General features: G+C 42.0%; 6 protein-coding genes across 18 annotated transcripts in view; 2 read left to right on the top strand and 4 right to left on the bottom strand.

Annotated features, from left to right (window-relative positions):
* Positions 1–3,655, bottom strand: part of C7H1orf54 (chromosome 7 C1orf54 homolog) — an 8,244-nt gene extending 4,589 nt beyond the window's left edge. For 2 of the 5 annotated variants that reach the window (XM_074318854.2, XM_019739933.3), the window contains exons 1-3: positions 1,950–3,655; positions 1,661–1,804; positions 1,468–1,532 (exon numbers count right to left, since the gene is read on the bottom strand). In XM_074318854.2, coding sequence (XP_074174955.1) covers positions 1,468–1,513 — 46 coding nt within the window. In that variant the 5' untranslated portion in view covers positions 1,514–1,532; positions 1,661–1,804; positions 1,950–3,655. The remainder of the gene's footprint in view (positions 1–1,467; positions 1,533–1,660; positions 1,805–1,949) is intronic. The other 3 variants (XM_019739930.3, XM_074318855.2, XM_088799582.1) reach the window with 2 other exon arrangements.
* Positions 3,656–4,021: 366 nt separating this feature from the next.
* Positions 4,022–7,403, top strand: APH1A (aph-1A gamma-secretase subunit). Its single transcript, XM_019739929.3, has 7 exons — positions 4,022–4,156; positions 4,700–4,870; positions 5,029–5,102; positions 5,346–5,468; positions 5,617–5,744; positions 6,146–6,269; positions 6,596–7,403. The coding sequence occupies exons 1-7, from the start codon at positions 4,044–4,046 to the stop codon at positions 6,658–6,660; spliced, it is 798 nt and encodes a 265-aa protein (XP_019595488.1). The 5' UTR covers positions 4,022–4,043; the 3' UTR covers positions 6,661–7,403.
* Positions 7,404–7,730: 327 nt separating this feature from the next.
* CA14 (carbonic anhydrase 14) lies at positions 7,731–13,726 on the bottom strand. The gene is made up of 11 exons (XM_019739917.3): positions 13,639–13,726; positions 11,669–11,689; positions 10,425–10,604; positions 9,901–10,043; positions 9,581–9,676; positions 9,345–9,411; positions 9,000–9,157; positions 8,783–8,903; positions 8,520–8,540; positions 8,327–8,411; positions 7,731–8,203 (listed from the first exon to the last, which is right to left on the bottom strand). The coding sequence occupies exons 1-11, from the start codon at positions 13,691–13,693 to the stop codon at positions 8,140–8,142; spliced, it is 1,011 nt and encodes a 336-aa protein (XP_019595476.2). The 5' UTR covers positions 13,694–13,726; the 3' UTR covers positions 7,731–8,139.
* On the top strand, positions 13,582–43,889 carry ANP32E (acidic nuclear phosphoprotein 32 family member E). Of its 6 annotated transcripts, none has more exons than XM_074318850.2 (9): positions 13,582–13,714; positions 15,428–15,674; positions 18,262–18,378; positions 33,431–33,580; positions 34,480–34,602; positions 35,381–35,546; positions 36,636–36,814; positions 40,818–40,875; positions 41,550–43,889. In XM_074318850.2, the coding sequence occupies exons 2-9, from the start codon at positions 15,621–15,623 to the stop codon at positions 41,615–41,617; spliced, it is 915 nt and encodes a 304-aa protein (XP_074174951.1). In that variant the 5' UTR covers positions 13,582–13,714; positions 15,428–15,620; the 3' UTR covers positions 41,618–43,889. The 6 variants fall into 6 exon arrangements, with proteins under 6 accessions (XP_074174951.1, XP_019595479.1, XP_074174952.1 ...); XM_019739920.3 differs by having other exon boundaries at positions 41,547–43,889; XM_074318851.2 differs by lacking the exons at positions 13,582–13,714; positions 15,428–15,674; positions 18,262–18,378 and adding an exon at positions 29,884–30,284.
* A 34,131-nt stretch (positions 43,890–78,020) lies between these two features.
* PLEKHO1 (pleckstrin homology domain containing O1) lies at positions 78,021–86,765 on the bottom strand. 3 transcript variants are annotated; one of them, XM_074319025.2, is made up of 7 exons: positions 86,593–86,705; positions 85,781–85,927; positions 81,975–82,093; positions 81,330–81,470; positions 80,500–80,604; positions 80,059–80,160; positions 78,188–79,012 (listed from the first exon to the last, which is right to left on the bottom strand). In XM_074319025.2, exons 3-7 carry the CDS (start codon positions 82,014–82,016, stop codon positions 78,308–78,310), a joined length of 1,095 nt encoding a protein of 364 aa, XP_074175126.1. In that variant the 5' UTR covers positions 82,017–82,093; positions 85,781–85,927; positions 86,593–86,705; the 3' UTR covers positions 78,188–78,307. The 3 variants fall into 3 exon arrangements, with proteins under 3 accessions (XP_074175125.1, XP_074175126.1, XP_074175127.1); XM_074319024.2 differs by lacking the exon at positions 81,975–82,093 and having other exon boundaries at positions 78,021–79,012; positions 86,593–86,765; XM_074319026.2 differs by lacking the exon at positions 81,975–82,093 and having other exon boundaries at positions 80,500–80,655; positions 86,593–86,714.
* A 4,208-nt stretch (positions 86,766–90,973) lies between these two features.
* Positions 90,974–141,746, bottom strand: VPS45 (vacuolar protein sorting 45 homolog). 2 transcript variants are annotated; one of them, XM_019740025.3, is made up of 15 exons: positions 141,543–141,745; positions 140,780–140,914; positions 138,458–138,518; positions 134,552–134,631; positions 133,415–133,483; positions 133,155–133,292; positions 132,616–132,726; positions 130,222–130,356; positions 129,667–129,780; positions 129,085–129,252; positions 120,994–121,152; positions 120,674–120,781; positions 119,736–119,857; positions 109,371–109,502; positions 90,974–91,622 (listed from the first exon to the last, which is right to left on the bottom strand). In XM_019740025.3, exons 1-15 carry the CDS (start codon positions 141,633–141,635, stop codon positions 91,535–91,537), a joined length of 1,713 nt encoding a protein of 570 aa, XP_019595584.3. In that variant the 5' UTR covers positions 141,636–141,745; the 3' UTR covers positions 90,974–91,534. The 2 variants fall into 2 exon arrangements, with proteins under 2 accessions (XP_019595584.3, XP_019595585.3); XM_019740026.3 differs by lacking the exon at positions 90,974–91,622 and adding an exon at positions 93,751–93,887 and having other exon boundaries at positions 141,543–141,746.
* Positions 141,747–142,039: the final 293 nt, after the last annotated feature.

Below are 142,039 nucleotides of genomic sequence, written 5' to 3'. Positions count from 1 at the left end.
CCGGTTGGCTCACTTGGTTAGAGTGCAGTGCTCATAACACCCAGGTCGCCGGTTTGATTCCCACATGGGCCAGTGAGCTGCGCCCTCCACCACTAGAGTGAAAACGACTCCACAAATAGATTGAAAATGACTTGACTTGGAGCTGATGGTTCCTGGAAAAACACACTGTTCCCCAATATTCCCCAATAAAAAAATTAAAAAAACAAAACTCCGGGGGTCGGCCCAGTGGCCCAGGTGGTTGGAGCTCCATGCTCCTAACTCCGAAGGCTGCCAGTTCGATATGTGGGCCAGTGGCCTCTCAACCACAAGGTTGCCGGTTTGAGTCCCTCAAGGGATGGTGGGCTCCGCCCCCTGCAACTTAGCAACGGCAACTGGACCTGGGAGCTGAGCTGCGCCCTCCACAACTAAGACTGAAAGGATCACAACTTGACTTGAAAAAAAGGCCTGGAAGTACACACTGTTCCCCAATGAAGTCTTGTTCCCCTTCCCCAATAAAAATCTTTAAAAACAAAACAACAACAAAAAAACACACCAAAACTTCAAATCTGCTAGCAATTCAGTATGCTCTACACCATACTGTACTTATAAGACCATATATACTTCTGAGATATCTTCCCCTATCAGTGTCTCTCGAATAACACACACACTCTTGGCTTTTGGCCTTGGTTTTCAGTTCCATTTTATCGCTAACTCGCAGAATAACTCCGATCAAGCCTTTTTACATCTGTTTTCTTAAAATGAGTCAGCTGGACTAAGTGGTCCATCTGCATTCATTTTTCTTCCTTCCCAGGACTTAAAATACATGGCTTTGATACGATTGGATCAAGGACGGTAGGCCTCCTGCTAAACATTTCCCTAAGCTCCGTGAATGCTCTCCCTTAACCACAAGCAGTGACACAAGAATCTGGAGGAAAAGGAAACAATGAGAGCACCTGGCAGACTGGCCACAAAGAGAAAAGGAGCCATGCTACTTTTTGGACCCTGTCCCTAAAGGCAGCCAGTTCTCCACTACCCTAACGGTCACCCCGACCTCTATGTCTTTACTGATACAGTGTTTTCTTCTCCAAGTCTCTGGGAAAGAAAATATCCTGGCTTCCCTCACTACTCTCAGACTGCCCCATCTTCAAAGAGTCCACCTCGCTCCTTCTCTGTCACATGAGTCCCTCTCATCTTATTCAACTCGATGGTGATGGAGAGCTGAGTTCACGCTTGTCAGGCCCTCCCCATGTTTGGGGCTCCATCCCATCAGCTGTGCCTTCTTTGACAGGACTCTGCTTTCCTCCCCCTCTCCTGGCTCTGCTTTCCAGATCTCTTTCCGCCCCCAACACTGGACTCCAGCACAGATGAGGGAATATTGTCACTCCCCACTGAATATTGTCATTCTCACCCTCTCTTCATTTACTTTTCTCCCGCCCCATTTATGGTAGAAGACCTGGCCTACAAGCTCAGGGAGAGAAGTGAACTTACCCAGGATAAGTGGCACAGCAAGGACGGCTATGAAGAGGACATCCATTCTGGATACTGCACTATTGCTGTGAAAGTAAAGAAGGAAATTACAGCAGTTTCCCACCAAACTTACCCCGCCTCTGGCCCTCCTCCAAAGCAGGGAGGGATTTGCAGCAACTCTTCTCTCAAGGGGTTGAATTCTCCTCCCACTCACTCACTGACTGGATCTTCAGTTACTACCGGTCTCGTCCTCAGCCAGACATGTCCAGATTAGGACAGGCAGAGTGGGTTTCGATGGGAAGTGGTACTTTGAGCTCCCCGCTCCCTAGATTAGATCCATTCAGGATGCCCACTGCCACTAAAGAAAACAACAACAACAACAGTACAATACCCCCCCCACCCTATGAAGGAACTTCTTTTAGTAAGTCCTCTCCCCTCCTCACCTTCCCTCTCTGCCACTCCTCACAAAAAGCTCACCCTCCCTCTCACTGTCCCCAACTTACCATCACCATCCAGAGTAGCACAATTTCTTCCATCACAGCTGAAATGTTCTGTGGAGGGATGAGCATTTTCTAGACTGAAAATAGTCCCTTTCTCTGCCTGTCTTAGACCTATGGGTGCAATATTAACATCATTGCCTGACTCTCAAAGCACCTGCTACATTGCTTCTGATAAAAATCTCTCAACCAAGGCCAGTTATTTCCTCTCTGGTAACTACTGGCCTCACCTCACCCCTTTCTCAACTTTCTGGAAATGGGAAGAATGGAGAAAGCAGATGTCTCTTTCCCTGTCCTACATGCCACACCTCTTCTCCCACTTTAGTCACTTGGTGTGTTCCATTCATGCCAGCCTACAAGGGTGGAGTTCAGCTTATCCTTTCCTCTGCTTTTATATGTCCCATTTTCATGGAATTCAATTCAGAAACATTTAGTAACATACGTGCTAGGCATGGTGTGTGCTAGGCCTAGTCTGATAGGCAATTCACGATTCAGAGGCAAGGGAATAAGAAAAGATTATAGTGTTTTTAAGGGAGTTAATAAATCTCTTTCAACATCTGCTATGAACCAGGCACTATGCAAGTCTCTGTGGAACCCCCCACGAACAAGATAAGTTTGGTGCCTGCTCTCATCCATCAGAAGATGCTATGGTAACAGCTCAAAGGAGAGATGAGTTGTCTTATCGCCATCTCTTCTTACCCTGACTCTGCCTGCTGGGCTCAGAGGCAAGACCCAGAGTCGTAAGCATTGGTCAGGATGCTCCCCACCCTCTCAACCTTATTGGAAAGGAATTGCTTGGTGACTTTCCATGTAAATGTATACTATCAATTCCTTCAGCTCCTTTCCAGAATTTCCTGGGGAAAAAATGTGAAATACTTTTGTGGATATACACACGTGCATTAAAACATAAACCACTTCCAGGAAGGAAACGAAGTGTGGTTCTCCTTGAACAATTTCTAGTTTTTTGGTACTTTGTTACTCCTCAAAAACAATATTCCAGATTCCCTCAGTTTCCCATCCTGGTATCCTCCCTAAGGACTAACTCCACCCCCACCCAAATGAGGGTACAATACCCTCCTCTCCTACTTAACTTTCTTTCACTCTAACATGTAACCACTGTCCTTCCCCCACCTCCCCAGTCTGAAAAAAAAAAAGACAATACCGATATTCATTTTCAGAAAAGAAATAGAGGAAGTATGACATAAAAGGAACTGAGTGACTTGGGGAGGGAGGAGGGGCTGGTTTTCCCTTAACCCCATCGCTGTAATTGCTTTTTACAAACAATTTTAACTCCGACTTCCCTCTAACCTCCTTCCTAATATTGCTCTCCAGGCTCCTCTTCCTTCTCTGATTCTCCTGTCATTACAGATGACGGCTTCATTAGCGATACACTGTATTGCATGTTTGCATGTTTCCTATACTGGCCTGTTCAAAGAGCTCCTACCTTTTAGTCTAACCGTCTCTTAGGCAGTAGCTCTAGCCCATTTCCTCTCATTCAAATAAGAACAATACCCGTCCCTATCTCCCTGCAGCCTCTATCCTGTGCTTTCTTCCTATTTGTCCCTTAGGTTCCAAGAGGATCTAACCTCCTCTGCAACTCTTCAAGTAGAGGTGGAATTGATACCACCCTTCTCCACAAAATAACGAAAACCGCGGCCAAGGCCCAACCGAACCCAGGAACCCGTGCCCCATTCCGGCCCAATTCCCTTTAACCGGCTCCAGCCACTCCCAGGACCAAGGCGGAGGGCTGCAGAAGCGCAGGAGGACTACAACTCCCAGCAGGTCCTGCAGCCACGCCCCCACCTCCGCAGCTCCACCCCGCCGATTCTCCATTGGCCTTCGGGGGTGGGGATTAAATGGGAGGTGGCCAAAGGGCTGCGGCCGGGGTTTGTCCCCTCCTCGGCTTCCGTAGAGGAAGTCGCGCGGACCCGTATTCGGGGTTTCGGTGCCCCCCCTTCCCCTTCCCTGGGGTCCGGGGGTGACATTGCACCGCGCCCCTTACGGGGTCGCGTCGCCACCCCACGCGGACCCCCTAGCTGGCTTGCTCCTCCCATTCGCCTCTCTTGGCCAGGCCTCCTCTCCGCCCCCAGCTGCCAAGCAATGGGGGCCGCAGTGTTTTTCGGATGCACTTTTGTCGCTTTCGGCCCGGCCTTTGCGCTTTTCTTGATCACTGTGGCCGGGGACCCTCTTCGTGTCATCATCCTGGTCGCCGGGTGAGTAGGGGTCGGGGAGACGCAGGAGGGTGCGGAAGAGAGAGATCCGGAAGGGGCTGGAGGAACTGGGGCGAGCTTGGGAGCCTGGGTTGGGGGAGACAGAGGGGAGGTAAAGATTGGAAAGGGTCGAGTCAGGGGTTGGGGTGACTTTCCCTTGCCCGCAGTTGGTTTCCGCCTTCCAGGGATCGCACAGATTCCCTCTATACTTCTTCCGGCGACGTCAGAGGAGGCACAAGGCCACGACTCGGGAGGGGGCTGTGGTGACCTCCGGCGACCCTAAGGGAGGGTCCAGGAATGGATACCTCGTTCTGCTGGGCTTGTGCACTCTGAGTCTCATCGCTCTGAAGACTCTAACCAGAGTTCGACCCCACCCCCTGCTCCCAGATGCCTGCAGACTCCCTTGGTGGAGACGCCTATCCTGTCGGCTCCCTGTCCCTCCGGAAGTCTAACTTCCACTTTTCATGCTGCAGCCTTGGTTGGTTCTCCTGGATTTCTCCAGCCGCCTGTGCCCTTCCCTGTCTGACTGTCCTTTTACTTCCTCAGGGCGTTTTTCTGGCTAGTCTCTCTGCTCTTGGCCTCTGTGGTCTGGTTCATCTTGGTTCATGTGACTGACCCATCCGATGCCCGGCTCCAGTATGGCCTCCTGATTTTTGGTGCTGCCGTCTCGGTTCTTCTACAGGAGGCGTTCCGCTTTGCCTACTACAAGCTGCTTAAGTAAGAGGATGGATGGTCGGGAGGGGAGAAGGGCAGTGGATTGCACTATGAGAAGTGGGGCGGCCCCTGGGTGGTGGTTTGGAAGAGGGGGCACTAAGGGAGGACATTAGGGGAAAGGAGCATTCCTGCCTCGTGTTTCCCACCCCACCCCACCCCAGGAAGGCAGATGAGGGGTTAGCATCGCTGAGTGAGGACGGAAGATCGCCCATCTCCATCCGCCAGATGGCCTATGGTGAGCCACGGGAGCGGGACTGGAGGAGGGTGTCAGACACCCCCCTCTCCCAGGGAAGTCTCTAAGCATCCACGTGCTTGCTCTAAGTGGCTACTTGCTTTCCTTCATACCTGACTTCCAAGGAGAGGTGGTCTGGAGGGAGAGTAGGTGTGGGGTACCTGTGGCTGGGAATGCAGAGGGATCATTGGGAATCAGGCGACAGTGACCTCTGACATTGATGAGGCCCCTCCTCCCCCCCCCCAGTTTCTGGTCTTTCCTTCGGTATCATCAGTGGTGTCTTCTCCGTTATCAATATTTTGGCCGATGCACTTGGGCCAGGTGTGGTTGGGATCCATGGAGACTCACCGTATTACTTCCTGACTTCAGGTAAGACATGCTTCCTCTCTTGTCTTCGTGCCCCACCCATCTCTGGCTCTGATTGATTTATGGTTGGTCCCTGGGAGACATCTCTGGCTTAACTTCTCAGGAGGTGGGGAGAAGGTGAGGGATGTATCTCCTCCCCCTCTCCCTGCAGCCTTTCTGACGGCAGCCATCATCCTGCTTCACACCTTTTGGGGAGTTGTGTTCTTTGATGCCTGTGAGAGGAAACGGTACTGGACTTTGGGCCTGGTGGTTGGGAGTCACCTACTGACATCAGGACTGGTGAGTTGGGGACAGGGGCCTGAGTTAGAGCGAAAAGAATTTAATGGCGAGTGGGATGGAGGGGAAATACATCCTTACTTCTTAACATTTTTGAACTCACCTTGAGAGGATGTAGAAAAGTTGAGTCTTTAGAGGTCTCTCACCTCAGCATCGGTTATATAACCTGCTTTGGGGAAGAGTTTGGATTAATAAGACTGTCATGCAGATGGCCTGAGGTGAGAGGAATTTGAGGGAACTGTAAATCAAAAGTCCCTTTAACCACAAGATGTTGGGGCGGTGAAAAGAGGACTGGAGGATTTGAGAGAAGTATCGGGGAGGTTTGGGTCAAAGGCCCAAAGAGGATACAGGGATTAGGCAGAGGGAGAATCTAACCTCTTTTCTACTCTTACCCCCATCCCCAGACATTCCTGAACCCATGGTACGAGGCCAGCCTGCTGCCCATCTATGCAGTCACTGTTTCCATGGGGCTCTGGGCCTTCATCACAGCTGGAGGGTCCCTCCGAGGTATCCAGCGCAGCCTCTCGTGTAAGGACTGACTACCTGGACTGATCACCTGACAGATCCCACCTGTCTGCCCACTGCCCATGACTGAGTCCAGCCCCCGCCCGGTCCATTGTTCACCATTCTCTGTCTCCTCGTCGGTCTTTCCCACCACCTTCAGGGTTTTGCTTTGTCCACTGGTGACCTTTAGGCTTTACCAGGAGCAGCCTGGGTTGAGCCAGTCTGTGACTGGTGGGTTTGAATCTGCACTTTTCCCCACCATCTGGGGACCCCCTTGTTATCCAGGACTTCCCATGTGTCAGTGCTCTGCTCTCCCCCTGCGCAAGACTCACCACCCTTCCCCTCTGCAGGCCGACGGCAGGAGGACAGTCAGGTGATGGTGTATTCTGCCCTGCGCATCCCACCCGAGGATTGAGGGAACCTGGGGGGGGACCCCTGTGCCTGGGGTGCTCCTCTGATCTCCTCGTCCTGTATTTCTCCATCTCCTGTTGTGGACAGTGCAGGTTGCCAAGAAAAGGGGCCTAGCTTAGGCATTGCCATGAAGACGAACTTAATGGAGCCTCAAGGGTAGACGAGCTCTGAGTTTCCCAGGACCCCCTCCCCAGACTGGACATCTTGGTCTTTTTCTCAGGTCTGAGGGGAACCATTTTTGGTGTGATGGAGACCCCAAACTGCCTTTTTTCTTTTTTTTTTTTTGGAGTGCAGGAAGGGAGGATATGTTGGACTTCTTCTCCTAACCTCCTTGGACTCTATTTTCCCTCCTCAAATCGCTCCTCATGGCTGGGCTCATATCTGTCCACCTTTCCCCATGGTCCGGGCCTTGCGGGAAAGGAAGGAAGTGCATGTTTGGGAACTGGTATTACTGGAACTAATGTTTTCACCTCCTTGACCACCAGCATCCCTCCTCTCCCCAAGGTGAAATGGAGGGTGCTGCGGTGAGCTAGCCCACTCTAGAGCTGTAGTGCCACTGGAGGAGTCAGCCTACCGTGACAGCGCAGGGAAGGAGGGCAGATTTTTTTCTAGTTTTTAATTGGGGTGTGTTGGGGGAGGGGCGGGAAGGTTTTCTATAAACTGTATCATTTTCTGCTGAGGATGGCGTGTCCCATCCTTTTAATCAAGGTGATTGTGATTTTGACTAATAAAAAGGACTTTATAATTGTGGGGGAACTTGGCTTTTAAGGAAGGGGACAACATGTTAGTTGAAATTTCGGCCCTCTCATGTCTCGTCTAGCCTCTTTCCTAGCCTGTCATCTCTGATCCCCTCCAAACCTAGCTTTGGTGCAAGGGCAGAGATCTGGGCTGGTGGTTTAACACGTCAGAAACTTTGGGTTAAGCATTTTCCAGAAATGGATCTTCCCTTCCAGGATTGGGCTAAAAGGAGTTATTCACCCATGCTTCTTTTTCCCCAATCTTTTGCCCACCTCTACCAGCTGAGGGATTAAGAAACGCTCCCACTCTCAAGAATCCCAAAGGTAAGGCCAGAGGTGAGGTCAGAAACTTTAATTCCCGAATACATTGAGCAAAAATATAACCCCCCAAACAGCAATGTTTTTTTCCTAAGAGGATAGCTTGCCCATACCTAGGGAAAGGGACATAAAGGAGAGAGGGTGGGGGACTTTGGGGCACAGTCCCAACTTCCCCTACAACTAAACAAGGATTGTCCTCTGCATTGTCAGCGTAGGGTTCTCCTGATCTATATGTTTTGAGAGACTGAAGGCTCGGCTATTCTTCCTTGAACAAGAGCTTGTCCATGCCTCTCTATAGGGGCTGTCTGGAGGAAGGAGGGTTGTCTGCCTGCTACTCCTACAGTATTTTCTGGCCAGTTCCTGCACCCCATTCTAGAAGCTCCCCGATAGGCGTGAGGGGAAGGCATCCGTGATGTCCGAGCAGGAGTCTATGCCTCCGTGGTTTGTGTTGCGGTGAAGACCACAGTCTTCCGATTTCGCAGCATCTTCTTCCTGGATGGGGGAAGTGGTTCATAGGCGTGACTAGTGTCCTAGGTGAGACGGATGAGAGGTGGAATAGGGGGATGCTTTTCAGTAGAAAAGCAAGGACTAGAGGAATGGAAAGTAGGACCTCACCGAATCTTCCTAGCGATGAAATAAACAGCCAGCAGAAGGCAGAGACAGCCAGCCAAGATTCCCACCCCTAGGCTCAGCATTTCACCTGGGAGAAAGATGGAAGGTGTCAGCCTAGGACTAACAGACACTGAGCCTTTCCCTCGCTCATGGAGAAGCCCCCACCCCCTGCCCCATACCTGAGGAGGCGTCTTACCTGTGGTATACAAGGATTCCGCTGTAGGGAAGAAAACTTGGGTCAGGGAAACTTCAGATCCCGTCCTGGGAGCTGGGAGCAGCCCACTGTGCCTCTATGCTGGGGAAGTCACCTGGCCACTCAGGGTTGGGGACTGGTTCCCAGTCCAAGCAAGTCCTGGAAACCCTTCCCCTCTTAGCCTTCTTTTCCTTCCCAGGGGCTCCCTAGTTCCTGTCGTTGAGTCCCCCAGCTTCCCATCTCCGTTCCAAGCCCTGTTCAGTCACCTTGGATGAAAGAAGCCAGGACCGGTCGCTGATTGAGAGGTTGGGGGAGTCGGTAGTTCTGTACCAGGAGCGTAGAGGGTTCCTTCTCTGTGGAGAACAGTGTCTCCTGAAGCTTTTCCAGCTGGGGGTACAGGAGTGGGATTAGGGGAGAAGTGTCGCTCAGGAGAGGGAAAGCGTTGGTACAGTTGTACTTCTGCCTCTGCTCTCCACCACTCACCTGTCCCTTTGAAATCTGGGCCCTTCGATTGAAGACAGTCCAGAGCACACTCTGGTAGCAGGGGGGTGTGGTGAGCGAGCCATTGTAACGGAAGAACTGTGCCAGCAGTGGGGGGAGCAGCGCTCGCACGTTGAAGGGAAGCACTGAGGTATTCTGACCTGCGGAGCACATACTGGGGTCACCTTCTCACTGCACCCTAGCTGACGTGGACACGCCTCCATGAGTGGAACTCCCTGACACCTAACTTCCTCACCCCAGGTCTCTGAGGCCTTTTGGGGTGGGGGAGGGGGGAGTTTCCCTGAAGTCCAATCTCACTTTGTCCTAAAACAGATTTTTAGGGCTCACCTTTATACCTAATTTTATGCAAGTGACTCAGAATGTGTTCGTAAGCTGGGTTCTCAGTCTCACCCACCTGGAAGGAGAGGAAAGGGGGAGAGTTTGGCATGAGTCCATGTAGAGAACAAAGGGTCAGAGTGGTTGTTGACTTGCCTTGGCAGCGAGACCAGCAACAGACACGGGCAGAATAGGACTGAGGGATGCGGGGGGTGGAGGGAGACCTGGGAGGGAGTGGGGCCACTGACCTCCAGGAGAACGCCCAAGACAGCCAGGCCCTGAGGCCTCGTGGCGGCCTCACTCAAGCTGTGATAGGAATCAGAGTCGTAATGTACGATGTGGAGCTGAGGGGAGAGGCATGGAATCATTGCATGTTTCCCCACTGCCCCCTCCCAAAGGCTTCCACCCTAGCTCCCCCCCCCCCCACCAGCTCCAGCATGTCCTACATCTGTCCCACGCAGCTTGGAATTATCCCCCAACTCCGGCTTTGCCCAGTTTCCAGATCCTTCCTTTTCCCTGCAGCGCCCGTGCCTGTCAGTGTCCTAGTCCAGGCTTCGCCCCCTGGTACCTCTGCAGCTGACGCTTGGCTGTTGATCTGGTGCTCTGACCCCCCTGGGGATCCTTTCTGACCCCAGTGCAGGTGGAGCTGGGCAGCTACGTACTTCTGGGGAAGTCCCTCCAGATACAGGGTAGGGGGCAGAGAGAGTTGCACTGTGAGAAAGACAGCAAGCTGGGGTTGGTGGAGGAATGTGGCACATCCTCACCCCGGGGTTGCCACCCTTCTTGGGAGACTTGGCCAGCCTCTGCTGTCTTCCTTCCCTAACAGCACCCAGCTCTTCCCATAGGCCACTGCTTTTCTAGCTCATCTTTCTCTGAAGCTCAAGCCCAGGCTGTGATACTCATCCACCCACTGAACTTGCTCATCGACATTCAGTTCCTACCTTGGGCTACAGGAGCCTCACCCCCATTCTCACATCTCCAAATTTATAGAGGAAGCCTTCTTAGAATCTGGAAGTTCGGAGAATGCTTATTTCCCCTGACTTGTAAGATTGGAACTGGAACTTTCGCCTCCTTGGAGCCTGGGCTTGTTACCTGTGTGGCCATTATTGTGCAGGTCCAAGGGCTTGGTGCCAGGCTGCTCGTATCCGTGGGGCTGCACAGCGGGCAACTCCGGGTCAAAAGTCACACTGTCTGTCTGGATGTTGATGGGGGACTGGGCGTTGCTTCCACACTCCGGGTAAGAGGCTGGCCAGTGCTGTTGGCCATGTGGGCCTGGTGGGGGTTAGCGGAACCTTTGTCCTGCCCTCCAGCCCCAGCCACCCTTCAGCAACCCCCCACCAAGCTATACATCTGTGGGGAGATAGAAATGCCCTTCCCTCCACCCCAGGTGCAGACCCCCGTTGTGCGGGGCTGAGTGAGTACTGTGTTTCCCTGAAAATAAGACCTAACCGGAAAATCAGCCCTAGTATGATTTTTCAGAATGACATCCCCTGAACATAAGCCCTAATGCGTCTTTTGGAGCACAAATGAATATAAGACCCGGTCTTATTTTCGGGGAAACAAGGTAGGAGGCCCTGTGGGAGCTGATGCTACACTTCCCTCCACCCACCCACGTGTGCAATGATTCCCCAGCTCTCCTGGTAAATGGGTGGTAGTGGCTTTTACTTGCATGTAGTTTGAAGACAAGAAAGCTGAATGAGGGAAGAGGGGATAGGTAGGATGCCTGCATATCCAGAGAGGGGCGATCAGAGTAGGAGCAGGAAAACGGGGGAAATAAAATGATCCTAGAGAGGCAGGGGCTCTGTGGGGCCCCTTATTAAGTGTCCTTGGGATTCAGAGCTACTGGCTTTCCCTCATCTGTTTTTTACTCTCCGCCAGGACCTAGCATTGACTCTGGAGTTCAGTTATTAATTAGAAGTTCAAAGGAATTGAGTTCCACCTCCACCAGGGTCACAAACTATCCTGCCAGTCTCTTCCTCACCCCTGACCTCACGCTCCGTCCCAATGCCAGATACAGGGGGTGGGGGAGGATTGATTAGGATGAAGAGCCAGACGGTGAAGTGGCAGCTGAGCTCACAGTTCTTTCCCCACCGGGTTTCTTTTCCACCCCAGCTGCCTCATCTCACAGACTGAGGACATAACTGGCTTTTCTGCTGAATCAGGAGAGGAGGGGTTGGGTGGTTAGAACCCGGTCTAGGAGTCACACGTGCAAACCCTAGGGCACAGCAAGATGGGAAGTGAGGAGGTCTAGGAAACCCCAGGACATAAATCTTCCTGTCAGGTGAAGAGGTCCCAGTGTGAAAGGGGTGCGGGTAGGCCTTAGGTTCCGCTCTCACCCTCATACGTCCAGTGGTGACCTGCAAGGCAGAAGAATTGGGGTTACAGCGGCGGCGCAGCCGGGGTCAGGGCCCTCCCTGGGGCGGGCACTGCGTCCCGCCCCACCTCCCTCTGCTCCGTCTCCTCCCTCAGCTCCAGCACTTCCCAAAGGAAACCCTGAAACTGGACACCTCGGTGGAAAGGTCGGGGGGCCTATTTAAAATCACCAGCCAGGCTGTGCTTGTGCTTGCTGAGTAAAGGGGGAGGAGAAATGAAAAGAGATAAAGCCTGGAGACTAAAATTAACCTGGACCCAAACGCGCCATCCGCCGTCCTTAGTTTCCTCCAGCCTGAGCGGAGCCAATCTAACTCTTATAGGATTGGGGTGAGGTGAGGGTGTGGGCAGAGGGACTGGAACAAGGGGAGGGGATAGGGGTTCAGAGTGGGGGGTGCCACTGAGGGGAGAAGGGCGATTATTCCTTTGCTTTGAAGCATTGCAGGCATCCAGGCACTGAGCTGGAAATGAACATTTCAATAATGTTCTCCTTCATGTCCCAGTACCTCTATAGGAGGAAAGGAACATTTCAGTTCCTCCTCCTGGTTCCTGGAAGTGGAGAGGAAACTTCCCCATTACCAGGAGCCTCTATTCCCTAGATTTCCAGATGGCTAAAGAAGGCGGGAGTCCCGGCAGGGTCCGCTCTAGGTTGATGGTGGTGGGTGGGCACAGGCAACCAGCCTGGCAGGGACAGGATGAAAGTGAAGCATTGTGTGTGGGAAAGAGAGCTGCCAGCTGGGTCACATGCCAGGCTCTGGTGCAGTCTGGTCGGGCTGAGAGGCAGGGGGTCTGCTGGTCCAGCCCTCACCCAGGACCAAACCGCTTCAAGGGGAAGGGTTGGCCTTGCAGGTTTTCTTTGCATTATTCCAATTACTAGAAGCTTTGGAGAGAAATCCTGAATTCCTTCCTCTTTCTCTCTCATTCCCTCAAATTCCTCATACTTCTAAGATATCCTTGATCTCAACCTTGGGCTCTTCTGCTGGCCCATCCCTCAGTTCAGACAACTCTGAAAAGTAGCCCAAAGGAGGGCAGGAGGCAGCTTCTCACCCGCTGAGTGGGACACCCCAACAACGGGAATTCACGGCTTCTGTGCAGGGACAGCCGTGTCCTTCCCTCCCCACTAATTCTACACCTACATCTAGTCTAACACACTAATTCTACATCTCTTCCTGGAGACTCTTTCCCTACTTTTTTCTTTTTCCTCAGATGCAATTTCTAACTCTTCATTTCGCTTCCCACCCCCATCATCCTCTCTGCATTCCCCTTCTGTCTCTAGACACCTCCCTCTCCCTGTTCTTCCAGCAAATCTTACTCCACACACCTACTGCGTGTTAAGTACAGGAAACTCAAAAATGAGGGGTCCTGGGGATGCCCCTGGAGCACCTCGGCCGGTTTCCCCGAGTCCCTCATCTCCTGGAAGCGCCTGGAAGTCCTTTGTAAACTGTAAAGGGCCCAAGAATGTTGACTGTTATTGCTACGGCTTTCAGGGAAAAACTGGGAAAGTTTCATGGACTCAAGAGGGAACCTTGGCCATGAGGTTCAGAGTCAGGGAGCAGGGTCGGGCTTAGGCAGGTGGCGGACTCTCGGTCTCCAGGCCTCTTTGGCTCCCTAATTGGAGGAGTTCGTAAATAAAGAAGGCCAGGAGGGCTGCAGCTGGGGAAGAGCCCCGGAGAGAGTCTGTAGCCGGCACAGAGATTCCCCAGTGTGTGTCCACCCCCCTCCCCCAACCCAGTTCTCCCCCATCTCCACTAGCAGCAGGGCTGGGAAGGCAAAGGGAAAAGAAGGAAAATTGTCTCCTCCCCACCCCTCTTCTCCCCCATCCCCGAGCCTATTTTCTAGCCCCTAGGCTTCCTTTTACACGCCTCCTCCCTGCATTAAGCACGTCTAAGGACATGTGGATATCAGTACAGACACACAGACACACAGATGTACCTACCCCCGACTGCAGCCAGGATCCAAATCACCTCTAGCAGGAGCGTGAAGAACCTCATGGTCCTCGGAAGGAGCAGAAGGTACTGGGAGTTTGGAAACTAAAGGACGAGGGCAGGCAGGGTGGGGGGAGAGGGAGAGAGAGAAGGGAGAGAGAGAGATTTCCTGAAGTGGAGTGTAGGTATTTCTTTTTCTCTTGCTGTCTGTGTCTCTGCGGGCTTCCAGGGGAGTTGGTTTTCAGTGGGGTGTCGTGGGTTTCTGGGTCCCCAGGAAAAATCTCTTCCTGCCCTCTCTTTTTTATCTCCCCTTGCAGCCCTCACTCTACTTGCTGGCCAGCGACTTCACAATTGCTTCCCGCTTTTAAGGTGGCTCTGGACGGGTGTACGTGGGGAGGGGGGGCTGGCTAGGTTGCTGGCTAACAGCTCCTTAAATAGCCGATTCGGCAGGCAGGATGGCCCGGCTCAGAGCCCGCCCGCCTGCCTGCGGGACTCACAGGAGCCCTGGCCCAGGCTCAGGAGCCCAGCTGGGGTGAGCTCTTCCTTCCTCTGCTTTTCACACAGACACACTCACATGGGTGTCCCCTGGAGCGGGAGGAGACAGGGAAGCAGGGCTTTGGGGTCTGATCCAGCCCCTTCAGGGGGACACTGATTTCTCAGTCTCAGGCTGGCTTCTCCTCTGTGGAGCAGCTCCCTGGGGGATAGGGAACAGCCGCTCGGAGGACCGGTTCCCAATCCCCTGCAGAATTTGGGCAGGTCTGGAATAGGAAGAGTCCAGAGTTAGGAGACAGGTCACAGGGAGCAGTTGGGAGACTCAGGGTGCAAGTGGAGGGTAGGAAGTCAAGGACTAAAACCTGGGCTGTGGAAAATAATGAGAAGCGAGGCAAAGAGAGCTTGTCCAGAGCGCCTGTCACCACCCCCTTCCCACGGTGAGGCCTGGGTCCACGTGCCTGTGTGGCCTGGGTGGGGGGGTGGTTTTGTTTGCTGTATAAAGCCCATTTGTGTGCCCAGCGGGGGGAGGGGCTGCAGCCGCACCATGGAGAGACAGCGGCTTCAACTGCCAGACCCAGCCACCTCCCTCCCCAGGGAGTCCAGATCTAGGGCGGCTTTTGTCACTGAAGAGGACACCAACCCCTGGCAGGGAGGCCAGGGCAGGAGGAGAGCTGGGGAGACCTTAGAAACATTCACTACCATCATTAAAAAAAAAAAAGGCGGACTCCAAAGAAAGGGAGGGGAGGGAGCAGAGAGAGACCATGTGACCCAGTTGGAAGAGGGGCCCAGGGTCTTCCCTCCTGCCCAACAAAGGGCTGAGTAGAGTGAGTAGAACCGAGTGAAACCAGCCACCTGGGAGCTGGGCGAGGGGTGCTTAGAGGCTGCTGTGTCAGGAATGTGGGCTGGTGCTTGCTCTCCACGGGACTGGAAATCCCGATCGGAATGTACACCCTAAATCCCTCATTAGGGAATGTGAAACCCACAGATAATTTCCACCCAGACACTGAAACCTCTTTCTCTACTCCCTACGCTTCTCCAGTCACCAGCTAGGAGGGTGCTCCCGTGTGTGAGCTCCCTCTGCCCTCCTTGCTCTTGCCAAGTAGCACTAAATAGCCAAAACAAAGGATGCAGAAGGTAAACACTGGAGCAGGATAAAAGCCAAATGAACGGAAATGAATAGGGGGTGTGCAGGCAAAGGCAGGAGCCCGCCATGCCTTTTGGTCCCCCGTGATTGATCTGCAAAGCAAAGCCTCTTTGCAGATGTCACTCCCTTTCCGCATCACCCTCCACATTATTTTTCCCTTACAGGAAAGTTTTATGTTTTGAAGTTTCCCTACAGCCCCTATCTATCTCATCTAAGAAGAATACATGGTAGAGTGTAAATTAGACTTCCTGGGAATGAGGATACTTATCACAGAGGAACAGGAAAAAAAGGGGGAAAAAAAAGAAGAAGAAAGCAGAGACATCTTTGGCATGACATGAAAGAAGAGGCCCGGACACAATGACCTCAGAGTTCCTGGGGAGCGTCTGGGGCCCCGCAATTCCACCTCCCAAGGTAGGTAGTGTGTCTTGCCAGGCGCCACCTCCTGGTTGGCTGTGAATTTTTTAAATTTTCATTTAAAACGTTTTGTGTTTGATTCCTTCTGGGAAGTGTTTCACTGCTGGTGGGCTTTGGGTTTTTTGTCTACACAATTGATCATTGTTTCCCAAAGATGGCTTAGCCCCACTCAGCACTTTCCCACCTCTGAGTGAGCAGCCCATCCAGCCCCGCGCACCCTCCACATGGACAAAGGCCCTGGTTTCTAGGAGAGCAAGAAGGGAGCCCAGCAGTATTCCCCAGGGATTTGACTTTATTTTGCTCTTTGGATTTACTGTGGATATTTTTGTTGTCACCAGGCTGATTTGGGTAGGTGTTAAAAGGACTCTTATATATTTTTTTCTTTTAAAAAAACAAGACAGACACCTCCCGCCCCCCTCCTCCACCTTAACTGCTGCTCAAACTCCAGCACCTTTGTTTTAATTCCTGCCTCTCTCCAGTCCATTCCTTACCTCCAGGGTGGCTAAAACCCCACAAAAACCAAGACATCCCGCTGCCTTCTGGCGCCATCTCCTGTCCTTTCAAAGGCAGTGAAATGCGAATGGGTCAGAATCAAAAGTGTCCAAGTGCGGTGACTTGGGGGTTTGCTTTTTCTTAAAAGGTCCTTTTGAAAAAGGATAGTTAAACTCACTGAGTATCCCGATTAGTCTAAATCACCTTACAGGAACCCACGCAGCGCTCTGAGATTGTATGGTGGTGTATATGAGAGTTCAGTGAGGAAGGGAGGCAGATGGAAAGGACAGAATGTTCAGCGCAGGAACTTCCTCAGGCAGTACAGGTGGTAACTAATTGCTGAGAAGAGAGAATCGAGGAGGAGACGGAATTAGATGGAATTTGATTTCCTAAAAGTGCAAGCAACTTTGTGCCATGAAGCCAAGTAGACCCAGAGATATTCTAACTTGATAATCACATTTATGTATTACCACACGATTGTTTTCTAACATATTGGTACTGAAATCCCTTAAGCCAATACAAAAGCTTCCAAGAATTCAAGTCAAAGTAATTTGGGGGAGGGGGTGGTCTGAACTCTGGATCATTTTCTCAGTTTTCTGGTTCACATTTCAGGACAGATGCAGCATGAGAATCTTATAAACATAGGACAGATAAGAGTTTGTGGTGTGAAATGTTGCAAATTTAATTAAAAAGGAGTGATTTTTGTGTCATGCATTGATTCCATGCCCAGAACACTGCCTGGTACATAAATATTTGCTGAATGAATGAATGAATCTAGTCATTGGGACATTTATTTACTTTCTTTCTACCTTTGGTATTTCACAGAATTTTAGACCAGAAGGGTCCTCAGGCAGCATTCCAACTCCCTTGTTTACCCTGTAAAGACTGAGTTTTGAGGGATTTAGGGATTCTCCTATGGCTGGTCATATCGCTGCCAAGCTGAAGCAGGTCAAGGACACAGGTGCCATTGAACTTTCTCCTGCCACACTGCTTCTCAAACGTCCGTGTGCATCAGACTGACCTGGAAAGCTTGTTAAAATACAGATTTCTGGGCCTCCCCCCACCGCAGCTTCTGATTCCGTAGGTCTGGACTCTATCCAGAGATTTGCATTTCTAACAGGTCACCAGGTGGTGCTGATGGTACCAGGCTGAGGGACACACGAAAATCAATGGCCTGCGCCAACTGGAGAAGCAGAGGTAGTGAGGAGTTTGCCTGTCTTTATAGGGATGCCAGCTTCTGGATCTGTTCTTTGTAGAGGATAGCAACGATACCTTTGCTAGTTTATAAACATATATTGAGTATTTCTAGGAGGTAGGCACCGTGCCAAGCCCTAGAAATAAAAAATTAATACGACAATCCCTGCTCTGAAGAATTTCATAATCTCTTAGCAGATGCAGCTACCTTAGCCAATTACTGCAACACAATGGTGAGAAGTTCTAAACTGTGGTGTAGCAAAGTGTTACGGAAACCAAGGCAGGTGGGCAATTGGCGGTGAGATTTTCTTTTTTCTTTTTTTTTTTAGATTTTCTTTACCTAATGTCAACAGTCTCCACAGGATGGGAGTATAACCAGGTTCTATAGTTATATGTAAGAACATAAAAATTGCTTCTCCAAGGCAGGCAGACCCATGCTTCACTGTCTCTGAGATCTGAGAGTGACATCAAAGGATAGGTGATGTCAAAACAGGATTTTATATATATATATATATATATATATATATATATATATATATATATATATATATATACATACACACACACACACATACATATACACACACATATATACATATATGTATTTTTTAATTTAAGGACCTTTTTTGGGGGGTGGAATATTGGGGAACTGTGTTTTTCCAGGACCCATCAGCTCCAAGTCAAGTTGTTGTTTTCAATCTAGTTGTGGAGGCTCAGCTCAATGGCTTATGTGGAAATTGAACCGGTGACTTCGGTGTTATGAGTGCTGTGCTCTAACCACTGGGCAAACCGGCCGTTCCTCCTTAGTATATTTAATAAACTGCTTCCTTTGTAAGGAGGAAAGAAAAAGGATATCATGGTGCCCTAGAATTGTAATTATTTGTTCCATCTTCTTTAGGGGCCACCTCATTCTGCCGGTGTTCTCCCCTTCTCTACTATTCATCTAACTCAAATGAAGGTTGTGGACCAACCCAAGCAAAAGACAGTAACACTTCTACCACTTCCCTCTGAGAAGGTGAGAAGATTCTGGTTTAAAGAGAACTTTTTCTTTGTTTTTGAAGGAACTTTTATGTCTGAATCGCTATAGAAATAGAAATCAGCGGATAATATACCAAAATCTTGTGACGATGGGTAGCTTATTACTAATTTAAATCATCCCATGAATGCAAAGTCTGTTCTCAGATCAGATTGTGACAAATGATTGGGATTTCTCAGAAACCTTATAGCGAAAGAGCTTGCTGTGCTTTCATTGACAGTCTGCTCTCAGAATTTCTCTACATTTTTCAAAACGATGTGAGTCTTGAAAGGTAAAGTGACTTGGCTGATGTCACAGAGAAATATTAATAGGACAAAGAACCAGGCTCTGACTGACCCCTAATTCAGAATGTGTTAAAATACTTACAAAACAAAAATAAAAGCCTTTAAGGAAAACAGAGGGCATTTCTGGATCTGGCTGCTGATGCCTCAGTTAATTTCCTGTAGTAGTGAGAAGGCATTGCTCTGAGAAGGAAAGCCAAATGCAAAATCCAACAAGCCCATTTTTTAAGATTCAAGTCATTTCTAAGGCAACATCTACAAAAGTGAAATGCAGTTATTAATGAGCTCATAGATCCTGTATTCTCCCCATCATTCTGCTATCAACGTGCTTATTCGTGTGTCACATACGTTTTAGTTAAGTAGCAGGTTGGTTATAAATCCATGCACGTTGGGAAGAGCTAACCTTTTTGCTCCTATTAAAAACAATTGAAAGGAAATAGCTACTTGGAGTTGGCTCCAGAATGCTAGAGAATACCAGATCTTGGCAATGGCTTATCGCTTTTCCTCTTAATTATTATTATTTAATTATACAAGTAATACCTGATTAGTTTGGGGAAAATAGAATATTCAGAAACATACATCACTCAAAATTCTCCCAATTAGAGATAACTACTGTTAACATTCTGATGTCATAAACTTTTTTCTATAAAGTTATGTCTAAATGCATATATTTTGTATAAATACTGTATTTTTTATAAAAATAGGACCATACAATATACATAATTGGCCTCTAACCTTTTTTTCTAACTCTATTTTGTGAACATTCTTCTCTGTCAAAAACATGTTGACAGAGAAGATGCAACACGATGCACCAATTTAAAGTGCTTCATGTTATATAGAAGTAACCTAATGTATTTAACCAATCTTCTGCCTTTTGACAGTTTGGTTTTTTGTGTTATTTTTTAATCCAGATTTTACCTATGACAAACACTAATTCAATTAGAATATTCTTGTTCATATATATTTACACACTAGTCCAATTGTTTTTCAGAAGTAGAATTGCAAGAGGGTATATATTTTGTTAAAAAACTTTTTATTGTGAAAAAGTTCAAATTCATTCCTTTTGTTAAAATCAAGTTTATGGAAGTACAGCTTACACACAGTAAAATTCACTGTTTTTAGTGTATAGTTCTATGAGTTTTGACAAATACATACAGTTGTGTAACCATCATCATGATAAAACTACGGAACAATTCATCACCTCTGGCCTCCCCCTAATTTCCTCCTGCCTCTTTGAGGTCAGCTTTTCTTCCCCAACTCGTCTTTTAGTCACTAGTGACATGTTTTCTGACCCTATAATTTTGCCTTTTCCAGAATGTCTTAGGTATTATATTATACAGCATGTAGCCTTTTGCGTCTGGCTTCTTTCACTTAGCATTCACTTATGTTGTTGCATATCAAAATGTGTTTCATTTTATTGCTGAGTTTTTCTATTATATAGATATACCGCAGTTTGTTTGTCCAACTTACCAGTTGAAGAACATGTGGGTTGTTTCTAGTTGTTGGCAACCATGAATAAACCCTCGATTACAGGTTTGTGAGTGGACATATGTTTTTGTTGTTCTTGAGTAAATACCTAATGCTGGGTTGTATGGTGAGTGTATGTGTAACTTTGTAAGAAACTGCCAAACTGTTATTCATAGTGGTTGTACTGTTTTTCATTCCCACCAGCAATGTATGAGAGCTCAGTTTCTCCACACTTAATATTGAGTTACAAAAACAAAACAAAAGAGTAGCCGTTCTAATAGGTGTGTAGTCGTATTTCCTTTTGGTTTTAATTTGGGATGTGCCCTTTTTTTAGGGTTTTTGCTATATTTCTTTCCATATTGCTCTCCATAAAGGCTATATTTTTCCAATGGCATGTACACGAGTTGTCACTCTTTCTTTGTAGAGATAAACAAAGGACCCTATAATCGGTGTTCCACAGTTAGGCAAAAATTCAGTATTTTTTTCTCCCTTGTGACCTTTTAGCTATCACACAGAAATAAAATTCACTTGTATCAAGGTTAAATTTTTGTACAGTGAATCCCATCTTCTCAATGATTTTCAGTATAAAGTGAGAGCTGTGTTCATGTGGAAGAAATTTTGGCTTAAAGATGAGTAAAGTCTACATTAGTGAGTGTAGCAAGCTCTTCAAGGACATATATTGAAAGTAAACCCATCATTTTACAAGAAATACTATTATAATAATTTATACTAATGCAAAATACTGCTTCTCAAAATAGCTCATATAACCAAGCAGGAGAAAACTTGGCTTAAAGGGACCACACTGCACCAGTCACCTGGCTTCTATCAAATTGCAGTATATTTCAGTAGGATTGCATTTAACTCTTTGATTACTAAGACTTTGCTTTTGGTATTTTGGGGAAGCCACGGATTTGATTGAACTGAAGTGAAATAGAAACACAAACACAGCCTTGGCAAAAATCTCAACTGTATTAATAAACATGGGAGCATACTTATTGGAACACATGGCAGAAGAGTATACCAAAATCCTGTCAATATCCATTGAATAAGTCCTCTATTTTATAACTGTAAGTTTGGATCTAGCACACTAAACTTCTATATAACAAAGTATACCTATCTTCTTATTTTCTACTGCAGAATAAGAAAAGCAGACATTGGCTTAAGGACAGCTAATCCACTCAGTATGTTTTGTTGTGTTTGTAGAAGGTTCGCAAGTCAATCGTTAGCTACCTCAGATTATTTTTAAATTTGACTTTTATTTTTATCAAAGTAGTTCAGGTACACAGTTTAAAAAGTCAAATAGACCAAGAAAAATCATAATGAAATACTCTATGCTCCTTTCTTTTAGGTGTTCTATAATTTTATGATAATGTACCATGGTGTAGGTCTTTTTTATTTCTTGGAAGGGTATTCAGTGGGCTCATTTGTCTACTTTCCTCTAGAAAATTCCTGCTTCCTAGAGACAATTTCTGTAACTTTTTAACTGTTTCTTCTAGTCTATAACTCCAAATTTCCAAAAACCTGTTTACTAGAAATACTACTGTTTCTTGACTTTTTTCATTTTAGATGTTATTGTCTGTTAACTTCCAACTATGAAAGATGAGGACTTATCTCTTTTATGCAACACTCCCTCCCCAACCCGTATTTCTACGCTATCCTTCTGATATAGTTTATCACAAGTTTAGTTAAATCAGTATTCAGCATTTAAATTATTAATATCATCAATATTTACTCACAGCAAAGCCAAGGAGTGTATATTTCCTTTCTTGTGCAACTTTTAATTTCCTTTGAATTAATAATGCCCCCCCCCCCCCTTTTGGCTTTAGTTTTTTAGTTGCTCATTCATCTCTAAACTTATTGTTTAAAATATAACTCCTCTCTCATTATGTTCAAACAGATCAGGTAATCTGTCCTAACTTTCTTTTTTACAGGAATATTTTTCTTGGAGCCCTCTATCCTCCAGTTCTAAGTTAGACTGGCTTCTTTTCTCTCTGGAAGCTTTTTACAATTTAGTATCTTTCCTTTCTTTTAGGTGTTCTATAATTTTATGATAATGTACCATGGCGTAGGTCTTCTTTATTTCTTGGAAGGGTATTCAGTGGGCTCATTTGTCTAAAAACTTGTGTTCTTCAGCTCTGGGATATTTTCTCATATTTTTTTTTGACAATTTTGTTTTATATGTTCTCTTTCTCTGAAACTCCTGTTAATTGTATGCTGAATCTTTTGAACCCTTCTCTAAAAGTTTTAAGTTTTTCCTTCTATTTTCCATCTCTTTGCTTTCTGTTCTATTTTTAGAAAGAGTTCCTCAACTTTATCTGTCACTCCTTCTATTGAATTATTAAGTTCTGCCTTTATATTTTTAATTTTTACAAGCTCTTCCTTCTATGAATATTGTTTTCATAGTTATTTTCTTTTATTTTCATGAATACATTATGTTATGATATTAACTTAGGCTTTTTAAAAAAAATTGTTTTCTTTGCTTCCTGCACCATCTGTTTCCTCTGAGTTCTTTTTTTTTTTCAGGGAGTTTTTGTTTTTGTTTTTGGTCTCTGCTTTTACGTGAAAACCCTTTCTAAGGTATTTGGTGGTCTTACCTATCCGTTCACATTTATGAGTAAGGCATTTAAAAGATGTGTATTATTAAGTTCTGCCTTTATATTTTTAATTTTCACAAGCTCTTCCTTCTATGAATATTGTTTTGAATATTGTAATCAGTACATGACTGAAGCCCGTTAAGGCCTCTATATAGACTTTTAAGATTCTGGTGAGTGTGTGGAGCTCTGCTCATCTTGTGGCGCCTAAGACAAGCCTCCTAAACCATCGTGATGTACGCATGTTGCATGGGAAATCTTTGGGACACACTTGGTTGGAGCATAATTGTAAGTGCGCATAGATAGAGCAACCTGCACAACACTCTGGCCAAATGCTGAAGAGCCTTTTTTATTTAAACAAACAAACATGATCAAGAAACAACTGTTTAAGCAAGCTGCTGTAGGGGCAGTGTGTACCAGGAGCAGCCGGAGTGGCCCCGCCCAGCTCCTTTCCTGGGATCCACTCTCAGCATCTCAGCATCAAGCCGCCATAGCTTTGGACTCTTGGCTGGAATGAGCAGGCAAGCTTGCAGATTTGAAGATGAAGCCTCCCCTCACCAAAGCTGCATGGTGCCTGAGCTGCCTAAAATTTCACAGAGTGAAGCTGTCATGCCGCCTATAAGCTGGTTAACAGTTCATGTAGCCCCCAGCAACCACGGTTCTACTTTCCTCTATGATTTTGAGGGCTCTCGGTACCTCACATCCAATGTGAAAAGATCTTGGAAGTTATCATTTCCATCCTTACAACAGGAAAAAGCTGGGAAAACTGAAAATCAGCAAAATTTTCTGGGCCATCAGAGAAGTAAAGCTGTAGGGTAAACTACCCCCCTGAAATCTGGAGAGACGGGTGTATTCAGAGACTTACGGAAGCATTCTCACCAGGAGCAGAAGTTCTGAAGCCATAAACTGGTGATTTTGATAAATTTCTGGAGGCTGAGTGTGGACTAGCAGAAGAGGAAGAAATTCTCAGGTGTCACAGTGTTAGGAGTATCTCCACTTTTTCTTAGGCTTTCCGTTCAGAATGCAACTAAGTTCTCATGGTAAACATTTGAGAAAGATTTTCTTAAGAAATTAAAAATCTTCTCAAATTTCTCTATTCCTCCAGTCCCATCCAGCTTTCTGGTCTCATCTAGGGGGACAAAACAATCAACAGGAGACAGGGCTTCAAGGAAATAGAATGGGAATGCTTTGGCCAGGGAAAGGAGTAGCAGGAAAGGGAAAAATAAACTATAGCACTGGAAGAGAAACAGAACCCTTGAGAAGGCCACAGCCCTGAGACACATCAGAAAACCAAAACTGAGACTTACTCAGAAGATTATAAAATACTTCCCCTCAGCCACACCCTCCTAACACACCAACAAGTCCCCACTATAATGACACAGTAAGTGACAGCTGAAAGAGCAGCAGAACACAGACTCTCTCCGAGGAGTAGTAGTACCTTGTGAATCCTCCAAGCCAAGAATGGCGGCAAAGACAAGGGTACTAGATGAACTTGAAGCCTCTAATAACTATAGCTACAACAAACATTAAACACAGCCCAACACCTAGCCAGATTAAAATAAATTATCACAGTAAAGTCCTATTTACTTTAGTTTACATTATTCAGTACAGGATATTTGTCAGAAAAAAAAAAAAAGAATATATGCAAAAAGGCCAAGAAAAAACAGTCTAAAAAGACAAAACAAGCATCAGAACCAGACTCAGATACGACACATATGTTGGATTATCAGAGTATTTAAATTAACTGTGATTAATTATGTTAAAGGTGGTAATAGAAAAAGTGGAAGACTTGCAAGAATAGATGTGTGACATAAGCAAAGATGGAAATTCTAAGAATCAAAAGGGAATATCAGGGATAAAACCAAAACACAGTAACAAATAATGCCTTTTATGGGCTCATTAGAAGACTCAAGAAAGGGACCGGCCAGGTGGCTCAAGTGGTGGGAGCGCTGTGCTCCTTATGCCGAGGTCTCCGGTTCGATTCCCACATGGGCCAGTGAGCTGCACCCTCTGGAGCTAAGCTGCCGTGAGCTGGGCTGCCGTGGGCTACCGTGTGAGAAACTGGTGGAAACAACAACAGCTTTAACAAGAGTGGGGAGTGGGAGGCGGCGGGGGGGCACAAGAAAGGGGGAAAAAGAAGACTCAAGAAAGAATCAGTGAACTTAAGATATATAGATAGGTCAATAGAAATTCTCACCTTGAGAAGGAAAATAAATAAACAAAAAAAAAACAGAACATAAAATAACTATAGTCCAGTATCGAAAGGTGTAATGTGTATGTAATTTGAATAACAAAGGATAAGAAATGTAACAAGAATATCTGAAGGATTAGTGGCTAAGAACTTTCCAAACATTAATTATATAAAGCAAACCAGGAACCTAGAAACACAGAGGACATCCAGCAAAGATAAATTCAAATCAACCAACTAACCAACCAAACAAAAACCACCTTGATACGCCATATTCAGACTATAGAAATCTGAACAACAACAAAAAAACTTGAAGGAAGCCAGAAAAATCCTAGAATTCTATATTCAATGACAATTATCCTTCAAAAGTGAGAAGAAAATGGCTTCGTTGAAAATCAAAAATTGAAGGAATTCATTGTTAGTAAACCTGCCTTAACAGAAATAAATTCTTCAGACAGCTGTAAAATGATATAGGCCAAAAACGTACAGGAGAAGGAATAAACGAAAGTTAACACATTGTTTGTGGGAAACGAGTAAACTCGTCATATCGCCTCTAGTTGGAACCGGCAAAAATTTTGCAAAGTAAATAAATAGAGACCTCTTTTTAAACTAAAACACTGAAAGTTTCATAGAAAAATATCAAATAGATAAAAAGATATGAATATTTTACGGAAAGTCTAATTTTGGCGAGAAAATGTCAAAAAAGCCCCGCATTACGACGCGATTTGGCGGGAAAATGCCCGCTTACAAATTAAGAAAAAATAAGACGTGTGTAATCATGTATGGAAGCTTGTTGACTAGTAGACTGATGGTGAGGGGATGGCACAGATATCTGGCTACTTTCTACCATTTTGTGAGTATTTCTGGACTTGTCTCTTAGGCTGGTCAGTTTCTTTAGAGAGGAAGCCTCTAACCTTTTACCTGAAGGCACACCCCACTTTAAGATGCATGGAGGAGACAATGGGGTTGGTTTGGGAGAGTTCTCACTGGTTGAAATACAGATTTTCACCTTTTCTGCCAGTTTTCATTACATCTAGCCTGGTATGTGTAGGAATGATTTCTGGTGGTTCCAAATCAGTCTGAATTCTGGAGAAAATGAATTCTGGAGACAATGTGTTGGCGTTAGTTGCACTGCCGTAGTTTTGTCTTGAGACTGCAAATTAACTAGTTTGGAAAAGGGAAAGGTTAAAAAGTTAGGAGGAAGAACAGTCTGGAGTTATCCTTCACTCTCACTCCATCACCTGTTTCCCAAAAAGGCATCAACCAACCTCTATATTTCCTAATGGAAGTATGGATATAAACTGCCAACTGAGAGTTATTTGGTACAGAATCAATTACTAAACATGAGTACCCACTGTGTGCTCAGCACTGTGCCAAGTACCAAGAGAAAACCAAGCTACTGACTTGGTTTCTCTCTAGGAAATTTCAGTGAGTTTGGGCGAACCAAAATTAAATGACATATAGAAGATGTGGCTAGGCAGACCAGGGCAAACGCTGGGTGAATAGAACATTTAATAAGTCTTACGAATTTGGAGAAGGTTAAATGGTTTTGGTTAAGGTAGAAGAACAGCATAAGTACCGCTAGAAAGAGGAGAATGCCTGTATGACTTGTATGGAACAAAATGGCACTGGTGAGACTTGGTCAGAAAAATTGTTCTAGGGACTTGTTCTAGTTACTATTGCTGCATAACAAACAACTCCAGATTTAGAGGCTCAAAACAGTAATGATCATTTTATTACCTCTCATGGTTTCTGTGAACAGGAATTTGGAAAGAGCTCAGCTGGGTGGTTCTGGCTCAGGATTTCTTATGTGGTTGCAATCAGACAGTGGCTGGAGCTGGAAAAAGTAGGGGGTGGAGAAGCTGGGGGCTGGGTGGGTACCTCTCATTCTCTTCACAGAGGCTCGAGGCTTCTCCCTGTGATCTCTCCTATACGTTAGTTTGGGCTTCCTCAGGGGGTAGATCTTTGGAGAGGGCCATTGTCTCATGTTGGGTTCCCCAGGAAGTAGACTCTGAGATGGAAATAGCATTCGGAACATTTATTGGGGGGATGATATTGGATTCAATATCTGTGGAAGAGAGGAGAAGGAAGCAGGATGAAGCAGTGGGAGAAAGTGAATGGCAATGCAGGCCCCTGGGGGTGCTCTGGAGCGCTGATGAATGACCCCTCAGAGTTAGTCTAAGTTGGGGCAAAGGGCTGGCCGGGCCTGTATAGCTCTGTGTTGAAGGAGGTCTAACCTTGGGCAAGGCACTTTTCTTCAGGTGAGGTAACCCCCTACAAGGGCTGACAGCGGAAGGTCATCCCGGCACTGAGGGGAATCAGTTCTTCATTCCTGAAGGAAAACCTGGGTCGTGCATTTCTGTGTCCACCACGGCCCTGACCAGATCGGTGGCTTTCAGTAGAGGCCATCCTGTAACAACCTGCCACTGAGAAAGTTGGGGGGTAAATACTCCAACCTCACTCCCCTCCAAACTCCCCATTTCCTGCCAGCCCTCTCCCCCACCCCCAAATCCAGGAAGTCAGTGGGGTTTTGAGTCACAGAGTGAAGAATGGATCTGGCGGGCAACAGAAGATATTCTGCAGCAGAAGATGAGTTTAGTTTTTGAACATTAAAGACACGTCGAGTTAAAGAATATCCTGGTGGACACTTCTTATTGGTGGATTAAAGGCATGTTCTGAACCACCCTCTTACTCATTCCACTCTTTGCTCTGCTTTCATAACACCTCCTGATTACTTATCCTCACTCTTGGTTCTAACATTTAAACCCTGCCTCATTACTTCCTTTTAAAACATGTTCTAGGTCATGAGTTTGGCTTTTCTCTTGACTGCATGTCATTCTTTCATCCTTCATTTAGTTCCATACGTCCGTGTACTAGACTAGTAACGGTCTTCATCCAACCTCTTCCCAGTCCTATGGGGAATCTCTCCTCCCCCAGCATCTTGTTTATCCTGTCTTCTTGATAAAGATTGGAAACAGGTAAGTTCCAAGGTCTTGAGGTAATGCAGATGAGAGATGATATAAGGGTGGGGACACCAGGTACGGGGAGAAAGGCCCACTATGGTAGATCTTTGTCTGTGCTTACTATGGTGTACTTTTGGAAGCTACTAGCCAACGGTAAAACGAATTCAGGGCCTTTCCTCACATTTAGTATTTCCAGCACCCTCTCCCATTCTGTCTAATGTATTCTGATACAGAAACCCTACCATTTAACCCCAATAATCATCTCTTGTTGAAACTCTGTCTTCCATACATTCCCCCCCCCAAATTCACCTCCTTATTTACTACCTGTTTCTTAGTTTCTTTGACTATTTTCGTAGACAATCCCTGTCTTCTCTTTTTCCCCTCAACCATGTTTTACTCTCTTTTGCCTGATCGTTTTCTTATATACAAGCTTTGTGGACGTCTGATTTTTTTCTCATGGCCTCAACTATCACTGTGGATGATTCCTTAGTCTGTACTCCTTCCCAGAACTCTCTTTGGGATTCCATTCCAGAGTTCCAGACTCTGCAGTGGCATCAGAACACAGGACTTCTTCTTCTCAAGCTGGTACTAACATGGGCTTTCAGGTTTCTTTTTAGCCCTTTTTTCCCTTCCCTTGTTTTTCAACTCTTCCTTGAAATGTTCCTTAGTCCATTTTGCTTTAGTTTTTATATCATCCTCACTTCTTTTAGCTTGATTAAAACTAACAAACTTAACTAACTCCAAATTGCCCCCTAGAGATGTTATTTCATTCCAAAAGCTTTCCCTCTCCCTGTTTTCCTCTTCACAAAATTTCCTTTCCAGGGAATTCAAAGGAAACAGCAAGGAGAAGGCAATGATTATTTTGTTTTCCTTTAAAGTAGTTAACATGCTAAATACTAAATATTTACATTTTAAACATAAGCCTATTTGAGGAGCTGTGTGTCTCTGTAGGGGGCAAGAGGGGTGGTGGTGGAGTAGTGAGGCGTCTATTGGTAAAACCTAAAGTCTCCAACCTGAGAAACTGGAAAAATAGCAAATACTGCGCTCTGAGAGGGGTTAGACTAATTCACCCACTTCCTTCCCCACATTATATGGACTGTCTTTGGGTATTTATCCTGATAATGGTGTAAGAGAATAAAAAGGACAGAATTTAATCAAGAGCTAAGAAACGTTAGGCTCTCAAGACAAAAATTTAAAAAATGATTCTTACCCTGCTCTTTTCTATCCCACATTGACAGACTTTTAAAAGCACATTTTATCTGAAGACTTTCATGGAAACCAACCAAAGGGAAATTAGAGAGGTACTGCAGTACCGTTTATATGCGAATCGATGTCTCATTTTCATTAGGCCAGTACTGTTTTTCCTCCAAGGTCTTATTGTTCATTACAGCAGCAACTACCTCAGTAACAATTTGTTTAAAGGTGCCTAACTTACATACTTCACACAACTGCTTTCAGTCCTTCGTGGTGGAAGTTAAAACACCGTCTTTATTCCGGCTTTGGTTTTGGACCAGAAGCCTGTCCCCAGCAGGGCAGTGTCACGAAGGCATGCTTTTTATGTGACGTGCACGTTGCTGTGCACCTTGGCGGTAAAAGCAGGAGCTGTGCGTGCTGAATTACCAGTATCGCAACTTGGGCACGTAAGAAGCATGCTTTCTTTCTGCCTGTAACACTAAAAACAGAAAAACAAAACCGAACCCCAAAACAAATCAAACAGGCATCAAAACCGCCCGAGTGCCTAGGGAAAGCGCGCCAACCACACAAAGAGAAGGAGGGGGGCTACTGGGATTCAAAATCATTTCTTCCGGACGAACACCCTCCTGGACCTATCGGAGTTAACTGCGCGCTTGGTCGTAGCCAATAGACACAGCGTTTCTGGTTCAGGTCCGCCCTCAAGACTGATAGACATTTGTGCAGTCCAATGGAATAGTGTGATGCTGAAGAATTAACCAATACATTCGGGAGGTGGGTGGAGTGTAGGCCAGGGGGTTGGCGGTGCCGTGTCATGGAGGCTCAGTCTCGGAGCAGCCATTGAAGGGGAAGGAACTGCGGGTGTGTGTGTGTGAGTGTGTGTGTGAGTGTGTGTGTGTGCGCGCGCGCGTGTGAGTGCGCGCGCGAGTGTGTAGACAAGGAGGTGGGGGCAGCCGAGTTACAGTCCCAACTCCTTGGACTCCATTTGCTATTCTCTTTCTCCCCCACACCTATCTGGTGGTGGTGGGCGTTTATATTTGCGTTTCTTTTCATTCATTTCCAAACCTTTTACAATTTGAGGGTTGGGGGTAGCAGGAAAGGCAGGACAGGGTAAGGGAGGAGAGTAATAGCAGAAGAGCAGGAGGAGGACATGGAGATGAAGAAGAGGATTAACCTGGAGTTAAGGAACAGAGCCCCGGAGGAGGTGAGATGACTCAGCCCCCTCCCCTTCCCCTCCAGCTCTGTATTCGGGGAATCGGGTTTCGGGGGGTCCGGGAGGGTGTGTAGGGAGGGGTAATGAATCAACCCCAACCTGGGGTTAGGGTCGAGGGAAATATTTAATTTGAAGTTTTAAATCATTAAAATCTTTTACTTAAAATGGCGAAGGGTTCAAGTTTCTAGGGGCGTTTTTGTGTGTGCATGGGGGCTTAGTCCCTTTCGCCTCTCTTGGAGTCGGGCGTCCTGGCCTCGTGGGAGCGGGAAGCTGGGTGTTGGGGGGCCCTCCGCTTCCCAAGTTCCTCCTCCTGGGGGCGGGAGGCGTGGGCGCGACCCCCCGGTCCCACTCGCCCCTGCCGCAGCCATCGTTGCCTGAGAAGTTAGTCCAACTTTTCTCCAGTGCTGCTAACAACTCTTGGTTTTTTGGGGGGGGGCGCCCCCGGCCTCAAGGCCCCTGGGCGTCGGGCGCGGGCTGGGGTCGCTCAGGGAGCCGGCGACCACCCGCTGCCGGCGGCGCCCACTCCCCCGGGAAGGGCGCGCGCCGACCGCCGCCAGGCGGAATCTGGGTCAGCGGCCGGCTGTCCGGCCGCGGGTAAGTTTTGGGACCCGTCGCAGTAATCGGAGGTGGGGAGGGGACTCGAGGCGTCATCCCCTTCGTCCCCCCGCGGGGTAACGAAATTCGGCGGGTCGTATCGTGTCGTGGTGGCCGCAACTCCGAATTTGATCCCTGGAAACGGTTTCACAGAACTCAACAAATGGGTCGTGGTAGTTGTGTGCTTTAAAGATGGGTTCGGCGAAACTAAATGATGCGCGCTCGCTGCTGTCGCTTTAGTTAAAGAGACGGGGTTGGGAGGGGCCACGTGAGGCGGGGTCGCGGTCGACTTTTCGGGGGTCGGGCGGGAGGCGTTTCCGCCTCCTTTCCGAGGGCGCCTCCCCTGCTTCACTCAGCCCTTCCCGTCCGGGGCGGAGGCGCCAGGGGAACAGCGGCTGGAGGGCGACCCCTATTTTCCTTGGGGAGTCCCCGCCCCGTGTGGGGTTTCCCGTCGGTCGGAGCGGCAGGTCGCCAGAGTGGGGCCGGTGACCAGCGAGGAACCTCACACTTCTAATCGCAGAGGCGAGCGCCTGGAGTCTTGCTAATTGCGGCCTCTGAGTTCAACCCCAGAATTGGCATATCAGGGATATAATTGTTTTCGACTGGGGTGGAGGCGGTGCCTGTGCATACCAGCAGAGAGGATGAGGAGTAGGGTCTGCCCAGGGAGCTGAGTGGGAACCCAAGATCTTTATGTACTTAAAAAAAAGTTTCCCAGAAATTGGCAGGAGCAGGCAGGAGGAAACAGTCGCTATCATACCAGAGAGAGCTTGAAGTTTTCTAGGGCCTACTCTTTAGGGGCTTCAGAAAGAACAAAACTGAAAAGGCTGTCTCTCAGAAGCACACATTTAGAATGCTTTTTTATGTCTTCGTTTGGAAAAGTGGATTCCCCCTGCCCCATTCTTTTACCCACCCCATCGTGGTATCTTCCTTGCCAGGTTTGGGGAGTGCCACGCGTTGCTTTTTTTGCAGCCTCCCCTTCCTCCCCTGTGGTGTAATAACGGTCTCTTGTATTTGCATAGCTCTTTACAGTTTACAAAGAGCACTTTCCGTGTTTGTTATTCACTTTCCTCCTTGAGACAAACGTGTAAGGTGGATTGTATTGTTCTAGAATCCAAATTAATGGAGTCTCAGGGCCTGCAGTTATTTACTCAAGTGGAAGAACTGGTTTTCTGACACCAAATCTAGTGGCCCTCTCGCCTTCACTCAGCTAGACCAGGAGTCAGAAGACTTAAGAGTGGAGGCCCAGCTCTGCCACATACTGTGTGACACCAGGCAAGTCATTCTCATCCTCTGGGCCTCGGCTTCCTCATCTCCAAACAGATCATGATGCCATCTGTGCTCACTGAAGTCATTATGTCAAAGTCATTTTCAAACTGAGAATGTGGCATTCCTTGTTGCTAATTTTTAGCCCTGAAAATACTTCGAACATATTTTTGCATTGGGAATGGAGAGTCAGGGTCTCCTGCCCCTCTCTCCCTTGATTAAGTCCATTTAAGCCCACACCAGACAGTTTTGTTTTACAACTCTGATCTAATAGAGAGGATCCAGCCCTTCCCCACCAAGAATGGGGTGAAGTCCACAAAAATGCTACCAGGATGGCAGGGAGAAATAATAACATTTTATCAAGGATGTGTTGTTCTGGGTGAACTGTGTGGCCTGATAGTAGAACAGTTAACATCTGAAAGCTGGGCTGTCTCAGAAGGAGCTTCTAACGTTTCTTCACGAAGGGTAACAAGAAAATTTTGAGTTATGGTGGCATTTATCAACCAAAGATAAGGGGGTTTAAACTAAAACAGTTTCCTTTCTTCTCCCTACTGTTTCAGGAAAGCTCCCTTGCATCCTTTCCCAGGAGCCCAGGTACTAAATAGGCCCTGATGTTGAGAATCCTTCTCATCAGGGGCAGAAACAAGTTTCACATGGGACCGTTTTCAAAGTTGTATTTTTTATGCATCAGTGATTTGAAGCTGGCATTAAACTTCTTAGTCCAAGTTTAAATTTAAAAGGTTAACTTATAACGATGACTTTAGACTATATTTCTTTTTTTTCTTTTTTTCTTTTTTATTGGGGAAGGGGAACAGGACTTTATTGGGGAACAGTATGTACTTCCAGGACTTTTTTCCCAGTCAAGTTGTCCTTTCAATCTTAGTTGTGGAGGGTTTTTGTTCAGCTTCAAGTTGTTGTCCTTCCAGTCTTAGTTGTGGAGGGTGCAGCTCAGCTCCAGGTCCAGTTGCCGTTGCTAGTTGCAGGGGGCAGAGCCCACCATCCCTTGCGGGACTCGAGGAATTGAACTGGCAACCTTGTGGTTGAGAGCCCACTGGCCCATGTGGGAATCGAACCGGCAGCCTTCGGAGTTAGGAGCACAGAGCTCTAACCGCCTGAGCCACTGGGCCGGCCCTAGACTATATTTCAATTTGGGGGGAGAACGAAAAGGATATGTGTAAGGGGATTGGCCGTTTTAATATTCACATTTCCAGAGTGTCAGGACCCAGGTCTTTTGCTGAACAGACTGCAAACTAAAGAATCATTTATGTTCTCTCTTACAGGTGACAGAGTTAGTCCTTGATAATTGCTTGTGTGTCAATGGGGAAATTGAGGGCCTGAACGATACTTTCAAAAAACTAGAGTTTCTGAGTATGGCTAATGTGGAACTCAGTTCACTGGCCCGGCTGCCCAGCTTAAATAAACTTCGAAAGGTAAGTTGACAATAGGGCAGGAATACATTATGAGTTCGATGCAAAGGCTATTTCTAGTTTTTGGCCAAATGGAATGACCGTTCTGCTTTTTAATTAGGAGGTTCTCAGATTCTAGAGTTAAGTAAAAGGGTTATGTAGGATTTTGGAATCAGCTCTACTAGTGCTTTTAGAAATTTAAATTTAATAATGAAATTGCTGTATGGCATGAATTTGGATTTAACAGCTACTAAATGTTTTTCTCTAAAACATAAAATCCAACTGTTACACAACTGGAACCAAATCTGGGTGAAGAGCCCATTATACAGACAGTCCCTGACTTACGATGGTTTTCTTTATGATTTTTTCCACTTTGCAATGGTGGGAAGCCCTATGCATTCAGTAGAAACTGTACTTTGAATTTTGATCTGTTCCCGGGCTAGCGATATGTGGTACGATACTCTCTCATGACGCTGGGCAGTGGCATTGAGCCACAGCTCCCAGTTGGCCACGAGATCACGAGGGTAAACAACGGATACTCTGCAGTACATTCATTGTGTCACATGATTTTGCCCAACTAGGCTAATGCAAGTGTTCTGAGCACATTTATGGTGGGCAAGGCTAAGCTGTGATGTTTGGTAGCTTAGTTGTATTAAATGCATTTTCAACCTATAGTATCTTCAACTTACGATGAGTTTATTGAGAGGTAACCCCGTTATAAGTCAAGGATTATTTGTATAGGGGTTCTAATATATTATTTGGCGGTAGTAGATGGAACTTGGAAATGAATAGCTTAAGACGGTCTCTTAAAGCTAGAGAGAATGACAGTTATTTTGCTTCTTCAAATTGATAATACGTACTCTAAAATCTTTGATCTGTCCTAAATCTTCACCATTTTTTGTTTTTTCATGTTGAATATATAGTTGGAACTTAGTGACAATATAATTTCTGGAGGCTTGGAAGTCCTGGCAGAGAAATGTCCAAATCTTACCTACCTCAACTTGAGTGGAAACAAAATCAAAGATCTCAGTACAGTAGAAGCTCTGGTAAGTGGGAAGGTTTGTCTCTGGACTTGCTTTTTTTGATCGACTTCTGTGAGATTTTCTGGTGATTTATCCTATCGATTTCTATTTCACTTTTTTGAAACTTCTGAATTTTTTACATGTTGTGATCTAGATGGTTATTGCTTTTCCTTTGGGGTAAAACATTCAGATAAAATTTTAAACTGGTGCGAAATTTATTTTATCTCAACTTCAGGGATCGAATAGCTGGTTTGAAAATTTCTAGTATTTTCTTAAATTCTATTCTTTTCCCTTCTTCATTTCTTTTCTTTTTCTTTCTTTCTTTTTTGTTGTTGAGTTATTTCATTATTTGCTCCTTTGTTTCCTAGCATGAGGGAAGGAAAAGGAGAGGAAGTGAAATTCTGAAAATTGTTGCTCTGATTTTTAAAAAGCTTGGGAAGAGGTTGAAATGGTTGAAAGTAAGCTTGACTGTGGGTTTAAACTGAATATGTTATTGTTCTTGCCTATTTGTGCACAGATTCCGTCAATAAAATCTATTGAGTGTCTGCTGTAAGTAAGGCACTCACCCAGGTGCTAGAGACACAGCAGTGAATGAAACGAAGTCCCTACTCTCGTTGAGTTCCCACGCCAGCACCTGGTTAGGAGAATGGCTGTGCTTGATAATAACCCTTCATTCTAAAATTCTGAAAATCCAAAAATCATCCTCTTGATTTCAAGTATATATATTCTGGTTTGTGAATTAAAAAGAAATAACGTGATATTTTAAATCTTGAGTGTAAGTTTTAACTTTTGACTTTTCCAGCAAAATCTTAAAAATTTGAAAAGTCTTGACTTGTTTAACTGTGAGATCACAAACCTGGAAGATTATAGAGAGAGTATTTTTGAACTGCTGCAGCAAATCACATACTTAGATGGATTTGATCAGGAGGATAATGAAGCACCAGACTCGGAAGAGGATGATGATGAAGGTAATCGTTCTTAATACTCCTAAATGTGTCAAAATTATAGCCTACACTCCAGCCATGCAAATTAGATTGGGAATGGATATGTAGGTGTAGGGAAAAAAAAGATGTAAGATAAGAAACATTTAAAAACCCACAGCCCTAGTCCTGTATTTCTTGTTTCAGACTTTTTATAGCTTTGGAGGAATTTAATAATTATTATATCAAGCTCCATGAAATTTTATATCTGTATAAACTTGTGTAACCACCACTTAGTAAAAGTGGCAACTTTATTTTCTGGGTTTTTTTTTTTTTGCAGCTTTTAAAATAGTACTTTAAAAGAACCTTTCATCACAGTATTATCTATAATAGCCACAAAGTAGAAACAACCCAAATGTCCATTAATTGATGAATGGATAAACAAAGTGTTATATATTCATACAATGGGATATTTAGCCATAAAAATGAATGAAGTACTGGTACATGCTATAATATGAGTGAACCTTGAAAACATACTACTATGTTGAAAGAAGCCAGTCACAAAAGGCTATATATTGTATGATTCCATTTACATGAAATGTCCAGAGTAGGCAAATTCAGAGACAGAACGTAGATTAGTGGTTTCCAGGGCTGGGGGAGAGGAGAATGGTGACTGCTGTTGGATTTGAGGTTTCTTTGGGAGGTGATGGAAATGTTCTAGAATTAGGTGGTGAATATATAATACATTTTTGGATAAATGGGTGATTAACAGATCAGATGACAAAATAACTATTATTAGTAATGGGACACTTTGTTATTATTTGATGGATAAACAATGTTATAAAGTGATGGAATGATGGACAACATTGTGTCCGCAAAGTAAAACAAACTTTAGTGCATGAATGTTTTGATGAAAATCTATATGTTGGAAAAATTTCACTATTTAGAAACCATATTTCTCAAATTGTAAATATGCATGTTACAAAAGGGACATCTTTAAAGATAAAAAAATCATGAGATACTTCCCACCCATTGACTTAAGAGTTTGAAATGACTGGGGCAAAGGTTAAAAAGATCAACATATTATTGAGAAACATTTCCCCAGCCATTAGCTCTTCTTTTAAAATATTTTTAAAGATGGAGATGAAGATGATGAAGATGAAGACGAAGATGAAGCTGGTCCACCTGAAGGATATGAGGAAGAGGAGGACGAGGACGAGGAAGATGAGGACGAGGATGAAGATGAAGCAGGCTCAGAACTGGGAGAGGGAGAAGAGGAAGTGGGCCTCTCATACTTAATGAAAGAAGAAATTCAGGTGAACAGACCCTTCTTACGTGCACTGAAAATTAATTACTAAGGCATAGGGCTAAGTATCACGAAAAGTAAGTTGAGTAGAAATCTGAGTTATTTCTAATGGGGTACATGTGTCGGTGTCTTTTCCCCCCCTCTGTCCCCCAGTTCATACTATATCCAAACACTCGTAAATATCTACTGATTTGACTTCCCCAATCTCTTTCAAATCCATTCTGCCCTCGGGCATAGAATGGTGGAAACATACTACAAATGTTTCGGAGCCTCCTTTTCTGCATTTGTAACACTGAGATTATACCAACCTCATAGAATTGTTTTAAGGATTTAACAAAATAATATATGTAAGTAGTTGCTGGCACATTGTAGGCACTCAGGAAAACGTTCCTTTCCCCTGATTCTTTCTTGCTTGTGCTTCTGTAGTAGCTTTCTAAGTGTTCTCTCTGAATACGGCCTCACCACTGAGGTGTATCCTTCCACTGAGGTGTATCCTTCCACTGAGGTGTATCCTTTGAAGGTGCAGGCGAAGTCTGAATGCAAATGTGAGCCTATCCCTGGCCTGCTTAACCCTGGAATGCTTCCCTGTTGCCACCAAGACCCTTCATTATCTAGCCTCCTCCCTTCTCTGGTTTATCTCCCTCAACACCGGATTAAATCATCCCACGAAGTTATTTCTTCTTGCCTCCTGTCTGTATATAATATGAGTATTCTGTTAATACAGAGTAAATAACATATAATACATTGTTTATCTGAAACGACTTTGTACCCATGTCCTGTGATAACTTTCTCATTTCTGAGGTAAACATAAATACAGTAAAGCATGTAAAGTGCACTGATTTTATGTACAAGTCCATGAAATTTTATATCTTTGTATACTTGTGTAACCACCACCCAAATCGTGCCTCATGAACTTTTCTGTTTAAAAAGTCAACTCTGGAGTTGCCTCATTTGAAGCTTCCTGTAATTTTCATAGACAATCACTCCTTTCTCTATTACCTTTGACCTTTGATTAGGCTTCTATTACGTGTAGCCACTTTTATAAAAACTTGGTTATTTGGCCACTTTCTACTAGATGGTGAGCTCCTTAAGGGGATGGCCGTTCATCTTTGTACCTCGGCCTCTAGCACATTGACGGGACAGACTCATGGGAAATGGCAGTGGATGTGAACACATGATTTTTAGCTCCTGGGAGTTTACATAAGTTATTTTCTCCTAATGTTCAACTATTGAGTTTTGTTTTCATAATTCGTAATTTAAAATAATTTTTATTATTAAAAATAACATCTTATTTAGACTAGAAATTATTAGTATTCTCATTTGTTTTCTTAATGCCTTTTACATTGGCTAGATAGATGATATCATTGATTTAATGATATATTTGCTCTGATACCATTTTAAATATAAAACTAGTGTGGGAAAAAGTAGAACTCAAACTTGTTTGGGGCCATAGTGAATTAGGAGCTGTACCATAAAGAAGAATAGAACTTTAAGGATTTTAAGTATTCATGGGACTTATGTTATTTTACCTTTGGCTTTTTATTTTCTCTGCCAATAGTAATTCGTCTTAAGTCTAAGTATTAAGTAATTTAAAAATGACCTTCATCTAACGGCAAATGTTTATGTTTATCACTCCATTGAATATTGGGAATTATTAACTGAAAATGGCATGGTCCAGTATGAGCAGAAACCTTTGAGATAATACATACATTAAGTCAGTGTGCAACCCCGGTGGCGGGGACCACAAGTTGTTTTCGGTCATGATGAGATAATTTGGATGTTTAAAATGAAGTCTTGTTTTTAGAAACTAAGAGCCAGCAGAAGCTTCAGAGACTATTGAGATTTAAAAAGAAATGAGAAGGAAACAGAAATGGCATTTGATTAGCTATTTTTTGTTTGAGTGTTATTTGTGTTTCAGCTGCTCTTTAGAGGTAAGGCGTTAATATGTATAAAGAAGGACTTTATGTCGGTGTAGTATATATTTCATGAAAAATAGGGAATAGAAGATTTGGGAATTATGGTGCTCTTGTACTATTCATAGTACAAATGAGAAAACATTTTAGTTCTCACTAATTAGGGAAAGACTGAAGTCTTTACAGAGCAAGTCTCTGGTGGTCTAATAGATGCTATTAAAAAACAAAAAAAACAAAAAAGGCTTAAAAACATGAGCCAATTAATCTAATCATATTTTGTTTAAAACAAATCCAGAGAAGTAATTAGCTTTTCAGACTTGAGTTTTTCTAAATTATCAAGGAATAAATGTGATTAGTATCTCAAGTGTTTTTAAAAAGATTATAAATATTTAAATATCTTCATTTATCATTCTTTGCAGATTTAAGATGTTTAAAATGACCTCTCTCTCTCTCTCTCTCTCTCTCTCTCTCTCTCTCTCTCTCTCTCTTTCTGTCTCTGTCTCCCACCCTCCCTCCCTCCGTCCCTCCCTCCCTCTCTCTTCCTTTCTGCTCTCTCCTCTACTCCTCTTTCTTCCTCTCTTTTCTTTAGATTAAGCCTGCGGGTTCTCCTGATTTTTATTGTGGTTCCTTTCTGTACCATTTATACCCCATCTATTCCTGTTCCCTGTAGCTTGGTGGTATTCTGGTAATGAAACACTTTACAGTGTTTGCTGTTAGCTAAATACTGGAAAATTAGGTTCAGTTTAGTATTTCTAGACACAAATGGGGCTGTGGATACTGTGAAAAGGGTGGGTTGTCCAAGTTTCCCCTAACTACCTAGCAGTTCTTGACATTTGCCAATTAAAGTATTTTTAAGGAGCAATAAACTCTGAGGGGTTAAAGGGGAGACCCTAGATTGGTTCCATGTTTTCCAACATATAGTAGAACTCAACTGTTTGGAGCATATCCAGGAAAAAGGCAATAAGTGTAAAAGGCCTCTGAGTAACCAAAATATAAGTAACAAAAGACATTTTCTTTGTAGGAGAGTGTTCAAGCTGTTATTCTAAACCTGTTTTCTCTTATATTCAATCCTCTGATAAGCTTGTTGATCTATTTTCTGAATCCACAGCAGATTAAAATTGAAATAGTAACTGACTGCAAAAGACAAGGCATAAAAACTAGGAAAAGATACAGCTCAAAGTAGGGTCCAGGGTCCTTTTAAAAAGGGGAAAAAAACCATTCTACATATATTAATAGGCTTTGAGGGCGCTGACAGATACTAATTAGTATGATGTTTGTGATCAAAATGGTGACTATGATAATTCAAGAAGAAGGTTTGTTAGGTTTAGTGGAAAATGGTAGAGAAGTGGACAGTGTACTTTAGCAAGAAATTTGTATCCCAATTGGCTAAAGTTAAAAAAATGGTGTTGATATGTCAAGGCAATGTTTAAACCTTAGCTGTCCAGAACAACTCATTCCACGAAAGTTGTAGATCAAGTTTATTGTGATTTTAATTGACATTTGCTATTTCGATGCGTAGATTTTTTTAGATATAGAAGGAATTTATAGATCTTTCTAGATGAATACTTTCTTTTATTGATTGGAAAACTGAGGTCCAGAGAGATTAGGTGACTTATTCAACACATAACTGTGTTGGGTCCAGGATTCAGGTAATTCCTACCATAATGTATAAAATCGAAGATGCTGTCTTTGAAATATTCAAAAGTTATTCTGTCCATTATAGTAGCCACTAGGCACTTTTGTCTGTTTAAACTAATTAAATAAAATTAAAAATTTCTTATAAAAAGTTTCTCATTTGCACTGGTCACATTTCAAGTGCTCAGTAGCCACATGTGACTAGTGGTTACTGGGTTGGACCACAACACAGATATTAAACATTTCTATTGAGGGTTTTTCAACATTGCTGGTCTAAAATATTATTTTCATAAAGATACTAGATTTAATTGGGTTTTTTAAAAGGACATATATAAGTCAGGCAGAGTTTATCAGAATACAGAATAATCATAGTTTTTTTTTCCTCTTGTTGGGCTGTATTATTGTCAAACGGAAAAATCTGTGTCTTGGCTTATTTATTCTCAAACTGAATATTTGGATTTCAAGGATGAAGAAGATGATGATGACTATGTTGAAGAAGGGGAGGAAGAAGAAGAAGAAGAGGGTGAGTTGTATTAGCCATAAAAATAAAGAGTAATATTCTCAGGGTATTCATTAATTCCATTAAGAAAAAAACATAACATTTATTTTCAAAACAGAAATGAAGAGATAATGGATCTTTGAGCTCAATTTATTATTTTTTTAGTGTCTTTCATTTTAGAGAGGGTGAAGCCTTCTCTATAAGAGAACAGTTGAACTCCAGATAAGCCCTTTTTAGATTTGCTCTCTCGTATTCTTTGCTTAGGTCTTTCAACATAAATTAAAAAATTCAGGGGTGGCCGGTTAGCTCAGTTGGTTAGAGCGCGGTGCTTGTAACACCAGGGTTGCAGGTTGGATCCCCACACAGGCCAGTGTGAGCTGCGCCCTCCACAACTAGATTGAAACAACTATTTGACTTGGAGCTGGCGTGTGCTGGAAAAACACACTTAAATAACAGTTAAAAAAAAAAAAAATTCATTAATTCCGTTAATGTCAAGCCCTTAGTTTCTGGATCTGTACTTCATGATTTGGCCACAAGGGTGCGTAGCAAGCTGTGCTGAAATTGAAAGAAATTCAGAAAGGAAACTAACAATTTCCTTATGTCATTAACTTTTCACTAAGATAGTTACAAAACTTTGTAACTTCACAAATACTCATTTAAAATTAAGTATTGTACACTTTCTTTCACTCATTCAGAAGAAGAAGGTCTTCGAGGGGAAAAGAGGAAACGAGATGCTGAAGATGATGGAGAGGAAGAAGATGACTAGATCATTCTAAGACCATATTCCCTATTTCCTGGGTGTGCAATAGAGTGATCACATCTTCTTTGTTTCTTCATGTACGATAGCTGTCCCTACAGAAGATAACGTAACTTTTTATAGGAAAAGTGTGGTTTTACTATTTTTGCCTTATCATTCCAAATAAGATTTACTAGTCTGTTAATGATCATATTGTATGTAGAGAAAAATTTTCATTGACCCCCCCCATTGTGAAATTCCCTAGCAGTTTATTTAGAATCTTAATTTTTCTAATACAAGCTCAGTGTATTAGTCATTTTAGCCCATAATTAAAACATGATTGCTTTTACACAGGCATAGTATAGTGCATTTCATTCATAAGGTTTTAAAGTTATTTATGAATTAACTGAAATCACAGTCAGCTGGAATATGAAATGAAAGTAGTCTCTTGAATAATAAGTTTGTTATGTTTTTAGCAGTCATCCAGAGATCTTTAATTTGAAGGCAATGACTTTTTTTTGGCTAAGGGTTTATGTGACAAACATGAGTAACTTGGAAAGTAGAGCAGAAAGGTAAGGGTTCTATTCAAAAACAATTCAAGGCTTTCGAGGAAGCTTCTGAAAACCTAAGCCGGGTGATTAAGATTTTATTTTTGAAGGAAAAATTGGTTATAATAAGTTTAGAGACATGCAGGTGAGCCCTTTGTTCTTCAAGCTGAAGATGTCGACATGCTAACGGTTGTTGTGTATTTTTGTGTGTGCATTTTTTGTTTTCCTCTCAGCAATCCCTTTACGATCACCTTCCTTTCCCGTTTCATTCTCCTCCCTTTATCTCAAAAAAAAGTTAGGAAACTTATGGGCACCCGGGAAAACCTTTAGTCTTATACCTCAACCACCTTTTCAGACCTGTCTCAGTTTTAAACAAGCTAAGTGAAAGAAACTGAGTATTTTCTGAGATACGAATAATGTTATCAATACAGTTTTATGCAACAGACTCTTTTTACTGTAACTCTTTCTTGGTTGACAAGATGTACAGACTGTGTTAGTAGGGTGAAGAAAGAAAAGAAGCAGAGGGTCTTTTGGAAGCAACAATAGTGTTCCTCAAAAGTTGGAACAATTGCCTGTTGATAATTAATGAGACATTCAAAGTCAAAATTTTAAGTTAGCTTCTCAAATGATTTAGATACCACTCTGTAAAATATTTCTAATTTTTCTGAATAGAGTCTTTAACTCTTCTTTCTGTAGTCTTAAAGCAGATGTAGCATTTGATTGGAATATTTATATTGGGCAGTTGGAAAAATATTTGAAACTAAATCCATATTAAAATTAAGATTTGTTTTCAAGTGGATATCCATTAAAAATAGAAAAATATTTGGGATAAGTGTGAGTGTGTGTTTCCTTATATGGCTACTAAATATAATATGAGTAGACAAGTGCATCTCACTTTTTGTTGTGGAGGCTCCATGTTCAAGGCAATTGCTTTTTTAATCTTGGCTCTAAATTTTTCCCCCCACTTTGGAATATTTGTAAATTTCTTAAATTAGTGTCAGCAAATTAATTGAAGTTACATTTCCACATTGGGGCACATTTAAATTACTGAGTGTAGTACTCCTTTTTTAGTTTGAAATGTGTGACTTGGGATTTTAAAGTAAAAATTAGAAAGTTATTTGTGTATAAACTAAAAATAATTACACAATTGACTGAAATAAAACTCTTGGGATAAGTTTGGTGGGGGGATTGGAATCTGCAAATGGCTAACATTTTATTCCTTTTTAACAATTGAAATGTCCTGTTTTAGTCCCGAAGAATTCTCATCGCATAGTATGCCAGATTATAAAATACTTATTTTTAAAATTTAATCTGTATGTTGACTTTCTTATCAATCATCTTATTGTGCAATCAAAATTAGAGTTCTTTGGTTTGAAAACAACACTTAGAGCCTCCAAATAACTTTTTAAGACTTATTTAGCTTTGTGGGTGGTATTTTCATGCAAATAAGTAAGGGTGGGTTGGGTTTTATATTTTGTAGAAGTTTTTGGTCCTATTTTAATGCTCTTTGTATGGCAGTATGTATATAGTGTGTTAAATTCCTTAAAACTCTCCTTTAAAAACTTTGAAGTTAATACTTTTGTGCAACTGTGTTTTGAATAAAGCCATGACAGTGTTAAAAACAAACAAAAAAAATGCAGTACTCCTGATTATTCTTTTATTGTTTCTGACTGTTCCCTGTTTTTTCTGTGACTGCTGTAACTTAAAGTTTTTGAAACCGAATTGCTTCAAATAAATTGAAGATTTGTTGTTAATGATTAGTTTCAGTGTTTGACATTCACTTTTGAACACTATTGGGGGCTTTGAAGGTCTTTTTAAAAACAAACAGCTTGAAGTTAACTCACTTAAACACTTGGATGTTACATGAGGCATTACAATTTAAAAGTTTAACTCATCTGTCTATTTAACTTTTTCCAACAAGCAGAAAAAGTACTGGATTCCCTTAATTTTCCTTCTGTTTATCTTCAGAATACTTAGATAATGTAAATACAAACATACATAATTCTTGCATGTTTAACACCTTGAGTAAATCAAACCTGAACTAAACAGTGGTTTTTTCCTGCTCTCTTGATTTTGCTGTGATAAGTGATTTTTAAAAATGTTTCATTTGTAGACAACTCTGGAATGTATTTTATCAAGTCAAGGCACACGTATATTAAGTAATGTTTTTGTGGTTGCTTTACAGTTTAATGAAAAGGTATTTTAATCATGGAACCGCTTCCTGAGAGATGGAAAATATTGAAATATATTTCAACTACAAGAATTGTTTATTGAAATTAGTAGGTTATTTTTTTGTTTGCCATCTTTAAAAAATTCAAAGCCTTTCCCCTCTTGGTTAAAGAAAATAGTAGAACTACACTAAAAGTTTTTGGTGGAGGTGTTAACGAAGCAATTCTGTGAAAGAGTAATTCAAAACACTTTTAAGTAAGTATTGTTTATTCCTTGTTCTATATTTTTAAGAGAGGCTTTGGAACATACGACATTTCTTCTTCCAGTTGCTGAAAATTTCCCCTGTTGTTCCTGGACTGGATGCAATGATATTCTGCAGCTGTTGCTTAATAATAGCATTCTACTACTGCATTCCTTTTTCATGTATTAAACAGCCTAAGATTTGAGATCCTGGCTTGGGTAACTTGGCCCCAGGCAGCTACTTGTGGTAGTAGTCTATTGGACAACCCTAACTTGAAGGAGAACAGGTTATACCACAAGATGGAATTACAAAATGAGTTGAAATCCAGGAGAATCTTTAAAAAGATTTTATATACTGGTGAAATACTTTTATTTCATGCAAATCTAGCCACTTTTTGGGCTGGTAAGACCCTGAAGCAGGGTTACTCCAGAATTCATTCTGATTAAGAAAGGATCAGAAGCAAGTATGACTTTTTCCGTTACATGAATATTTACAAATGATTTAAATTCTTGTTAAGGTATCATTTAGCCCTGGTTACTTACGAAATGGACACATCCATTGACTTTACTGGTCAATACTGACATAGGCCATTAAAGAGGCACACAACGCAGGTGAAACAACCTATTCTAGCCATTTAAGAAGTTCTTTTGACACTGTAAATGCTTCCCTATTTCTCTGATTCTCCTATAAATACCCAGATTGCACCGTCTTGCAGATGAAGGCCGTGATCTGTGCCCTCCACTTTAGTTGTGACTTTTCTTGGACAGACTCACTCCACAGCCCCAGAATTAGCTCACAAAGGCTACTGGGTTTCTCCATTTGGAAGCATTTTCTCCCAGAGTCCTCTTGGCACCTAGAAGCCAGCAGCAGCGTGCTCAGTGGAGCTGAATGTCACTTATATAGTCAGCTGTGACTGAGGAATACTGGGATTAGTAGAAGAATCTATAACTGTAATGGAAGGAACTGCAATTGAAGCAACTAAAGTTAACAAATGACAGCAGCACCAGAGGAAACGAATCCCCAAGGAAAGCGGCAAATGACCATCACAGCGCAACTCGGGCAGAGAAGGCAGTGCAAGTCCAGTGCTTTTAGCTATGCACACACCTGCCTCTGGTTTTCTGAGAACATTGAGTTTAACAAACTCATTTCTGAAATGTGGAGGATTTAGAGTGGTAGGAAATAATTGAGCAGGATTTCTGAATAGGATTCCAGGTGAGGGGGCTTATTTTATTTTACTTTTTTACCAAGCGATCTATATTGGGATATGTGGAGGAAATTTTCCTTTTTTTTAAAAAAATTGTTTTGACGTATTTGGCATTTTATCTTTTTGCACTATTGTTTGATTCCCCACTGCCCAGGTTCCGGGGCTGTAGGTGTCAGTACGTGAAGGATTAGAATTCTAGAATTAAGCCTCACCATTTTGCTTTTACTCCATTCCTTTCTCACTTCAGGAACTCCAGGCCTTAAGGTTGAGTTTCTCTAACGCCTTTCCCCACCCCCGTCACCGCTGCTCTGGGGCGAACCAACCACATCGGGCAGGTAATCTTATCCTAGTATCACTACTTCAGATTCTTGATAGGCTTGAAGAAACAGATCGGGAAATTTTACGTAAGTGCTTAAGTTGTGGCAAAGTGCTCTTCTGGGCCACGTATTGTGAGGTCAATAATGTGTCGCAGTCCTACATTTTTACTTTAATTTCCCGAAATCCTCAAGCCCTGAGACACAAAGCAGGTTTTCTTGCTTTAGGGTACTATTTTTACCACGCCGCGCTCCAGCCATTCTGGAGTCTCAAGTAGTAGGAATAGGATTTGAGAGTCTTAGGAGGAGAGCAACAGGCCTTCAAACGGGAGAAATGACACTTTCGCTATGCACAGCGTCACTTTAGCGTGTGCCCCTCATTTTGTAATTATCTGTGTGACCTTGGCCAAATTGTTCGGCTTCTCTAAGACTGTTTGCTCTCTCCGCCATTTAGACCGGAAGTCCCCTCGTGATTCGGGGACAGACATACGGCAAAAAGTTCTGCCAAAGCAGAGTCTTCGATTCAAGAGCGGAATCGAAACGCAAGGCGATTAAAAAGAGGTCAAGCCAGCGGACGAACGCGGGCTCCCGAAATCGCTCTGTAGGGGCGCTTGCCGCAGCGCCTCCAATTGAGCTGGAAAAGCTGCAATCCCGGTCACGTGCTCTCGCCCCACCCTCCCCGAGATAAGCAAGGGCTGGCGCGCGGCCGCAACGCTCAGTCCTCGAGCCGCGCATGCGCGGGCCGAGGAGCGCCCGCTCTGCGGGAGGTGCGCTCGGTTCCCCGGAGGCTTCTTCCCTCCTGCGGGGTTCGCCCTGCCAATGCGCACTCTAACTCGCCTGTCAGGGCCCTGGTACCTTCCTTTCCTTCATTCACTTACACATTTTACAATCCTCGCTTAACGACTTGCAGAGCTTCTGTTTCCTTTCTAATTTAATTCCAAATATTCAATTATTCTTAGCCCCACACTCACGAATACCGTCCAATTTAGCAACTAACTGTGAGCCGTGGTGTATTTTGTACCTTTTCAAGTTCTGTGGAAATGGTATTGGCCTGAGGCCACTTTGCACACCCGCCCACATTTAAAATGATAAAGAGCTTTAACGTCTGTAGGGTCTTTTTCTTCTTTCTCCTGGAAAGAAAGACTGGTTCCATAGGAGAAATCTTGTAAAGGTCAACTTGCAGGCTTAGGACTTTTTTTCTTTTTTCAGTTAGGGCAACTGAGCTGTAGTTTGTTGGAAGGGTCTCAAACTATTGAAGAAAAACTGTCATCAAATTATACATTTTATACTTTTTAGAGAATATTTGCTTCGATTTGTCTTGTACACCAGAAAGGTTTCTTTGGAGTTATTGAAGGTGGAGAAGACAATTGAATTCTTGTGTACACAATTTTTAGAACAATATTAAGGGATGGGTTCATGATGCTATAGAATTAGCAACTGTAAATATTTAACTTCAGTAAAATCAATGCCAGTAGTTCCTCAGGCATTTTCAATGGCTTTTACAAAACAGCCATGAAATTGGATAAAACAAAGGCTTTGTACTTCATCTAAAATAAGAGATGAGAACATACCTGGATTTTAAGAAGGCAAGAATTTCTGTTGGGTAACATCATTTCTCAGAAAAGGATTTTCTTTTTGACTGAGTAAATATTTAGGTTTGTTTTTTTCTCTTATATTGAGGGATTGTATGTGTCTTTATTTTGATGTTGCCACAGTATTAAAAAATAATTATTAGCAGGGGAAGTTGATAGTGAATTTGCTTTTTATCACCCATGGGACATTGAGGAACTACTTGCTGAGAAAGGGGTTATTGCCATCTGGTCTATGTTATGAGGCCAAAGCATTATACTGATCCCATGATAAACCTCCTTTTATTTTTGTGTTATCTATTTTTCCCTTCCACCACCATTCTTTATCAGCTTTGAGGTTGCTGTTGTAGTTCCGGGACAAATAAGAGGTAATATAACATAGGCCATTGCATAGTGATGAAATTATCAGTTCTGTGATCTGTTTCTATGGCTCTGTCCATAATAAAATACAGTGTGCTGTGATGGTTATGAGTTTTCACTTCATATTAGATATTTTTCATTATTTTTAGTTCACATGACTTCAAATTACTTTCTTACAGGTTTTTTGGTTCCGTCTTTGCAATTCATTTGCAATTAACAGATGAAGAAACCAATGAAGAGGTTATGTGCAAATCCTTTTCAAGGTAAGGAGGCCTATAGCCATGAACATAATAGACTTTTCAACACCTTTGTTTAAGGCACATAGGTGCTAGGAAAACAAAGCTGGATAATACTCAACCCTATTTCTTGAAGAACACAATCTAAACATGGGATTATGAACCAAGAGAGAAATAATGGAAGGTAGAGAAATGGCTGAGCTGACATCTTGTGCCCAGGAAGCTCAAAGGGTGCCAGAACCTTGATTTGTACACTTCAGTGAAGGTCTGATCTTCTGTTTAGCAGAACTTGATTTTGTCAGTGCAGGTTGATCAGTTTCTGAGGGACAGACTTGTGCCTGTCTAAACCAGCTGTATCATTTTATTGGTTTATAGGGTGATTGTATATTTACATTGGCTGCAGTATTCTTGTTCAATATTCTAGATGAGTATTCTCTGATAGAAATATAATACTATCCAGCAATGTGAACCACAGAAATAATTTAAAATTTTCTAGTAGGCAAATTGAAGAAAGTAAAAAGAAATAACTTCAGTAATATATTGTATTTAACCTAATATATCCAAAATGTTATTAATGAGATATTTTACTTTTTTCTTTTTTCATACAAAGTTTTCAAAACCTGGGGTGGATTTTGCACTTACAACACATCTCAATTCGGATTAGCCACCTTTCAACTTCTCATGTGGCTATGTGGAGGTCTAAGATATGTCCTCCCTAGAAAAAGGTAACTGGGAGTCCAAGCTACTAATCAGAAGCTTCTTTGGTGATCATGGAATCAGAACAGAGGGTTCTAGATGGTCTTGAGGGATACTTGGTTGGCCTGGCAAGCATGATGATCCTACCTTGATCCACAGTAGAGTGTATACCTTTTTAGTGGTTTTAGTATTTGGTGTGTTTGTAAAATAAATAATCTTTATTATAAATATATTTCAAGAATATAAATTATAGCCATATTACCAAAAATTTGGAAAATAGAGCAAATAAAAATTACCACAATACGTTAATTGCTTATTACAGTGCATATTTTTATTTAGTTGGAATCATGGCTATAAATTCATATTGTTTTTTTTTTTCCTTCATGTAATAGTACATAAAAAAAATTCTCCCGCATTATTTGAATTTCAAATGAAATGGGATTTCAAAACAAAAGGAATTTCAAAGGCAATAGAATTTTAATCTGTGGATATGGAATAATTTATCCAATGTTTTCGGTATATTAATTTCTCCTCTTTCTTTTTGGTATAAATACCACTGCAGTGAACAGCTTGACACTGTGAAATATACTTTCTCCTATTTTAGGATAGTTCCTTAGAACTAGATAAATTCCCAGAAGTGGAGTTTCTGGATTAAAGGATATTAATATTTTTATAATTCTTAGTTGCCAAGTGGTTTTCCAAAAGGACTTTTAACAAGTTGTCATTGATGATGAGAGTAACAGTTTTTTTTTTCCCCCCCTTCTTCTGCCTTTCCCCCACTCTGGTTGAAGCCATTGTTTCTCAATCTAGTTGTGTAGGACACAGCTCCCTGGCCCATGCTGGTGTTATGAGCCTTGCGTTCCCCCTGAATGAGGCAGTCGGTTGTTGGTTGGCTGGTCACAGCAGCTCATGGCAGCTCTAGCTGGCTGCCGGCCACTCACGCTGGCTGCTGGCCTGTACAGCACATAGCAGTCCATGGCAGCCCAGCTCCAGGGTAAGCCATTGTTCACAATCTTAGGTGTTGAAGGCACAGCTCGCTGGCCCATGTGGGAGTTGAACAGGCGGCCTCCATGTTAGGAGCCCGGGGCTCCAACCACTGGAGCCACCAGGCGGGCCTGAGAGTAACAGTTTTACTTCAACTGTCTTTGTAATGGTTCTTATCTTTCTTAAAACATTTACTTATTTAATTGACTTAGCCATTCATGTATTCATTAAATATTTATTGAGCACTTATGCTTCAGGCAGTGTTCTAAGCTGAGGAACACAGCAGTGAATAAAACAAACATTCCTGCCCTCATAGATACTCCTGGATGAAACAAGAAAAAACTAGATAAATAAATAAAATATATGTGCCAAAGGGAAAAAATAAAGCAGGAAGGGGAATATGAAGTATTTTTGGGATGAACATTTTAGAGTAGCTAGTAAAGGTCTCATTGAATAGGTGACAAAATTTTAAAAGTAATTTAAATTTAAATCACAAACCTACAGATAACTTGCAAGTATAGCAGCAAAAACTTTTTTCTCCTGAACCATTTGAGAATTAGTTACCCATGTAATATCTTACCTCCTCAAATATTTTATCATGTCTTTCCTACAAAGACATTCGTCTACATAACCAAAATGTAACCATCAAAATAAGGGTATTCACATTGATACATTAATACTGTCTTACCCTCATACCCCAATCAAATTTTGTCAATTTGTCTCAACAATACCCTTTACAGCAAAAGGATCCAGTTCTGCATCATGAGTGTTGTGTTTAGTTGTCATGTCTCTTTAATTTCCTTCAGTCTGAAATAATTTCTCAGTGTTATTTCAACTTTTATGACCTTGACACTTTGAGAATTCCAGGCCACTTATTTTGTAGAATGGCCCTTAATTTAGGTTTGTCTGCTGTTTCCTCATGACTAGACTTAGGGTTATGCATTTTTGACAGGAATATCACAGAAGTGATGCCATGTTCTTTAAATAAATTTGTTTTTCAATTACAGTTGACATTCAATATTATATTAATGATGTTGTGTTCTTATTCCATCTTATCAGGTGACACATAATTTCTATTTGCCTCATTACTGATAATGTTTACTTGGATTTCTTGATTGAAATGGTATCTTCAAAGCTTCTCCACTATAAAGTTAGTCTTCTCTTTGTAATTAAGTATTTGCTTGATCACATTCCTCATAAAACTTGCAGTTTGTTTGTTTATATCTATATGAGCTCATAGTTTCCTGTTTTAGTCAATGAGTTCGTATCCTTATTTAGGTGTTCAAAGTGTTCTCAGATTTTCCCATTGGAACCCCTTCAAGCTAAGCTCCTGTGTCCTGTTGACATGCCTCCATCATTCTTTGAGCACTTCCTTGCTTTCTGGCACACCAAGACATTCCAGGCTCATCTTGTACTTTCCTGCGCTAGCCCAGGATCAGCCATTTCTCCAAGGAGCTCTGGAGAATGGGTGCTAAGTAGCAACTGGACTATTTATTGTTCTTCCCAGACCCTCTCAGTGGACAGACAATATGTGTGTCCACACAGTTACATATACATATATACAAACAATATACACATGTTTGTTTATATCTACATATCTATATTGAAAACCATTTTTCATAATTAATCAAGTTTAGCTCTCTCCTAATTTGTTGTTTTTAACAACTGCTAAAAAGGTCACATCAAAGTAGCCTTATTAACTCTGCCATTTTTGCCTTCTGAGGTCAGATTCTATCTTCTGAATCAAATTTCAACTTGTTTAACAGCCAGTATGGTTGGGCTACTGGAGTTATTTTATTTCTTGCGATTTGATAGATAGCTATTGCCACGTACTTAAATTTAAGTCCACGTCCACTAAATTTGTCTGGCAATGCTAGAGTGGATATTCCTCATTGTAGAGTATTAGCCCCCAGGTTTTAATCTTGGAATATGTTATCTACTCCAAGTTAAATAGAAAGTACATTTTAGTGAAAACATGATAGTTATTAGCAACCAGAGAAAGAGAGCGCATGTTTTAAAAACACAAACATGATAATAATATGAGACATAATTATTCAAATACTGAAATTCTGATTTAACAGGATATTAAAAGTACTAAGAGATTAATGAAATGTTCCTATATTAGTTTCCAATTGCTGCTATCACAAATGACCACAAACTTAGTCACTTAAAACAACAGAAATTAATTTTCTTACAGTTTTGGAGGTCGGAGGTCTGAAATGGATCTGATGTGGCTGCAGTCAGGTGTCAACAGACCTGTGTTCCTTCTAGAAGCTCTTATGGAGAATCCATTCCTTGCTTCTTCCTGCTTCTAGACAATGCACACATTCCTGAACTTCAAGCCCCTTCATTTCCAAAGCCAGCCATTGCATCACCCTGACCTCTGCTTCTATCATCCCATCTCTTCTGACTTTTCCTATCTCCCTCTTTCACTTATAAGGTCTCTTGTGATTGTATCGGGTCCAGCCAGCTAATCCAGTATAACCTTCCCGGCTCAAAATCCTTAATTTAATCACATCGGCAAAATCCCTTTGCCATGTAAATATTCACATATTCACAGCTTCTGGGGATTAGGATTTCTGAGGAGGAGTAGGGCGATTATTCTGTTTACCACAGTTCATTTAAATCAAAACCTAAGGAAATATTTTCCTTCACTGAGGAATTTAAAGTGCTATGAATTTAGCAATGAATACATAAACTAATTTCTAGAATAATTTGCTTTTTTGAAAGTTTCTGGATGTTTTAAAATAATTGCGTATTACAGAATAGCCTGGACTTTTTGTATAACTGGAAAAAGTTATACAGAATAACTCAAACAATATCACTGGTTCACATATATCTCTCCTCTCTGATCAGATTGATATCTTTTCAAACTTTATGTTTCAGCTTTTGCCTTTGATTTGAGTCATGGAACTTTTCTATGGTATAGTTTTAAATATACATTTTAAATAATTCGGATGTCCCTTAAAAGATCAAAGTCTAAAACCTGTTTGTGCCTTGCTTTTTTATATGATTAGAAGGCTTTCTAATTGAATTTAATTAGAGAGGATAGGATGAAACCAATATAAATAGTTAGTAAAGTAGCAGACTCTAGGAGGAGGTCCGGGAGTGATCCCAGACTGCTCTCTGCAGCTCAAATAGATTTCCATTCCAGGCTTCTGCCAATAGAGCTTGACAGTTGTAGAGTTATAACTTTCAGTTTCACTAAGTAGAATATTAGTTCTGAATGTGTTAGTAAAAAGGGATACATTTTAAATCATGTTAGTGAATGAAAATTAGTTATTGATTCTTATTTCTTGTTTATTTCTTTAGTGAAACCAATTAAATCAGTGAGAAATTTGAAGAGTAGAGGAAGTTATATTCACTGCCGGTCCAAACTACTTTTTTATTTTTTAACTATCTACTGTGTTTCCCCGAAAATAAGACTTAGCCGGACCATCAGCAATAATGTGTCTTTTGGAGCAAAAATTAATATAAGACCCTGTGTTATTTTAATATAATATAAGACCGGGTATAATATAATATAATATAATATAATATAATATAATATAATATAATATAATACTAGGTATAATATAATACTGGGTATAATATAATACCGGATATAATATAATGCCAGGTATAATATAATATAATATAATATAATATAATATAATATAATATAATATAATATAATACTGGGTCTTATATAAGACCGGGTCTTATATTAATTTTTGCTCCAAAAGATGCATTAAAGCTGATAGGTCTTATTTTTGGGGAAACACAATAGTCCTGAGTCATTTGTAGGTTTTTGAAGTTTGTAGAATCTGGATTTATAAGCATAATGCATTTACATGAGGAATAATCATTAATAGCAGATCTGAATAAACCCTCCTAATATAACTTTCTAAAATCCAGATTTGAAATTTCTTTTGATATTTTATAAGAATTTCCACATTGTGTTTACAATCAATATAGATTCTCAGTTGCCTCTATTGTTCATGCTGACACTCTAAGTTTTGCTAGAACACAGTACAAACACTTGTATTTACCCCCACCCTTTTTCCACCATATTACCTATATTCTGCTAGTCGTGCAAGCTTTGTTATCTAAATACTTGGAAAGGAAATGAACAGATATAAGAAGTAAAGCTGGAACAGACAGTTAAAGGTGTAATGAGTTTCCCACTAGCCAGGATGCTGGGGAGGGCAGGGAGCTGAAAGTCTTAATTCTTTTTTTTATTTTTTATTTTTCATGCAGAAATGAAATTCTCCTTTATCTCGCTCAAAGGAATTAATCTAGAGAAGAAAAGGTGTTTTTATTTGTTTGTTTGTTTTTTGCTTATAATTATGGGACTAATGTGAGTGTTCTGGACAGCCTTTAGCCCAGGGGTATCCAAACTGCGGCCCGCGGGCCAACTGCGGCCCGCAATCCATTGTTAATTAGTTTACTTAAATAAACCAGGTGAAGCAATACGTATTTCACCTCGAGTGAGTGGCCCAGCTGTTTGTCTATTTTACCGCATATGGCCCTTTGTGAAAAACGTTGAAAAAAGTTTGGACACCCCTGCTTTCGCCCAATATAGTTGTTCTCACCCAGGGGCGATTTTGCTTCCCAGGAGACATTTAGCAATGACTGGAGACATTTTTGTTTGTCGCAACTGAGGTTGGGTGTGCTATTGCATCTAGTGGGTAGAGAGAAGGGATGCTACTAAATATCCAATGATGCCACAGGACACTCCCACAACAAAGATTTATTGGCCAAAATGTCGATAGTGTGAAGTTGAGAAATCTTGGGTTATTAGGATGTTATTTAATTTTTGACAGGCTTTTTGTGGCATGATGTCACATAGTGTTTAAACATTTTATTAAAAAAGGATAAGCACTAGAGGGCAGTACCTGCCCAACAGTTGAAACTGATGTGACTTCTTTGGGGGTCGTATCAGTTAAAAAGGAGCTTGTGATTTAGGTAACTTGAAGGTAAGTGACTGTAGCAGACCCATTAAGAACTATTTAAGTGATTCTGGATCAAAAGACATTTTTAATGATAACTGTTTCTGAAGTCAGTAAAAGCAGAGCAAGTAGGATTTTTTTCCTTCTTTTTATAACGATGCCTTGTGAACTTTTGCTAAAGAAAGGGGAGAATTCACGCTAGGTTTTCACACAGAGAAACACTAACGTCATTGCCACTTACACTTCTGTTTGCTCTGTGAAGCAGGTGATGGAAAGTCGCTCTTCCTAGGGCCTGGGGATCATTGTAATGGTGTGGGGGCTGTGCTGGAATGGGGGAGCTTAGAGCAGACAGGCAAAGCTGACTGAACCATTAGACAAGTCAGGGTCTGACCCAACCCTTTGATTTTCTGAAGCAGATAAACAACCAGTTTGTTGCATGAAGGTATTTACATTAGCCAACTATACAAAGATGTAGTACAATTTTCTGTTTTCTCCTAAGGCTCAGTCCAGTTTTTAAAAATGAAACAATTATTTTTTCTTCTTAGTATGAGACACCCAGGCTCAAGTATAAGTTTTTGGGAATTTTAATAATAAGTGAACCTCATTCCCCCAAACAGGATAAATCGTTTGCTAAACGCACCTTAAATCTACATATTCCTTTTTGTTTATTATTAAATATTTAAGGTATACAACATGGAGTAAAGAATGGACCTCCATGAACCTGCCATTCAGCTTAAAAAAAAAAAATCCAGTTGAAACCTCTATGCACCCTTCTCCAATTGCATCCTTCGCTCCCTGACTGCTGCCCTGCCATCATGCCCAGGTAAATGAGTTTGATGTTTAACATTCCCGAATATTTCTTCATACTTTTATTACATATGTTGAATATATACAGTAATATATAATTTTTGCATATTTTAAAACTTTACATAAATGGTTCTGTAATTTGTGTTTTCCCTTCAACATTACGTTCATAAGATTTATCCTTGTTGATATAAGTAGCTGTAGTTATACCAACCCTTATTTATCATCCTTCTCTTATAGATATTTAGGTTATTTCCAATTATTTGATAATACAAATAATGAAGTTGTATATGTTCTCATATTTAGCTGCTTTTGTGCACATGTAAGAGTTCTCAAAAAAAAAGAGTTCTCTGGGGCAGGAGTCAGCAGACTATGGCTTGGCCCATAGGCTTTCCACCTGTTTCCGTATGACCCAGGAGCTAAGAATGGTTCTTACATTATTGAATGTTTTTTTTTTCAGATTTTTTTTTTATTGGGGAAGGGGAACAGGACTTTATTGGGGAACAGTGTGTACTTCCAGGCCTTTTTTTCTAAGTCAAGTTGTCCTTTCAATCTTAGTTGTGGAGGATGCTGTTCAGCTTCAAGTTGTTGTCCTTTCAGTCTTAGTTGTGGAGGGCGCAGCTCAGCTCCAGGTCTAGTTGCCATTTTTCTAGTTGCAGGGGCATAGCCCACCATCCCTTGCGGGAGTCGAACCAGCAACCTTGTGGTTGAGAGGATGCATTCCAACCAACTGAGCCATCTGGGAGCTCTGTGTTCAATTTTAGTTGCAGGGGGCGCTGCCCACCATCCTTTGCGGGAGTCGAGGAATTGAACTGGCAACCTTGTGGTTGAGAGCCCACTGGCCCATGTGGGAATCCAACCGGCAGCCTTCGGAGTTAGGAGCATGGAGCTCTAACCTCCTGAGCCACCGGGCTGGCCCCTATTGAATGGTTTTAAAAAATCAAAAGAAGACTAGTATCTTGTGATATGAAAATTCAAATTTGAGTGTCCATAAATAAATTGAAACAGGCATGCTCATTTGTTTATATATTGTCTATGGCTGTTTTCAGGCCTGGTGAGTAGTTGCAACAGAAATTGGATGGCCTGCAAAGAGTAAAATATTTTCTACCAAAAATATTTTTTGATTCCTGCTCTAGTGTATACATGTAAGAATGGAATTGCTAGGTTGTACGTACTCATTTTTTGCTATCTTATCAAATAAATCTAAGTTTAAAAAAATGCAAAGCCCTATACTCTATTGCATCATATTGTAAGTTTTTTCAAACTTTTAAACAAATATGAAAAGAATTCTCCGAATCTTACCCTTTCATTTGGTTTACAGAATGAGCTTAAACACATCTTTGTTGTCGTTTCTTTGTCGCCACTCTGGGTGGGTCTTAATTGGTGTCATGGTGCAGAATACGGATTAGGTTTATCTGCCGTTTGAGAGGGTGCTGGAAATGGGAAAAGAGTAGGAAAATAATGGGCTGGTATAATTTTTTGCCTTCACTTTATTTATTTGTTTATTTTGACATTCAATGTTATTTTATATTAATCTTAGGTGTACAGCATAGTGGTTAGACATTTATGTAACTTAAGAAGTGATCCCCCGACTAGTCTAGTACCCAGCTGGCACTATGCAGAGTTATTACCATATTATTGACTATATTCCCTATGCTTTACTTTCCATCTCCAGGGTATAATTTGTAAACTTACTCTAAGGTCTCTCTTAAATATCCAAGAATAAGTGATCTAAGAAAACCCAAGCATTTGAGACTGACTGTGTGAGTCACTGGCTTTACTGCCCTGTACTAGAATATAAACTCCATAAGACAGCAATTTTTGTCTGTTTTTGTTTATAGTTGCAAAAATGCCTAGCACACAGACTTGTCCGAGGGATACTTAGTAGCTGAATGAATGAATATATAGAACACAATCCATCTGAATGACAGCTTGAAATTCATTGAACTATGGGACTTGGCTATTTATAATATATCATGTAATAATAAGCAACACTCTATTCGGAATTATTCAAGATGTTCCCTGTTTTCATCTAAGTATTTTACACACTAAAGACATAGTTTGTGATATTGGTCTCCATGGTGAACAATAATAATAATGAAAATAGGTTAACACTAGTGAGTAAGGGTTGGGCACAGTTCTAAGTGCATTGCGTGTATACACTCATTGAATTCCTATAATAACCCTAGGACATAGGTACTGTTATTATCATCATCTCTGTTTTGCCAATGAGAAAGCACGGAGAATTTAAGGAACTTGCTTAAGGTCATACAGCTAGTAAGTGGCAGAGCGGATTTTTGAACCTGAACACTTTGGAAGAATTTTATTGTTTAAGCCTGGAAGGAGGGATCTTTGAAGTCCTCTAGTTTCCAATCATTTTTAAGTCAAGGTGTATAATAGAATGATAACATGAGCTGCTTTTTAAAGTTTAAAAATTTCGAGTAGCTACGTTTTTAAAAATTGGTGAAATTAATTTTAATTATTTTACTAATAAATACAAACATGATTTAAAATGTAATTAATCTAAAATTATTAACAAGCTAGTTTACATTATTTTATCATACCAAGTCTTTAAAATGAGGTGTGTGCTTTTACAGCCTATCTGAATTTGCAGGCGTCACATCTCAAGTGCTCAGTAGCCACGTGTGGCCACATGTGCCACTGAAGCTATTTAGAGTAAGCTACTTAGCTCTAAGTTACGGAAGAGGGAATCTAAACCTTGAAAGTACATAAATTGCCCAAAGTCATGCAATTAGGTGATTCACGGTACAGGTAAAAATGTTATGATTTTGGAGGTAGTGGGAATGGTACCAGAGCTGATGATAAATGAGAGTTTCTAAAATTCAGATACAGTGGGACCAGGGCAGACCCTTAAAAATACAGGGGTGATATGAAGTCCCCCTAGAACTGCTAAGTAGGTCTCCAATGATTGATTTTAATGGCCAAGAAGTTATTTGTTCACATTCTGAATTGAGGTTCACTTAGTCACCAGCGTTTATTTGTCTGCCTAATATGGCAAGGGTAGAAACAGCCTGTATTGTAATTACATACAGTATACCCTTTTCACACCCCAGGGCAATGAAAGGTCCTGGTGTCAATTATGTTTGATTATTTCACTAGCCGCACTAGTTTAACTAGCTCTTTACCAATTAGAGAAACAAATAGTCGAGAAGAAGTTCTGATTATATGCAGAAGGGATAGGGAGTGGGGAGGTAGGTTTACTATAAAAAAATCATATGATCATGGCTCTCAATAAGCTTGAAATCTAGTGAGAAAATAATATTAGTATAGAGACTTTGTATAAACTTTAAACTATAATCCTAAAGTGCTGCGCTCTCAAAGTGCTAGATTCATGGTTCCAGAAAGGCAGAAGGAGGGAGAGAGAGTTCATGTTGGATCCTGAGTTAAAATGAAATAATCTAGTTCTTTCAAAAACAACTTCATATTAATCCTAGCAGTCACACTGGCATTATTTGCACACTATAAAAACAGTAGGTTTTAAATTTAAGTTTAATCTATTTTTCCTATTACTAAAAGGACCTATTGTAAATTTGGAAAATATGAAAAAAATTAATCCATAATTCAAAAGACAACTTTTTCTATGTATTTCCTTCAAAGTCTTTACATGCATTTAAAAAATATTTATGATCATGGAATATAATTGTTTATTTCGTTTTTTTTCTAAAAATTATATCGTAAGCATTTAAAAATGTTCATAAACTACATGACAACAGTGTAATGTGTCACAATTTGTTTAGTCATCCTCCATGATTAGACATTTATTTCTTTTTCCATATTTAATGCTTCAGTGACCATCTTTGTGAACAAACTCTTTTTCATATTCAGGATTGTATTCCTTAGGTACAATTCCTGGAAATGGAACTACTAAGCTGAAGCGTATAAACATTTTTTAAGGTTCCAGATGTATTTTGACAAATTGCTTACTGAAAGGGATATTCCCACTCGCATCAGTGCCCATGTCACGGCGTTTCACGGCAGTCACCAGCATGGAAGTAGTCTCATTTATTTTTTTATTTGTTAAATTGGGAGACAAAAAATGTTATTTTATTGTTTTAATATCAATTATTACTGTTATTAAGTATGTCCATTTCCTCATATATAAGGTTATTTCCTATTTATTCATGTTGTTTGCTTGTCATTGCAGTCTCTTTTAGGCACTCTTTTGAACTGCTGATGCTGGCAATGGGGTGGGCTCAGTGGTATAAATTACTTATACTAAGCAATTATTTTAATAAAAATAAGATTACAAAGATAATTTTTCTGTAAAATATAATAGGGTATACCAATGTGTAGTAAAAAATGCTTTGGGAAGTATTTACTGCTTTGGATTATCTGCTCCGATTGTTTTCCTATAGTATTGCCAATAGAGTTAATTATATTTGAAAAGATTTTTAAACATTAACTTTCTGAGGTGAAATTCACATATGAAAAGATTTTTACATTCACATTTTGGAAAGCTATAGAGTTTGATTTGGAAAGGATGGATGACCTATGCACCCTCACTTTTGTACCCCCAAACCGGAAGAGTGCCTTACTGTTGATTCCCAGTGCTCAGGACTGACTTTTAAAAAAAAAATTAGTGCTGGTTTCTATGGGCCGTAAACTTTTCTCCGGTAGCTAAATGCAAAGACTTCTGGGCCCTTTTTAATTTCTTCTTTCTTTAGCTTTAAAAGAGCCCCTTGCCTCCTCTGTTTGTCATTGTGTGTATTGAAGTGCAGAATAGAAAATGCAAAACAAGACAGCTGTACAGGAGGTTTTTCTTTTTGAAGAAGTTGATAGACAAATGGCACAGGGTTCACTGTTCTCGCCAGCTGAGAGTTTAGCTTCCAGAAAGCGCTACTTTATGAGAACAAGCGAAGTAGTGTGGAGGGTCTGAAAGGCTTCATTGACGCGACAGCCGGGAGGCTCTTGTACCACATTGTCTGGAATGCAGTGCCCTTCGGAAACCAGCTCTCAAGATTTTACCCCCAACCCCCCCCGCCCCCCCCCCCCGCATCCCCAAAAGCTTAAAAAATTACGTGTTTTTTTTTCCCGCTATTATACTTGGTTTTCTAAGTGAAATTCCTGAAAAGGTGTTTGTTTTTGTTTATCTTTTGCCTCTGGGTGTCAGTGATTCCCATAATCCCTTGGTTTACTTAGTGCGAACACTGGGAGTCTGGGCAGTAGGTCTGGGGCAGGGTCCCCGACAGATTAATGGTCCAGCGTTAGTGTTTGTTTTCTGAACTGGAATCTAAGTGCTGCAGCAAAAAGGAGTAGTGGGATGGGGGAAATGAGGCATATTTGAAGATGATGATTTAAATCATTACTGATAGTTTCTCAGTTTCTTGAAAGTTGACCTGGAGAGACTGAAGTTTATGCTGAGGAATAACTTTCCAGTGGAACAAGATATTGAAAGTTACTAGATTAATATCAGTGAAGTTGTAGACTTTGAGAGAGCTCTTCCGGGAAGACAGCATCGGTGGCATGTTGGTTTGGTAAAGGAGGCTGGGGCCCAGGCGACCTCTTCATCAGTGCTTTTCATTCAGCTATGACTAGAGCTCCCATTACGTGTCCAGCATGTGGCTTGTGCTCCTGAACGTGGAGGAGCTCAGAGTCATAGACCCAAAGATGGTGGAAGATCCTTAGAGATCCGCAGGGAGCACTGCGGCCCAGAAAGCTGACTTGCTCACGATTCCACAGAGTGTTCCTGTCAGAGTCTTGACTGGAAGCTAGAACTTCACTCCCAGTTTGGTATTTTCCCATTCGACTATTGTCGACAGTGCCTTGTAGTTGGTACAGAACAATTCAAGACAATATATAATTAAGTGTAAATTGAATAATCAGTCGCCATTGCCTGTGGGGAGAGTTCGGTGTTGACTGGCGTTACCTGGAAGTGTGACAGATTTTGAAGAATGGGTAAGGCGTGGACATTATAAAAAAACACAGAAAAATCTGGTCTCTGTTCTGTGATGTTGGGGGACATACATGAGCAAATTCATATGCTTCAGTCCAAGTGTGAAGCCTTTACACCTGTCGGAGCATGTGCCCTCAGGAAGTTCCCCTGTGAACATCAAAATGAGAGCTGGGCGGGGCGGGGATGGGTCGGGAGGTTGGAAGGGAGGAGAAGAGGAGTCCAGCGATTCAGGTTTCTGAGCAGGCTTTGAGAGGCCATCGCACATGTGCGGAGGAGTCCAGGTTGCTAGAACTGTGTCTATGGCAGGAAGGGCCCTTGTGGACGTCTCGATGTAAATAACTTGAGTCTCCCCCACCCTCCACGGCTGCTGGCAGTTAGTTCTTGGCCTTCATGTTGATCTCGTCTCACTGTCTATGCTGTATAGGCTTCCTTTCCCTTTTTAGAGGATGTTGAAAGCAAAAGTCACAATCTTAACTATCTGCCACTTAAACAAGACGAGATGTATTACTTTCAATTGACAGGATGCTTGTTCCAGCAGGAGAAGGGCGTGCAGCAGAGAGGAGAGCCTGTGGCAACCCATATAGCTTGGTCACTGCTCTGCAGTCAAGTTCAGGAGTGGGGATCCCCAAAGAGCAAACAACAGACATGAAAGGTAGGGGTCAGAAAGCACTGGGAAGAGGAAATTCAGTGCCTAGGCAGTATGGCTGGAGTTTAGAGCAGGGGGCTGGGCCCTGAGGCTTCTGTTTGGTTGGTGCAAAAGTAATTGCGGTTTAAAAGGTTAAGAAAAATAAATTGCAAAAACTGCAATTGCTTTCGCACCAACCTAATAGTTAGGGGAGCGGGGAGAGGCAGGATGAGACTGAAGAATCCAGAGGGCGCTGTACACTGTGTTAAAGGAAGCAGATGTTAACTCAAGGGTGATGGGGAGTGTGCCTATCAGATTGAAGTTTAAGATTTCTCTCGTGGCGGTGTGGGGATGGATCCTGGAAGAGGGAGGAGCAGAAACAGCAGGCAGTGAGACTCCTTAGAAGACTGTTGGAATAGTTGAAGGGAGGAGGGTTCATGGCCTGAACCCGTCGGGGCAGAACCATGATTCTCAATTTTGGCACTCAGGGCAAACAGCTCAAAATTGGCATTCAAACAACTCTGTAACTCAAGATGTGGCTTGCAAACGGGCGTGACTAATAATGTGCCTTCCGATTGTTTTCATTTTAACTAAATATTCCAGATAACCAGGTATTAATTCTTTTAAAATAATCAGGTAAAAAAACAACCTTCCCCCCTCTGGATTTTTATCTCTAGGGGCAAAGCACAGTCAGCCCCTGACAGCCTGGGGCAGAGGCAGGGGGAGGGAGGGAGGGCATCGGATTTAGGAGATATTTTAGAAGTAGGATGGATAAGGAAAGCTTTTGAGGGAAAAAGATTTTGAGTTTGTTTTTAAAGTTGTTGATTTTTAATTGAAAGAATAATGCATGCCATGGTAAAATTCAAACAGTACAAACAGTGAAAAGTATGTCTCCTTAACCAGAGTCAACTACTGTTAATAGTTCTTGTGTATTCTTCTAGAATTTTTTTTGTGCCGTTGTAAGCTTATATTTGTAATATTTTTACAAAAATAATTAATATTTGTTATTAAAATAAACATTAAAATACTTAGTTTTTCCTTTTCATAAAAATGGGAACATACTACACACCCTGCTCTTCCCTTTACTAGTTCACTTAACATTGTATTTTGGCAGTCTTTCTACATCTACTTTGTTCTTCTTAATGATTGCTTGGTAGTCCTTTGAATGACTGTGTTATCATAATTTATTTAAATTTGCCTTCAAACTGATGGACATTGGGGCAGTTTCCACTTTTGGGTATTTGAATTAGATTTTAAATAAGAGAAGAGACATGAATTAATGAAGGAAGAACTCTAGGTGGTGAAAAAAGGTTTATGCATAAACAGGAACCTCTAGCATATTTGTGACTGAGGAACTACCCTTGACTCGTCTAAGCCTTAGGGCGAACATATTTATGAGGGTGGAGGTGGAAGAGTAATGCGTGTTGATGCAGACCTTTGAGTCTATGTGTAGAATTGGGATGTGACTTAGGAACCAGGCATTTCTAACAGGGATGGATTGCAGCAGCCATGGCCACTTTTTCACCAATTAAAGACCTTTGGGGGTGGAGGTGGGGGAGGCTGCCACAGCTGTGAATACTGACACTCCCCTCCAGTAGGTATGCCTTCTTCCCCCTCCATGGCTGTCACCCTATTGCAGCCTAAATCTACCTGCTGTCTTAGTTGTTTCTCTGGGACCCTAGCCATAGCGAGAAACATGAAGTATTTGGACAAGACAGAAAATAGGTTTGATGACTTGAATAGAAAGTTGTGTCAGGGCAGAATGAGAAATGGGCCGTTTGTGTAAGGCCACCTCCCGCTAGTTCCTCCTTTTCCTTTAAGCACATTTCGTCTTCTCCCACTGATGTTGAAAGAGGTGGTTTCAAATACAGCCATTCGCCAGTTGCATAATCTTCAGAAAGTCTCAACATCTCCAAGCCAGTTCCCCCGTCAGTAAAATGGGCATAATTATTCCTGGTTGGCAAAAATGTTGGGGAGGTGTAATGAGCCAATGGATGTGACAGGGCCTGTATTTCGTTTTACTTTTTTCCAAGGCCTTGCCAGAATGGAGTTTGTAAGGCAATATATAATCCAACCTAAGACAGTGAAGCATATTCTGTTCTTTCCTGGATGTATCTGCCAGTGTAAGCCTCAGTATCCTCAGTGTGCTTTATTGAAACTCTTCCTGAAAGGTCCTCACCCTTAGGCAAATACTATCAGATTTGTTTACATTTGTGTAGAGCTTGATGGCTGATAAAGAGACCTTGGCAACAATGATCTAATTTGAGCCTCCCAGCAAACCATCTGGGGTAAGGCATATTTTATTCCCATGTAACAGATGGTGTAACTGAGGCTCAGAGAGATTGATGTAAAGAAACTGAGACTCAGAGAAGACATAAATAATACATAGCAGAGGGCAGGAGTAGGTGCCCTCTAGACTACCACAGGACTGCCTGCGCTTGGAATTCTTGAGTCTGTTTCCCCAATCGTATTTTACATTCCAGTTAAATGCATGTCACTTTAAAAGTAAGTTTTCAGTGAAAACAATAAGTACCACTAGCAAGAAATTTTGCCGTTTGCAAAATACCTTAAAATCCATGGACTCATTTGATTCTTACAATACCCCTATGAGGTAAATAGAGCAAATATGCGTAATTCCATTTTGCAGATGAGAAAATAGATTTAGGAATTGAGATTTGCTCAAGGTCAAACAACCAATAAGAGCAGAGCCAGAATGGGAACCCGGCCTTCCAGCCAGCAACTTCATATTTCCATATTGTTATTATGCTTTTATTGTGCTGTGTTTTTTTGGAAATTTAAATTAGATAACCTTGTGTAGACATTAAAAACGCTTATTGAGTACCTTTATAAACTGCTCAGCATCTAGTTGGGAGAAAAGGAAGTACACAAATGGTTATAATCAAAGACAAAACATACTTTGCAAATTTGGATACTTAATACATGCTTTTTAATGGCAGCATGATGACAACTTTTACTCAGAAGTTAGTAAATCACAATCAACTTTTGTAAAAAGTGGGAGAAAGAAGCCACACATACACATACCCATGTGTGTAACCCTCTCACACACACACATCAGTGAAAAATCATCCAAATCATCCAAAACTGACATTTGCTGAGCATGTTAATCTGTAGGGAATTGCAGGCTGCAGGGTTGTTGTATGTCATCAGAGAATGTCAAGTCGATCACAGTGTCATGTTACTGTGATGTCGCTGCCTGGCATTGTGATGGTCTCTTCTTTACTAACAGATACCTTTACTAGATCTTATTTCAAAAACATCATGTGGAAAAAGAGAATTTATAATAATTTCCTTTCCTTTGTAAAGAGCATATTTCTTGTTTGATAATAAGGACTTTGCTCACTTCTGTCCTCTTGCTGTTTGGGGGCTCCTAACTGGTTGTTGGTCTGCTCACCCTTCTCGGTTCTCCAGGGCAACATGTGACCTGAAGTAGACTCTTAAATGGACGGATGGGTCAGAGGCTTAGAGATGAAAGATTAGACAGAGCAATGTGCTTAGAGCACTAGATTTGGAATTTACAATAAAGAAGAGTAAAACTCCTCTGTATAGAGAGGAATTGACTTTTACCCAAAGAGAGATCTGGCCTTTGCCTTCAGCTGCTGGGAGGTGGTCTCTAGGCCCCGAGAATGTCCTGCCTGATAGAAGTGTCTTTGTTTGCTGGGTGTGTTTGGCCACTGGACAGTCTAACAGTGTGACTGATAATGGGAGCTTTGGAACATACCAGGGGAACTAGAGACCACAGGTCAGTGATGTGAGCAGTATGTGATTGAGTCCCAGTGAAAACCCTGGGCACCGAAGACTCGGGTAAGTGTCCCTGGTTGGCAGCACCCTTAAGTATTGTCACACATTGTAGCTGGGAGGAGGGAAAGCCATCCAGGACCCCACAAGAGGAGATGACTGGAAGCTTCACGTTTCCCCCCACCTGTCTCTTCTTTTGGCTGGCTCTGATTTGTATCCTTTTGTTATAATAAAACTTGAATTGTTAGCACAGTGCTTTCCTGAATTCTGTGAGTAGTTCTAGCAGATGATCAAACTTGAGGGGGCAGTGGGTCTGGGACTGGTGTCTGAAGTGAGGACAGCCTGGGGGAGGCCTGTGCCCTGAACCTGGGAAGTTTGGCCTAATTCTGGTAGTTGGTGTCAGACGTTGCATTTCCCAAAACCCGAGTTTAGATTTCCATCTTGGCACTTTCTACCTTGGTTACTTCCCTGAGCTTCAATTTTTTAATTCTTAATTTGGGGGTCATCCGTGCTCTATTTTCCTCACAGGATTAATTCTTAAGATTAAAAAAACAAGCAAATGTGTGTAAAAACTATTACTAGCAAACAAGATTATGCCATATAAAAACTGTAATGGGCCATCAAAATATATTAATATTATTACAGTGGAACTCTATGGCGGGGATGAATGTGGCGGAGGTGTGGGTGGGTTAGGTGAGACTTTATACCATCATTCATTACACAGAAAAAGTACTGAGTTTGTGTTGTGTGTCGAGTGCTGGGGAGACACCAGTGCACAAGTCAAGGCCCTGCCCCTGCCCCTGAAGGGCTTATCTTCTACTCAGGAAGAGAGGTACTGAAAAGGCAAATGAGACAAATAGACTGATAATTGGGAGGGAAGCAAATAGAGTGATATGATTGGGAGGAATTCCATTGCAAAGACAGAGTGGTCAGTAAAGAGCTCTCAGAGGAGCTGCCATTCGAATAAGGATTTTTAACGAAGAGAAGTAGAGTGTATTTTAGGCAGCAGACGTGGCAAGGGCAGGACCAAGGTGGGAGAGGTTGGTGTGTTTGAAGAACAGAAAGCAGGGTTGTGTGGCTGGACTGCGACAGCATCGGGTGGCGGGTGTGCATGGGTGAGATGATGAAGGCAAAGGCCTTGTTTGCCAAGGAAAGGAGTTTGGATTTTAGGTTTAAGAGGGACGTGAAGCTTGGATGGTTTTCGGCAGGCACGTGACAGGAATTGCTTTAAGAAGACATTCCAGCTGGGAAGAGGAGAAGCAGGGAGAGAGGTCAGCAGGGGACTCAGCAGACTATTCTGACGAGGGTCTGGCAGAGCAGAGACAGAAAGATGCACAGACATGCTTTTAAGGTAGAACCGAAAAGACTCGCTGACGTAATAGATGTTGGCGTTGGGGAGGGCCTGAGGAAGAAACGTGTGTCAGCTGGGCCCTCAGGGAAGCCCAAGTTGAGGAGTTAGGAACGTGAGTGATGGCAGAGGGAGATAACGCCTGTGAAAGGAAAGGGGAGAGGGAGCCTCAGGCTGAAATGCAGGTAACATTTGGGGCAATCCTTGGGGAACTCCAGAGCAAAGAGGTCTCATGAAAGGAGTTCCCATTGGGCATTAATGTCCTGTCCCTAGTGACCCCTCACTCTGCTCTCAGTCATTGGCTCAAATACTGAGGCAGACCCTGACGGTGCCAACAGCTGGAGGCTGCCAGCTAGCTGCGCTCCTGACAGCTGACAAGCAAGCTCCTTCTCGCAGACAGACCCAAGTCGGGCAGCTGCTACAGTCCCGCCTTTGTAACATGTGGGTCCACTTCTCCATACACAGGTGAGCGGAAGTTCTTCCAGGGTTCTGGTGCGCTCTCTTCCTGCAGGAACTTAGAAAAGGGAGGCCCATGGAGAACCACAGGCTGTGCTGCAGTTCGTCCTGGGGCTGCAGCTGGTCACTGACTGTTTTTCTGCTCCATTACCCACTCTATACTCCATTCTCCCTCTCTGCTGGTCTTGATGGCTTATCTGGTGGTGTAACCCAAGCCCTTATTCTGGAGTTCTGAGCCCCTGATCACCTCTCCCCTCACAGGCTGGGCTGCGCTTGCCATTCACGGCACAGTTTGGCGCCAGAGCGCCAAGAGGTGGCCAAGTGGATTTCCTGACTTCCACACATATTCCTGCCCCTGTGTGTAGTAGCAGTTCTACCACTTCTGCTCATCAGGTTCAATGTCCCTGCCTCAGGCCCCACTCAAAGCCGTAGCCTTGCATGTCACCCAGCATATGGGCTGGGGCAGTATTCCTAGGTGTGGGACATGCTGTATCTGGCACAAAGAGGTCCACCAGGCATTGTGTTTCCTTCTTTGTGGATGCAACATGCAGCAATTTGCCTTTTCTTTAGAGGGGATGTCCTAGCACAGCCCTGGCCCCCATACGTTCTACTGAAGGGCAGCTCCCTGAATCTTCACAGAGTTTATATCCCACCCTCCTGAGCACACGTGTCTTACCAAGGCTTCCAGGTGCTAGTTACCTCTTGCTCGTTCCCCTCAGTCAGTGTAATTTCATTGACGCCGTGGACCAATGTGATGTCCTATGGGATGTCCAAATGGTCGAGATCTTTTCTGAGTATATCATGGCACAGGTCGGAAGGGTGACCAGAGCCCGGGGAGGAACCAAATGAGTGCTCTTTCTGGTCCTCTTTCCTGAGTCGGATAAAGAAGAGTGCATTTGCTAAATCAATGGCCACGTCACACACTTGAAGCCATATTTATATGCTCTAGCAATGAGGTCACATCTCAGTGGGCTGACAGTGGTCTGCAGTCATCGTCCAGGATCCCTCCGTTTTCTGCAGGGGCCACACTGGTGAATTAAACAGGTATGACAGAGGCCAGTATCCCTGCATCCCTGAGATATGGCGGTGGCGCTTAAGGGTGGTGCTGATTTCTTTCGTCTCTCCAGAAATGGGATATTGTTTTTTATTTGCCATCTATTCTGGGGGATGGGGGAGTTGGGAGACAGGTACAGTTTCAGAGGCTTCCATTCGACCTTCCCCACTGTGATAGCTCCTAACGCATAAACCAATGGCCCAATGTGAGTGCTTCCCTAACTGCCAAAATAGATCAGTCCTAGGTACACATTCAGGGACTGGGGCAGTGACCACCAGGTGGGGCTATGGACCCAGCAGAACCACTTTAACACGGCCCAGTCAGGACTCCATTTTGACCTGTCCCTTTTCCCATCACTCTAACGGGGGTTCACAATGACATCTCAGGCCTCTGAATATCAGTATCATTTCGAACCCTGGGTTCTACTGGATATTCCTTTCTCCGAGTTTACAGTCACCCAAGTAACTGTCTCTTTGGGAGACAGACTGGTGGAATTATTACAGTATATATTTGCTGTAATATTGTAGGGTCCTTCCTTCTGGAGACTTGGCCACTTTTTCATTCAATAGATCTCAGATCTAAAAACATTTTCAGGTCTAGGAACTGGGCAAGGGATCATGATATATATATATATATATATATATATATATATATATATATATATATATATATATATACATTTTTGTTGGGGACTATTGGGGAACAGTGTGTTTCTCCAGGGCCCATCAGCTCCAAGTCATTGTCCTTCAATCTAGTTGTGGAGGGTGCAGCTCAGCTCCAAGTCCAGTCTCCGTTTTCTATCTTAGTTGCAGGGGGCGCAGCCCACCATCCCATGTGGGAATTGAACCAGCAACCTTGTTGTTGAGAGCTCCAGCTCTAACCAACGGAGCCATCCAGCTCCTCAGGATAATGACTTTTTTAAAAGTGTTTTTTTAAAAAATATTTTTAGCTGTGGTAAATTAACACATGACAAATTTATCATCTTAACCATTTTTAAGTGTGCAATTCAGTAGCGTTCAGCGTATTCACAGTGTTTTGCAACTCAGCTCCAGGACTTTTTCATTTTACGATACTGAAACTCTGTACTCTTTAAAAAAAACTTCCCATTTTACGCTTCCCTCCAGCCCTGACACCCACCATTTTACTTTCTGTTTCTATGAATTTGCCTACTTTAAATACCTCAGATAAGTGGAATTATACAGCATTTGTCTTTTGTGACTGGCTTACTTCACTTAGCAGGATATCCTCAAGGTTCTTTCATGTTGCAGCGTATGACAGGATTTTCATCCTATTTAAGACTGAATAATAGTCCATCGTGTGTTCATACCACATTTTGTTTATCCATTCATCCTTTAATGGTCACTTGAGTTGCTTCCACCTCTGGTCCATTTTGAATAATGCTGCTATGAACATGGGTGCGGAAATTTCTCTTCAAGATCCTGCTTTCAGTTCTTTTGGAAAGATATCAAGAGTGGGATTGCTGGGTCATATGGTAGTTCTATTTTTATTTTTTTGAGGAACCGCCATACTGTTTTCCATAGTGGCCGCAGTAGTTTACATTCCCACCAACAGTGCACAAGGGTTCCAATTTCTCCACGGGATCATGCTATTTTATTGAGGCAATAGTGCTCATCCTGCTCATCCAGTTTTGCATTCTTTTGATTATACGTGTATATTAAACAATGCCCTCCTGCACTGCCCATGTATTTTGTCTCTGGGGACATCACGTTCTATTAAGCGACTCCAATTTCTGTGGGTCAAGCCTCCTAGGCTGGCCCTTCAAGTTGCTGGTCATAAGATAATTATGACCCTTGGGCTTCCCTTATTGCCGCCTGGCCTCTATTGACGGCGCTGGGGTGGGGGGTTGACTGTCTCCATTACTCCCAGCGGTCCCAGTTCTGTGATGTCCTCTTCTCCCTTCCTCCCTGGGCTGCACAGGAGAGCCACCCCTGAAGTTAGTGATGCTGGTGCCCCTCTCACCAGCACACACCCAGGGCTGTCGTGAATGGTGTGTCTTCTAGACCTTCCGTGGAACATAACCCTATGGCGGGTCTTCAGGCCTCAAATACTAGATCCGTTCCAGCATGTCTGCTCCCTAAGCTTTTCATCCTGTCCGCTATTGTCTGATGTGGCAGTTCAGGCATTTCACATGTGCTCAGTGTGGGCCCTTGCTTTTTCCAGGCTTCTAGGAGCACTCTAATAACACATTTGAGCCATCCCTGGGGTCCTTGCTGGAGGCTAAACCCCGTATCCCAGGAGAGTGCCCCCAAGTTAATAAACTCTTGTCCGGTTTATATTCTGGTATCTTTGATCAAGCATATTCAAAATCGAATCCATGGCAACTTCTCCTACTCCTGCTGGTATGTGCTGGCCATTAGTTTCCTTCCTCCCTTATGAGATCCAGCATGTTCCTGGCTGAATTGTGCTGTACTTTAGCCGTAGTTTTCATCCTGGCAGCCAGCAGAGGAGATGGGGACAGATTCTGGCCCCTGTCACCTTTTAAGAAGGAGTCTTTGCTTTGTCTTTCCTGGGGGCAGGTAGTGCTAGCTCTTAATGGGGAAGGGTGGGCCACCTTAGTATGGAAAACCAAAAATTTCGAGGACATCCACCATCCAAAGTTGCCAGATGTCCCCATTCCATGTGTCAGGGTTCTAGTCCAGGTTTTCTCAACCAGTGTCCTGACGTTGACTTGACAGATCTACCTTGGCTGAAGTTTCTAGCTACCTGGCTCTGCAGAATGTAAGTTTCTGAAGCTCTGCATCTCTATTAATTTGTGAGTTGGGTCTTCATCCTTTACTGCTCTCCTGCTGCAGGAGATAAGCTACCAAAGAAGCTGCTGGCTTTCACACTCAGTTTCAATTGTTTGGTAACTGCTGTTCCTTCCTTATCTCTCTGTAAAATGCCAATGCAGTTTAGTAACAATTAGCCCATTCCATTGTCCTTGTATGAATTGTTCCCAGGACTTTTCAAATGCCAGAATCGTTTCACTGGCAGGGTGGTCCCTCCATCAGATCATTCTCCTGTTACCACTGGTGAAAATTTTTCTGGCTGGAGACTATTCCTGTCTCTATTATTTTTCCTTCAGATTTTGCTTTCCAACTGAATGCTTCCTTCTTTAGTTCCTTTCTCTTGCAATACCTTGTCATCTACAACTAAGAAAGGCTTATTTGGTACTTTCAGCATTCTGCCTAGAAATCTCCTTTGCTACCTCCAACAAGTTCAGTAGGTACGTTTTCTATCTTCCAAGTACCACAGTTGATAGCTTCATAAATTATTTCCCCACTGTATAACACAATGACCCTTTCTCCAGTGTCCAGTAGCAATTCCCTCCTTGCTTATCCAGCCTCTACTAATAGTCTCCTGCTGCCCTTCTAACCTCTGTCTGCTGCCTGGTCCCAATGCCAATGCCATGTGTTTTAGAGTTTAATTGTGACAGTGTCCCATTTCCATGTACCGTGTTCCGTTTCAGTATCTACTGCTGAATAACAAATCACCCTAAAGCTTAGTGGCTTAAGACTACGAGGATTTATTAACTTCTCACAATTCTGTGGGTTAACTGGATGGTTGGTCTTCAGGTTTTGCCTGTTGTACTGTATTCAGCTTGTGTTTGCCTTGAGGCTGGAATGGTAGTGAGGACAGAAAAAGGGCCACATATTAAGCCAGACAAGCTCAGGAAACTGAAAATAACCACATAAGATGGTGTGAGCATAAATTTCATAACTAAGTGGGCCATGGCGGGAAGCCACATCTTTAGCTTTCTTCATAAAGTTAATCTGTGCCTTTAAGTGGGCCTGTCCATTGTCTTTTTGCACTAAGGTGACATCCTTGGAATGTCAGTAATCCCTTCCTTACCCCCTAACCCCGCCAGAGCAGGAAAGTACAGAATCCCTCATTATTATTTTTGTCCCTTAACATCTCTATGTGAACTGTTAACTATCCTGTACCCACCTATGTAAAAGAAATTCCTGTCTCTCCAATTTACTTTTCTCCATTCCTAGAGATTCTCCCCCTCACCCCCGCTTTGCTTTCTCCCACCCCCCATAATCTATCACCAGTGGATTTCATGTAACCCTCCTCCTTTGATTCTATGTATAAAATAAGCTGCAAACCACCATTTTGCGGAGCAAAATCTCAACCCATTGAGCTTTTGCTTCCCGGCCTTTGTTGTCAGTTTGGCTCAAATAAACTCTTAGAAATTTTCTCTCAGGCTGGATGCTTTTCGTCGACTGTGGAATAGTTCCGTGTAGTTTTAGGGCCTCTAGCCCCATGTGAACTCATCCTCAGGGATGCTAGGCCAGGCTTCTAACATGCAGCTGAATTTTAAGAGGGCCAGTGAGGAGACCATAAGACCTCTTAGGGCCTGAGCTCTGGAATTTACACACTGGCATGTTCTACTGGTCAAAGCAAGTCACAGAGCAAACCCAGATTCAAATGGCAGTTGGAGAAATAGCAACGCCTTTCAAGTGGGAAGAGCAATAAACGCACATTGCAAAAGAGCATGGAGGGAGGTGGACTCACTGAGGCCCGTTATTTAAGGATCTACTGTGCTTTTGTTAAGTTTCAGATGCCTGTTAGATACACAGGTAGAGGTCACGGAGGCACTTGGCTGTAAGTGCCTTGATCCCAGAGGGGGCTTCAAGCCAGGGAAGTAAATCTGGGAGTCCTCCACATACAGACAGACATGACACTTATGTGAATCATCCTGCCCTCCAGGTTTCCGCTTCCTGGTAAGTCTGGACTGTGGGCGGGGCAAGGTGCTCGCCGAGTGCAGCCCTTTGCAGCCCGAGCTGGATGGGGGCTGGAGAAAGAGGAACATTCTATTTTTGTGGTGGCCCCAGGTCCACTTCCCCACATGGGCATAGAACATTCCACTAGCCCTCTCCTTCTCCTCCCACCTGATAGAGCCACAAGCGTTAGGGATGAGGTTAGGACAACTGGCCTGCATGCGGAGAACATAGGACAGGAAACCATTCCACTGCCTTTTTTGTCACCTAAAGAAAGGAACCCAGAAAAATGGGGACCGAGGCACCACCTTCTTTTTGTTGTGTTGCATTTGCTGCCGGCTGGGAAAGCTTGGCAGCAGCAACCAGATTCCCATTGCTGCCACTTCCGACAATTTCCTCTGATTTTTCATCTAGAAGACAGTAATTTGGGCATCACCCCAAAGTGTCTGACCCAAACCTGATCACCCTTGTTTTAAATTTTCTGTGTTTCTTGGGAGGAAGGGGCTGTTTGCTGTCCTGGTTTTAGTATCTGGAAGAGGGAAAAGCAAGAATGAGGTCGAGTCTGGTGTTTCTGAAAGAAGGTGATTTTAGAGCGATTTGAAACCAGTGGGAAAGACAGGGGAGCTGACCCCACCTTGTCCAAAGCAGGAAGCAAAGAGGAGGCGGGATTCAGAGCTGAGACTGCTGCAGATCAGGAGTGCTGGGGCCGCCTGCCCGCTCTCTGATTTACTCTCCTCACTGTCTTTAGGAAAATGCAAACTGCCCATGCCCCTTGTTTGTGTAGCTGCACCAACCTTCACGCTCCTGGTAACTTAGGAGGACTTGGGAATCAGTATTCCCCAACTGCTCCCCAACCTTAACACAGTTCTCCCCACACTTGTTAATTCTCCAAAATCCGATTTTTAAACCTGTCCTCCTAATGTTTGCGTTCTCCCCATGCCTGCCTCCGCCCAGGTTGAGTTGGGTTGGGGTGGGTGAGGGATGCAGAAGGTCTGGCTCCATCTCTCCCTGCCTGAGCGGAGCTGGGTTGCTCTAATTGACCTCGAGGGTCTCAACTGTGCTAAGTTGGGTGTTTGTTAGATCTCGGTAGGCTTGTAATTAGTACAGAGAATCTAGGTCAGAGGCAACTGGTTGGAGTGATGGTCTCAAGAGGCAAGAATACAGGCGGGGAATAGCAGACAGGTTCCTCGTTCTGTGGGTGGGGCGAGCCAGGGACAGGGAGCTGTGGGGCTGGTGTCATACACCAAACAAATAGACACAGGGTCACGTGCTGAAAGGCGCTGTAACTCGTGTGTGTGTGTGTGTGTGTGTGTGTGTGTGTGTGTGTGTGTCTCCTCCCGCATTTACTCGGGTTTCTTTCCAACCTCTCCATATATGGTGTGGCTCTAGAGCGGGCTGGGGATTGGCTGCTGTTGTTGGGAGACTGGGAGGTAGGAAGAAAGCAGAAAAAGACAGGAACCAGGCAAGGGACGGGGGTGAGAAGGGGGAGGGGGCTGTTGCTGAGCTCGGAGGGTATAAAATGGGGCTGGTCTGCCTGCCTGTGAAGTTAAGAAAGGGGAGAGATTCTTTGGGAATGGTTTTTGGGGAAAATGAGGCAGAATTTACTGTCGGCAGAGGGGTTGGGGGAGAGGGCAAGAGCTATTTCCCTAGGGTTAGCGCTCTAGGCTTAGCAGGGCATGGCTTGTGACGGCTGGAGCAGAAGTTAGAGGAACTTGTGAGGTCTCCCCCTTTTCTTTTCACTCTAAACAAGCTACAGCTATGCTGTGGAAATAGGGAAGCAGCAGGTTGACTCATCAGCTTTCCAGGTCAGCACCTCAGACATTCTTCCCAATGGAGCAAGATCAGGATTGTTCCCCAAACCTCCACTTAACGACTGAATGAGGAAGAACAGGAGAAGTTGAGGAAAATGTCAATGACATATGAAATGGCATTTCATTTTTTACCTGTCTCTACCCCTCACCCCATTTCAAGTCTGCGTCTTGGATGTCCTCCTCTCCCCATTGAAGAGCTTCCCTTTTCCAGTTCATTTGTGTAAGAAGAGACTACAGCAGAGTTGTTGGGAAAGAGAAGGGGAGGACGAATAAATACACATCCTGAAAAGTGTCTGTTGGCAACTGTGTAGCCAGCAAGTTGCCCCCATGCCCCCCACTCAACCTACCCGTTTATCCCAGAGCACAGTGGGTGGGCAGAAGAAAGGGAAATAGTGCAGGCAAAGAAATTGGAATGATGGAGTGAGGAAAGAGAGGTGCTGGGAGGAGGGTGAAAGCTAGAGTGACAGCATTATTGTCCTGCAGTCATAATGCCTGGGCTCACTCTTTGTTAACAGAAATCAGGCCAGCAGCCCACCGTCAGGGTACAATTTAAGCTATTTTTTCTAGTGGGAAGCCTGGCTTTGTGCTGAGCTCTGAAATTCTTGAAGACAGGAGATCACGCTTCCCCCGTTTCTATCTCTAGCCTTGAGCACAGCACCTGGCCCTTTCTCCTTGAAGAAGGAGCAGTTATTGGCACAGCCTGTGGGCCGGACAGCTCCCGGACTAGAGCAAAGTGAGTGATTAACCCCATGCCATAGGCCTCATTCAGGCCGTCCTCCTGCCACCTGAGCTCGCTGTTCATCGCCCACTGAGTGAAACTAATAATAGCAGCCACCGCTGCCCTTCACTGAGTGCCAACAGCCATTTATCAGCTGTCAGGCATTTTCCATAGGTTGTCTTTACCCATCCAACAGTAACTCTCCCTGTTGCAGGTGAGACAACTGACACCCAGAAAGCGTGTGCCCTGCCCAGGGCCTCATAGCGAGTCAGAATTTGAACCCAGATCTGTCTGGTTCCAAAGCTGGGCTCATTTTGCCACCTTGTGGCTGGCTCTGGTGCCCGAAGACCCTGGGAACCCAGTGCCCAGCTCTTGGCCTCCTGGGATCTGGTCTCTCTTCTGCTTCCCGACGCCTGTCATCTCCTCCCCAGTGTCTGTCTCCATCCTCTAGCTCCCCAGGAGCCACAGTTGGCATGTTGGGGTATACATGCCATTCTTGCTTATGTCGTTCTTCATCATGTGGGAGCGACAAGGAAGGAAAAGAGAGAAAAGGGAAAATGCTGGTAAAATAAAAGTAATAAAGATGGAGACTATAAAAAAGAAAGTATTGTTTTAACCTAGACTTTTCACTATTATTTCAGTAACCTAGAAAATGGGTGGGTCTGCTGACCATGCTTAGCATTTGGGAGAGTGAAGCATGCTGGGAGGACAGAAGTCTGGAGACCGATTCCCTCACGTGCTACCCCAGGACACCCTGGGGGTGGTGACAGTTAGGTGGCAGTCTTCCCTCAGGAGGATATGTGTTCCTTAGGGAAGAGGCTAGTTTGGATGACTGACAGGCTAGATCTAGAGAAATCTTCATGACCGAGGTGGGGACTAAGAGCATCAGTCTCTCTTCCCCAGAACCTTTTAGCTTGGAGAGATTCCGCCATCTTGCTTACGTGGGCTGCGAGAGTAATGTCAGAGCAGAATAGGAATTGGAGGATTTTCCTTCTCTCCCTCCTCCCTCATCTTCCTGAATGTCACGTTAGGGCTGCCTCATGGCCAGGCTCTATAGGCAGTTTGTCCGTATTTCCTCCCCTCACCCCTAAGATCTTAGCTCTTGGAGGTGAGAGGAGACCTGTGGAAGCAGATCAGGAAGCCAGCAAGGGGCAGTGTTTTAACCGCTCATTGACTTGGTTCCTGAGGCCGTCCCCCTTCCCCAATCTTCGCTCTCGCCTTCACAACTCTTCTTCGAAACTTCAGAGGAAAGAAACAAGCAAAATGAGTTGTGTAGGATCTACCACAGACAAGAATGCAGGGGAGCCTGGCAGCTCCAAAGGGGCCCCGGGGGGTGGTGGGACAAGCATACAGAAGTTTCTCTGAAATCGGGGCTTGATTAGTGTTGGAAGAGGTTTGAGGAAGGAGAGGGAGAGGCTACAGGAAACCTAGCTCGGCCGAAAGAGGAACCTGAGCACGTGTTCGGTTTTCCCCTTCATCTGACCCAGCTTGCATCACAAATCAGTTTCATTCTTAGTTTGGTTCCCCTGTGCTAAGACCCCTAGCCAAGTGACCAAGCCAATCGCATCCGTCCAACGCTATATCTTTGAATCAGTGTTGGGAAGGGTCTGGGAGATGAAGGGAAGAAACCCATCAAACATGAAAGCCGGGCAGCTGAATCTCAGTCAGAGTCTGCTATGAACGAGACGCCAGTGTCTGGCAGAGGAGACTCCAATAGCCCAAATCCTCAGGCCTGGGATAAATTTCACTTCTGTGAGCAGGGACAGGTGGCACTGACTTCCACAACCCTGGAGCTAGAGCTGGGCAGCTGAAATTCCACCCTCAGATTGAAAACCTGGATCGGGACATAAGAGAAAACACGCCACATGACCCCCCTGCTCCCCCCCAGGCCTATACATGTCCCTGGGCGCGGCAGTACCCTCCCCAGTACATCTCAGAGGGGTGGGCTGTGTGGGATGGTCACACTGTGCCTTTATTAGCCTCTCTCTCCAGCCAGGGGAAAGCTTCTTAATACTGCTGTAGGGGTCACCTCCTCCTCAAATCGGAGGCACCTTCGGTCTCAGAGTGATGGAGGGGGGTAAGGAGGGGTGCAGGAGGGTCATACATCAGCAAGAGCAATGAGTTTGATTGTGGTTTTTTCTCTTTTTTTGTGTGAGGTAAATAAAAAAGGTTTATCCTGCAACAGCTGGAGATCAGAGTCTGTGCACGCCCCCAAGTTCCAGACCCTGTCCCCTTCCTTCACATTAGGCTCTTCCGGTACTGACTGTGCTGGGTGGTCTGTCTGAGGTGGGAGTCGGGGGTCTGCAGGTCCATCTGTCTGTACAGGTCCCTCAGCTCCCTGACTTCTTGCAGCACCCTCTTCGCCTGGCTCCAGTTCGACGACGCCTCTCCCAGCAGCCGCTCTGTCTCCAGCAGCAGCTGCTCTGACTCAGAATCGGGAGGAGACCGAGGGGGGTCCTTGGCCTTTCGCTTCCCATCTCCCAGTCCCTGAACCTCTGCCAGCAGCTCCTGAGTCTTCTCCAGTTTCCTTGCTACCAGGTCCTGGATCCGGGACAGCTGCCCCGGGTGGGGTGGGATGAGGGTTTGGGGGTCCTCGGCCCGCACTGGGAGGGTGCAGGCTGGAGCAGTGTCCCGCTGAGACAGGATCTCCTCCAATGAGGCACAGCGGGCTTTCTCTGTGGGGGTCAACTTCTTGGGTGCCTGGGGGGTGTAGGTGGCCCCCTTGTCTGGCTTTTCCCAAGGTCGGGGAAGGCCGCCTGCCCGGTCCGAGGAGGGCTGGATGCGGTCTGAGTCTGCCCTCCGCCGGCTGCCCGCCAGCTGGGCCACAGACTTGTCCAGGTCCACCCGAAAGCTCTCAGCACAAGAAGTGGGTTCCTCGGGGGAAGGGTCCTCCTCCTGGATCAGGTCCAAGGTCAGCATCCCATCCGAGGTGGAGGTCGAAGCCTGGAGAGGGACACGGGCAGTGAGGGGCATAAAGTGCCATGCGCTGGCGTTTCAGGAGTGACCGCCTGAGGAGGTGAGAGCGGTGTGGCTTCCTCCTCCGCATGCCTTCCCTGATGAGAAGCCCGCCCGCCCTCCCCCAGGTGCCCTTCGACTCCAGTCGCTATTTCTTACTCCTTAGAGAATGATTGGAACTTCTTTTTCTTTTATTTTTCTGTGATTTAAAATCACTTCTCCTGTTTGTTTCCCCTATACTCCACTTTACTAAGAGCTTCCTGAAGGCTCTCATTTTCCTCTGTATTGTGGACTCTGAGCATCCCCCGGGGTTGGCATTCACAGGACGCCGCATGCGGCTCCATGACTGTCCCTTTCCGTCTGCATCCTCGGAGCCGCACACCTCAACCCAGAACCCCTGGCCTTGTAATACAACTGGTTCTCCCATTTCCAGAATTCCGTAATACAAAACAAGAGATGCAGGGGACATATGTTGTTTCAGACACCCCTCCGGCAGGCAGATCACTGCCCCACTGTACAGGGGGAGACATGCAGCTTCCAGGACCCACAGCGGCTAAGCTGCAAGGCTAGTGCCCACCCCAGTCTGTCAGATTCCAAAGCCTTGTTCCTTCTTCCATCCCTGACCGCCTCTCTCCCTACAGACTTAGAAGGAGAGGACCACTGTGGTATTAGGGGCCCACTGTGATCCTTCCTTCTCTGATCTCCTGAGGAACTAATGCTGCTACCTGTGGGACAGCTGGTCACCAGACAGTCACTTATGCTGCCTTTTCACTTTCTCTGTGGGTATATCTCATTTTCCCCAAAGGAAAAGTCATTTACTGAGGGCAGGGACTTTTGATCTCAGTACATGCTGAATAAGCACTTTTGAATTGGAGGCACCAGGCTGGTTTCCTGATTCCGGGGGGAGGGACTTCCCAGCCTTGGACCTCGGTTATCACAAAGGCCTCTGGTGGGCCCTCCGAGATCCAGCCCTGAGATGGACGGACATGGAATAGGCCCTTCAGCAACTGTCACTTTCTTATAGTCTCACATACCACGGCCATTAGGTGTCCTCGAGTAGGAGGGCGGCGGGAGTGTTGGATTTTTGCCCTGTCTCGAGTGGGGTGGGCAAGATAGCTGTCCTCTTCAACGGTGACCTGAAGAGAAGCACTGTGAGTCATGGGACTGTCCCAACCCAGCATCCCCCGGGGCGTGAACATGCCTGGACTGGGACATCAGCCCATTGCATGACCTGCTTCTGAGCAAAGCCAAGGGCAAGGGGCGTACTGGGTATCCTCAAGTTGGCCCCAGGCTGGCCCCTGTGTCGGAGTCGGGAAAGAGCTGTCAGAAGACTTAAGAGGGCAGAAAGAGGGTTTTCCAAAGGGAGCTGGTGGGGGACAAAGTAAATGGGGCCCACGCCATAACCTTCCCTCTTTAGTGGGTCACAGCTGCTCCCTCTGCCCCCACGTCCCTCTCCCCACCGTGAGCCCCCTGACCTCATCCAAGATGCGGTTCTTGGCGCGGGTGATGGCGGAGTTGAGGGCATTGATCCATGACTCCTTCTCTTCTGGACTCACTGCCAGGAAGATCAGGTTGGGCGCCTGTGGGGGAAGATTCTCGTTTCAGCCAGGGTTTTAGAGTTGGTGCCTCACCTTGACAGTGACGAAATAAGAAATTATTATCTCATTCTCTTAGACCCTGCTCCTGAAGGAGACAGAGTCCGCTTCCAGAATCACCCACACCTTAAGGAAACCAGCCTCTATACCTGCAAAAGGCCACGGCCTGCAGGTTGTTTTAGAAATGACCAGGGAAGAGCTAAGAAGGGCAGTGGAGATTAATATGGCACTGGAGATAATTAGGGGAGGTTTGGTAAAGGACGGGACTGAAATAAAGATCTTTACATGTTTGAAGAAATAGAATGTGATAGGAACAGCTTCCCTCAGACAAGAAAAATTAGATTCAGAAATTCAACCACCTATCAGGGTACCGGGAAAAGTGATTTTCTCCCAAGAGATGTGTGTGTGCATGTGTCCACACAAGGAGGGTGGGGGGAAGGGAGGGGGTGAGAGAGAGAGAGAGAGAGAGGGAGAGAGGGGGAGAATTATTGTTTAAAGGCTGGCTTGCCTGGAGAGAAGGAAGTAGCCACAGTATTCCCAGATTAAATAATAAAAGCAGGCAGGACAGCAGTAATTCAGGGCCTCTGAGTCAAGAGAGCTGAGAGAGACAGACAGACAGAAAGACAGAAGTGTGGAGGGGAGGCATTTTTCCCTGCCCCCCACTCCTGACCATCGGTGTCCCAGTGGCCCAAGTGCCAGGAGAAGCGTACCGTGTTCCCGGGCTGTTTGGAGTGGGCAAGCGTAAACTTGCTATGATTTTTCTTGCTCCTGCTCTTGGATTTCCGGAGCTCCTCACACTTCTCATAGTCACTCAGGTCAAACACCTCTTGAACATTTTTCTCATCTTTCACCTAGGGGAGGATTGGAAGTGAGGTGAGGAGGATAAAATTACTTAGTCCCTTCCCCCAAATTGTTAGTTTAGAGCCATCTTGGGAACCAGAGGAAGCCTGAGGAGAGGTGAGGGCTGACAAAACAGGAAAGGGCTGTCTTACCCAAGGGCCACAAAGGCCACAAAGGGCTGACAAACGGGACAGCACTGGGGCAGCCCCCAAGTCCTGACTCCTCAGGTGGGTTTCCATTGAAACCCTTTATCTCCTCTCCTCAGCCACCATTTCCAAAGCCCCACTATGTCTCTCTTTACCATGACCCCCACTTTGTCCTTTGAAAGATACGGCTTACACAGCTACCAGGTGAATCCTATCATCCTGAAGTAAGCAAGACCCGGTGGCCCTGATTGTCCAGAGGGGTAGATGAAGGCAGGGCCAATGGCAGGGAGTGTCTGGATGCCATGAAGGGCTGCCTTTGGCTTCCCCGTGTCATGTTTCTCTTGTCACATTGTTGCTTTCTTCCCCCACCTGGCTCTCTCCTTGAATATATGCTGGTGTAAAGACAGTCATCTCGCTACCTCCTTCATTTCAGGAGTTTCAGCACCACAGGAACAGCGGTCCTCTGCGGCTCAGTCTGTTCAGAGAAGCTGAAAAACATACCTGTGGTTCCTACCTCTCCTCCCTCCCCTGCCAAGGTACTGTGACAACCCCACTGAGCTCTCCCAGGCTTGAAGAGCCAGTTCAATCATCCACCTCTCTCTAGGCAAAGATGCACTTACACTCTCCCTGGAGGACTGAATTTCAGACTCGGAAAAAAACATTCTGCTACCTCTTTCCATGATTCCATTTTGAGAGCCTAAGTCCCCTTACTGTCAGGAAGTTCTTCCTTGTGTCTAAACTTAGCCCTTCCTGCTTGCAGTATCAGATAGATATGCACCCTGGTTCTACCCTCAGTAGATTTAGCCAGCATTTGGCTCTTAACTCCCTTGCTGAGTGTTTAACCAGAGACCACAACTCTATCTACAGCCTGCAGCTCCAGCCAGCATTCTCTGAGTGCCACAAAGCACATCCTGTTAGCTTTCTTCCAAGGTCTGTTCTCAACCTCGTGGAGCTTTTTCTCCTCTCCCCTAAGGTAGCCCCACAGCGCTGGTACTCAGAAGCTGTGGCTTACGGACTATTAAGCCTTGCAAGGAGCAGAGACTTAGTCGCTGGCCCAGATGAAGCAGCCTGTGATTAGAAATCCCTTTCACCCCTCCCTGCTTGAGTCCGGGGTTGGAAGAGCCTGGGAAGGAGCTGGTCCCATTTCCCTAGGACAAGAGATGAAAACTACCAGCACTTGTCTTGTTAAAACTAAACAGATATAAGTAGTCCCACATCTTCCTTGGAAGGCGTCTACTTTCCCTGACTGGAATTATTCCACAAAAAAGTCCCCACTTGCCAAGCTCTGAAATAGGAATTATGGATGTGGAGGTGACTTCATCTAGCTTCCTGGTTCTCGTCAGCCTTAAAGTGGGGGAGTGGTTCTCTCTTCCATCGCCCAGCCCACCGCTGGTCTTGATCTGACTTGCTGCTGCTGGATCCAGGGGGTTTAATGTAGACGAGGAGAGCCAATTACACAGCCCCACTCAGGTGAATGGCTGCTCGTAGATCCACTCCGTTTCCACAAGGCTCCTCCAGGGCTCTCCCCTGTTCAGGGCGCCCTGGTTTTGGACTGGGAAGGGACCAGGGGCCTTGAAGGATTGTGGGTGGAAGTGGACAAGATGCTGGGAAGGGGTGTCTGAGAACAATTCCCAGAAACGTGGGCAGGGATGTAGGGTGATGCATCACTCCTCCTCTCCCCGCCTTCCTCGGAGTTGAGACTATCAGCAGAGGCCAGAAATCTTGGAGAGGAAAGTGCTGGGTGTGTGTATGTAGCCAGGGGAAGAGAGTTACTTGTTCTGTTTTCCTTAGGGGAAGGGAAGGGAAAGGAAGGGGAGGGAGATATTCTGGCTTGGACACAGCTGATAAGGAGCTCTGGGGAGCAGGGGACATGGACAGAGCTTAGCCCTTGAAGGGCAGGGGTAGGAGATGGTGCAAGGCAAGCAGCAGGACGGGTATATTCCAGGTCCAGGGAAGATGGACACCTCCAAGACCCTTGGTCTTCACTGTATTGCTTTCCCCCATCTAATTCCCAAAGTCTCATTGATAATTACCCATCTTCCAAAGTCAACCCTTCCTTTCCCCTGGTTCTTTGTCCCTGGCCCACAGAAAGGGATTTTTCCCACGCTGGCCAAAAAAGATGCCCAGAATCCAATTTCTTCCACCATGAGGGCTCCCTATACATCAACTCCACGTCCATAAGGTGCCCTCTGAGGATGAGGAAAGCAATTATTAACAACAAATACAGAGGCTTTCTTTGCTGGAGACCTGCCTATGTGAGGGGAGCTAACAAAAAAGACTGGCACGTTCTAGGGGAGAGGGTTAGGAATTTTCTTGCATTAACACGTACATGACAAACATTACACTCTGTATTTCTTGTTCTAAATCTTGACTTCTTTCTCCTGGCTCTGGAGGTTTGAGGAAGTGGACAGAATAAAGCCCGGAGTTCTCTGTCAGTTTGACCTTTAGCCCAAGCCCACTGGAGCACGCATGCAAACTGGCTCCAAAGAAGAGTAAACGCAATAGGTTCTGACCCTCTTCTCCTAGGCCCTTCTCAGCAGGGGCAGTTGGCCCCGGGACCAGTCAGATGCTCCTGACTCATAGGCCACCAGGCATCCTAGGCTGAGGTCATTCCATCCTTTCGCCTTCTCGGTACTCCTTCCTCTCCAAACAAGGACCAACCAGGCTCCCCCAGGCTCTGTCTGTTCTTTGGACAGATACAAACAAGAAAAAAATGTCTTGTTCTGTCTACCTTTTACATTCTCAGGTTTCTGCTTTGATGTGTGGGAAGTTCTCCAGGATTGCTCACTAGAGTTTCCTGCCATGAAGTTCAGGGAAGACAGGAGATTACACTTTGACACTTGCTGTTTGTTTGTTTTTTAATGGAAAGCTAGTAAATTGTGGAAAAACTTTCTGTAGGATTTGGGATTGGTCAGAGGTGACCCTTAAAGATATATCTTCCTGTCAGTCTTCTCTCACCTCACGCCATCACCAAGTTCTCAGCTTAGCATAAACAGCAAGATTTAGACACCCTGAGGAGGGATCTCTTTGGCCCTGGCACGGCTTAGTGCTTCCCTAGTTGTGTCAGGAGATGTTCGGTTCAGATGAACACTGCTTGTGGGTCTGTTTCGATACCATAAAAGGCTTTATTTACCTAAATATAGTCTACTGCAGAAAGCAGAAGAGGTTAGAACTCAGGGAGGACCTGCCAGTTAGCCCTGTGAGGACTCAAGGAACTGGGGGAGGGGGGGCCACCTACCAGGGGAACACAGGCCTGTGTCCCAGGCTCTGCAGCCCCGGCACAGACGCAGGGGCCAGAGTGACTTCTAACCCATGGAAGGGCAATTTCTCAGTATTACTACGTGTTACTGAGCCCAAGCAGCAGATAAAAGGGAGAACAGTTTGGATTCAGTGGTCTGGGCTCAGGTTCTGACCCAGTGTAGACTGGTTTTCATTTTAACTGTAGAGCCAAAGACAGAGAGACACATACGGGGGTCCATAACTCCATTTTTCTCCCTTCAGATACAAGTGTGGGGGGCAGGGAGTGAAGAATGAGTTTCTTGCTTCTTTTTTTTAGTGGAGTTGGGGGTGGGGGAACAGAGCATCCCGGTTCATTGGCTTCCACAAAAATAACTGTCTGCCACTCACAGATGCTCTACCTGAGGTCATATGAGACTGACCCAAGGCTGCATGTGTGTTTTCTGTGATTCCGGGCAGCTGTGCTGCTATGACCCGTGTATGCCCCTGCTAGAGACAGGAAAGGGGGGGCTAGCTGGGCTGGGGTCGGGGGACAGGAAGAGGTGGAGAATAAGCTGCTGTTCACAGAGTGTTTCAGCAGCAACAGCAAAGAAAAAAATCTACGCTCAGCCAGAGGCCAGGATAGGGTAGGGGATAGCAGGGGACACTTAGAACCTTGGGGACATCTTGGGAGGGGGTTCTCGTAGTCAGATATTTGCAAAGAAAAGTCATTAAATAAGATGCATACTCAACTTCTAATGCCAACTCAGGTCTTCTCACTAAAGGGTGACCTTCTCTGCAGATCTGTGATGGGCTAGAGACCAACCCGACTGTTGAACTTGCTTTCCCAACAAAATGGGGGGTGAGTTACGGGGGAGACTAGAGGTAGATAACCCCCTTGTGGAGAGACAAAGTGGGGGCTAAGAAAATAGGGAGAGTTGGAGGCAAAGGGCACCTACCTCCTTCTCAGAGATGTAGAGCTGGTCCCCTTTCAGCACCACATAGCGGTTTTTCCAAATCTCCCTGAAAATCCCTTTCCCGCAGAATTTCCGGACCCAGCCGACCTTCTCCGGCGGCGCAGACTGATGATTTCCATCCTGAGGCCCCTGCCCCGGGGGCAAGAGAAGGACGGGCGCTTAAGTGATCAGTTTTTTTCCTCCTCTCCATTCCGAGACTCGCGACCCTCCTCCGTCGCCCTCTCCCCTTCTTTCCGGGGACCGCCCCGCCGAAGGCTGGAGTCCGGGAGCCCGACGTCCACTCCCCACTTCCTAAGAGGTTCTCGCTCGGAGGGGCTCTCCCTCGTCGTTCCCCTCCCCCTCCGCCCAAATAAACAACTGCAACCGCGGGAGGAAGGGGCCTGAGCCGAGGTGGCCTTCGGCTTGCCACCCGGCCCCCGCCCCCTCCCCCAGCCTCTGTCCTCGCAGCGCCGGATTAACGGCGTTTTATTTTATTTCTCATTGTCTCCTCGCCGCCGCAGAGCGCGATGCACACGGCTGCCGGTCACCCAGGGGACGGGAGGCTGGGGGTCGGGCGAAAACTACGCCAAGTGACACCCCCTACCCAAGTAAACAAACAAAAGCCCCCCCCAGTGCCTCCGCGCGGGGTCGGGCCCACGGCGGCAGGGGGCAGGGGGGACCGCGGACGGGGGGCACTCGGGATCGGCGGGAGGGTGGGGGCTCGCGCAGGGCGCCGGGCCACTGGCAGCCCCGACGGGCCGGGGTCCCCCGAGCACAAAGTCGGCCGCGGGCGCGGGGCCGGCGGGCGCACTCACCCTCTTGGTGGAATTGTTCTTCTTCATCATTCCGGGGGCCGCGGCCAGGGGCTCCTTCCCGGGGAGGGTGGCGGAGATGCCCCCGGCGCCGCCGCTCCGCCCTCCCTCCCTCTGGAGGACTCGCCTCCTTTGTAGCTCTGGTTACACTAAGGGCCGGCCTCCCCGGCGCTCGCACACACGCGCACGCTGGCTCCCCGCCCCTCGGCGCCCTCCATCCCGGCGCCCACGCGGCCCGGTCCCCCGAGCGCCCCGCCACTCCCGGGGCCCCGCGTGCTGTGAGCGGCCGGGCCCGCGCCCCGCGACTCCATCCAGCGCCGCTGACGTTGCGAGTTCAGAGTAAAGGGCGAAACGCGCAGCCCGAGCTCGTGCGCTCCCCCCACCCTCCTTTGTTTCTGACTCACTGAGGGTGAAGAAGACAGACCCAAACCCAGCCCGAGACCCAGACTCTGACTGACGGCCGAGCGAGAGGTGGGGCCAGGAAAGGCAGACCGGCGGGACCTGCCGAGGGTGCAGCGGAGACAGATGGAGCGGGTAATAGACAGAGGTTTATGAAGCCCCGGGATAACCTAGATGGAGATCGTCTCCCTCCCAACCCAAAACAACAACAAGCGCGCGAGCTGGGAGGGCGCGTCACCAGGAACTGTCGTCTGGAATTCACAGTCCCCAGGTGGGAGAGACAGTGGCCTAGGCAGGTCAGATGATGGAGAAAAGTTTTATGCTTTGGAGGGCATCTGTGCATAGGGGGACACAGTGGGAGAGCGTTAATACTAATACACACTTCTGGCAGTTTACAAAGCCTTGGGCCTTACTGGAGCCTCTTACTCAGGAGAATAACCGTAAGTGTAGGTGGATGTTATGATCTCCATGGCCCAGAGAGGAAAGTGAGGCTGAGAATGGCTGGGGGGTTTGCAGACGCATCGTAAGTGCTGGCAGTAATAGGACCCTGTCTCTAAAGTGGGGTCCGTTATACCAAGTGGCTTTAGTATCAGCTCCAGGTGAGGCTTCAACTTCCTGCTACCTGGATCTCTCTCCCCGCCGCACCACAGGGAAAAATCCCATCCTGTCTGCCTAATGGACTCAACGGGAGGGAAGGGCTCAGTGTTCACCGGCCGCCCTGACTGGGGGCTCCTCCTTCACTAGATCTGCTTAGAGCCACAGATCAACAGCTTAGTAACTTCGTTTTATTTCTCAATACATATTTAGGGGGAAGAGGGGAGTCAGGAAGCCCAGGTTTCGGGTGCTGGTTTCATCACTGCCTGGCCTTTGAAAGTCACTGAAATTCTTTAGGCCTCCGTTCCTCCACATATTAAATGGTGATGGATAGACAGCCAGTTCCATCAACAAGGAAAGTTAGGGCAATATAGGAGACGACCTGTGAAAGTCTTTTGAAACTATAAATATTGTACTCCGTGGCTAATTAAATCCCTGGTACAGAGGAGGGGGAGAAAGGAAGAACCCTCTTCCTAGGGATGTGTCAAGATAAAAGAAAGTGTTGGCCAAATTTGTGCTTTGAGGAGTGGAGTGGTCTTGGCCTTTTCTGGTATCTGTCAAATGAAGGAGGGGACTTCTCTTTTTCCAGCCCCCTCTTGCTCCCAATCCAGTAATATTCCTCTTAACCTATTTTCATTTATCATACTAATTAATTCCTCTATATAAAACTGATAGAGGAATTTATCCTTTCAAAATGCTTTTATATATCATTTCCTTAAATCTTTAGTGCCACCTTGTGAGGCATATGGAACAAATATTATTCCCCCTTGGAAAAGGGGGAAACAGGGCATGCAAATCAACCGACTTGCCCATGTTTACACAGGAAGTTACACTAAGTGGATTAGAATCCAGGTTTTCTGACTCCAGTCTACTGTTTAGGCTTCGTACACACACACACGCACGCACGCACGCACGCACGCACGCACGCACACCCCTCTTCCCTTCCCACCATCCTCTCCCTGTCTCACTATCTCTATTTCCCACCCTCTGTATTTAGAAAGTGGTTTTAAAAGAATGAGAAAATCCAGGGCATCTTCATAGGTGAGGAAGCAAAACGCCCCAACGAGCTGGTAAGAAAAGTAGCCTACATGATCTCTGGAGGGCTTGCTGGCCAGGCAGATTGCATTTATAGTGTAAATAGATTCTGGTTTATGGAAAAAAGTAATTCATGACGTGCCCCACTCCTCCTCCTCCTTCGCCCTCCTTTTAGTGCCTCCTGTCTGCGAGGTCCTGGGGTCCTTGGCTGCTGGCTGCATCAGGCAGGAGTGGGAGCGTTGTGGAACATCAGGCAGAGAGAGTGACTGCTAAAATATCAAAACCCTTCTAAGTAATTTTCAGATTCCAGAACAGATGCATGTGGGCTGGAGAACCTTCCTTGCCTATCTGCTCCTTAAGATGTTACATAAATCTGTTTTTTTTTCTCTCTCATTAACCTGCATTGCTACACTGCCTCAAACAGCCTGCCCCTACCTTCCCTCACACTGTCTCCCTTTGTCCTGTAACTCACCCCTTTCCATCCGCCACACTCTTCCCCTGGCCTGTTCTTTAAGCTGACCTGTCTCTCACCAGGTGAACCTTATGGCACTTGAATTGGGATCTAGGAATGGGGACTGTTTCCAAAGACCGTCTTAGGTGGGAAATCTGAGTAAGCACTTAAGGGCTCCCTTACACATTTTCACAGCACTCTGCTCAGGGAGCATGACACTACCACACACACACCACAACAGTCACTCAAGCCAGTTTCTCTGTGGTGGAGACAAGATACTGGGAGGATTGGGTGGTGGGGTTACCTCCCGAGCTGCATCACCCTGGATAAGACACAATGGCTACTAGCTTCAGTCTTCAACTGGCTCTTTTATAAGGAATTCCTCTTACAGGTGGGAGGGAGAAGGGCGCTCTCAGAGATAAGGACTCGTGAATTGCCTACAAGTTTACTGGGCAGAAACTATTATCCAAACAGTTGTTTAGCTAAAAACAAGTACCTTGGCTTTTGTAGAATAAATGGGACATAGAGGTTTTGACTAGGGCATTTCAGTCTACAGAAGAGAGGTCAGGAAAAGCATATGGGACCTTAATTAAAATGATGTTTTTAAAGGGAAAAAATAAAGGGCCAGTAATAATGTAATCAGCACTGTAAATCTTAAATTAAAAATATGACTCTTTGATCCTTTAATAAAGAAATGGCAACTTCTGGCATCAAACATCCAGAGGGTAGGGCTGTTTTCTTACCCTTTTTGATATTGTTAGTTGACTAGGCACAATGGAAGCAGACGAATAACGAGGAGAATGGTATAAGAAAAGTCTCTGTTTTTATTCTTCTTATTCCAAAGAGTTATCTTCCCAAGAGGAAGGGAAGCACAGGTAATCCTGCTTGGAGGAGGGAGGTTTCTGTTGATTTGGAAAGACTATGTAACTTGTAAATGATGCATTTAAAATACTGCCTCCCTAAGTGAAGTCTCTCTCACTTTTTAAAAAAATGAAGAATTAAAAAAAGAAAGTACGTAAGGGGACTGCAACAAAAAGAAAAGAATTTAGATCTTAGCTCTTAGCTCCAATGTGGATAAAAGCCTACGACTTCACATGAGCGCATGGTAAAAAAACAATGGCTGAGAGCTGAGAGGAATTTTAGCTTTTCCATTCTTGAACTGCTGATTAGGGCAGTGGGAGTGTTGACAGGAATCCTGTCATTTTGCACGGTGATTCTGTATCCCCAACTTGGAGACAGGAATCAATCTTATTTACTATTATTAGTCAGTTTTATGGAGTGTTCAGATGTTCTAGGTGCTGTATATGTATTATCTCATTTAATGCTAACCACCCTATGAGGAAGGTACTTTATTACTCTCATTTTATAGGTAAGGAAACTGAGCCCGGAAGCGACTTAAATGACATTCCCAAAGTCACATAACTGACATAGATTTGAGCTTTGGCTAATCTATGCTTGAGAATGTTTACCAACATAAAAGAAAGGCAAAAAGCATCCTACCACTTAAGGGAAGAGAGGTTTATTCTGTCATTTTGCTGGAGGAATTTTTCTTGAAAAATGTTTTGGATTTTGGGGGCTAAATAAAATGCTTAAAAAACACCCCAAAAAACGGAAAAGTGCAATAAGATAAAGGACTTAACAGGGAACCAGGGAGGGATTGCACTGTGGTGTTTTTGCTATGATTTGAGGACACCGTCATTTCCTGGCACTAATGACAGCATCACTTTCCATTGCTTTCAAGAGAGGTGGAATTGACACCAGAATTTATTATTTGCCTTAACACACTTTAAATATCCTTTGGGCAGAGGCAATGCCTTCCCCACGTTTGGTGCGAAGCAAGCTCATGCCTCATCTCATGAATTCCCATAAATAGTTATTAACCCCAAAGAAACAAAAACAAATCACTTGTATCTTTTCACAAAATGGATTTTTATTACAGTCATACATGGTTTCAGTGCCACAGAAAATTGCAATGTAGGGACAGACAATTTTTTGGATGGCTCTCTACAGAAACATGATGAGTTTTCAGAAATGAGTTGTGCAGGAATGTGGTTAATGAAAAAAGTGAAAGGGGTCAAGAGGAGAGAGAGTGTAGCATGTGCATCGAATGATTACTTTTAAAAACTCCTCTAAGCTCTGATAACCTTTTTCTCAAGTAAGGTCCCAAGCAAATTCATCAGAAACTGAAGTGATTGTGCTACTAAACACAAGGAATACATGTATTTATTTATTTGCTAAAGAAACCACGAGAAAAGTGGGTTGGGATGGGCTCAGACTTACTCCCAAACTCATGGCTGGGAGTCTTGGCGTCTGTGCCAACAGTTCAGGAACCAGCAGGCTAGCTGCAGACGGGTTGTAAGAACAAGCACAAAACCCAAGTCCCTTCTCAGTTGTCTCCGCTCAGTGGGAAACCCTCAGCGCGGCCAGAGGAGACTGTGCCATTGTCTTCACCTCTCCATCACCATTTCACCTTCTGCTTGCTGACCTCGCCATGAGCTGAGAGCTCTCCTTGCTTCGGCTGTGCGCTCCAGAAGCCAGAACTTCCTCTAGGAAACTGACCAGTAGATTTGAGGTTACTCAAAGGAAAAAAAAAAAAAGCATCTCCAAAACCAGACTATTTTGCTCATGACATCTAACTAGATGGGACGACATCGTGACTAATATGCAGGAAGCGCTGGTCTGACATTTGGGGGCAGAACAGAAGCGTCAGTTGAGCACTGAAACGTCCAGACTAGGAGGAGAGCCCTTTGTGCTCTTCCCCAGGGTTCTCACTGTTTTCCAGCGTTAAACTTGTCAGCTCTGTTAAGACTGGTATTGCAAGGTTGAAATTTCTAGTTAAGAGCCCAGAACTTTAAAAGGCAAGGCAGCTGTATTAACTCAGAGCCGTGTTACGTCAGCACCTCTCACCTACGCGTACTCTTGGAACTGCCTCAGAACTTGTTTTGTGCCTCTAGTCTCTTCTTTATCCAATCTATGCTCCAAAGTGGCACCAGAGTTAATTTTCTAAACTAGAGATTATATCCTATTGCATACTCTCCCCTCTTCTGCTTTAAAACATTTCTTTTGCTTACAGAATAATGTACAGATTGAAATTCAAGGCCCTTTATAATGTGGCCTCTTTTATTTATTTTGTTCCAAGAACTGTGTTAAGCCGTACGTGTATGTGTGTGTATATATGTGTGTGTGTGTGTGTGTATATGAAATAGATGCTATTTCCCTCATTTAAAAAATTAAGAAACTAAATTATAGAGAGGTTAAGTAACTTGCCAAGGCCCCAGCAGCTAGTCAGTAGCTTAGCTGGGTTGAACCCCAGGCTCTGGACTCCGTGCCCTCAGCACCACACAGCACCGCCTCTTCCCAATCTGGTTCCAGCTCCTACCATGCAGCGCATGCGCCGTTCATGCCCAACCTCTCACTGTTCCCTAAACACGTCGTGAGCTTTCATACCTTCATGCTTTGCTCTGATTATGTCCTATGTCTGAAATGATAGACTGCCCTTCTCCTTCGGATGAAATCCTTTTAAGACTGAGGGTTGAAAGTCACCTTTTCCGTGAAGCCTTCCCAGACTCCTCCATGCTGAACTAATGATGCCCAGCACTATTACCGCTTGGTCCTAGTGCCCGTTTAGCACTGCATTCGTATGAATTAGGAACTCTACATGTTATTGTTGCCCAAACAGACTGTGCGCTCCTTAGGGCGGGACTAAGAGTTATTCGGCTTGGCTTTCCAGGGCCTGGCACAGAGGCTAACACCTAGTAGCTACTCCACAAAGGTATACTGAATAAATGAGTTAAATGGCCCCCCATTGGCAAGAGAGCCAATTGTGCTCTTCTATGACATAGCTCTCTGGGCAGTTTTTAAAAGTACACCGGAGTCACTCTCGAGAGAGATCTATCGTAGACAGAGGGTTGGCGGAATGACCGGGTACCTTGTTATTACCAATGTTTTGTAGTTTCAGACCTGGAAGAGTCTAGGCTTTAGAGGATTTAAATTCCAAACTCCTTTGCAAAAGAGAAAAATGGTGAAGTAGAGAGAAAGGAGCAGAAACTAACTTCATTTATTCCTCTGCTGAAACGCAGGCACCAATCTGGCCTGGCGTTTGGGCCAGATGGACCAGGGACGCTCGGAGGTCAGAAAATGACTTTTAGGAAGCATGAAACAGACGCGTATGTGCTGGGAAACACTATAAGAACTTATCAGATGGTCTTTGCTTCACTTCAGACTCTGCTACTTGTGCAAAGGAAAGGAGTAACTTTCCTGAAATTACACTTAAATCATCCTCTGTGTATCAGCAAGACCCCACAAACTTGACTGCAGAGAAAATGCTATTTATATTTTCCAAGCCTAATTTTGTTTCCTAGGGCCATTGTGCCTTTTTAAAAAGTATCTATTTGGGGACTTGATGAGTCACTGCTGAATGCTTTAACAATTATGGGCAATGAACATACTGGTATCTGTACCCCAAATTTAGACCATGTTTAAAAACAACAAAAAGTGAGTTTTCTTTTCTAGATGTTTTAACTCAGTCTCACGTAAAAAGCAAACTCAAAAATCCCCTTTTCCTGTGGTACTATAATCCAATCCAGTTTAGCTCAGTTCAATTTAATAAGTGTTTTCTGAGCATCCATTATGTAGCAGGCACTGAGCGAGGTGTCTAAATGACACTTGTCACGATTCCTTCCCTTAAGGGGCTCTCAGAGACAGAGACACAGTCACAACTCCGTGTGATACACGGTATAAAGAGATGGTGCCAGGGGCTCACCTCATAGATTAATGCGATTGCTTGTCTTGCTTTGTGCTGTCATCAAGCGTGTTTTCCCTACATGATGGCAAAGAGGAAGGTGGGTAGAAAAAGATTCTGATTTTTAAAAGTCAACCTCAAAAAATCTTGCATCACACATTGAAAAACAAGTTTCTTTACTTTTATGTCTTAGGTACGGGACTAGAGACTAACACAGGACTTAAAATTTTAAAATTTTAATTTTAATTACTAAAGTGAGTGAGCAACTGTGTTCTTCAGCAAAGCTACGTGTTATAATAAAACAAAACTCTTCTTTCTCCTTTTTCTCTGTCTTCCTCTTTTTTCACTGTCCTCCACAGATAGAGATTACGTGTGAGTTTCTTATTATACCAAAGACACCAAAGGATCTAGAATCATATCTGAAGAGTGCTACAATGAAAAAAATGAGTGGAATTTCTGGGAAGCAGGAAAACAGAAAAAGACTTGCAGGAAAATAATGAGACAAAAACCCACGATATTTGCCTGAATGGAGTATAAGCTAATTCCAGTCAACCACTAAGCTGGAGACGCTGGAATATAGGAGTGGGAGAGAGGGAAGGATAGGACGAAACAAGAGCTCAAAACACTGACCACTCTCCTCTCACGGCTGCGTTTCATACCTTTTTGCTTTTGCACATACATTCCCTCTGCTGAGAAGGCTGCCCCATCCCTCTCACACTTTACGTAGTGGAACTCTGCACCTTTTAAATCCCAGCTGTATGTTACCACTCCTCTAGGAATTCTTCTGCCTACATGTTCATTTTCCACATAAGCCTATGAGTTTTTCAAGGACACAGGCATTATTACATGAATAAGTTATTTTTGTTAAACTTTAAAAATAGTACACATAAAGCTCAAGTCTTCTCGATTCTTCTTCTCCCCATTACTCTTTCCACAGATAACAGTTGGATCAACAGGTATTTATTAAGAGCCATATCTTATGTGACAAATAGTATTCTAGATGCTACGAATATAATAATAAGCAAAGTGAAAAAAAATCTGCCCTCATGGAATTTATATTCCAAGGGGGGAGGATGGAAGATAAACGGAATTAATAAGTAAAATATAATAACACAACAATAATAATGTAAACACATATCACTATATACAAGGTACTGTTCAAATGAGATAGAAACTGTCCCACTTCATGAAGAAACGGGGGCACAGAGAAGTCAAGGTCTTGCATCTTGAAAGTGACAGAGTTGGGGTACAGACCCAGATGTCTGGCTTCAGAGTTTGTTCTCTTAACCACGAGGTTACACTGCCGCTCTCTGCAGTGTGTTAGGTGAAGAAAATGCCATGGAGAAGAGTAAAGCAGGTTTGAAGGAGAGCTGGAGTGTTGGGGGTGTGAGATTTTACATCCAGTGGTGGAGGAAGGCCTTGCAGAGAAACTGACATCTGAGCCAAGTCCTGCACGAGGCAAGGGGCATATCCCTGGGGGAAGGGCAGGTGCAGGGGACCACGGTCTGGTATGTTCAGGGAACAGAAAGGAGGCCAGTGTGGCTGCCGTGAAGTGAATAAGGTGTTGGGTAGTGAGAGACGAGATCTGAGATGTTAAGGAAGGAGCGGGAGGGGAGTGTGTAGAGAATAGTCTAAGGACAGAACTCCAGCATTCCAAAAATGGGAGAAATGAGCCGAAGAGACAGAGAAGGAATGGCCAGGGAGGTGGGAGGACTGGGAGAGTGTAGTTTCTGGAAGGTAAGTGATACAAGTGTTTCCAAGTGAAGGGACTGGCCACCTGTGTCACATGCTGCTGACAGGTCAAGGAAAATGAGTGCTAAAAACTGACCCTGGGGTTAGCCATGTGTGGGTCCCTGGGGACCGCACAAGAGCAATTTTGGGGAGTGACGGGGGTGAAAGCCTGGACGGAGTGGCTTAAGAAAAGAGGTGAGGTTTAAAAGGATATGTGGGTTTAAAAGAATATGTAAGGAGAAGAATTAAAGACAGGGTATATAAACAATTCTCAAAGAATTTTGCTATAAAAGAGAACGGAGAAATAGTATAGAACCTGGAAAGAGTTAGGAGGTTAATAGAGGGTTTTTAAAGATGGGGTGGGGAGGAGAATAGCATGTTTCTATGCTTCTATTAATGATCTGATAGAGTTGGAAAAACTGATACGGAGTCTGTAGCGACATCCTGGAGTAGGTGAGCGGATGGGATGTGGCCGGATGGAAAGCAGAGAAAGGAGCAGTAGTGGGGGCTGTGGGCGTTGTAAGGGCTTCTCTTACCACTTAATATACATCGTGAGTAATATCTGCTTGATCTGTGCATCCTTAGTATAAAAAGATATTGAACTAAGCGTTTGCTGGGTGAGTACATGAGTCAGATTCCTAATTTTTAAAGAAGTAAAGACCCCAGCTTAAGTGTCACCTATTACGCTAAACTTTGCCTGACGATCTAACAATAAATACAGAAGCCTGGGGAAAGGTTAGCACTCAACATCTATGTCTGAAAACACTAGGAATCAGACACAGAGGTCACCCTGCCCCTCACTGGATGTACACGTTACCCGTAAAGAACTTCTCCTTATTTCTCAAATGTGCTGTACCTTTTTCCCTCTCCTGTCTTTAATTATGCTGTTTCCCGACTGCTCTTTCTTCCTATGGAAATCCAACTTATTCTCTAAGGCTTAGCCCAAATGCTGTCTCCTCTGTGAAGCATTTCCTGATTACTCTGCCAGAATTAATTATTTCTATTTAGGACACGTTTTATTTAACTTACATACATTAACACTTGTCAATTTTCTGTACCTAAAAACCTCTAACAACATAAGAGAGTGAATTTATTAGTCTTGAGGGTATAGTCCAAATTCGTTTACCAGCTGACCTCTTTCTGGTATTTCGTTTTAAAAATGCATAACAATTTTATGTTATTTTTCATAAAGAAGCCTTTTCAATTTTGAGATAAACATATTTTAAGGTACTTATCAGCGAAATTATTTAATTCTACCCCTGAAAAATCCCCCCAAACTATCTGAAAATGGACTCCAAAAGATGAGTCATGTTCATTTTGTGCCTTTGAGTCCCTGGGACTAATTATACCCTACTTTGAGAAATATAAATTTGTTTGACTGCCCCACTGGACGACAAGGTCACCAGGGACAGCGACATCTTACTTTCTTTGTGTTTTATCCCCTGCCGTGAACTATGCCTTGTATCATGCGGCTAGCTTCTCAGGATCTTCCCACTTGTTCCCAAACATCCTCATGACATTCTGTCAGTGCCCTTGGCTCACATTTCTTCTCGCTGCTCTTTGATAGAGGCCATAGTAACAGTAAACAAAACAACCCCAATGTCCAGGGACAGGTAACAGCTCAGAAGTAAGCTGTGGCGTGTTCACACAATGGAGTGTTACACAGCACGGAAAAGTGAATGAACAAGGTTCGAAAATGAATGGAACAACACAGATGACTCTTAGAAGCAATGTTGAATGAAAAAAAGTATACTATTTTTATAAAACTCAAAAATAAGCAAAACTAGACAATGCACTACTTAGAAACATATAGATCAGTGATAAAACAACAACAACAACCTTCCCCCACCAAAGCAAGGGAACTAAACACAAGATTTCGGATAGTGGTTACCTGGGAGGTAAGGGATATAATCGGAGAGAAAAACACAGATAGATCCACGTTACTGGCAATTTTCTAGATCTTGGGTTAGGTGAAGGATTCAAGGGTGTTCCTTATATGATTATACTTTCTAACTTATATGTTACACATATTCTTTTATAAATATAAAATATTAAAATACAATAAAGAAAAAAAGCTGAATGGGTTTCTTTACTCTGGAGTTTCTTAGAATCTTTAACATGCTAATGTGAATTGTGACTTTTCCAAGAGGATACAGTTTTCTCCAAACTTAGTTGATATCTCCCCAAACCAATTTCCTATGGAACAGACCTTGAGATACACTGAATTAAGATATAAAATATTTCTATTGAGGTTACTTTATCCTACGACACTTTTTTACAAGCAATGTAACTGCCTATTTAAAAAGGCAGCTGCTCCTTCCCAGTTCCCACCTTAGTACCAGATGCCTGATTTATGAGAAACAAAAAGCAAAGCAAAACATAAACAGGAGCCCGTGGCCCTATTTCCCTTCCCACTGAGAAGAAATAGGACAAAAAAGCATGGATCCAGCATCGTGCACGTATCATCTCCTGTGAGGAGAAAGGGTTATCCTCATAGCGCTCAGACAAAACATTCATTCCTCAGAGACATAACTGCCTGTACTATCAGTTACACAGAGGTCTGACAGGACAGTATCATCTGAGAATAAAAAGAGCTACAGATGTCCCTTCCCACCACGGGGAACATTTGAGACCACGTCAGGTTGTCAGAGCAACCACAACTACAGAAGGAGAATGGCGACCACCATTAACAAACAGAAAATACAAGAAACAGAGCCCCACATAACCTAACTGTAGCAAGCCTGGACTGCTGATGACGCGATGCGTATCTATTAATTATAGAAGTACTGACTCTGAGGGCCTCCTGGACAAGATTTTTAGTGAGCACAAATGGAAACTGAGCTGCTCAAATTTTTCTCCTCACAGACCACAGGTCATCTGGCAATTGCACTACCTTCAGAGGAAATTTTATCACAGCCTCAGTGTGTTCCTACCTGGGATACTAATGTAATCCTGCTCTTGAATGATGTTAAAGTGAGGATTTTCAAAACAAGTGATTTAGAAGAAGCATGGGTAATGACAGAAGTAGTGGTGATAAATATCCACAGTCTTTTTTACTCGATCTCCCCAAATGTAATAGCAATAGCAGCAGCAGCAAGTCACATTTATTGAGTGCTTACCTGTGCTGGTTACATACGGTTCCTCATCTAATCATCCCAACGGTGACATGAAGGAGCTAGTATTACCTCCATTTTACAGTTGAGAAAACTGAGGCACAGAAAAGTTAAATCATTTGCCTAAGGTCACACAGGTGGACACGTGGCAAAACTGGGATTTGAACAAGGTCGTCTGGCATTGGAGCCCATGTTCTTAATTGCTGTGCTTCACTGCCCCTTAAAAGACCAAAGACTACCGAAGGGTGACTTATAAATAACACGTGCCAGTCTAGCCCAGAAGCTCTCATGACAATCTGAGTGACAGAACACGTGTCCCGAAGGACGCACCATTCAGTAGGCGCAGAGGAAGGAGAGCTCCAGGCAGCTGAGGGTGATCAGCTCTCTACTATTTAATAATCCCAGTGGCATCACATTGATGGCTTTTTAAAATTTACAGAACATTTTTCTGTGGTGATAAAAACCATAGAAATGTAGATACTATAGGAAATAAAGAAGTAAATGAGTCACTTTTGTGTCACTACATAAGAGTTTTTGAGAGCTTCCTTCCATTTTTCACTTTTTATTATTGAACCCAACAAATCCTAAAACAAATACGCAAGTGCTGTATTGGGTCTTACAAACTACACAAAAAGGCATGTCCTACAAGCTTGTAAGAGATAAGGACATTTTTCTAAAATGCAACGTTTTGGCTGCCAGAAACAGAAATCCATTCCAACTGGCCTAAGCAAAGGAGAAAAGTATACTAGCTGGCAGGGGGTAAACTTCAAAACCAACCTTCTCCATATGAATGGATGATTTTTAAATTTGTGTTTAAGAATCAGGAGCGGCTAACTTCAGTGTTGGTAAGGGCACAGTGTGAAGGTGTAAACTAGTAAGATTTTTTGGGCTGGCAGATTAGTTACTTAGCATCTTAAAAGCATTTATACTCTTGGATGCAGCAATTTCATCTCAACATTGCTAGTGGCGCATGGAATCTATGATCACATAAATTTGAGCTTGAATTCCAGCTTTTGTACTTCCCTGCTATATGACCTAAGGCAAATTACTTAATTTCTCCAAGTTCCAGCTTCTTATTTGAAAACTGAGATCACAACAATATTACCTCTTCATAAGATTAAATGAGATAATATGTGTAATGAAGTCAGCAGACTGTCTGGCATATAGTATATACACAATTATTATTCTCCCAAGTGAACAACTGCACAAGTGTATAAAGATGGATACAAAATGATGTTTATTACAGCACTATTTATAAGAGTGAGAAATTATAAACAATGAATATCAAACAATATTTCTTTTGTTCACCACTGTATGTCTAGTCTCAAGATAGCTCCTGGAATGCAGTAGTTGCTCAATAAGTATTTGTTGAGGGAACAACAAGCTGATTAGTTAAATAAATTGTGGCACGATCAGATATCAGTCATTATACATGACATATATAACTATTTTCATTGAAAGTACATGTATAGTATATTCCCTCTTATTTAAAAATATGTGTGTATTAGTAATAGAAAAAGGTCTAAGAGGCTGTACACTAGGGTGTGACATTTCCTACGGTGGGATGGCAGTAGTATGGATATTTTCATTATCTTCTTTTTGCTTAGCTGTATTTACATTTTTTATTTTTGTCCTACAAGAATTACACATTGATTTTGTAATGAAAAGCTAAAAGATATATATGTTCCAGTGCACAAATAAATTGGAATCAGGGGCCACATCTAGATTTGAATCGTGGGTTAACTTCAAATTTTAAAACGAGCATCTTAGGAGAGTTATTCATTTATATGTCTATTTTCCCATTAGACATTGAGACTTGGAAAGACACAGAACTTGTTTTCATCTTTGTAGCACCTTGTACAGAACCTTACAGATAATCAACCCTCAGTAAATGCTTGTCAGTGACAGGTGATACATCACAGCTCTTGCAATGGTGCTTTGGTCAGAGGAGGAAAGTAAACACTCCCCCAGCCCCCAAATCTCCACAAAGATAGTGATGGTTCCAACAGTTTCAAAACTGATCCTGAAATGCCCATAAGTGAAGAAGAGTCTCCTCTGGATTCTTCTTCCTTTGAAATGCAAATTCTGTCACAGTATCCTAATTTTTCTGTAAATAATTCAGAGAGTGAATCAACTCGTGGTTACAGGAGAAGGTCCAAGTTTCTAGTGTTACTAGTTTAGGTCGAAATTTATAAAGTACCCATTGATAATATCAATCAGCCCCTTCCCAGCTTCAAATTTATTTAGAGAAATTCAAAATGCCAAATGTTTTCTAAGCCTAAACTGTATTATCTACAAAAAGACATTAATGTTGCTGATTTACTTTGTCAGAATCTTACGATTATCAACACTCAGGCATCATCTCAAGTAGTGATGAAGTTAACAGCTGCCACTAGTTAATCAAGTTAATAATATTTATGCAAAGAGCAACATGGTCTTAAATCTCATTCTTAACTATCTTTGGATGACAAAAATCTTAAAACAAAAGTAAATGATTCCTCGCTTTTATACTATTTTTTTCCCTGCTTTGATTTACAGTATTTCCCAAGTGGACATATTGTTCACTTGGTAAAAACATTTTGGCCACCTTACAAGCACTGTTGGCCACATTTGTAAGCAAGGGATTTTAAAAAATCATAGCCAGATAAATCTTCTTAAAATATTATTGTGACTGAGTACTTAGGTGCTCAGAGCCTGGAAGTAGAACATCTGAGTTCAATTCCAGTTTGGCCACTTACTAGCTCTATGACTTTGGACAAAGTACTTAACTTCTCTCTACCTCAATTTCCTCATCTGAAAAATGAGGTTGATGATAATAATAAAAATATCTGCCTCATCGGGTTGTTGGAAGAATTAAACAAAATAGAATGAGTACAGCAGCGCTAGCTAATAGAGATGTAAGTCACATATGTGAGGGGGCAATGTAATTGTAAATGTTTTAATAACCACATTAAAAAGATAAAAATCGGTAAAATTAATTTTAATAGCGTACTGATTTAACCTATATAGCCAAAACATTATCAACTTTAAAACATTATTAATGCATTATTTTACACTTTGGGGGGTACTAAGTCTTTAAAATCCTAAATGTATTTTATGCTTGTCGTATACCTCAAATTACAAGCCATATTTCAAGTGCTCAATAGCTACATGTGGCCAGTGGCTACCTTATGGAATAGCGCAGGTGTACAGTATTAAAATAGTGTCGAGCACATAGTATGTGCTAAATAAAGTTTACTTGTTAGTATCATCATAACCCCCATTTTAGGAAATGCTATGGATCAGTGTTTCTCAAAGCATGTGACTCGTAACAACAGCTAATATTTGGTGGTTCTAGGGTGTGGCACTAAATAGCACTGACTTACATACTGAGAAAACTATTCCTTTTTTAATTATCTTTTTATCTTTCTGACTATAGAGAGGAAAAAGTGTTAGTTTGGTACTACCGTGCTTTGTTCTTTTGAATTTTTAATTTTTTTATTGAGATGTAATTCAGACAAAAAAAATTTTTATGATATTGTTTGATGATTCTGACAAATGTTTACAGTCATTTAACCACTTCCTCAATAAAGACAGAACATTTCCATCACCTGAGCCACGGTGGCTTACAAATCAAGAAACTAACAAAATTCAACAATAATAAGAGCCATGAGCCAACCCTGACCTTTGAATACATAATGTCAAATTGCTTTCCAGAAGAGTTATTATACCAACTTACACTTCTACTAGCAATATTTGACACTGCCTCATTGCACATTTTTATCTTAAGGAAATAATCAGAGATGGGACAGGGTTTATCAATATACACGATGTTTATTGCAGCATTACTTATATCAAACAAAAATTGTAAACAATCTAAATGTCTAATAGTAATGTTAAAAGACACATCCTTAAAATTGAAATTATATAGCAATTATGATTATCTTAAATAATTTTTAACTCATGGGAAAATGCTCATTATAATTAAAGGTGAGAAAAACAAGTACAATGTGATCCTAATTATGTCAAACATAGAACAAACAAAAGTCAAAAACCTTTAGAAGAAAACATTAGGAAGAAATATGCCAAAATATTAACAGTGGTTAACTTTGAGTTGCATTATGAATGATTTTTACTTCTATATTTAATTTTTTAATTATAATGAACATGAATTATGTGGAGCGAAAAGCCTATTTGTCTTCATCTGTCTGCTAGCTAGAATGAAAATAACTGAAAAAGGGGACCATTAATTATTGTGCAGGCCGAGAGCTAATGAGGGTCTCATGGAATCCAGTAGTATTACAGGGAACCTACTATGTGTAGTCATTACTATTGGCTTGAAAGGGAACCTGGCAGTGAGAGGACTGCTGACCTGGGGTCACCTCCTGGCAGGAGACGTTTCTCTTTGTCAGAAGCTGTAAGAAGTACTGAACGGACAGCCCCGCGGAGCGGACTGCCTTTCAGGCGGGGCTCGGGCCCTGGCAGCACAGCTGGCTGACACCTTCACCGGGCTTCCCTTTCCGCTTCCTTGTTTATCCTGAATTCTGAGAAGGCAGAGGGATTTCTTGTACTGGGAGAACAACCTCACCCATACGGCCCTGGCTCTTGGCCTCCCAGCTCACACAGCTAACTGCAAGTGCCAACGCTGCCAGCAGGGACGCAAACTCTACTATTGATGAACTTGTGAAGTGATAGGCAAGCGAGCTGCGAATCCAAACCAAGAGGCTCAGTTATTTGCGAGGTAGGATCATATGCATCAAAAACCCCAAGAGGAGTAACGGCTCGGTCCACTGCAGCTGAATAACTGGTGGGGATAGTTCACCTAGGAACTTGCCTTTTACCATAACGCATATCATTTTGAACATGTAAGAGAAATAATACTTCTCTTAATTCATATGAGCTTTGATACAAAGCCAGGCAGCCCTGCTAACATATGTCAGCTGTCATGGTTCTTCTCAAAACTCTACCAGACACACGAAAACTTGTACACAAATGTTCACAACAGCATTATTCATAACAGCCAAAAGGTGGAAACCACTCAAATGTCCATCACTGACGAATGGATAAAGAAAATATGGAACATGCATGTAGTGAAATGTTATTCAGCTGTACAAAGGCATGAAGTCTTCATAGAGGCTACAACAGGGATGAACCGTGAAAACACGACACTCAGAAGCCACTCACAAAAGACTATGTATTGCACGATCCCTGTTATATGAAATGTCCAGAGCAGGGAACTCTACAGACAGAAAGGAGCTGAGTGGTTGCCTGGGCTGGGGGTGGAGGTGTGGAGGAGGCTTCTTTCCGAGGTGATGAAAATGTTCTAAAATTGACTGGGGTGGTGGTTGCACATATCTGTGAACACACTAAAAGCCACTGACTTGTATACTTTATTAAAGTGGTGACTTGTAATTTTCATGAATCATATCACAGTAAAGCTGTTTAAAAGACCCCAGGCCCTACAATGCTAACTCACAGCGCATATGGGTCCTCATGAGGAGGTCTACAAGGCCCGCCATGACCAGGCCCAAGGACCTCTGCCTGCATCTCCTCCCCTTGTCACCTTGGACACAGCTCTGCCAGGCCTGGGGTGCTTTTCCCCCCCAATCATCTGGCTCACTCTCTCCCCTCCTTCAAGTCTGTGCTCAGATCTCCTTTCAATGCGGCCTCTCCCCGGCACCATCCGTACTGAGGAGTGCGACTCCCCCTCTGCCCCCTTGTGCTCACCTACCGATTTCCTTTGCCCTGTGCTTATCACCTTCTGATTTACTGTCACATTGGCTCATTTATTACGTTTACTGTTTATTTCCGCCTCCCTCTGCATGAAAATGTAAGCTTCTTCCTGTTATTCATGGAGGTATCCCGATGCTCAGTAAATACATGAGGAAGGAGTGAATTAACTATTGACTTTGTGCTGTTCTCACTTGTTCAGTAAACATTTATTTGTCTAGTCTAGAACTCAGATGTTGGTGAAAATATTTGTAGTGCTGTAGAACTCATGTCGTCGATGATTCCTAGAAGCTGAAATCTGACTTGTTCCCTCCTGATTGAGGACTTAGTATGACAAATGAGACACATAAAGAGGGAAGTAGTATGTGGAGAAGGAAGTGATTCCATCAGAAGGGCAGACCCCGAGACGGGAATGACAGTCTGCACACATGAGCCTGCTTGGACCCCAGGACACAACGAACTTGGGCAGGCACCTACTCATGTTGGGGGCTCTGCTGGGGGCTGTTACCCAGAGCCTTTCCAGGGCAGCTTCTCTGCGTCCAGAAAAGCCTGAGAGCTATGCTTTTAAAGAGGGCCCTGTAATCAGTTCTATCCTTTAGTTCCTTGCATGTCATTCTGTACAGAGGAGAAGGGAAGGCAATCAAAAATTTCTTATTAAACTTTATATGGCTATGGAGAAGGAAATATCGACTGCCTCTCTTTCTTCAGAAGGAAATTTTATTAAGAATGTTGCTAAGGGGACAATTAGCTTCTGTAAAGTGCCTTTTAGCAGCAAGTAACACACCTTTTATTTTTAAATAGTGTTTAAATCTAAACAAAGATAATCACAATTACACCTAATCAGAGCAAGGCCTCCCTATAGAAACAAGTCCTGTAACTACAGAAGGGCTGTAGAACACTTCATTGTCACCAGGGCTTGGATCACTGAAAAATACTGTCACAAAAGAACTGTTTTAAAGAAATAAGGTACTTAAAATAGAGTGACAATATATGTAAAGTACTTAATACAGTGCCTAGCACATATTAGATGCTCAATAAATATTAACTATGATTCTTACTTTTATTAGCAGCAGGAACAAAGAGAGGAACCTGAATAAAATGGCTATGATAGTCTTATGTCACTCCTGTGCTTAAAAATATTCAGTGGCACCCCACTGACTACTGAATTAGGTACAGAAGCCTCAGGTTGACCTTTTAGGATGCAGGGTTACCCTTCCAAATAATATCACCTAATAGTTTCCAAATCACTTTAGAGTAAAGTTCACATAATGTCACTATCATTTTATACTCTCCCAAGACCATAATCACACTGACACTTCCATTTCTGGAATTAAGGCAGACTAAATAAGGTGAAAATTATCTTGCAGTAAAACACATAGAAATGCTGGATTAAAAAAATGATAACATCCTTTTAAATGAATAGCTAACCTCTTAAGAAAGTAAAGGAAATCTCCAATAATCATCACAAAAAGGGAACCAAAACTTAGGTTGATAAATATAAACCCAATGGTAAGTGCCAATAGGGCATTGTATTTGAACAGCCACAGAGGGAATTAGAATGGAGACTCCTGCGTAACGTAAAGGCCCTCACTGAAAAGGTGGACTGAAAACCAAAAAATCTTCTATCTGCACAGGGAGATAGCAAGGAAACTGGAAAATAAACTGGTACTGGTTCTGCGTGGTTCAGGAACTTTAGTATAGAAGTTAACGTTAAAAAATAGTTCCAAACTTAAATAATACTCTTTGGGTACCTGGCGTAAATGAAAGGAAAACTAGGCAGGAGAGCTACGTCTTCAACTTTGGCCCTTCGTGAGTCCCATAGATGAAACCTTGTTTAAGATACCTCATAATCCAAAATTATAGAGCACATCTAAATACAATCTTTGAAATTGAAAACAGAATGGACAAATTAAACACAGATTAGACATAGCTCAAGAGAGAATTACTGAACTGGAATACTGAGCTGAGAAAAATTACATAGAAGGCAACACAGAGAGGTAAATGATAGATAATCTAAAAGAGAGGTTAAGAGAACATGAAGAATAGATGAAGGAAGGCCTAACCTACAACTTATAGGAGTTCCAGAAAGAGAGGACAAAGAAAATGGAACAGAGGCAATATTCAAAGAACAATGACTGGAAAATTTCCAGAAATTATGCCAAACGTAAATTTTCATACCAACTAGCATAATAATAAAAATAAATCTACACTTAGATACATAATACTGAAATAAGAACACCAAAGACAAAAAGATAATCTTAAAAAGAATCACAGAAGAAAATATTGCCTACAAATGAAAAAATTACCTAACCTAGGATATTTTCAGATGAAAACATCAAGTTGACCAATAATTTAAAGTACTACTAAAGAATGTTCTTTAAAAATTAATGGTTGCCAGATGGGAGGGAGGTCAGAGGTACATGTGAAAAAGGGGAAGGGATTAAGATGTACAAATTGCCAGTTATAAAAATAGTCGTGTGGATGTAAATTACAGCATAAGGAATATAATCAATAATATTGTAATAACTATGTATGGTGTCAGATGGGTACTAGACTTATCAGGGTGATCACTTCGTAAGTTAAATGTCTAATCACTATGTTGTACACCTGACACTAACATAATAATGTATGTCAACTGTAATTAGAAAATTAAAAAAATTAAAAAGTAAATAAATAAGGTTCATTATTTAAAAAAGGTCTTTAGTAAGAAGAAAATTAGATTAGAAAAAAGGGCCAGGATGAAAGAGGGGAGTAAAAAAGAGCAAACCTGTGGGTAAATCTAAACAAATATTGTCTATTGAAAATAATAACAATAATTAATTTGGGGATTATAAAAGCAAGGTGGAACCACAATCCTGGACAATGATAGCTTGAAAGTTGGGAGGGAGGAAGGTGATTAGAAATCCTTTTAAGTGTCATTCTAAGATCCTTGTATTATTTGGGAGAAAAGTAGGAATAGATTAATTTTAACCTCTGTTTCTTTATTCATTCAACAAGTATCTTTTAAGGACAGGTAAAACTAATCCATGATAACCGAAGGCGTAATAGTGATTACTTGTGACAAGAAGAGGGCATGAGGGAGGCTTCTAGAAGTGCTGGTCATGTTCTGTTACTTGATCTGGCTGGTGGTTACATAGATGTGCTCAGTTTTTGATATTTCATTGAGTCTGCTTATCATTTGTATACTTTTCTATATGTAAAAATATGTACGTATATATAATATTCCATAACATTTATAAAAGGAAACTACTGCAGTTTATACCAAAACAAAATTTTGATAGATTATAAAGGTATAACTTTAAATACAAGTCCTAAAAATAAGGGGAAAAAATGGATGCTAGTATTTATATAATCTTGGCTGGGAAAGAACTTTCTAAGCATGATACCAAAGGCAGCTTTGACTTCATAAAAGTAAAAAATAAAATAAAATCAAATTTTTATACAATAAAACAGTGCAAATAGTATAAAACAAAAGCATCAAGTAGAGGAAAAGAATTTGCAAAATATAGAACAGACAGATGGTCAATATTCCTAATTATATAGGTATAATTCTTAAAATCACTAGGAAATAAAAAGGAATACCACAATTGCAAAATGGGGCAAAGAATATGAACTGGCAATTGACAAAAGAAATATATAAATGGCTAGTGAGCTCTGGAAACCCACAAAGAGGTTAAGTAATTTGCCTAAGTTAACAAAAATAAGTAAGAGGGAAAGTCAAGATTCGAACCCAGGCAACCTTACCCTTCATTGAATATTTGTTTAATGAATGAAGATTATATTTTTAACACTAAAAGATGTTTATATCATAGACTGTAAAATGCAGGTTATGAAACAGAATGTACAGTGAGATCCCTTTCTGCCCACAAACTCACATAAACGTTTATACAGGTTTAGGAAGAAGGTCTGAAAAAATCAAAATGTAACAGTAGTTAAATTATGGGAGCTTTTTTTGGTCTTTATATTTTCTGAATTAAAAAATATTCAGAAGATATATTAATTCAATAAAGGGGGGAAATATGTTAAAAAGCCAAATAACAATACAAAATGAAAAAGTACACGAAACCTCTAATGACTCCCAGTGTATCCGTGTATACATGGCTCAGCACGGATCTCTCAGGGGCCCCATCATGCCATGGTTCTCTAGTCTACTCGGCCTCCTCTGACTTTTCTACTTTTAGTTTCCAAATTAAACTTCCTAAAATACTGTGATCCTCTTGTAATTTTACTGCTTCAACGCTTTCCACGATTCCCTATTTTCTACAGAAAAAAGTAGAAATTCCTCAGCCTGGAATTCAAGGTCTTCCACAATTATGGCATTTGGTCAACCTTTTCACTCATGACGCACATTCCAGTGAGTTGACTTGTTGCTGTTCTTTTCCTGTATTTGTTGCCTAGAGCTTTGTACAGCTGTTCATGTGGTTAGCTCTGCCCAGAATGTGTTCCTCCATATGTCCATTTTCTACCCAAGGCTCAGTTTATACACTATCTTCCCCATGAAGCATTTGCTAGTTTCTCTTAGCCACTCCGAGAATCCGTGGCTCTCTTATTGGACTCTCCAGACACTTATTTTCTTATTTTTTAATGTTCTATCTTTCCTAACAGACAACAACTTACTTGAGGTAGGATCCTGATCTCATTCATCTTACCAAATACTGAATGAATGAATGTAATTAATCAACAAAATAGAAACACTCACAGAATTCAACACCATTATGTTCAGGTATTTTCAAAATGCCAGTCTGGCAATTAGATTTCTCCTTCTCTGACCATAGGAAACATAAACTGTTCATAGTACAGGCAGGTCCTTTCTCTTCAGGTCTTTGACCTAATTAACTGGAGATCCTTCATCTCACACAAACTCTCACTTGTGCTACGAACTGCTGTATTTTGGCCTTCAGCAGTTTGGTCAGCACTGATCTTCGTTTTCCTACCTAAAGGGAATTTAATTTCAGCTTTACTCTCTGGGAAAGGGGACAGACTTGCAGGACTGAATGTTCTCTCTTACCTTTTTGTGTTGTGCACTGTGGTCCCCCCCAGGACAATCCTCACTCCGGGAGTGGTACGGTTCAGGTTATAAACTGTTAGAGCTTCTTCATAGGTGGTTCCTCCAATTACAAACACAATGATATCCTGAGGTCTGCAACAATGAAGACGTTTCATATCAGAGGATTAGGAGGGAAAGGGCAGAGGTTTGTTGTTACTATTATACATACAGTTTTAATTTCTGAATCTTTCTCTTTTGGTGGAAGAAGCATAATTAAAGCAGAATAGATAAAAGGTTTAAAAAAAGTTTTAATTATCTGCAATTGGCAGGAAACAGAGCAGGAAATGCTGAATAGTGATTTGCTTTCTGTTTATGAGCGGATGTCTTATAATTTCTGTGCTGTGGATTTCAGAATAGCACAATAGTGTTTGCTGGAACCAAATGTAGAAATATTCTTTTATGTTCAAGAGGCTGCACAGTACTTCACTGGGACATGAAATCAAGACAGCAGTAATTTATGCTTGTACTACACATCCCTTTTCACGTATAAGCCCTTAGTCAAATATTTAGTACAGTGTCATTACAATGGCCTCTGTCCAAGGACCTCAAGTTGTTTTGCAAAGTTCTGGTGTATCTGGATGTCCCATAACATGGGAACTAGAAACATTTAGTATTTTGAGTGTGAAAAACAAGAATGGGACACAAAAATTAATGATGCTTCTAGGAACTCCACCTCTTTGTAAAATCTTTGTTCCTGAATCCTTTGATAAACCAAGAAAAAGAAACCACAGAAACAAACAAAAGCCCCAGAGTGTTGCTTTGATGGTGGACATGCTGACACATCAGCTCAGTCATGAGCCGCATTTGGGTAGCACTGTGGAGTTTCACTGTGTTTCAATCTTTATCAAAATGGCTTCATAACAAAAGTGATAGATCCTCCTGTTAGGTCCTTCAGTAGATACCAACAAGGAGACCATATTATTTTCAAAACCGTTAAACTTTGCCTTGTTTTTCTTTTCTCATGCCATCAAAAGAAGTCATACAATTACTTAACCTTAGTAGGCAATTAAGTTTGTTCTATCACTTATTGGACATTATTTGAAACTACATCAAGCAGAAGCATCCATTTTGGAGGTTATAGCACAAAAGTTAATAGAAACATCTTTATTTAAGGGATATACATGCTTGTGTATAAATCATGAAAAAACCCCTACATTTCCTTTCTGTTTGTCTCTGTGTCTCTAAAACAGCTTGAAGGAATGAACTGTGGGAATATTTGTTCTTGTTGGACTTCTTGGAGACAGAATCAGAGAGTGTGTCTATTTAAAAAGATTCAGATAATCTCTGAATTGCTGAGATACCCAATGAAGGGCTCCACTGCAGAAGAGGTGGTATTCTGAAATTAATTAGGTAGCGTCGACTATGACATTTCTCTGTGAACCTGGAACTTAAAGTCATGCCTCTGAAACAGTTTACTTTGTAAGGCAAAAATAAGCTCCATTCAAGACTAACTACCTGAAACAATGTATTTAGCACTACAATGCTTTAAGAGTTACATACTGTTTTATAGTCTACATTTTTTGTGATTGTAAAATATACTGCTTTTGTCTAGATGAATGTTTGCATATGGGATAAAATACAAAAAGATATACTGTAAAAAAAAAAGGATGCTTCTCTCTCACCTCAGTTCTCTTGTACCCCAGTTTCTCCCTAGAGGCAAACACTATTTCTTGTCTCTTATGGATCTTTTCAGAGATATTATCTATGTTTGTGTATATATATGTAAATATGTGCGCATGTGCAGAAGCCTTTATATACAGTCTGCCCCGCGCCTTCTCCTGGATATACTAGTAGATATCACCAAGTTGCTCCACAGACACCGTTCTGTCAGCAATTCAGGAAAATGACTATTTGTCCACATCCTGTCAGTACTGTGTCTTATTAAGGCTTCTGGTCCTTCTAAACTGACTAGTTTGATCCCTCGCTCCTCCTCAGTACAGTTTCTTCTCTTGGTTTCCAAAGACATCACATTCTTGGTTTTCTTCCTACTTCATTAGTTGCTGTTTCTCAGTGTGCCTTCACGGTGTCACCTCACCTCCCCGACCTCTGAATGGTGGAGTGGCCAGAGCCCGCCGGTCCTGCTTTCTTTTTGATCTGTACTGAGTCCTAGATCGGCTCTGTTCAACGTAGTCGTCACGAGCCACATCTGGGTCAATTTAAATTCATTAAAATAAAATTTTAAAAAGTTCAGTTTCTCAGGTGAACTAGCTACATTTCAAGTGGTCAACAGTTGCATGTGTCTCGTGGCTACCTTACCAGATAGCACAGATACAGCACATTCCCATAACTGTGGAAAGTTCTATTGAACAAATACATTCCTAGATAATCTCACCATTTTGTGGTTTTAAATACAGTTGACCCTTGAACAACACAGGTTTGAACTGTGCAGGTACACTTACATGCAGATTTTTTTTTCAGTAAATACTGTAAATGTATTTTCTCTTCCTCATGATTTTCTTAATAACATTTTCTTTTCTCTAGCTGACTTTATTGTAAGAAGACAACATAGAATACAGATAACATATAAAATGTGTTAATTGACTATTAATGTTAACAGGAAGGCTCTGGTCAACAGTAGGCGATTAGTAGTTAGCTAAGTTTTGGGGGAGTCAAAAGTTATACGCAGATTTTCCACTGTGTGGGGGTTGGAGCCCCTCACGCTGTGTTGTTCAAGGGTCTGTTGCTGACTCCCAAATCTGTCTCCAGCCAAGACTCTCTTCTAAATGCCAGACTTAAATACCTGTCTACGTGACATTTCTACATGGACGTTTCATATATTTCTCAATTCAACATGTCCAACTCCTTTGTCTTCTTCCCCGAGCTTGTCCAACCTCTAGCTTCCCCTCTGAGTTGACAGCCACGCTGTCCTTTCAGTTGCTTAGGACAAAACCTTTGGAGTCACCCTAACTCCTCCTTTATGGCTGGAGTGAAGCATGTAAGTTGGGGACATAGTGAGAGAAAGAGGGAGAAGTAAGCAGAAGCTTGATCATGGAAGGTCTTGAATCGCACAGGCCACAGGGGTCACTGAAGGGTTTTAACAGGTGCCTGTGACCACATTTGCTTTTTTAAAGAATAATTTTGGCAGCGGTATGAGAACGAATTGGGGGTTGCTGGTGGGAAAAGCTGGAGAGGAACTGGACATGGAAGATAAACAAAACATGTGGACTCTTCAGTATGTGGTCCGTGATTAAAGCTGGAGGATGAGCATAAAGGAAGCGTCCATGATCACTTTCAGTTTTCTGGTTTTGGTGATGAGGTGTAGTGGTTTCTGTCTGAGATCAAGCAAGCAAGACTGGTTTACTGAAGTAAGACACAAACCTGTGTGTGAGACACCTGTGGAACATCCCAGGGAGAGGGCCACTCGGCATCTGGATATTCCGCCTGCTCATTTCCCTGAGTACAGGCGGCAGCGGGAGCCGTGGGAATAGATGAGTTCTACCTCGGGAGGGCGTGTAGCACGAGAGGAGAACCAGAGACACAGTTTTGGGGGGTCTTTAACATCTACAGGATAAGCACCAAGAGGAGCCCGCAAAGACAGCTGAGAAGGAAGTTGTCAGAAAGGCAGGAGGAGAATCAGAAGGGAGAGGCCACGGGACAGATACGTTTCCAGAAGAATCGAATGGTTAACAGCGCAATGTGCAGTAGTGGGGTAAATACGGTGAGGATTGAAAGAGACCGCTGTGCACACTCTTGCAATAGGATTTTGCAAGCCGTTTCCGTGTATTATAAAACAGTAAGAAGCCAGGGTACGTGGATGAAAGAAACAAGAAGTGAAGGTTGTGACTTTATCCAAAAAGCTTGACTGTGAAGCAAAGGAGGGAGGTGAGAGGAGAACCCGGGCTCAAGAGCTTTACATTTATTACTAATTTCATCGGAGAAAGCTGAGTAGGTTATAGCCTGTGGGAAAGTAGTTAGAGGAGGAAAAGCTGAAAATATAGAGGACAGTGCAAACAAGCAACAGAGAAAGGCTTTGGAAGAGATAGTAGGAGTTAAAACAAGAGTGCTGGCAAAGAGATTAGTTCTGAATAGGAAAAAAGAATGAATGTCTTTTAGAATGGAGGAAGGAGATAAGGTAGGTATATGTAAATAAGTTTACAAATGTGGGAGCTAGACACTGAGGGAGTTAATGTCTGACACACTCGGTAGGAAACACTGGTGTGGCCTGGGGTGGGTCAGGTGACTTGGAGGGAATGGAAACATTCAAAACTGATGTGGAGAATGAGACCGACAGAGAACTAAGGATGCATAAAAGTTTGAGTATCCCTGAAGGTCCAAGAGAGATTAGAAACAATGAATTTGTGGCGGCACTGACCTATAATTTGTGTGATTTCCTCCAATAGCACAAAGAAGAAGCTATGAGTCTTAAGGCTGAGTTATTTATCCAACATTAACCAGGTGCTTTAGGCACCAGAGCTTCTTCATAAATTACAGGAACGTATTACCACTGTCCATGAGTCACTGAAATGTTCTGCATTATCAAGGTTTTTTCCTTCAAGTCCTTGCGTCCAGTTACTGGCCAGCTTTTTTCTTTCTGATACAGGTCATTTGCTTAGGAAGAGTTGTATGATTATGATAGTAATATTTTTCTACCAAGTATGAGGAACTCTCAATTATTCATTTAGTCTGATCATTTCAGGGCGTCAGAGTATTTTTGTATTACTGGAGAGGGAAGAAAATGTCACGGGTGGTAACTGTGAATGCAGGCTATATTACTGGAAGGACAAAAGCTAGATACAGGGACAGGCTCTTAGAGCTTGACGTAACTGGGTACCTAACAAAAATGACTATGTCACATTTGGTTATGAAAACATTCATAAATGTTTGTTTGTCTGAGCTTCCTACTACTACTTATTCAAGCTGGCTTAAGGAAGAACATCAATGAAAAAAGATTTTTTTAAATCCCAGATATTTTTTTCCTTTTCTTTCAGTTCCTGGTGAATTTTAAAAGTAGATGTTCTGATGAGGTCAATGATAAAATATACAGCAAAACATGTTTCTGATGGTTGAAGCTAAGCAGAATACGCAAGTTCAATGCTTTGTACACATCTTCCTGTGCTCTGTAATTCACCATAGCAACCAAAAGCATTAATTAATGCAGACAGCCAACATTAGAAAACAGCAGCCAGTTCATGCTGTATATAGATATACAAGGACACCTTGAGAACCCAACCAATTTACATCTTATTTTATTAGGAAAAATATTTTTTCACATGTAGTATTTCTGGAAATCATTACTTCCATACATAGACAAGTTGAGCGGAAGAACTTAAACTTTTAAGAGGAAATATTTGATCTACTTTGTGGACTGTTACACTTATGACTAAAATTCAAAATTTTTAATCTCCTTACAGATGGTAAAGACCTTATAGGCATTTACTGTAGGAAAAAGGGCCAATGGAAAAGGACTGCTGCTTTTACAGAAACAAAAATAAGCTGCTGCAACCAGAATCCACTAAATGTGTGTACACAGTGCTTCCTCCGTGAATTAACTGATTCTGGGATGCAAGACTAGATAGCTCCCTTTTCTCACCAAATGTGAAAGTTGCTTGTTTTTATCAGGGACGAGAAGCAATTCCGGAGTGAGAAACAGTAAAAGCCTGATAAATAGAGTATCAGGGTGCGGGAGTCTCACCTGCCGGGGAAAGCTCAAACCCAGCTTGTGGAGACAGCTACACTGCCAAACAGGTTAGCCACCAGCTGAAGAGCTAAGGGCTAAAACATTTCTACAAGGGTTCCTGGTTTTGCAAAATTGTGTTCTTGCCACATGGCTTTTGGTACTTTCTAACATTACAGTAATAACAAAACCAAGAAATTCTATCACGATGAGACTTGAAGGATTGTAAAGATGACTGAAATCAATGACTCTTCCCCATGAGAACTGGGGCCAAGACAGTGGCCAGAGCTGAAAGGGGCCACGTGGGTAGAGCGACGCCCCTCGCAGGGTTACTGGCAAACTGCAAAAATCCAAATGTTCTCGTAACATCAACCAAATTTATTCTCCAGTTTAAATTCTCCAACTGTAAATCTTGTCATATCAACTGCTATAAATGCCTACATAAGAAATTTGACAAGTATCTATTGAACAACTATTTGTAAAGCACCGTGTTAAATATTGTGAGAAATCCAAATATTAACAAAACATAATTCTTATTCATGATTACAGTACATAATACAATACTTAATGGGAAGGGCTATCTTGATAGCCAGAGGTAACCACTATTAACCATTCCTTGTTTATTCTTTCAGAACTATTTACTGTATACATAAACATATATCTACACGCATATATCTATTATATACATATTATGTACATATAGTCAAGCAGACTTATTTATATGCACATATGTATACAATCACATTTATGCTTATATACAGTTTTTTAACACAAGAGATACTATAGCATCTTGCTTTTCTATCCAGTATATCTTAGAAAGCTTTGCTATCACCCCGTGAAGAATTATGCCATTTTGTAAGAAGAATGCTTAGTATTGTACTGTAATTTAAGTGAGCAGTCCTCTATTGATGGGTATTTCGCTTGTTCCTATTTTTCTCACTATTACAAATAACGTTTCGGCAAATATCCTTGTTTGTATGTCTGTGTACTTGTGCAAGTATATCAAGACGGCAGACTTTTAGAAGTAGAATTTTTTCATAGGTCTTTTCAAGTCCTCTGCAGTTTTCCTTCTGTTAAGCAGGGCCAGGAGCTGTGGCCCCCACTGCAGGTTCCTGACCATTTCTCTGCCTTCTTCATAATTTCCACCATCTTAGAAGCTCCTGGTGCAGTCGCAGTGTTTTCTCCTGACCTCCTTTCCTGGTCACTCCCTTACTCCCTGAAGACTTCAGCTCTGGCTTACTGTTCTCCTTTTCACTCCTACTCCTTTCAAGACTTTCAGTGACTTTACCCTTAGTGTGGATTCCTCACCTCACATCCTGGTCTCGCCAGCACACGGATCTGTTCTTCCGTCCCTCACAACCACCAACATCCATGATTATAACATGAGCTTTTTCATTACAAGCAGCTGCACTATGAAATCTTGAATTCAAGATCTCTTTTTCAACTAACCATCCTTGAACTAATTCACTTCCACTAACGTTTCTACTATAATCATTCTCTGACCTCATCAAGACCTCCAGTCCACTCAACAATACCTTTTTCACTACCCAGCACCCTCCTCCTGTTTTCATTCCCCCAAATCCTGGTTGAGTCCAACTCAGCCTTCTCCTCATTGAATCTGCTGCAGCTAAAAGTTGCTGGAGAAAACACACAACTGGGCTCATGGGTAGTATTTTAAATGAATGACCACAAAATTCTAATGGGCACTCAGTCTTGCCTAGAAGTCCTACTTCCATGTCCCTAGTAAATTTGATTTCTAGCCTCCAAAGTGACAGTTTCACAATGTTTTCTCTTTTTACCTGCTACCTGAGCTGATAACTTGACATCATGTTTTACCGAGAAAACAGAAGCAGTCAGACAAGATGGCCCCATGTTCTCGCCATCAACACTTACAATGAAAGACTCCTTTGGCTCCTATCAAAGGCTCCTCAGCATGTGCTCTGGATCCTCCAAAGACTTCACCTCTGCAGCTCTTCTTCTTTCTCTTCTGCGTTATCTATTTCTCCTTCTTTAGGAGCATTCTCAGCAGGTTACATATGTGCTCTAGAATCTCTTTCCCATGAGCCCACACTCTTTTCTAGCTACCATCCCATTTTTCTAACTGCTTCATGCAAAACTTCTTAAAAGTGTGATATACATCTGTTATCTCAATTTTATCCTCTATCCCATAACCCTCTCTAATTTGGTTTCCAGCCTCACTGAAACTGGGAAATAAGGTCACCAAAGACCTTCATGTTGCCAGATCTGATGGAACCTTCACTGGCTTCACCTTGTTTACCTCTCAGAAGACTGGACTCAGGTTACCACTCGCTCCTCGGTCTTAAGACACCATGCTTTCCTGGTTTTCCTCCCACTTTCTGTCTGTTCCTCTGCCTCCACCTCTTCTATTCAATGCTTGGGTCTGGGTTCCCTCCTCTCTTTCTATGTTCTCTTCCTAATGATCTTATCTAGTCCCATGGCTTTAAAATATTATCAAAATCTTTTTGACTCTCAGTTTAGTTAGTATCTAACATTTCCACTTGGTTATCTAATAGACAGCTGCAATTTAACAACAGACCTCTTGATTTCCCCCCAAAAGCTGAGAGTTATTCCTGACTTCTCTCTTCCCTTTGTCCCATCAGCCAACCTCATTACCTGTCTATCGATTCTACCTTCTCTCCCAGCCTCCTTATCCAAACCACTTTCATTTATTACCTGGATGGACTATTACAGCTTCCTCCTAAGTAGTCTCCCTGCTTCTATTTTTGCCTTCAATAATCCATTCTCCCACAAGATAATCTTTTAATACATAATTCAGTTCATGTCACTTACATTCTTAAAGCTCTTCAATGGCTTCCTGTAACATTTAAAATTTAAAAAAAAAAAAGCCTATATGACCCTCTGTGATCCAGCCCCGACTTTCTTTTCAACTTCTTATTTTCTCCTTACTCACTGTGCTCTAACCACATTGGGTTTCTTTCTGTTCCATGAACTTGCCAAATTCATTGCTCTGGTGTCTCTCTGCTTGGGATGCTTTGTCTCCTCATCATTATGTAATTCAAAACTCATCTTAAATGTCACTTTCTCAGAGAGGTTCTCTCCATCTAAAGCAGCCCTCCCCACCTCTACAAAGTTACTTTGTAGCTTATTACCCTATTTATTTCCTCAATATTCAAATTATATCCTTTATTTGTTTCCTAGTTCACTGTCTGTCTCCTTCATGTAAGTTTATGTACCTTGAGGGCAGGCACCTGTCTTTCCTGTCACTTCTGTTTCGCCAGCATCTACAATAGTTCTTGACATACTGAAGGCATTCAATAAACCCGTGTTATATAACAGGATGAAGCCATGGAATTATTAACTGTATATGTATTGAGGTAATAGTGACAAATGCTAGCAGATACTGACAACTGATAACAGTGCATTTTGTTGGGAATGCATCATTTTGAGCTTTGTTTGGAAAAAGGAATCACCCAAATTAGAAAAGTTTGCTGTCATGAACTAATCATACACACTGTACTCTTCTGGCGGTCTGTGGTGTCCCTTTATCAATAAATAGCTAATTTCTTATTCATTAATTCTTACATGAAATTCATAAGAAAATTAATGTTTTTACTTTTAGTATAGCAATTAGAAGGCTATGTAATAATAGAGTGATGCTGTTTTTCAGAAAGCTCTCAGGTAGGTGACTAGCTGCCCACTTAGCTGGCCTCTCTGACCCTGGATGCCAAGGTCTTAGATATCTTATCTGGATGAGTGAACTCTCTGCATTTAATCCTCAAGGTCCTGCCTCTCAACCTCGGCTTTATTTAAAGATATTTTTCTGTTCTGTTATCAAATTACAGAGTGTATTTTTTAAAAAAAGGAACAAAGTAAAAAAATGTATACTTTATCACATAAAAGAGTCATCTTTGTACCTCAACACATTTTTCTTTCAGAAATTCATTTTATTTATAAAACGCTATTCTTCCAAGGCTCTTAATTAGATTATGATTAGCTGAAATTATGGAAGAATTATATCAACAGTAGCAATTCTCACATCAATCGATCCAATAGGATTCTGCTACATATATTAGGCTCTTTATGACATGTGGTGCCAATAAAAAAATACACAAAAATATTATTTACAACTAGGTAGAATTTGTGTATATTTAAAATTTCAGGGTGGCCTAAGTAAGTTGTTCTGGACAAGTTTTGTTTTTATTAAAACTAGCAAACCACCAGATTAAAATGACAATTAATTTCTTCCTTCAGTTAATACCCAAAAAGCCATCCTTTTCTTCTGTGTAACAAATGGCTTTTGTTAATTAGGTCTCAGTCCGTATGCTGGCCACATTTGGCAAAGTCCAGTCCTTACCAAAAATAGTAACAACCTGCTCTGCCTGGCAATCAAGCAGCAAATCTATTTTTGGCTTTAATGTTTGAAGCCTCAAATGCTAGATGCCATGGAACTGAACCTTAAATGGCATAAGCAAACTGGTCTGATAGGAAAAGACAGAATGGAAGTATTTGGGGTGCTCCAAAACACCTGTTTCTTTATGCCAGAAGACGTAATGTTTCAGGTTTAGCAGGTGAATTCATATCTAACCTTGACACACATGAAACCAAAGAATCTTAGAACTGAAACAACAGGGGGAGGAGGATGATAGAATTGTAGTTGCGGTCCCTTACATTATTCGAAATTTCCTATTTTCTTAGAGTTTCTGGTTTTTATTAATATCTTTATATCTTACCTGTCTCTGAGTGTGCTGGGGCCTAGATAAGGGTACAGGCTTTCCTTAAGCTTTCCTTTGATGAGATGGTCCAGGGTCTCGTGTAGGAAAGGTTGATGCTGAGTATAGACATTTTCTATTCCCTAAGACAGGGGAAAAGAGTTCTTAGGACATTTTTGAGAAACTTGCGATATAACGGTCTATGATATTCTTATCAGAAAAGGACCTGTACTCAATAGAGACTTCATGGGATAGATACGAGTAAGAATTTTAGGAGAATTTTATGGTTAAATAATCTTAAAACATTATTTTCATCAATTAGAAATGTCCCAATCTCATGGTAAGACTGTAATTTATGGCTAGTTAATATAAAGGAATTTTAAAAATGGAATTTCTTAAATCCTTTATCATCTCTTCCCTGACTCTCTTACTTTTGTGAAAGTGTTATAGTATAGGCAGAACAAATAGAAGGAGAGGATTATGTAGAAAAGGAAACTATACACTCAGGAAAATGGAAAAATTTCAGGAACATAAGAATGGCTAGCAAATTAAAACTAAGTTTTGACCATTTTAAGAAAATAGGTCAGTATTTTTAAAAGATCTACAATGGTTTGCTTCATCTTTATTGTCCTTCAGAGAAAAACTGCCTAACAAATCTTAAATAATAAACAAATAGAGTAAAATAGCCATGACTAACTGAACTATCTTTTCACTCTTGGGTATTTCCTGGAAATATCTCCTTATTCCCTGCTCAGCTATTTGGTCCAATGCTGCTGCTGCTGCAATATAGAAAGCACCTAAAGAAAAGGCTTTCAGGAGGATATCTGCTTTAATTTAATTTAATTGCCATACTCCTAAATCAGCAGCAATCTGGAAGTTACTTTGAAGGTCATGTTCATTCCCTCTCAGCCTCAGGGGCTTCAGGGTTGCTCACTGAGGATAGCACAGAGATGTCGTACCTTCAGTCCTTTGAGGAACTGTTTCGTAATAGCCACAGCATCTTTGGGACTAAAGAGGTCACTTCCTCTGACCCGCTTGCCACCATATTCAACAACTGCAGACACCAGCTATAAAAAAAAAAAAGGAAACAACCTCTTATTGCTTGGAGATCAGGAAACTCATTTCATAAGAAAATAACTTTATTAAGGAAATGAAGACATGAGAGAACAGAATTACACATTTCTGTGAATCCAAACAGCATGACTTGTTATTGTCAGAGGAAGACTACAATGATAAAGTTGGTTCCTGCTTGGCGGGGTTAATGTGCCCATGTGGTTACCTTTCGGTGTTTCTCAGAAACACCCTTATTCCTGAGGTCCATCATCAGTCCCGGTAGGCTGTTGCTGCTGTGTCGCTCGTAATGCAGAGCATACAGCATCACTAGGCGGGCAGCGTCAAACTCTGTCACCTTGGGGTTCTGCAGAAGCCTCTTTACATTCTGAAGACAGAGAGAGAGAAATGATATTTACCCCCCTTCACCGGAGTGATGTATAATATCTCAGATCTAACAGGTATTGAATGACAGTGCTGCATCTGAGGGCATGACTAGATTACTGCTATGGCAGTGGACGGGGCAGAGGGTTAGCAACTGTCTGAACTACAGAAAATTAGATGCCTTTTGCCTAAGATAAGAATTAAATAAAGCAATCAACTCCCATTGTAATTGCTTTAGGACAAAAATGAATTTAACTACAGATAGTTCTTTCCTTTCCTCTCATGAGCTGGTCCAGGGTCTCATGTAGGAAAGGTTGAAATTTCCTTGCTGAGACAAGAACAACATATTATTTCTACCACTTCAGTCAGTACAGCATGCAGCAGAACTAACCAGTTGACCTGCAAAACTCTACTGCTTTCTCTTTGTGTTAGTGACTGACCAGTGAAAAGGAGACAAGTTGGTAGAATTTTACAAAGGAGGACTAGCTTTATCTCCAAGAAGCATCAGATGTAACAATATGTTTCAACGTTGTTTACAGGGATATGAGTATGTAAACAGCATGTGATCTCTCCATTCAGTACTTATGATCTTAAGAGGGCAGGTACTGACAGCAGAGGAAACCAGATGAAATCATGTTTAGGTTTTGTCAACCCTCCCATTAAGGGACTTCCATATAGTATAGATTCATATTTATTCCGCAGAACAAATTAATTCAAGCCAACAAATATTTTTGAAACCCCCTCTAGGCATAAGGCGCAATGCCAGGCACTGGAGGGGCCAGAGATGAAGCAGAGACAGTATCTGCCCTCAGTGAGATGGCAGACAATGGGGCATAGGGGGATGAAACAAGTGTAGCCCACTCTGCTACAAATCATGTTTCTTTAATGTACTTCAGGTCTATGAGGTTGGTAAATATGGGAATGGGGTCAGTTTAACACAGAAGGTTTACTGACTTACATGTAATTTTTCCAGCATGTTAGTATTTAGAAGAGACTGGGGACAAGCTTCCTCTTTAAAGAAGAAGATTTACCAATGTTAAGAAAAAAGAGATGAAAATCCTACTTGAAGTGTTTTCTGCAGGAAGTAGCTGGTTTTGTGGCTTTAAGAACTGCTGTACTTTCTACTATGTTATGCTATCTGGGGAAAGGGCAGGTGTAAATGAAAAAGGATGCAAAGATACTTCTCTGTGTTACAAAGCAAAACAAAACAACCCAAACTGATTGATATCCCCATATTGTATTTTCAATTTTGATGAAACTAGTCTCTATGAGAAGCAGATGTTTTTGAGAGTAAATAGTTATATAGATTTTAAGTGATCTGCTTATAACCCTATTTTCCCATAACCCGTTTATTTTTTAGTGTGTGACTTTGCAGAATGTGAGGTTTTTCAGGAACACATGTGTGGTGTTATAATAGAAACATATGTAATGGAGAAAAACAAATCAAAACCCCAAAACTGAAAATCAGTGCAATGGGGGAGAAGGGGACACAAAGTGAAGAGAAATATATCTGGTTGCTGAGGAACCAAGAGAGACTTCATGAAGGAGGTGACATTTGCAAAATGCCCTAAAGAATATTGGGATTAGTTTGAGAGACTGAAAGAGGAGACACTACTAATAGAAATGTGGAAATCAGAGAAAGAAATGGGTTGGATTGAAAGACTAGCAGAAGCCTCGGGAGGGTACTGGATTCCGAGGACGTAACTAACATCTGTATGGTACTTTACAACTTACAAGATGCTTTCACATCCTTTATCTTCTGAGTACTTCACAACAACCAGGTCTAATGTCTAAGAGCTCTTCTGTTCACACCAAAGAGGGACTGTGATGAAATGGGGAATCTCCCAGGTTGCTTTTCTGGATGAACATTTCACTATCATCATTTGTAAGGGATCAAAAAGGAAGACATTTCTCTCCTATAGATTTAAACCCTGCAGTCATACGAATCTCCTTTTTTTTCATTTTCTGGTTGCTTTTCCACAGAGCAGTCACAGAATACAACCTATTTAGAATATGTGTTCAAATGTTCCACTAATGTCTACTATGATGTGAAGAAATTTCAGGGTATAAATTATCATTAAGTAAAACTACACAATTTCATATGTATCTCAATTAATTTGGCATAAGTTGAAAACATCTATCTGGGATCTCTGTTGTCACTTTTCTTATAGGTACAATGTTTCATTGCCCTCCCTTGCTGTCATTCTTTTTGCCTTAAAACTATTCAATTTCTAGCTGACCTGTCTTTGTACTTTTAAGCAAATCTGAGATACTCAAGTAACCATAAACCCACAAAACTGGTATGGGGCTAGTCAAAGACAATTTGCAGCCATGAGCTTTTACGCTTTCTACTTTCTACTTGCATTCACTTGTGTCTTGACTTGGCTATTTCCCATTAAAGAATCCACTTCTATTCCTTGAGACTTGATATGGTATTCAGAGTCCCTGACTTGACTCTTAGGTCTCCCTCGAGGACTTGGCCTAGAGATGAGCCAAGATTACTTTGAGCAAACTACTTTGCTTACTTCGGACCTTAGGACCTAACTCGTGGCTTAGGTCAGTGTTCTGGCTAGACTTACATATTTTATCATGAAAAGAAACTTGTAGGTTCAAGTTGAGTTCTTTCTTATCTTTCAGCTATGTAAGTCCTTAAAGAAGCAAGGCCTTTTTGTCTGCCTGGATCCATTATTCTTTGACTTCCTTTTGAACTATTTCCCTCATGGCTACTTGACTCATCCACTTGACTCACAGTGGCCTGCTTTGTATTGAGATTCCAGGGTGCTAACCAGAGAGAGGAGAAAAAGAATCCGGGAGATTTCTCATTACATAGCAGATATGTACTACACAGTGGCACTTATATGTTAGAAATATGACTGAATTATATAATAAACGTTTTGGTTTCTCTTTTCTTGTTAAAATTCCATAAGCCTTGAGACTATCAAGAGAGAAAAGCATACTGTCACATAACAATGGTCAAGTAAAGGACAAAACAGAAAATTATTGTCTGCTGAAGGAGATAGGATTCAAAACTCTTCCACTGAATTCTAACATTCATGTAGGCCAAATCAAGGAATAGGAAAAGAAAAGCAAAAATGCTGTCTTTGAAGGTCAAGTTTCAAAAAGTAGCTAACAGTCACTCAAAAGACATCAATTAAAAAAACAATTCTTCTCTAATATTTAGAGATTCTTCTATTGTTTTAGGATGACTACTTTTCTGTTTTCTTCTCCCAAAACTATGAAGCAGCAGCACAAGAAAAAACTTTTATAATGACACACCTGCGTTTTAAACCATTGTATAAATTACAGATGAAGTCAGCAACTAAAGGTAGTCTCCATTTTTTGCTTTAATTTAACCTAAAGAACAGGATCTTTACTTTGTTATCTACTATCACATTAATGTAGTAAAACAGTCAATGAATAGCATTATAAGCCAACAGATTAGAGCAGCAAGATGGAATTGGCAGAAGCCTCAACATGCTTATATGATTAAAAAAAAAAGAATCTAATCTAACCATTTGAGAGAACAGTGCTGTGGGACTATAAAGCGCTTTTCTAGGAGAAATGATAGAAAGTAGGCAGGCCCCAATTCCACTGACTAGTAAATACCTGTGAGGCAGTATTCTTTCTCTTAATGACAGGTCAACATAAAAATTAAGTTTTGCTGTAGATAGTCTGCTGGTCAACACTGTTTCTGAAACACTGGTTAAACATTGGTTTAGAGAGAAAAGGATTGTTTTTATTCTTAATTGATGAAAGTAAAATTGTCAGCTCTATGTGTCCCAAACAATTTTCTTGTGATTTTAATGAGAAGGGAAAAAAACAAAACAAACAAACCATTCTGAAATCAAGAAAAGAGATCCAAGGTCATGAATGGACTAAAAAAACATGTCCTAGATGCCATAAAGAAAACAGAATAAACCATCAAATAAAAATACTGATATTGGTGATAATTAATACTTGTTGAATGTTATGAGTACCAGGTACCATATTATGTGCTTTATACGTATTAGCTCATTGCACCCTCACAAAAATCTTTGAAGTAGTTATTTCCCCCCATTTTACAGACAAAAAGAATGACTTAAGTGGTTAAGAATCATTTTCAAACCCAAGCCATCAAAGGCCCAAGTTCTTAGCCACTACTCCATACCACTCCAAATAGAACTTTCTCTTTATTTTTCTAACAAATATTTACTGAGTCTCTACTATGGGTTATTAATAGGATGATTTGAGATATTTTACCCAAGTCAGGAAAGAAGGATATAAAATAGATTAGTTTCTTCTTCCAAATGAAAAGTTGTGATATGACAACACAGGTGTGTGTGTGTGTGTGTGTGTGGGGAAATTGTGCACTTTTTGAAAATGTTTTTCTTCATGGTATGAAAAAAAAACACATCTTCCTTACTAATCAAGTGAATCTTTTCTGAGGCTGTGGATATGTTTCAGTGGTAGTACACTGCAGTTTGGTTCTAGTGAAATTCTTTCTAAATCAAAATTTTTGTTAGCCTGTAGAATAACTGGTGAGAGGTGGCTGCAGTTTATGGGTTAATTTTTGGCAATATATGAACTTTTTTCCCCTCATCATGTTACAGTTACTATTCAGTAAAGCAAACCCCATCTCTACTCAAAAAACCTCAACTCATTGCTCCATGACGTATTATCATCTAAGGTCAGGCCTAGGAATGCTATAACCCATCTAGGGGTCAGGCCCCTGGCGTCTATGCATCATCAAACAAAAGCTCCCTTTATAGACTATTTAAATTATGTTGCCAAAGAAATCCTTTATGATGGGGAAGTCCAAATCAACTGCTCAATGTAAAACCCTAATACCATGGGCAAGAAAACCTTCAAAAGATAACTTTTTAAAATATAAAGTGTATCACAAATAGAAGTCATATTTTAAAAATACTTTCTTTTAAAATGAACAAAAAATAAGATTTCAGGCAAGGTATTACAGTAGCTTTTTCTAACTGCTTTACATATGGTAGAGATATACAAATAAAGATATTAAAATTGGCTAGTGGTTAAGTTTGGTTCTGTTGTTTTAAAGGGAGAATAAAATGATAAAAAATCATAAGGAAATGTAAATTTAGTCATAGGACAAAATTCTGTTTTCATTTAATAAGAGAAGAAAACTCATTTTATTGAGAAAAATAAAAAGTTTTCATAAGAATACTTCTATTAGACCCACAGAACAACTACAAAGTGTCTTTAGCACCATTGTTCAAAGTAAATTGGTCAAGTTAAAGAAATTGTGATACATCTTTACAAAGAAATACTACTTAGTGATTTAAAAAAATGAGTCTTTAGGTTCTGATCTGAAACAGTCTCTGAGATACATGATTAAATGAGAAAGTAAATGCAGAACTATGTGTCTAAAATGGTATCATTTGAATTTAAAAAGAGAGAGAGACACACAGGGTTGCACATAACACAATAACTGCAAGGATGCATGCATGTGAAATTAGTAAGAGACTCAGCTTTTAATATATATTTCTTTCACCATGTACTTACATTATCTATTTAAGAAGCAGAATTTAAAACAATTAAAAACTAATAAAGTCAGCCTAAAAGTTTTTTGTGAAGATTTAAGAAACACAGATAAAATTAAAAGTGACGATAAAAGTACTGTTCATAAATATAAAGCAAATAGCATCTTTATAATTTTCAGAATGATGGTGTTTTTAGAGGAAATCTTGATAAACATTTAAAAAATTAAAAACCAACAACTACAACTATAAATCCCAGTAAAGATCTTGGTATAACTAGAGCCACCATGGGGGAGGGTGGATTTTTGTCTTCTGGTTGTACTATGTGTTTTACATATTTTATTGAATTCTCAAACCAATCTGAAAGTTTGAAGTCATTATCCCTGAGGCTTGGACAAAGTAATTTTGCTAAAGAAACTTTGGTATGTAGAGACGGGCTCTAAGCCAGGACAGTCTGGCTCCAAAGGCCGTGTGGTTTCCATTATACCACGCTAGCTTTATTTTTACAAAGTAGAACTGCAGCAGGGAAAGAAAGAGACTAAATTTTACAATATTGGGTCTTTATTAGTCAGAAAATGTGCTTCTGATAATAAGTGGCTTAGAAACGGCTGTCTCCCAATGGACATTTATTCCCAAGTTATTTACTGTCAGTGATACCACATTTTGTCATTTCTTAGGAACCTGGGAATTATCTCTGATTTGTTGCATTTTGTTATCCTTATATGCAAACTGTCGCTAAATTGTTTTCTCCCTCTGAAATGCCTCTCAGATTTGTCCTTACTGTACATTTTTACTACTATTGCTATGAGTCTAAAGCCCTCTGACTTTAGTGTTTTTACCTGCAAAGCACCCTAACTTGATTAAATTTCCTAAAATACTGCTTTCATCATACCAACTTTCTGCATAAGACCCTACACTGGATCTCTTCGCCTATCTCATTAAGTACAAATTCCTCTTACGAGCTGCTTCATAGACTGGTTCCTGCTTACCAATTCAATTTCATCTCCTATTTCTCTTCCACACCCACTCTCTACAGGTCAAAGTGTTTATTATTTTTTGCATACTTCTTCATTTCTGTTTTTGCTGTTATCCCTGACTGAAATCCTCCTCCAGATTCTATTCATTCTTTACGGTCTGTCTTAATGTCACCTTCTCTAAGAAACTGTTCCTGGGGTGGCCGCTCAGCTCAGGTGGTTAGAGCGTGGTGCTGATAACACCAAGGTGGCCGGTTCGATCCCCGCAGAGGCCACTGTGAGCTGCACCCTCCTTAAAAAGAAAAAGAAACTGTTCCTGAATACCTCAAATCTTACTCTAGTCAGTATCACAATTTTGACCTGATTAAATGTTATCTTGAAACACTGCCTAATTGTTTCTTGTGCTTTAGTTTTGTCTCTTCAGCTAGACTGTAAATTTCTTGAGGCCAGGGTCTGATGATGTGACTTTTCTTCTAAAATTCTCTGGTAGTTCCCATCATGTTAAGATTAAAGCCCAACCTCCTTTCAAGGCCATCACCTGGCTCCAATATGTCTTTCTGGGTTATCTAACCCCCTTCTCCTCTTGTACCTGTATTAGCTACATTGAATTGTTCTGTTCCCCTAAGCTTTTTTTTTTTTTACATTTCCTGCATTTTCTCCGCTGCGAATTTCCCCTCCTTTTCTCTGGTTGGGGCATTCCTCCTACTTATTTATTTGTACAGACCCAAATCTAATGTCATCTTCTCTAAGGTGCTCTAAGAAGCCTCATCCTTAAGGAAGGAAAACAGTTGTCCTTCCTTTGTATTTTCACATCCCTTTGGAAATACCTGTAGAATAGCACATTTTGCATGGTACTGGAATTCCTGGTTTAAACTCCTTTCTCTCCTACGGTAGTGTGAACTCTGTGAGAGAAAGGATGGCGTCTTATTCGTCTTTGTACCTCACGGCACTATGTCCACGTAGCAGGTATGCACATGTTTGGAATGAAAAGCAGATGTTCAATAGTAAAAAACTCTGATAATGCATTTTAATATAATTATATCTTCTAAAATCTTCCTAACAATCCTGTGAGCTAAGTATCATTATATCTGTTTTACAAATGAGGAAACTGGCTCAGAGATTAAGCCAACAGTTTCAGGTCACAAAGCCAGTAAGTGGTAAGCCAAACACTAAAATCCAGATCTTCTGATTTTAGTCTAGTATTCCTTTTAGTAGAAATACTAAAAAATTGGCCTTCCTAAATACTCAATAAACGGCCTGGACCCTTTGGGATTGCACATTACTCTTCTCCTGTGCTCTTATCATGTATCTATTAATATCGTAAATACTATTAATTTGTGTTCTTGTCTCAACTCCTGTTAGACTGTAAATTCCATGTTGGTGAAGAAGGATTACTTGCCTTTGTATCTCCTGCTCTGCCTGGCACAGTGCCTTACACATAGTAGGTGCTCATCAAATTGGACTGAATATAGGTACCTGGAGAGCACTAGAATGGTCATTTTGACAGGCCAGTTCTTGCTCAACCTCCGAAACCTCCAGCAGATTCCGCTCACCGACCAACCGGGACAGCTCTCCCACCACTGTCACGTGCTTTGATACAGTCCCTGACATCTTCTTGAACTGTGGGTAATTCTCAACAAAGGCCTGCCATGGGAAAAACATCAATTGGAGGTTCTGTTATTTCTTGACTGAGGATAGGCATGTATGAAGAAGGAAAAAAAAAACAAAACACAGGGATTGTCCTTCTGCCCAGACTAAGGCATCTATAGCTTTCGATCACTTGGCATTTTGTTATGCCTTAAAAAGACAAGAACGGATGTATGCCAGTAGACTGAGTCTTTAAACAGTCCAAATATGACTGAAGGATGGATAGAAGTTATAGCTTGGTATGAAGTTTTCACTATGTCAATTCCTATAGAGAACTATTATAGAAAATAACCTCAAACCAAACAAAATGCATTCATGTAGAAATCAGACCCAGAATATTCCAGAAATGTTGCTTACACAAATAATTCCACAGTCTTGCATGTTAGTCATCCATGTACGTGTTTAATTTACCTTCATGTCTGCTATTGATTCCAGTTTTTGCTGTTCTTTCGGTTTCTTCTTCTGAAAGTCTTCCATGAGATTCTTTATGTTGCTACCAATCTCGGCAAAGTTCAGGTACATATTCTGTGAAAAAGGAAGTTGGAAACACAGTTCTGTCAACTAGTCTGACTTTCAGACAATGTAAAAGAAGAAGTGAAAAAGAATCCTGAATGCCGTTAGAATTGAAGGGTAAAAAAAATTCCATTGTAATTCCCAAGTCTGGACCTGGACCAGGACAGGGTGATGAATACCATTACTGTTCTCACGGAGGGTTACAGAAGGGAGGGAAGTAAATACATTGGTTTCTGATTTTAAAAGTATAAAACCAAGTATGTGATTTCTATGAAAAAAGTCTCATTAAAGGGTCAATCCAAGTCTTCTGCCTTCCCGAGACGCAGTTTCTCTACACCATGCTTCTCATCCTTCCATAGGAAATCCCATGCCTGCTCTCATTGTAACAGGTCAGTGTTGACCTTCTTACATAAAAACAACTAAAATTAATTACAAAGCTTTAAAACCACCTACGTTAGCATAGAATTCATCGTTTTCAGCAGATAGGACCACCTCTCGTAAGTCTTTACTGATCCCTGGAACTCTGGAAAGATCAATCCGATTGTTGTTTATGCCCAGTAGTTCATGGACCATGGCCTGATATGTCCACTAGATAAAGAATTATGACAAAAAAAAAAAATTGGTAACTGACAAAACATGGAAATAGTAAATGTTCAGGGAAAACAAATAAAAACTGATAACATTTTTCAGTCACTAGTCTTCTTTACATGGAGATTCCCTATTGAGTTCAAGTTTTATTAATACCTTGTGCTATACTAAGCATTAAGATTGTCATTTTAATTGGTTAAACACCCAAAAGTCAAAATATTTTTAGATTTCACACTTTTGGAAGAAGGGTGGTAAAATTAATAATCCTCATAGAAAGAAAACAAGTTAGATCTATCATTAGCTCCAATTTTTGCCTCCGAATTAAGAGTATATTTTTGGCTTCACAGATAGGGTTATATTGGTACTACAGTTACAAGCTGTACCATTTCCTGTATGCTTCTGTGGTTTGCTGCAGCACGAGAAGTGTGTTCTTGCAGCCTTGAGTGATGCTATATTTATCCTGGGAACACTAATATTATCAGAAAAAACCTTGTGAGTTAATGAAAACCCAAATATTCAGACGTTTGCCTCTGAATTCATTTTATTTTATGTTTTTGCTTCGTATGAATTGTGAAGAAGGATTGGTTTCCAGTCTTACAAATGAAATGTGAACTTTGTAAAACTGGAAAGGAAAATCCCCAAATTCCGCCTTCTCACTATTTATGGAGAATGGGTTACTTTTAGTCATTGGCCCAATAAACAAAACTAAGTATTTTTCAGCAAATTATCCTCTAAATGCAAGAAATATTTATATGTGTATATTTCATCTTAAGCAATCTAGCTTCATTAAGAAATAACTTGAGGTTATAAAAGAAGGTGTTTTATTTCCTAAAATACTTGTCAAATGAATCCTCGAAAAAGCAAGTTTCATTAGGGCATTTGAAATAAATACAATAAAATGTTTATACTTCCGTAAACAGCATCCTATGCACACGTCTGCCATCAGCACTTACTCTGTAACTAATTTTTCTGTTTATTTCCCTCTCCATTGGACCATGAGCTCTTTGAGAGCAGAGACTGTGTCTTTTAACCTTTTATCTCCAGGACTTAAAACAGTACCTGGCACATACTAGGTCCTCAGTGAAATCTGTTGAATGAATGGTTGCTTTTCTTTGGGAAACAGAATCATAGGCAATCATTTCTCTTTCTAAGTTTTGGCATTATAACATTTCTTTAGTGAACATATATTTACTTTAAATTTCAGGGATAGAAGGCTATTGTATCACAGAGAAGTTGCATTCCACAACCACATATTTCCCAGCATTACCATTATTATAAGCTGGGAAGGAACTGAAATACAGACTGCCTTTCCCTACAAATTCAAAGTCACTTTATGAAGCATCTGCTATGTGTACTATGTGCAAGATGCTGTGCTTGTACTTGCAGAAGAACAAACACTGGGGAGACACAGTCTGCCTTGGAAGATGTATAACCTAGGAGAGTGTGAAAACAATCAAAGGTGCAACAGGGCAAGTGCAGCACGAGATATTAGAGAGACACGAAGTGCCACAGTAATTCAGGGGAAAGAGAACAGACTAAAAGAGTGAAGGTCTCCAGGAGCTATTTCAAGTGGTTTTAAAGGAGACTTTTGATAGGTGAAGTCGGGAAGAGAAGGTATTCCGAACATTCCAGACTTTAGACAGAGGTCACAGTATGAATGAAAGGATGGCAGAAAACTACATGGCATATCTGCTCAGGAGTGAGCTGCAGGTTTTACACAGGGCCCGTATTGGATGCCAAGTTCAGGAATTTGTATTTAACCCAGTGGGCAAATGGGAACCAATGAAGATTTTTAAGCCAGGAGTAATAGGATCAGAACTGTGCATTCGGAAAAGTAATTTACGAACATAGTGTCTGTGAAATATATTACAGTGGGAAGAAATGAAAAGTGGGAATTAAGTAGATGACTATTTCAGTATTCCCACAAGAGAGTAGGGTCTACACCAAGGTAATGACAGTAAGAATGGAAAAGAGCAGACAGACACTGGAAAAGCAGAATCTACAGAATCTAGAGGTTTTCCTGGATTAGGGGTGGGAGTGGTGGCAGAAAGGGACAGGAAGGATGAAGGGGAAGAAAGAGTCAAAGATTACTGTGACTGGAAAAATAGTGATACCAAAACACCAGGAAATACAAGGCAAAACAGGAACAGCTGAAAATGAGGAGGCAAATAAGTGTCCCATGCTGTTCATTTCCATGTTTCCTTTTTTATGACTAGCACTGGACTCGTCCTTCTGTTATGCTAACAAAGGGCTCTACACCTGGTTTAGCAGTGGGGTGATGGCATCATCACAACGGTCCAAAATCAGTAGCAACGGAGGAACCTCAGTCCGTCGGAATTCAAACAGTTCATATTCTTTAGTTATCACTTGCTGTGGGTGAGAGAGAAAGATGGTCAAATAATTAGTTGCAGATAGAGATGATATAAATAGGAAATTAATGCATAAAAACCACATTTAACAAGAGTTCTTTGCACCTTCATAGGCCTTGCATAAAAGGATTTAAAAGCTTGACAGAGTTTAGTAGGATTCTATTTAAGAGGTTAGGATTTGAAACTCTATTTCACAAGTGGTTTAATCGGATCAAAAGAAGTTAAGTAGCTTGGAAATGTTTTTTTGGGTTAAGGCTAAGCATTTTAGCTCTAATTTGTTGCCTTTGGTTTTGAATGACAAAGACCTACTTTGTCAGTAAACCTAACACATAATTTCTTTGGTTGTAGATAAAATATTCCTTTAGTTTCTGAAATATGAGGAAATGAATGATCTTGCTGTTTTGGAACTAGGGGTAGAGAATACCATACCTTAACACATTCTGCAAGCCTCTTTGCTGTCTCTGATGAAAGCTGATAACGAATCATGGGACATTTCTTCAGAGATAAAAGGAGAGCGGTCAGTCCTTGAGTTGTTCTGGACAGCTGGGCTGGATCCCAATTTCGACCCTTTTTGTTAAAAATGTATATTCAGAGAAATACTGAATTTTTTCTTACAAATCCAATTACTTGCTGAATTAACTCCCACCTAACAAATAAACTTTAAAAAAAAAAATCCTTTCCTTACATACCTGGCAGCAACCCAAAATATTGAGGGAAAACAAATGTGGGTTCACAGCAATGTAATCACCGTAAAATTCCTACAAACAAAGCACCAAGATCAATCAGCCATTCCATAAACTCCAACTGTATTGTGGCGTAATATTTTCATATGTGATATAATACTATGTGATATAGTCAAATTTAAGGAAATGCAAATGTAAAAGAGGTACAGAAATTGATCAGTTACCAATTGAGTAACAATAGTTGATGTGGGGGAATTAATAATTATAAAACAGCAGCAATAATAAATCTTTAAGAAAACAAAAAACAAAAGTTGTAGAAGTATACGTACGATGTTTCTGGGGATCTCTATATACACGTATCAATTAGTAAACTAAAACACTGCTATAGGATATACAATGTTATTCTCAGATGAAAAAGAACTTTGCTTTCCAGTGTATTCTCATGAGGAAGAATCTGATTTAAAATAGGTCACTGTTTTTTTATTCATTTATCACCTAGCACACCCTTCTGAATATCCAACACTTGTTTGCTGCCCTGAAGACAATGTTTTCACTTGTGTGATAAACATATTCAAATGTTTGTGATAAATGTATTTGAGAACACTGAACTGTTTAAGGAGGAGAGCGTAACACGATATATTCTAATGCAATGTATTATACGCATATAGCATGCAGAATAAATATTTAGAGGTCTCCAGGTTTTAACCTTAATGACAAACATCTTATTATTCCCAAAGCAAGATAACCACAAACAGAACTTTAACAAACCTCATTCATACCCTTTATTTCTCCTATTCTCTCCCAGGCATAGTCCTGTAGAGGAACATTCTTAGGGGGTGGCTCATAAAACTATCATAGGACCTATCTGACTCTGTCCCCAACCCTGTGAAGCCTTTCCTATCAATCCGGTAGCATCCAGCACCAGCCCAAGCTCCTTATTCCCACTGACGCCTTCAATTCTGTTCCCATCCAATTTGATACCTCTTCTAGACTTTCTAAATGTGAGTACAGTCTGGTGTGGTACCCATTTATTGTGTCTGATCAACAGCTTCCCTTCTTTTGAGACGCACCTTCCTTATTTTGAGACTCAAATCTTGAAAAAGGGCCAATAGGAAAAATGTGTTAGGGGACCAATATGTTTACCTGAACCTCAGCCACAACTTCCTGTTCGTCAGCTTCAGCCAGTGACTTCACATCACTCTTGCTGATCACATTACTGAAATCTGAAACAGACATATGAGTTGTGGTTGACTCAAAAGGATCATTTCTGCTGCAGTAGATGTAAACGGGCCAGATAGTTAAAGCCTAATGACTTAGAGCAGTTTCGTACATATCATAGGATACTCAGAGTTGAACATCTTCACATTGTAATACATAGCACACACGTTTAAAGCCATAAATTCATAATAATACTTAAAAAATAAAAGGATTACCACTGTAGGCATTGGAGGATGCTAGAGAACCACGTCTTATCTTTCAAATAGCAAATAAAGGGAAATAAGTAAGCTTTTATCCTTTTATATACAAACCACACCACCAGATAACCAAATAGTACATGAAGGGAAATTTCCCTTTATAGAAATATCCCAGCTAAAAAATAAAGAAGGAATGATAATGATAATCAAAACATCTCTTTTGCAATGGATGGACTAGGCATTGAACCTCAACCACTGCTAATGACACAATAAAAGATGGTCAGTGGAAGCACTTAACACTACCTATGAGGTATTCTTGCCAAAAAGAAATCAAATCTGAATCTAACTAAATCTCTATAGCCAAGTACCAATTTACAGAAACTAGAGGATAGAGGAACATTTTAAACTTCAAAGAACATGTTAAACTACCCCCTGGGGATACAATCAGCAAGATCCAGGCTGCAGGAAACTTTGACAGAACAATGTAGTTTCTTCAATAAATTGCACAGGAGAGAGAGAACCTATAGAAGAATAAAGAAACTTAAACAACATATCAACCAATTGCAGTGTGGATGGGCCTTACTATGATCGTGATTCAAACAAACAGTAAAAAGAAAAACAAAACAAAAAAGACATGAGAATTTTAAATTTGAACACTGAATGAATATTTAAAAATAGGAATTATTTTTCATTATTTGGATGTAATAAGAGTGTTTTTAAAAACAAGTCCTTTTAGAGATGCATACTGAAATGCCTATGGATAAAAATCATATGATTTCCTTCAAAATAGTATCGGTAGGACATAAGTGGCAGTATAGTTAAAATATGATTGGCCATGGCGCAGTAATTGTTGAAATTGGGTGCTGGGTGCACTGGAATTTATTTTAGTATTCTGTATACTTTTATACATACTTGAAAAATTCCATAATAAAAAGGTTTTCTTTTAACTAAAAGGATAAGCCTGTTATAAAAGCTATTTAGTAGATATAAAAATATATAAAAATAAAATCATTTAAAAATGAGATTAGCAGGCCAGTTAGTGCTAATATAAATTGTATTGAAAGTTTATAATGAATAAAATTACAATATACAAACTCATTTTAGTTTATTTCAATCTAAATAACTATATAAAATTGTGAAATTGATTGCTTCACCCAAGAAATTTCTTTTTTTTTAAAATTTTTATTGGGGAATAGTGGGGAACAGTGTGCTTCTCCAGGGCCTATCACCTCCAACTCGTTGTCTTTCAATCTAGTTGTGGAGGGCGCAGCTCAGCTCCAAGTCTAGTTGCTGTTTTGAATCTTTAGTTGCAGGGGGTGCAGCCCACCATCCCATGCGGGAATTGAACCAGCAACCTTGTTGTTGAGAGCTCGCGCTCTAACCAACTGAGCCATCCGGCCGCCCCAAGAAATTTCAACAGTCTACTTCTTATAGGCTTTAGTGCTAATATACATACTTTTTTTCTTCTACTTCATAGAGTTAGCTTAAATCAAACAATCTTTAAAACCAGAAGAGTAAATATTAGATTTATTATTCGTTATTAATTTTAACCACTGCATCAAAGAATTCTCTTTAGAGGTAGGAAAAAGGAGTTGTATCTCAGGAGCTATTCAATTTTTAGCTAGAGATGCAGCAAAAGAGTGTTTCTGTTCGATGCCCACTTAAATTTAAATTTGGCAGCACAGGGAATTTCAATCTCTCTCTCTGTCTCTCTCCACACACACACACATACTGAAAAACTACTGGAATGATCACACATTTATCAGAATGGCTAAAGTAAAAAATAGGGACAACACCAAATGCTTGTGAGGATACAGAGAAACTGTATCACCTGTACTTTGCTACGACCCAGTATTATATTATATTATAGTATATTATATTATATTACATTATATTATATTATATTACATTATACCCGGTCTTATAGTAAAATAAGACCGGGTCTTATATTAATTTTTGCTCCAAAAGGCACGTTAGAGATGATGGTCTGGGTAGGTCTTATTTTACTGGAAATGTAAAATGGTATAGTCACTCTAGAAGACATTTAGCAGTTTCTTAAAACACTAAACATGTAACTACCACATAACCCAGCAATTGCTCCCCTGAGCATTATTTATTACAGAGAAATGAAGATTTATGTGCACACAAACAACTGTACACGAATGTTTATAACAGTTTTATTTGTAGTAGCCAAAACTGGAAACAACTCAGATGTTCTTCAACAAGTGAATAGTTAAACAAATTGTGGTACATCCATGGGATACTACTCAGTAATAAAAAGGAATCAACTACTGATACATGCAACAACTTTGATTAATCTTTAGTAAATTTTGCTGAACAGAAAGGCCAATCGCAAAAGGTTCTACACAGCATGATTCCCTTTATATAACCTTCTTGAAATGACAAAATTACAGAGATGGAGAACAGATTAGTGGTTGCCAGGGGTAAATGAGCAGGGTGGAGTGGGAGGGAAGTGGCCCTGGCTATAAAAGTACAAGATGAGGGATCCTTATGGAAATGGAAGTAGTTTGTATCCTGACTGTATCAATGTCAGTATCCCGGATGTGATAGAATACTATAGTTATTAAGATGCTACATCTGGGAAAACTGGGTAAAAGATATTTTTATTAATGTCTTACAACTGTATGGGAATCTACAATTATCTTAAAATAAAAAGTTTAATTAAAAAAGAAAACCTGTGACTATGAGACATAAAAGAACCAGGAAGACAGAAACAAATAAAATCGCCTGTTTTTACCTCTTGGGATTGTTAAAAGGGCTGAATGAAATAATACATACATAAGAAAGTCCTTTATAAAATACAAAGTCTTGTCACAAATGTTAATTTTTTCTACCATTATTAAATTTCAGTCTATGCTGAATGTTGTAGACTTAGTCTAAACCCTAAAACTCCAAGGCCTTCAGGTAAACTTTAACACTTCTCAAATGCCCTACATACTGAGTGTTAAGTTGTCCTTGGTTTTAGAAATGGCACCAAATAAACTATACTAACTTATAAAGGTCAATAATGACATCTAGAGGAGAACAGATGTAACTTCCAAAGCAGAATGTATTACACCAAAAAAAATCCATATACATTGTATAGTAACCACAAACCTAGTTTATTTCTAGGTCTCTGCCCAGGCCCCCAACAAAGTTATGCACATAAGAGATACCTACCTGATGACGTGTACGTTCAAGTATTACATAAAGTAGCAAAGAAACGTGGAACATTTTCATCCGGTATGTAAAGTAAATCTCTGCCTTTCCAATAAACTCAAGTATATCCTCCCTCAGCTTGTATGGCTCAGTTCATAGAAGTGCAAAACAGGAGTAAGTATGCACTTTTTTTCGTGAAATTTGGCTACTTACAACTTTTGAGTTACAAAGAATTTTGAAAGGCAAAGTAAAACAAAGAAACTTTTTACCAAAGTGATTAATGATGAATGGAAATCACATTTAGCTTTCTGAAATAAAACGATAACTACAAGACTTTTAAAGTTTTGAAAAGACATTTAAAAAAAGACTCTTACAGTAATGGTTTCAGTGAACTTATTGATGATATGAGGTGCCCAACAGAACACACTAGCTAGGATATAGTTACACGATTGAATAGGTAAAATAACATACTTACAAATAAAATATATACTGTATTTGGGTCTTCGGAGCTCCTGAATCAGATAATCTACATTCTCCTAGAAAAGAAAGAACAAACAAACAAAATACGAGAATTGCTTAAGTGAAAAAGTAAGAAATATCATCCACTGATTTATTTAAGTATTTACTAAGAGTCTACGGTGTACTGAGGTCTAGATTAAGTGTGTATATGTTGGGGGCAGTAAGGGCTGGGGATGAAAAGGAGATACATCAAATATAATGATCAGGAATCATACAGAATATTAACTAACTGTGTTACCTTAGGCAATTTAAGATTAAACATATAAAGGATACAGATATTGAAATACATTACAAAATTGATAAGAATTCTGCAGATTTGTCTCAAAGCTGCTTGTCTATAAATTGTATTCATCTGATCAAAATCCTTCTATAGAATGAATATCAAAATGTGTCTAGTCCTTTAAAAACCAATATTCAAGAGAAAATACAGGTAATTATCTTCACTTTGGCTTTTAACTTCTTGGGATCTAAAACTGCACAAATGCAATGTTTGTGAAGTATTTGCAAACAGCAGGCTAAGACCTTTTCTATATTACATTATTTTAAAATAAAATATGAAATTTATAAGTACAAAACAGTTGATTTTTATGGTCAAAACGTAAGAATTCCAATTGCATAATGATGCAGGTTTTATCTAGTTTTTGATATTACAACACATGGTTAAATTTCAATATAAATCTGGTCCCCAAACTATACATGACGTAAAATGTCATTTTTGATTGTTAAAAAAATCATAATTTCCTTGTAGAATTAAAAGTAATGTAAGCAATGCACATTGCTTGTTAAGTGGGAAAAAGCTTTTAAAAATTGTCATTTAGATTAAAAAATACATTAAAAATTAAGTTTATAATATAATCTTAAGAAAAATTTGTTTTTAAGAACACATTTTGAGCTTGAGAGAGTATATGTTTATCACTGTGAAAGAGGTTCTCTAATAAAGTTAGGAAATGATAGACTAGATGCATCTCTAAGATCCCTCTCAGAACCAGAATTTCATGACTAAGAGCTACAAATGTGAAACATTGGAAACTACTATCACACAGTATTAATGTATTCATTAATTCAGAAACTATTTATTGAGTATTCACTATGTGGCAGGCATTGGGGACATAATAGTGTGAAAAAAGCAGATAGCATCTCTGCTCTCATGGAGCTCACTGCTGCTGGGTGAGACAGATGTTAATCACATAAACCATATGAAACTTCAATGACAAGCAGTACGGAGACGAAGATGGTACTGTTAGTGCTTGTAAGAGGGGAGTTTGACCTGCTCAGCAAGGCCAGGAAAGATTTGCTTGAGGAAGTGAAGTTCCAGGCAGAGAGAAGAGCCTGTGCAAAGGTCCTGTGGCATGACGGAATACAGTGGATTGAAACATTATTGTAGTTTAGAGCAAAAGGGGGAATGGTTTGAAATGAGGCTATAGAAATGATAGGAACAAGAACACAAGGGCCTTGCAGGCCACAATGAAGGAGTTTTGTCTTTATCATAAAAGCAATGAGAAGTCATTCAAGGATTTCGAGCAGGAGTAACATGATCAGATTTATGGTTTGGAAAGTACATAATGTACAAGCATGGTAAGAGTGCATTGGAGTTGAAGAACATGAATATAAAGCAAGAGAATATACCAAATAAGACTGAAATAGTTAAGTATTTTTAAAGGAAGACTCAAGCTAGGTTTAGATGATGGATGAAAACTGGCACCAGGCTAAAGAATCTCTAATTAGAGGAAGAGAACTAACAAATAGAGGACAGGAACGAGCACACAGAGGGATGATAAAAAGGCCTAGTTGGCTGTAGTGGACATAGAGGAGGTTGGACACATAAGGGAGGACCAGATCAGCTAATGGGGGCTTTAAGGGCTGGGCTACTAAATATAGATTTAATCGTGGAGAGTCAAATTAAGCCTTTATCAGTTCCTGACCATAGATGTGAATAAAATGATAAAGACTCAAGACACTGATATAAGCATGTAAGATTAAGTGGCAATGGTGTTCGGTTTATAGGTATGGAGGTTAACCCAGGAATAAAGTGATGTAGGTCTCTGTTAAAGTAGTTAGTGCCTTGGGAAGTAGCTGAGGACCTAAAAGACATCTTGAAGGCTGTAACGGGTGAACTAAGACATGGAAAAGAGAAAAGTCAAGGTTATAACTCTGATAAACCAGGATAATTATGATGCCACAAATGATGATAATACAAATTTATTGTGCCTTCTTAATGCTTTCAGATCATAGCATTCTGCATTTGCCCGGGCAGATGGCAGCTCAGCTTATGTAGTACCTTCGTAGGTCGAAGAAAACAAATTGCTTTCAGGTGTTTCATGATCTCTCGATTTGGAGAATCAACACGCTCAAAAAGGTACACTTCCTTCTGAAGAATCTCTGATTGTGTGTATACCATACTCACTATGCCAGTCTGTAAAGAAAAAGAATTACTAACATTATTCTGGCCTAGAATAATAAAAACAAACAGCATGCCTAAGACTTAATTTTTTTTCATTAATCCTTAGCTGGATAACTTATATACTAATATATGTAATAGCATTCACTGAGTATCCCAACATGTAGGTAATGTACCAGAAGGAAATATACTCTCTTTGAACATGGACAATCCATAAATTTCCAAAAACAAAAAAGTTCTGTCATCTTATTGTAAATTCTGTGATCAACAAATAATAATTAATCTGTCATCTCAGCTTGGGTCCCAACAGGTTTACTTTAAAACATAAGGCTGAGTGGAAATTAACAGGACCATCGGTAAGTCTTCCAGGTGCTCTATCTCACCGATTTCTAGACAGAAACATTTAGAAAAGGATTTCTGATTCCAAGACATTGTTCCGGATACAATAAGAAATCTCTGTCAGTGGTTAAAGCCATTTAGTCTGAAAACATACTGGGCAAGCTTTATACAGCCTTTCAGATCCACCCAGAACTGACCCTCATTTAAACATCTTTAATACCAAATCCTACAGAGGAATGGGACCAGCTATTGTAAGGGAGGGTGGGTTCCCTCACAAACGAATACTGAGCAAAAGCAAACTCACCGTCTCTTTATCCATGAGAAGTACTTTCATACCGGGTCCGCTGTCCTCTATCATTTTGGAAATGTACTGCTTCACAGCAAAAACCACGTTCATGGTGGCGAAATGACAGGTTAGCACCACAGCCCTACCCGCCCCCTTTTTTCTCGCTAAATGAACCCCCGGCCTCTTGGCCGGGTCTCAGCGGCTTCCGGCCGGTCGGGCTTTGGCTTCCGGAAGTCCGGGCAACCAGGTTGCTGGGAGTTGTAGTTCCGCGGCGCCGTCCGGAGGACCAATCCTGTCGGCCGGGTGGAAATATCCGGCTGAGACACCCAGAGCCGCCCCGCCGGGACGGGACCGTCGGCCCACTTCCAGCCTGGAGGTGTTGGAGGCCTGGGTTTCCAGACCACTCCCGGCCCTTGGACTGGGATGCCCCGGCCGCGGCCGGAAGCTTCTCCTGCTGGCCTGGGGAGAGGGCGGTGCTCACGGTGTGGAGGGACTTGTCATAAGGCTGGCTCGGA

The sequence above is a fragment of the Rhinolophus sinicus genome, chromosome 7 (assembly GCF_057876585.1).
Source record: "Rhinolophus sinicus isolate RSI-liver-muscle chromosome 7, RSI-T2T, whole genome shotgun sequence".
In the NCBI taxonomy this organism is placed as follows: Eukaryota; Metazoa; Chordata; class Mammalia; order Chiroptera; family Rhinolophidae; genus Rhinolophus; species Rhinolophus sinicus.
Note: the sequence above shows the minus strand (reverse complement) of the source record. Positions and strands in the feature narration are given on the sequence as shown.

What these genes read in the sequence shown, in the direction of transcription:
- APH1A (XM_019739929.3), top strand. Translation starts at nt 4,044, where the DNA reads ATGGGGGCCGCAGTGTTTTTCGGATGCACTTTTGTCGCTTTCGGCCCG. An exon ending in GCCTACTACAAGCTGCTTAA is followed by an intron (nt 4,871 to 5,028) that starts GTAAGAGGATGG and finishes ACCCCACCCCAG; the next exon opens with GAAGGCAGATGAGGGGTTAG. An exon ending in TATCCAGCGCAGCCTCTCGT is followed by an intron (nt 6,270 to 6,595) that starts GTAAGGACTGAC and finishes TCCCCTCTGCAG; the next exon opens with GCCGACGGCAGGAGGACAGT.
- CA14 (XM_019739917.3), bottom strand. Translation starts at nt 13,693, where the DNA reads ATGAGGTTCTTCACGCTCCTGCTAGAGGTGATTTGGATCCTGGCTGCA. An exon ending in GCACAATAATGGCCACACAG is followed by an intron (nt 10,044 to 10,424) that starts GTAACAAGCCCA and finishes TCTTTCTCACAG; the next exon opens with TGCAACTCTCTCTGCCCCCT. An exon ending in CCCAGATTTCAAAGGGACAG is followed by an intron (nt 8,904 to 8,999) that starts GTGAGTGGTGGA and finishes CTGTACCCCCAG; the next exon opens with CTGGAAAAGCTTCAGGAGAC.
- ANP32E (XM_019739920.3), top strand. Translation starts at nt 15,621, where the DNA reads ATGACCTCAGAGTTCCTGGGGAGCGTCTGGGGCCCCGCAATTCCACCT. An exon ending in TACCACTTCCCTCTGAGAAG is followed by an intron (nt 18,379 to 33,430) that starts GTGAGAAGATTC and finishes TCTCTCTTACAG; the next exon opens with GTGACAGAGTTAGTCCTTGA. An exon ending in GGAAGAGGATGATGATGAAG is followed by an intron (nt 35,547 to 36,635) that starts GTAATCGTTCTT and finishes ATATTTTTAAAG; the next exon opens with ATGGAGATGAAGATGATGAA.
- PLEKHO1 (XM_074319024.2), bottom strand. Translation starts at nt 86,622, where the DNA reads ATGATGAAGAAGAACAATTCCACCAAGAGG. An exon ending in CCAAACAGCCCGGGAACACG is followed by an intron (nt 80,605 to 81,329) that starts GTACGCTTCTCC and finishes CTTCCCCCACAG; the next exon opens with GCGCCCAACCTGATCTTCCT. An exon ending in AGAACCGCATCTTGGATGAG is followed by an intron (nt 80,161 to 80,499) that starts GTCAGGGGGCTC and finishes GCTTCTCTTCAG; the next exon opens with GTCACCGTTGAAGAGGACAG.
- VPS45 (XM_019740025.3), bottom strand. Translation starts at nt 141,635, where the DNA reads ATGAACGTGGTTTTTGCTGTGAAGCAGTACATTTCCAAAATGATAGAG. An exon ending in ATACAGTATATATTTTATTT is followed by an intron (nt 134,632 to 138,457) that starts GTAAGTATGTTA and finishes TGTCTGTTTCAG; the next exon opens with ATTTCAGTAATGTGATCAGC. An exon ending in ACAGTGCACAACACAAAAAG is followed by an intron (nt 91,623 to 109,370) that starts GTAAGAGAGAAC and finishes TCTACTGGTCAG; the next exon opens with TTTCCTAGAGGAAGTTCTGG.